Here is a 144179-nt window from a genome sequence, read left to right as displayed (position 1 = left end):
ATGAAATGTTAACAATGTGCAGGAAGAAGACAGAGAACAAGTGGCAAAAAAAGTAGAGTAGCACTAGAAACGAGAAGAGAGTAGCATAACAAGAAGTTATGTGGAAGCAAGTAACATGAGAATGCTAAGAAATATAACAAGAAAGACACTTGATTTTGACTGATACGTGAAGACACGAGAAATTGACTGATAGACATAACAAAATAATCATAAAAATATACAGGGTGTTTTATTAATATTAAAGATCATGGACTATGCTAGACTTGTGTGAACCACCATGTATAATTAAATGTATGTTTAAACAGTGAATATTTGAATTTAAAATTTGACATATCCTAGCGTGTTTTATAATTTTCTAAAAATAGGGACAAGAACAATTTTATTCCAAAACTCAGTGGTTTCCACACACTATAATTTCAATATTTCACCCTGTATTATTTATAATACACAATACATGATAGGATTCGTTGAAATCAGACTGTTAAGCAGCTTTTAAAAATATAAAAATATATAGAATGTTCCAATAAAAATAAAGTTTATGGACTATGTATGGTTTGCGTGAATCACAATGTATATTCAAATTTAGGGTTAAAAAGCGTATATTTATATTTAAAAATAGACGGGTCTTAGCGTTTTTTAAATTTTTTTAAAACAAGGACAGAAATAATTTTATTCCATAAGTGTTTTATTTTTATTCTATCAGTTTTATTCCTCCCACCCTGAATATGTATGAGTGCAACTAATAAGCGTTCTCTCATCGATCATTTGCAATGTAGTGTAGGAAACAGAGGTTGAAACTTGCAAAATGGACACAAGTCCGGTTTTATTTTTTATGGCATATCAAGGGATGCTTATTATGGGACTAAATTTTCTTAAAAATTTGCCCCGGAACCCCCTTTTTCACCCCTTTAAAGGATGTAATTTGTGGTTTTTACGGAACGTAGCCCTTCCTGTACCTTTGCAAAAAATTTATTTTATAGAAATATGAAGAGGACCAAATTTTCTACGATTTATCTCCAACAGCATATGTCTATCACCCACCGTTTAGTGGGGGTAAGGCCCCAAAGTTGACAAGTTTTTAAAAAAGATGTTTTTAAAAAAAACTATTTTTCCCTAACTGTAATGGAAATTAAGAAGAAATCCTGCGGCAATTATTCACAAATAAGTTGCTGATTTTTTGGTATAGGTTTCACTTAAGAGTAATTGCCCTTATTTTAATTACAGGTTGTTACATTTCAAAAAACCCCTTTTTATACCATCTGAACCATTTACGCTAGAGTAAAAAGACTTTCAGCGATTACCCATGTACTGATACTATTTACAAATTTGTATAATGCACCCCCTTTTTTTCCCCGAAACCACCCCAAAAAAAGAAGATTTAATAAAGAAAGTGATTTTCTTGGAATCCTTCACACACAATGGCCTTTATTAATATACTTCATATATATTTTTGTGCGCGTTATTATTACCCATGCATGGACACCAAAAGCGATTTCCTAGTGCAACCCCCGTAGCCAAAAAAAATATGGGGGGTTGAAATTTTTTTTTTGTTTTTTGATCCATATAGACATATGCATCATCAAGAGTGTTTTTCAAAAATACATAAGGTTATTGCAACATCCCTGCAGAAACCACCTATCCTTGAAAATATACTGCAAAAACTACCCCTATCCCTTGGCGAGAATGTTTTTACGATTTTCTCATTACCTATGCATTCTTTTTAAACGAAACTTATACAGGGTTAAAGACCACTATTTATTCTAAAAATTAAGTCCTATTCATTTTTTTCGTATAAGCAACCGTTACGGCACAGTGGCGCCGTAAACTTCAGATATGCTTTGGCGGGCCCAAGCTTTTGTTTTTTTTTCGTCACCTGTTCGTTTTATTAATAAAGTACTTATGCAAAATAAAACAACACAGTGTAACCTACAAATTATTGCTAGTGGGCCACAGTGGTGGCCCAAAATCAATTTTTGCATATTTTCGCCACCTACATGCATTTTATTGCATTAATGCTACCTTAATATCACAATATTCACCCTCAAGTGGTCGATAAGCACTGGCGGATCCAGGAAGGGGTGATGGGGGCGATCACCCCCCATCTCAAACCAAGTGATATTATATTTAAAGATTATAAAAATATTCATTAATTTTTATAGAAATACTTATATTAGATTATTATTTTGATAAGAATGGCGCACTTTTTAGGCTTTGGCGACAGTGGCGGATCCAGCATCGTTAAGAGGGGGGTGCCAGTTGGTTAAATTTCTATAAAAATAAATGAATATTTTTATAATCTTTAAATATAATATCACTTGGTTTGAGGGGAGGGGGCTGATCGCCCCCATCACCCCTCCCTGGATCCGCCACTGCTTAGCGACCACTTAAGGGTGAATATTGTGCTATTAAGGTAGCTTTAAGGCAATAAAATGCGTGTAGGTGGCGAAAATATGCAAAAATTGATTTTGGGCCACCACTGTGGCTTTGGGGCGCAAAGAATGTAAAATGTGCATAGGTTATAATTTGTAGGTTACACTGTGTTGTTTTATTAAATACGTACTTTATCAATAAAACGAACAGGTAACGAAAAAAAAAAACAAAAACTGGAGCCCGCCAAAGCATATCTAAGGTTTACGGCGCCACTGTGCCGTAACGGTTGCTTATACGAAAAAAAAAATGAATAGGACCTAATTTTTAGAGTAAATGGTGGTCTTTAACCTTGTATAAGTTTTGTTTAAAAAGAATGCATAGGTAATGAGAAAATCCTAAAAACATGCGCGCCAAGGGATAGGGGTAGTTTCTGCAGTATATTTTCAAGGATAGGGGTGGTTTCCGCAGGGATGTTGCAATAACCATATATATTTTTGAAAAACACTATTGATGAAGCATATGCCCATATAGATCAAAAAGCAAAATAAATTTTTTTTTCAACCCCCCATTTTATTTATTTTTTTTGGCTATAGGGGTTGCACTAGGAAATGGCTTTTTGTTTCCATGCATGGAAGGATTCTAAGAAAATCACTTTCTTTATTAATTCTCCTTTTTTTTCAGGTGGTTCCGGGGAAAAAATGGGGGTGCATTATACAAATTTGTAAACAGCACCAGTACATGGGTAATCGCTGAAAGTCTTTTTACTCTATCATAAACGGTTCAGATGGTATAAAAAGGGGGTTTTTAAAATGTAACACCCTGTAATTAAAAAAAGGGCAATTACCCTTAAGTGAAACCTATACCAAAAAATCAGTCACTTATTTGTGAATAATTGCCGTAGGATTTCTTCTTAATTTCCATTAGAGTTTGGGAAAAATAATTTTTCTTAAACATATTTTTTAAAAACTTGTCAACTTTGGGGCCCCACCCCCACTAAACGGTGGGTGATAGACATATGCTGTTGGAAATAAATCGTATAAAATATAGTCCTCTTCATATTTCTATTAAAGAATTTTTTTGCAAAAGGTACAGGAAGGGCTACGTTCCGCAAAAACCATAAATTACCCCTTTTAAAGGGGTGAAAAGGGGGGCTCCGGGGTGAAATTTTTCAAGAAAAAGTTAGTCTCATAATAAGCACCCCTTGATATACCCGAAAAAAAATAAAACCAGACTTGTGTCCATTTTGCAAGGTTCAACCGCTGTTTCCTACACTAATGATCGTTATGTATCTTTTACCTCCCTCAAAAATGGAAACTATTTTTCCCTGGATAGTCCTGTCGCCAGGGGGGGTACAACGGCCTCCTTTATTCAGATGGACTTACTAAGTTTTTTTTATGTATTTTGACCCGTAGAACACGAATTTTTTGGGTAACAGTTGATCCGGATGTCGATAAGATTGTTATAAACAAAGAACTTGAGGAATTACCTAACAGCGTTTTCTCGCAAAACAAAACATTTTTTCGTATTTTTTGGGTCATTCTAAGCAAAAAATGTTTCTACAAGTTTTTTCGTAGGATTCATAGTTTTCGAAATAACCGCTGTTAAAATTTCAAAAAATCGAAAAATTGCAATTTTTGAACCCGAATAACTTTTGATTTAAAAATAAAATAGCAATTCTGCTTACCGTATTTGAAAGTTCAAGTTAAATTATATCGGTTTTGATTATTTTCATTGCTAAAAATTTATTTTTTTATTGTCAAACAAAGCTATAAACACATAGTGTTTCCCGTACCTAATACATGCGTTTTAATACATCCTACGTAGATATTGCCTCGCTTGCACTAGTACCTACTCTACCTACTTGTTCGATTTTAAATGAGAAATCATTGAAAACATCACTCACGCACTAGGTGTTTATTACTGTTTATAGCTTTGTTTAAGAATAAAAAAATTAAATTTAGCAATGCAAATAATCAAAACCGATAGAATTTGACTTGAACTTTCAAATGCAGTAAGCAGAATTGCTATTTTATTTTTTAATCAAAAGTTATTCTGGTTCAAAAATTGCAATTTTTCGATTTTTTGGAAGTTCAACCGCACTTATCTCGAAAACTATGAATCCTACGAAAAAACTTGTAGAAACATTTTTTGCTTAGAATGACCCAAAAAATACGAAAAAATGTTTTGTTTTGCGAGAAATCGCTGTTATGTAATTCCTCAAGTTCTTTGTCTATAACAATCTTATCGACATCCGGATCAACTGTTACCCAAAAAATTCGTATTCTACGGGTCAAAATACATGAAAAAAACTTGGGTAAGTCCATCTGAATTAAGGAGGCCGTTGTACCCCCCCTGGCGACAGGACTAGGAAGCCGTCTGTTATAAACCGGTCGTACTACGTCCAACGGTCTTATTGTACTCTTTCCGTTTCTTTATATGTATCTATTCCAGGGTTCTGAAATCCCGTACCAGCTTATACTGGTATAATGGTACCATGTATATTTTTGGAGTCAGTTATTTGTCTTCAACAACTGTTTTTCGCTTGTAATCCAATGCCTCGCAGTCATGACAAATATGGTTAAATTTTTCAGGTTTCCTACTACAGTCGGCAGCTTAAGTTTCCGTGAAACATTCCCTTTGTATGCAGGTGTCTCTTAACTGTCACATATCCAGTAAGGAAGGTCTTAACTTAACTTATTAAATTTCTTAAGGTAGATTATGCAATTTGCAATTTTTTTTTAAATTTTGTTTTTTTTTGTTTCTCTTCATTATTTTTATTTATATAGACGATTTATATCATTTTATTAAATTGTATTTGTTATTTGTTATTGTTCTTATTTATGATTCTTGTAAGCTTTGTCTATAAAATTGTTAAATTTTTCATGACAATAAAACATATTTCTATTCTATTCTATTGAAGCCTGTTATGACTTGAAGAAGATCCCTGCTTGTTTTCCGCAGTAGTTCAGCCCTATTAGTTCATGTTCTTCAGATATATATCATGCCATATGCTTCACAGGATACATTTTTTAGTGTGCGTTGTATTATCTTGTGTATAAAATATTCCTTGTATGATCACCAAACTCAGCCAAGCTAGGAAGACGATCTCAGAAAAGGTTTTTTTTTAACCGGCAACCTTAGCAACACCGAGGCGGTGCCTGATTTACAACTAGTCACAGAATATTAGACTAACGAGCAAATTTTCCTTATTGACAATCTTAAAACTAATGTTTGTTGAGTTCTCCCCAATGGTATTCCTCAATTTTTTTTAGTCAGCTTAAACGTAGCACTTAACAAGTACATGACTCTACACTAACATTTACTATTTACACTAACTCAAAATATTTTACACTAACTCGAAAGGTTTAGTTCTCTTGAGTCTTCTCACTATTCCATGCTAATCCAGGAGTTGAATAGCCTCTACATTTGCATGGGTATGAAGTCTGTTACATGCTTCTTTGCGAATATTTTAATTACATCTGCCACCATTTCCATACCTAGGTCTCTGTGTAGGTCGCTACTTCTTATGTACCAGGGAGCATTTACAATGTCTCTTAGTAGTTTATTCTGAAAACTTTGGATCATTTTGATGTTACTCGCACTGGCACATCCCCAAAGCTATATGCCATATGTCCATACCGGCTTCAGCACTTGTTTGTATGTCATGATCTTATTATGTACTGACAGATATGAATTTCTTCCGAGGAGCCAGCACAATTTTCTATATTTGATGTTCAATTCTATTTTTTTCTTTCTGATGTGTTCTTTTCATCTCAGCCTGACATCTACCCAAATATTTTGCTGTATCGGCATATAATATAGTATAGTAGTACCATTTAGTACTATTTGTGTTTTATGTATTTTTTTATTGGTGAAATCTACATGTACTGATTTAGTCTCACTGAGTTTGATACGCCATTTCTTGGTCCATGCATTAATCTCATTGAGTGTCTCTTGTAATTTTACTTTTGCTTCAACTTCATCGTCATCAACTGCTAATACTCTAAGAGCTGGGAGCGGATTTTGTGCGTGATAAGTAATATGGAAAAACTATACGTGGATATGTTGAATTGGTTGTGTACATAAGGGGTAAAATTCGCGGTTTTTATTATTTTTTTTTGTGGCGCTCATGATGGAGATAGTGCGCCAAAATTTGGGAGTAAGAAGGTCATACCGTAACTAAGTAAAATCTCCAGGGGCGGAACGCTGCTTGGGGTACAAAGGGGTGGTAGGCAGGGGTGAGTATAAAAATATATGGGGCTTTTGTTGCCGTTCGTGATCGAGATAGTGCACCAAAATTTGGGAATAAGTAGATCATGATATTACTAAGTAAAATCTCAAGGGGCGGAACGCTGCGTGGGAGATAAATGTTGTGCCAGGTCACAAAAAAATAATACACACTGCGACTTTGACCCCTTAAAACTAACCTCATCCCCAACTCTGGTTTCCGGCTCTGGGTATTTTACTTAGCTAAGTGATGGTCTACTTATTCCCAAATTTGGGTTCACTATCTCAATCTAGAACGTCGCAAAAAACCGCTTATATTTTTTATATTCACACCTACCCCCACCCATTTATCGGCCACGCAGCGTTCCACCCCTGGAAATTATACTTAGTTACCTCATGACCTACTTATTCCCAAATTTTGGTGCACTATCTCGGTCATGAGCGTCACAAAAAAAAATAATAAAAACGGCGACTTTGACCCCTTATAACTACCGTCGGCCCCCACTTTGGTTTCCAGCCATAGGTGAAAGTCATGTACACAACTAATTCAACATATCCACGTATAGTTTTTCCATATTACTTATCACGCACAAAATCCGCTTCTATCTCTCCGACTATAATATATTTGTGTCATCAGCAAACATAGCAGTTGTGGTTGTATCTAATACTGGTATATCGTAGGTGTACAGCAGATACAGTAATGGAACTAAAACACTACCTTGGGGTACCCCAGCACCAATTGTTCTCAATTCAGAGTAACAGTCTTTATATTTTATTCTAAACAATATTTCACTAATATATGATTTTAGTAATCGACTATGTTCTTTAGGTAAAATTAAATTCAGTTTGTAATCTAGCCCATTATGCCGACTTTATTAAAAGCCTGGACAACATCCAGAAAAACTGCGAAACATATTTTTTCCTCTAGTGCTTTTTCTATTTGATCAGTGATTCTGAGGACCTGGTCTAGTGTTTCCTGATTATTTCTAAACCCCAATTGATGTACAGGGATAATACGTTTGTGTTGTATTATAGGTTTTAGTCTTTTTAATAAGAGTTTTTCAAACAATTTTGAAGCAACGATATTGGCCGATATGATGTTACCTCGTTTGATGGTTTTTCAGGTTTTATTATCATAGTTATTTCTGCTACAGTCCAGCATCTTGTGAAGTATTTAAGTCTAATCGATGCATTGAATGATGCATTTGATAGCTTAACTATTGCTTTTCTGGGCAGCTTTTTCAAGATTTCTCCTGTTATAAGGTCGTACCCCGGTGCAATTTTTGGAATTGATGTTTGTTAGTATTTCAGTTTTAATTTCTTTGGGTGTTACTAACTGTATTTTTTCTCTAATATTTTCACGGAAAAGGTTTATAAAAAACAATAGGTTTACAAAAAATCAACATCAGTCCCGAAGCCCTAAAACGCGCCGAATGAACCTATGGCCGAAACTAATACACATTTTGCTGGCTACTGGACAATAAAATTACCTTACCCAAAATTGAAAGCGCGTTAAACAGATTAAGAATACGCGTTTCACATTATGCTAGTAACCTGAGATGATGGAGATACCAGGAGATCGATACCCACTTACTAACATGCACAAACATGAGGCAGACGAACTTAGATGAAATTTTAGCAAATGATACAGCCATATATACATATATGACTAGTCATTTAAGTTGTTGACTGTTGATATTCCGGACAAGTAAGTAAGTAATTAGATATTTTTCTTCTTTTGGCATCATAACGCTGGATAGGTATTTGTCTGTCTGCCTATGTCCTTCAATTCAGATCACTCTTGTGACATTGTTCTTCATTATCTTACATTCATAGTTATCAGTCGTACTTCACTCCATTAAATCATCTCGTTCCTGGTCTTTATTTTTTTCGTCTTCTTATCGGCTTCCATTGTAATATTTTTTTTATTAATTTTGAATCTTCTTATCTCTGGACCTATCTTGGCCATGACGGTGTCTGAGTTTTAACAAATGTTACAACATCATACCCTTCATTTAATTCACTAACTTTGTCCTTTAGGGCACATGGAGAATCAGGAGAATATCCTTCTGCAGAATATGCCTTCTCTCTCTGACTAAACCAGGATAAAACTCCGATTGCATTCACGGATTGCAACGAACGAAATGACAGGGATGACATCTGCTAGAAAAAGATATCTGCTAGGATTTGGAGCAATCTATTTAGAGTAGCAGATGGGATGTCAATTATAAATTGTAAAATTCGCCCATATTCGTATAGTTTCAGCATCCGTATGGCTTGCATCTTTAGAAGCGTCGGATCATGTAAACAGAGAGGGTTTCCATTGTTTTTAATCTGGTAGGATGTAGAATAATATTTTAAATATTGTTTTATGTGCTATTAGATTGAAATCTTAGTCTTTTTTCTGGCAGAGGTCGCCAGGGCATCCCTGTCATTTTGTTCGTTGCAATCCGTGACTGCACGCCGAGTTTTATCCTGGTTCAGTCAAAGAGAGGAGCATATGTATTTTCTGATGAGGATCTAAAAAGCTCCGAAACCGGTAGAGATACTTGCTGTACTCTCTGATTGAACTAGAATATAATGCGGCTGCAGTTTCGGGTTGCAACGAAATTTGAAAATGTTTAGGTATACATTTTTAGTTTATATATTTTTACTCTATTTGGAGTACGATGGGAACCATTCTCGCTGGAAATTTACCGCGCTGAGCAGATGGGATGTGAATTATAAATTGTAAAATTCCCTCATCTTCCTACAGTCTCAGCATCCGTATGGCTTGCAGTTTTAGAAGCCTCGGGTGGTGTAACCAGAGAAAGATTCCATTGTTTTCAAAGTGGTAGGATGTATACTAATATTTTAAATATCGTTTTAAAAATTTAGGCTATTTAAAAAAAATATTGATATTTGTTCTGCTTTTAATCGAAAAAGGAAAGAGGAAGGTCGAGGTAACTTACAAAAAATCATCTAGTACATTGATTTATTAATAAAATAGACAATTATCTTTAGACGAACACGCAACAAGGTGTGTATATATAATAAATGGCATTACATGTAACATTTTTATTCACACTTAAAACGTTTCTATCCTGACAGCCGAACCCAAAGTTCTCGATTCTCGAAGATAATCTTTCAGCCAACGCCTACTTCGCAATTCACTTTTGCTAGAGTTCAAATACGTATCGCAAAGAAAGTTTCTGTATATACAATTTACGGTAATGAAGCATTTAGTAAAGGTTAAATAATTATGAGATTAATTATATAGAATAATCCAATTCCAATAATTCCAATTTCTTTATTATAAACGTAGAATTTCTTTTATTGAATATAGTTGTTCCATTTTACCTTTGCCCATGCGTCACGATTCATTTTCAAACAAATTAAGTCAAAACATAAAGTGAAACGTACATCGATGTGTATATACTGTTATATTTCTATTTGATATGAAAATTAAATTTTGATAATTATAGACAAAATTCAATTTAATATAAAATATTTTCAATTTTCTCAACCACGGGCATATAAATTTAGAACAACCTGTATACAACAAATTGTTATATTTAATTTTAAGAAGTGATTAAACGAAACTCGGGACAATGCGCTTAAAATAAAACTCAAGTGAAATCAATAATAGGTCATTATCGTTGTTCGCGGAAGGTTCGATCATTAGCCTATGCTAAATAAAACTCAAGTGAAATCGATAATAGGTCATTATCGTTGTTCGCGGAAGGTTCGATCATTAGCCGATGCTAAATAAGATTTAGTGGAAATAGAGAATAGGTCATTAAATTTTGTAAATGGTAGAAAGTAATTTTAGAATGGGAATTAACTATTTTTCTTTTGAAATCCATTAAGCATATTTAGAAAGATTAAAAATTGGTTTTGAGGAAGACAGCGAATGAGAGTTGGTGGTGGGAAGTTGATTTGTGAATCTGGAAGGGATATTTAGAAAGTAGGGGAATGAATGACAAATATAGATCAGAATGTTTTGAGCTGTCGAGGAGTGAAGTCCAGTGGTAGACGGAGAGTGTACGGAGAGTGAGAAAGCCGGTGTAGTTCCGTGAGTGTGGAGTATCTATCGTGGAACGAGAGGTAGGCCAGGTTGAGAGTAAAAGAACCTCCTTGAGCCAAGAGTGTCCCGGTAGCTGATTGCAGTTTCGAAAAAGGTAGAATACAGCATCACGACAGAAGCAGGTACGAGAGCTATACGAGCTAGTTTTCAAAGGAGAACATTACTGAAAACCAGGACGAGGTTTTGATCGCAGCCAAGGATAGCAGGAAACGGGTCTTGTGTGAAGACATTCTCAGTTCACCAGAAAAAGGTCAGTCTCATTTGTTTGGACATGAATGTATGGGTTTTTCGTATTAAATACCACATTATAAATTGAAAAACATAATCAATAATATCAGAAAAGCTTCATCAAACTTAAATAGAATTGTTGCTAATAAATCCTAATAGTTAAATGTTAATAAAAAATTTCAATTGGAAACCAAAAGGAAATAAGATTCCCATTTGTAAATGTCATGTTTAAGAATAATAAGATCTAGCACATATTAAGCAGTGATTGCCATTTAAATAAAATAAACAATATTTTGATTATAATTGTAACCCATATGTGTGTATTATTTTACTCTTTTCTTTCCTATCCCGATTAGGAACCATTGAGAAATACTTAGAAGCCACGAGAGTAAGTAATTAATTTTACAATTCGCCCTGAGATTGAAAACATATTGATATGTGATCTGGTAAATTAATTAGATTATTATTAATACATTGATTAAATTAAATGACATATAAGAATATTATCTCATATCAATAATAAAGATCACATCAACTGTCGTCCAACGTGGAAAGCATTGTAAAGTATTTCTAGTGGCAAATTTGAAGGATAGAAAGAGTAAAGCCGGTATTTGAAAATTTATATGCCTGTGGTAAAAAGTGAGATACTTACATTTGATAACATAAAATTTTAGATCTCTTTAGGTACAAATTTTACATAACTGATTTAATATTTTATTTTTACGATATTTACATTTGATATATTTATTGACAATTTATAATATTTGGGTGAGAAAAAGTCGTCTTGGTAACAAACTAGTAAAATTTCATATTTGGCGGGGACAGTACTTCTTGAAAACAAATGTCTGTGACAAGAAGCCAAAGCAAAGACAACAAAAAACAAAAAGAACATTCAAATCAAGAGAATAATTCAGACCAAGAAGATATTTTAGACACGACAATCATGGCATCAGAACAGCAAGAATTATCAGGAATAGATAAATTATTACAAATGATGCAACTCCAGTCACAAAGAATGGAACAGAAGATGGATGAAACACAACAAAAACTTGATGACAATCAAAGAGAAACAAAACTAACAATGGCTAAAAATCAGGAAGAAACATCAAAGAAAATGGATGAATCACAACAAAAAATGGATCAAAAAATGGAGGAAACACAACGAAAAATGGATGAAACACAACAAAAATTGGATCAAAAAATGGATGAAACACAACAGAAAATGGATGAAACACAACAAAAAATGGATGAAACACAACAAAAATTGGATCAAAAAATGGATGAAACACAACAAAAAATGAAACAAGCAATAGAAGAGAACAACAAGAAAATGGAGGAACGCATAGAAAAGGAAGTAAAAGGATGTTTAACAACAATGAAAAACGAGATGAAAGAACAAGAAATGAAAATTTAAAATAAAATAAAGGAGATAACGAATTGCCAGAAAAAAGAAATGGAAAGTTTGGAAAACAAGTTGCAAAACGCTATTCAAGCAGACATAGAAGAAGTGGAAAGAAAGATTGCGGAAATCAATACGCAACAGAATGTCGGGGAAAGAAGAGAAATGGTTATACATAGCACAGATGACGTGAAGATAAGGTTTGGCGGGGATGTAAGAAGATTACACCCAGTGCCGTTCATAAATAGCCTGAAAAAGAAAATACAGCACATCGGAAATTTCGAAACAGCAAAAGAAACTATCAGAAACCATTTAAAATATGAAGCAAGCCTATGGTTCGATTGCAAAGAAGAAGAATTTGACAGTTGGCAACAATTTGAACAAAAATTTTTGAATTATTTCTGGGGAAAAATCCAACAATTGGAAATTAACAAGGAATTGCAAAATGGGAAATACAATGATAGGATGGGTATATCAGAAAGGACATATGCATTAAAAATTTACTATAACGCAAAACATTTACAATATAATTACTCATCGGAACAATTAGTCGAACTGATTGCAAGACATTTCGAAGAAACACTGGAAGACCATATCACATTGCAAAACTACAAAGACATAGATAGTTTATGCCAATTCCTACAAATAAGAGAATCACGTTTAAGAGAAAGAAAATCAAGAAGGTCGCGAGAAGATTACAGGCCCCGAGAAACACAGGATTACAGAGATAGAAATCAAAATAGCAGGTACTATACAAGACGAGATTTTAATCCCAGAAGGGAAAACGAAAATAGAGACAACGGAAGAGGAAATTATGAACAAAGAAATAGGCAATGGAATGAGGACAGAAATCGAGAATACCAGAGTAGAAACATCACACGCTCAAATCAAGAAAACAGAAATAATGGTAGACAAAATGAACAGGGATATCGAGAAAACCGAAACAGATCCGACAGACCAAGAGAAAATAGAAGAGAAGTAAATAATACCCAGACAGATGAATATGACGGAGAGAGACATTATGACGAAAATATAAACAACGATTAGCAACCGGCGTCTTTTCACGACGGCGCTCACTAAAAACCAAAAATCAAACAGGAATCTTTTGTAACCCCAAGGAGTTTATTAAATTGGCAAGAAACAACGAAAAGAAAAATGGAGTTAATTTAAAATTTGTGGATGGATTTATCAACGAGAAACCAATTAAAATGATGATAGACACTGGATCTGAAATAACATTGGTCAACAGAAAACTAATAGAAGAAGTTAACTTAACAAATTTAATTTACAAAATACCTAGGGTAAATTTAGTGGGCGCAAACAAACGGACATTGGCAACTATAAATGAAGGCATACGAGTAATGGTACGACTGGGTAAGAAGATGTATGCACTACAATGTGTAATAATGCCAAACATGTCACATGACATGATAGTAGGAGTTGACGAATTGGCAGAAAAACATGTAGTGATAGATTTTAAAAATAATACGGTGAATCTAACAGAAGAAAAAGAAGAAGAACAGGACAAGGAACAGGAGAAACAAAATACGGACGAATCAGGTAAAGAACAAACAGTGGAAATGAATTTGGCAACGAAGCAAGGACAAAGAAGAAAAGGGAGAAAAAGTCAGAAAAAGACAAAAGAAAATGAAACCTGTGGCTCCTCAAAAGAAGAGTTGAGCCCAGAAGAAGAAAAATTGAGAGTATCAAAAGCAAAAGAAAACTGGGATTCCTCAAAAGAAGAGATGAGCTCAGGAGAAGAAGAAATAAAGCTAACAAATGAAAGCGAAAAAGATATGATCGAAACAGTGGCATTTGTAGAGGAGGCATATGAAAACGAGGATGCAGAATACACGGTAAAAGTATGTGAAAAATCTGAGGAAAAAGACAGAAGATTGATATGGGAAAAAGGGAAAGACAACATAATAGCCGACACTCTAACACAGGATGAGGACACTGAAAATAAGGAAACAATTACTCTACAGGTGGGACTAATTAGAGTAATACAAGAAGAAGGGGTATAAGACGTAGATTAAAGTAAGGAAATATACAGGGAGTTGGTTTTGCCTCGAGAAAATTTATTTAAAAATGCAGATAAATTTTATCGAATACAAGGCGGGGATTTGTTATATTTCTATTTGATATGAAAATTAAATTTTGATAATTATAGACAAAATTCAATTTAATATAAAATATTTTCAATTTTCTCAACCACGGGCATATAAATTTAGAACAACCTGTATACAACAAATTGTTATATTTAATTTTAAGAAGTGATTAAACGAAACTCGGGACAATGCGCTTAAAATAAAACTCAAGTGAAATCAATAATAGGTCATTATCGTTGTTCGCGGAAGGTTCGATCATTAGCCTATGCTAAATAAAACTCAAGTGAAATCGATAATAGGTCATTATCGTTGTTCGCGGAAGGTTCGATCATTAGCCGATGCTAAATAAGACTTAGTGGAAATAGAGAATAGGTCATTAAATTTTGTAAATGGTAGAAAGTAATTTTAGAATGGGAATTAACTATTTTTCTTTTGAAATCCATTAAGCATATTTAGAAAGATTAAAAATTGGTTTTGAGGAAGACTGCGAATGAGAGTTGGTGGTGGAAAGTTGATTTGTGAATCTGGAAGGGATATTTAGAAAGTAGGGGAATGAATGACAAATATAGATCAGAATGTTTTGAGCTGTCGAGGAGTGAAGTCCAGTGGTAGACGGAGAGTGTACGGAGAGTGAGAAAGCCGGTGTAGTTCCGTGAGTGTGGAGTATCTATCGTGGAACGAGAGGTAGGCCAGGTTGAGAGTAAAAGAACCTCCTTGAGCCAAGAGTGTCCCGGTAGCTGATTGCAGTTTCGAAAAAGGTAGAATACAGCATCACGACAGAAGCAGGTACGAGAGCTATACGAGCTAGTTTTCAAAGGAGAACATTACTGAAAACCAGGACGAGGTTTTGATCGCAGCCAAGGATAGCAGGAAACGGGTCTTGTGTGAAGACATTCTCAGTTCACCAGAAAAAGGTCAGTCTCATTTGTTTGGACATGAATGTATGGGTTTTTCGTATTAAATACCACATTATAAATTGAAGAACATAATCAATAATATCAGAAAAGCTTCATCAAACTTAAATAGAATTGTTGCTAATAAATCCTAATAGTTAAATGTTAATAAAAAATTTCAATTGGAAACCAAAAGGAAATAAGATTCCCATTTGTAAATGTTATGTTTAAGAATAATAAGATCTAGCACATATTAAGCAGTGATTGCCATTTAAATAAAATAAACAATATTTTGATTATAATTGTAACCCATATGTGTGTATTATTTTACTCTTTTCTTTCCTATCCCGATTAGGAACCATTGAGAAATACTTAGAAGCCACGAGAGTAAGTAATTAATTTTATAATTCGCCCTGAGATTGAAAACATATTGATATGTGATCTGGTAAATTAATTAGATTATTATTAATACATTGATTAAATTAAATGACATATAAGAATATTATCTCATATCAATAATCAAGATCACATCAATACATTGTGTATACTATATACTATATATTACACTTGAAGTTTCCGCGGGAGCTATATGTGCTTTCTGTTGTTTCCGGGTTTGCTGCTTGAAGTTTACTTCAAGCAGCAGCGAGAAGCGGAACTACCTGACTTGACAATGGCAAGTGAGATCTTGCCGAAACGTCGTCAAAATAATGGTTTTTATCAAAACCAAAATTATTCAACGCGGAGTCAAACCCGGAAAACAACAGAAAGCATATATACTATATACTATATACATCGGCGTACGTTCCACTTTATGTTTTGAGTTAATTTGTTTGACAATGAATCATGCCGCATGGGTAAAGATAAAATGGAACAACTATATTAAAAATCATTTCACAATGTTTAAATTATAAGTTAATCAACAATATAATCAAAGCCAGTTTTAAAAACAACTGATTCATCTACATTAGAAACAACTTGGACTTTACTTCACAAAGAGGGAACAAAAAATTGTGTTTATTAAATATTTTTAGGAAGCAAAAAATGATATTTTGCTGAAGTGGTGGACCATTAAAAACAGTGTTCTTCTTCATGTGCCTCATCCTTTAAGGACATTGAAGATCATCATGGCCCATTTTAATCTATCTGCGACGGTTCTGAACAGGGTTGGCATAGAATTTCCCCATCTTATAAAACCCAGCGGGTTTTTTCGGGTTTTTTCAATTGATAAAACCCACTATTATTGGGTTTTTTGGGGTTTTTTCAAAAATAGAAAATTTTCAGTTGAACGAACGTCATATTTATTTCTGAATAAAAACAAAAACTAGCATAAATACCATGAAGTAAGTAGTAGGTGAATATAAAACGAGAGAAACTGAAACTAAACTAATGAAACATTTATTTTAAACATGGTATATAGACAAATAAAAAATAAACAAGTTTCTTGTTACACAAAGCATCAGCAAAGCATATTAGTTATCAGGAAAATCAGAATCTGTATTTTTGTCACATTCCCAATTTCCATTCGTTATTCGTTAGACTCGGTCAAGGACGAGGACTCGGTTCTTAAATGATTATATATTTTTACCAAGTTTGCAGCTCTATCGGCACCTAATCTGTTGCGAAGCTTAGTCCATATTAATCCATATGAAGAAAAAATCCGCTCAATAGATGCAGATGAAGCTGGACATGAGAACAAAGATAACATATAAATACAAAATGCATATGGTATTTTATTTGTTTTTTTATTGATATCAGCTTCCATCATTTCTTTGTTGAGAATTTTTTGACAAGTTCTTCTTTGAAAAGTGTTGCGGGGAACATGTCTGTATCCTTAATCTTGAATGATAACATCACTGCCAAAAACTCATCAGAAAGATTCGATGCAACCCATTGTTCGACTGTTTCCTCTTCTTCCCCTGTAAGTCGTCTTCCCATGTATTTGTGATCCATAGTATTTGCAAAAAGGTGAAATGGTTGAATGGCAAAGTCATATCTCTTTTTTATTTCTTGTCTGTATGACTGTAACAAATCATGGTCGAGGGCATCTTTCCATATTTCTACTGCATCAGAAATGTTTACAGAATCACTTTGGAATCTGTCTAGAGCTTTCACAATAACGGCAAGTTGTTTTTGCAAATACAGAGCCTCTCTATATATGGCGACATTATCTAATATTTTGGAGATATTTTTATCAAATTCTTGCTCCTTCTCTGTCCTAATTTCAACATATATGTGATAGTTGCTTATAAATTGCTGACATTTTCAAGTTGCTTTATTTTGTAAGCATATTTTGTTATTTTATTATTTTTGCAATAAAATTCATAATTTTTGTAAAACTTTTGATAGAGCAGAAACTATATATCAAATCTAAATAAAAAACTGAAAATCCCCAAAAAAACCCGAAAAAACCCAAAAAAAAAACCCAAAAAAACCCGTCGGGTTGGGCTTTTAAAAAAAACCCGGGTTTTTTCCAACCCTGGTTCTGAAGAGTTATATTATTGTTTTCCCCTCCAATGCTTTAAATCTTTCAACCAGGACGTGCGTTGTCTCATTCCCATCAACTCAAATTTTTTATTTGTTAGTATGTGACCAAAGTAGCTCATTTTTCTTTCCTTCATAGTTCATAGTTTCATATAATTCATACTATGGAGTCTCTAACGCGAGAATTTTACTGCCACCATTGCATTTGGGTGTCTTTTTAAAGACAGATCACATGCTATGATTTTTGTGGCGGATATTCTTGAGTTGGGTTGATTTCATGTAATCAAATTAACTATCTTTTAGTAAAGTCGTCGCAGGAACGCAACTCATAAGTATTGGCGATATCATTTTAAAGTCTTCTACTTTACAATGTATAATATAAATATGTCTGAATTGCCGATATAAATGGGTCAGATTAAATCAATTATTAGAAGAATTTTTTACTAAGCAACAACATTTTTGTTTAATTTAGTATTATTTTGTATTTTGACAACGACACCCGACTTGGGCGTCGAAACGTTAATAAAATCATTTTTTTGGTAAAATTGTGGCTTATTTTCCATTGAAAATAGTTGATTATAAAAATACCCAAGGAAATAGCTTCAGAACAACATCATAGTTTCTTCATACTTCATAGAGTATTTCTCTTTCTTTTTTCATCTTTCTTAATATTTCCGTGTTTGTTACGTGTTGTGTCCATGATATTTTCCACATTCTTCGATATCACCACATCTCAAGGCTGGCAAGTTTATTTTCAGTTGCATCCCTAATTATCCAGGCTTCGACTTCATTTAAAAGGACAAACAATACGTAGCATCTCAATACTCTAGTTCTAATTTATATTTCCAGTTCTCCATTGCATAATACTCTCATCTTATTGAAAGCGCTTCTGGCTAGCACAATATAGTCTAAGAGCTAGTGAACCCTCCAACTAACGGTCGTCCTGTAAGGCTAGAAATTTGTCTAGTGATAATTCATAGCACACCAAGGCTAAAAACCATGACCTGGCAGGCCTCAGCGGTGCACGTGTATCTACCAGGTGAATCGAAAAGTGCAAATTTAGGGGGTAAAATAAACTTTCTCCTGTAAGGTTTAAATTTAAGTATGTGTTTGAGTAAGTCATTTAGAAGAAATGTGTACAATGACAGGCGATTCTGAAGAGCATAAAACCTTGCCAGGCGAATGGAAAAATCAGGGGTTTTTCCTAAAATTATTCTTTTTGCCTCGAACAAATTTTTTTTAGGTTTTTTGAATCATTCCAAACAGAAAAGGTGTTTAGTGATTTTTCTCTTAAGTTAATAGTTTTTGTTATATAATCGATTGAAAATTTTGAAAATTGCGAAATCGACTATTTTTAACCCTAAATCGGACATTTATCTAAAAATTTCAATGTTGCCAAGGTACGTAGATATTCTTTAAATATTGATTGATAAAATCCCGAAGAGTATTTTGCAATAAAATATCGAAAACCCCTTTGTTTTTTAATTGCTAATCAAGCGGGCGCGGCACTGTAGTATAAGTGAGGACGTTTGAGTTTGCATAAATTCATTAACTCGAGAATGGGTAAATTTCAAGAGAAATCCTCAGACAGGTCGATTTTTATTTTCAAATTAGGACTTTTTGGTGTATATATAATACTAGTGACGTCGTCCATCTGGGCGTAATGACGTAATCGATGATTTTTTAAATAAAAGTAGGGGTTGTGTGATAGCTCATTTGAAATGCTATTTAATTCTATATTCAGTAATATAAACATTAACATAATTATTTATACAGGGTGTACAAAAAAAAATTTTCTTCTATTTGTCAAATTTAATCAAAGTTAATTTAATAAAAAAAATTTTTTGTACACCCTGTATAAATAATTAGGTTAATAAAAAATGAATAACCATTAGGTTAATGTTTAAAATGAATTAGGTTAATGTTTATATTAGTGAATAGAGAAATAAATAACCTTTCGAATGAGCTATCACACAACCCCTATATGATTTAAAAAAATCATCGATTACGTCATCACGCTCAGATGGATGACGTCACTAGTATTACTTATATATATATGCCAAAAAGTCCTAACTTAAAAATAAAAATCGACCTGTCTGAGGATTGCTCTTGAAATTTACCCATTCTCGAGATAATGAATTTATGCCAACTCAAACGTCCTCACTTATACTACAGTGTCGCGCCCGCTTGATTGGCAATTAAAAAACAAAGGGGTTTCCGATATTGTATTACAAAAGCTCTTTGGGATTTCATCAATCAATGTTTAAAGAATATCTACCTACCTTGGCAACTTTGAAATTTTTAGATAAATGTCCGATTTAGGGTTAAAAATGGTCGATTTCGCAATTTTCAAAATTTTCAATCGCTTATATAACAAAAACTATTAACTTAAGAGAAAAATCACTAAAGACATTTTCTGTTTGGAATGATTCAAAAAAATTGTTCGATGCAAAAAAAATAATTTTAGGAAAAACCCCTAATCTTTCCCCTTGCCTGGCAAAGGCTTATGCTCTTCAGAATCGCCTGTTATTGTACACATTTCTTCTAAAGGACTTACTCAAACACATACTTAAATTTAAACCTTACAGGAGAAGGTTTATTTTACCCCCAAAATTTGCACTTTTCGATTTACCTGGTAGACACACGTGCACCGCTGAGGCCTGCCAGGTCATGGTTTTTAGCCTTGGTGTGCTATGAATTATCACTAGAAAAATTTCTAGCCTTACAGGACGACCTATAGTCCGAGGGTTCACTAGCTCTTAGACTAATACGTCGTTTTATTTCGGCTGCGGTCTCATTGTTCATTTAGACAACATCCCAAATAATTGTATCTAGGTACTTTTCCTAAAGCTTTCCCTTTAACCTAGATTGTTTCATCTTCAATCGTGTCCTTACCAGAAACATTTCACCAGAAACTTTATGTTCTAAAGATGTAATCGCACTAGAAACTGTATGGTCTAATTTCGAAATTGACGAAATAACAGCAGCATTCTTGTCCTCAAACTCATTAGTTTTTGGATTATGCCCCTTTGTAAGACAAAATTGTTGAACTAAATCAGACATTTTTCCAGCAGAATCTATTTCCCGATCCTCACATTTGTTTAAATAAAAAGACTTACTTTATATTCCTTATTATACAAACTTATTTAATTTAGGAGAGTAAAAGATGGTTTTGATTGTTTTCCATTCAGAGGGATGCACAATCCCTGGACAGCTATTTCTGCCATTGCAGGCTTCTTCAACAGAACTAGCCCATCTATTTAAGGGAAATTTCAAAGATCAATGAAATCCCCATTGGGACGAAATCTAGGGACACAATCATGATTTTTGTTTTTTTCTTGTTCAGAGCCATATATACCTTTCGCAGTACTGCGTAGTGCGATCAACCAAGAAGTCCGCAAGGAGTATTGTGTCGTCTGCATATCTGAGATTATTCAATAGTGTTCCGTTGATTAATATGTCTCCATTGATGTCTTCTAGCGCCTCTTCTAAACACATATTAAAAAGGGGAGAAGTACACATCCTTGTCGTACTCCTCTTCTTATTTGAATTTCTTTAGATTTTTATTGGTCTACTCGAATTATGGCTTTCTGATATCAGTATAAATTTGTAATTATTCTCACATCCTGATCATCTATTTCTAAGTTCCCTAATAGATGAGGCAACGAAGCATTAAACCTAGGAATTTTGTACAGTAAGATGAATAGTCATGCAACTTTTTGAATTCGATTCGAGAGAGTGTCAGGCAATTTTGTGAACTAAACTGATCTCCGGCAAAAAATTTTATGCATGAGAAAATGCATTTTCAAAGTACATCTCGAAGAGATGGAAAATGAAAAATTTATAACTCAGGAAATACTGACGGTAATGAGTTCAATTTTTATACTTGGGGTTTTTGGAGGTGACTGGACACGAATTTCATGATGACGATGGTCTTCGAGGTACCTGGTACCCAGGGTGGAACTCCTCGACTGGGACGATCGAATAATTCGCGAAATGGAGATTGGATCGAAAAACTGAAAAATAAATGTTCAATATTTTTTAAAGATCTATCGAATGACACTAAACACGACTCCCTCACTCCACCCCTGGAAGTGGGGTAAGGGTAACTTAAAATCTTAAATGAAAACCCCCATTTGTTATTGCAGATTTGGATTTCTTACGTAAAAATAAGCAACTTTTATTCGAGACAGGTTTTCGAATTATTGTAGATAGATAGTCGGAAAAACGATGTATCGTGACACCATAAGCGAATTATAGAAACGGTATAATATCTCAAGAAATACACTTTCAAATAAAAAACCAAAAATATTTGTTTAATATTTTTCAAGAACCTATCGAATAACATCAAACACGACCCTCCACGCCACCCCCTCAAGGTGGAGTGAGGGTTAACTTTAAAATCAAATAGAAATCCCCGTATTTTATTGCAGATTTGGATTCGACATGAAAAAATAACATTTCTTAACATTTATTCGAAGTATTTTTTAGAATGATTGATAGAAGGCGCTAATAAATAGAGTTTTTCTTATTATAGCGCCATCTATCCACAATTCGAAAAAATGTATCCAATAAAAGTTACTTATTTTTAAGTAAGGAATCCAAATCTGCAATAAAAAATGGGGCTACTATTTAGGATTTTAAAGTTACCACCCACCCCACCTCCAGGGCGTGGAGTGCAGAGTCGTGTTTGATGTTATTCGATAGGTTCTTGAAATATATTAAACATGTATTTTTGGTTTTTTATTTGGAAGTGTATTTCTTGAGATATTAGACCGTTTCTCTAATTTACCTATGGTATCACGATAAATCGTTTTTTCCGATTATAGTGGCATCTATCGATCTATCCACAATTCGAAAAAATGTCTCGAATAAAAGTTACTTATTTTTACGTAAGCAATCCAAATCTGCAATAACAAATGGGTGTTTCTATTTAAGGTTTTAAAGTTACCCCACCCCACCTCTAGAGGGTAGGATGGGGAGGTCTTGTTTAGTGTCATTCGATAGATTTTTAACAAATATTAAGTATTTTTGTATTTTTCAGCTTTTCGATCCAATCTTCATTTCGCGAACTATTCGATCGTCCCAGGCGAGGAGTTCCACCCTGGGCATCGTCATCATGAAATTCGTGTTCAGTGCCCTCCAAAAACCCCCAGTATAAAAATTGAACTCATTTCCGTCAATATTTCCTGAGTTCCATATTTTTCATTTTCCATCTCTTCGAGATGCACTTTGAAGATGCATTTTCTTATGCACAAAAATTTTGCCGGACATCAATTTAGTTCACAACATTGTCTGACACTCTTTCGAATCGAATGCAAAAAGTTATATGACGATTCATCTTACTGCACAAAATTCCTAGATTCTGGGATATTAGTGCTTCGTTGCTTCGCCTATAATAATATGTTTGCAAGCCTTCTGTTTTATATCCTTTTGAAGGCTTCCTCAAAGTCAACCAGACATATGAATACGTCACAGTTAATATCTCGACACTATTTTATTAGTGTTTGTATAGTATATAACGTCTCTCTAGTGCCAAAACCTTTTCTACATCCCAGTCGATTTCCTGTTATGCTATCGTTTAGGGTTTTATAGACACGTTCATATTAAAACTTTTAAAACATGGTTCGTTAAACTGATTGTTATATATTCCCAAACCCTAAAAAGTGTATTCGTTAAAATTAGCGATGTTCTGTTTTAGGAGTTCTAACATTTTTAGCTAGAAATCTTTATCTGCTTTGAGTCCAGTTCCAACTGTATTCTGCAAAACATTACAAAATAGTTTAGTGCGCTTCAATTTGACGTTCCATTAAAAAAACAATACTGTATTTTACGAGTACGATCCCTTTATAGCCCAGTCGGGATACCATTTGACCTTGCATTAGGAGCTGCCCCAAATTTTATTTTTCTAATCTTTAGGGGGGGGTCAATAGTAGTAAAAATTTAAAATCTCGACTGAATTTGACCGTTGCGTTAGCCGCCATCTTGATTTTAAACGAGAACCGTTTTTGCTCAATATCTCCGCCATTTTAAACTTTTCGACAAAAAATATTGAAACTGAAATTGTTGAAAATGCGATTTTCTATAATTTCGTTTACTATAATTTTTTTCGTGCGGTCCATATTTTCCGAGTTATTGGAAAAAACAGTGACAGTTAAAGCATAATTATTGATTTATTGAATTATCTCGTTTATTATTACTTTTACAACAAATTTTAACCCATACAAAAATGGAGAGAATTAAATTTTGTACAATTTTGTTTTCTTTCATTTTTTTGATAAACTCAATATTTAAGGTAGTACGTATGCGGTATAAGCGCGAGCGTAATACCCGAGTGATTTTAAAGCAATGGTTTTTGTTCAATATCTTCCCCATTTTCAACTTTTCGACAAAAAGTGTAAGGACTGAAATTGTTGCAATCACGATTTACTACAATTTTTCGAGAGAACCAGTGGCGGGTCTAAGAGGGGGAAATGGGAAAATTCCCCCAACGGGGTCGTTAAAACATGGTTCGTTAAACTGATTGTTATATATTCCCAAACCCTAAAAACAGTATTCGTTAAAATTAGCGATGTTCTGTTTTAGGAGTTTTAACTTTTTTAGCTAGAAATCTTTATCTGCTTTGAGTCCAGTTCCAACTGTATTCCGCAAGATATTACAAAATAGTTTAGTGCGCTTCAATTTGACGTTCCATTAAGAAAACAAAGCTCGGGCAGTTCTCCCCTCCACTTTATCCTGGCGGTATTTTACGAGTACGATCCCTTTATAGCCCAGTCGGGATACCATTTGACCTTGCATTAGGAGCTGCCCCAAATTTTATTTTTCTAATCTTTAGGGGGGTCAATAGTAGTAAAAATTTAAAATCTCGACTGAATTTGACCGTTGCGTTAGCCGCCATCTTGATTTAAAACGAGAACCGTTTTTGCTCAATATCTCCGCCATTTTAAACTTTTCGACAAAAAATAGGGAAACTGAAATTGTTGAAAATTCGATTTTCTATTATTTTTTTCTATAATATAAATCATCGAATATTGGTGATCATTCTGGCTATAATTATTTTATTAACTGATGCTTTAAATAGATTAGTTGTTGTTGTGAAGAACCATTACCTCGGGATTTTTAACCACAATATTGTTCTCCTTCCTTTTCCTCGCTTTCCGAATACTTTGCCTTGAAGGATTATTTTCAGTAATCTGTATTTAGCGCCGGTTCTCATTATGTTTCCGAGATATTCTAACTTACATCACTTCTCTTTCTTTTCGTGTTCTTCGTAGTACAGTCTCGTTGGTTATCTTGTACGTCCATGATATCCTTTAGGATTCGCCTGTATGGTCACATCTCGAAGCCTTCAAGTTTTTTCTCCCTCGCTTCAGTGAATGTCCAGGAATCAACTACTCCGTAAAATAATATTGAGAAGATATAACATCGTTGGAGTCATACTTCTATCTCCAGATTAAAGTTGTGGCTTTTAAAGAGTTTGGTCATGGTCATGTTGTTGAATGCACTCCTAGCCTTCGCTATTTTACATGTTTTAGGCTAAGGAATGCACTTTTAGCCTTCGTTATTTTACATATTCTTCAGTTTAATGTTAATAAACAATGAAAATATTATTTTAAGAAAAAAATGTTATCTTGGTTTCTATTAGCTATAAAAATTTTTTTTTAAAAAACTTTGCTGTTTCTCCAGATTTTCAGTGAGTATAGTAAAGGCGGGTTCTCAATTGTCAGTTTCGCTGACGCAGTCTGGCTGATTTATTAATAATGAAAAATAAAAAATGACCATTGCATTCACACGTTTCATGTTTTGCTCCATTCAGTCCTCAGTTAGTCCAAACATTTTACATCGTGGTAATGAAAATGGTTAAAAAAATTGAAACCAGCTGTTCGGGAAGTATGTTTACAATGATTAGTAAATGAATTACAGAATACTCCAGTGAATCGAAAGAAAAAGAAAACGTCGTAGATGTTGGGGCAGGTCCTGAATATTTCGCAGAAATATATGGAGTGCTAGTGCAACTATGTATATTGAAAGAAATTGCTTCAAAATTGCTCTTAAAACTTGCCACATTGAACAAATCACGAAAATGTATGTTCTCGCGCTTCAGTTTCTATTCATTATGCGACCATGATCAGTCAATAATGATAAAAAGTAGAACTGGCCTTCACTTTAACTGAAAGTATGAATCTACTGATCATTTAAAATGAAAAGGTGTTCTCATGTTCATTATTTGTTCAGGATCACTGAATCAGTTAGACTGCGTCAGCGAAACTGACAAGTGATAACCCGCCTTTACAGAGCGTTACCTAAAAACGTTCAAAGTTATTATAAATGTTTATTAGGTAAAAATTCTCTGCAAAGTATTTTTTTAATAAAAAATGACAATAAAATCTTAAGGTATTTTTAATATATCTTCAAATTAAAGCCATAACAAATATATTGCGACCTGATAAATACATTTTATTAAGTCACTCTTCGGGCAAGTACATACAATTGTTTAAGTAATCGCCATCCAGAATAATTAAACTAAATAACTTATAAATTATTCGGTCACGCTAGCTGAAATCTAGCATACTTCAATAACCCATTAAATGCAGTAGTTTCAAGTAGTTATATTACATGTCATTAGGCAAAAATCAAAGTTATTCACATATAATATATAAATTACTGCAAAAATTAAGGCCGTTTGCAAATTTTTTCGGTCAATTGCCTTATGTTCTTTAATTTTAGAAACTTAGTTACGGTTTAAAGAGTTTTTGAATGTCTACAACTTTTATTTGAACAATTTTTCTGTAAAATGTAACATGAAACGTTTTATAGGCCCAAAATGGTTTTTTCGCCTTTAGGGGAGTGCATATAGATTTTCACTTCGGAAAAATCAAACAAAATAGAACTTTTGGTAATTTCATGAAGAAATGTTTAATAAACAACATATCAAAAAGTTCTACTCGAGAAGTGGGTGCTTCATTTTTTATTAAACAAATGAACTACGAAGTTTGATGTTTTTTTAAATCACTCCGAAAATATAAATTTTAGAACAAAACTGACTTGACCATTGCAAAATTTAGAAAATTTTACAAAAAAAAACTTATATAAAGAATTTTCTAAAATTAAATCTGTACCTTCTATAATTTTTTATTTATAACGCTAAAGTCACCCTTCTCACACACATTGGCGCACTGTAAACTAGTATACGGCGAAGTGCACGGTTGAGTTATTTTAATGGAATTCTTTAAATAATGGATCAAATGAAATTATACAAATTGAACCTAAAAGAAAAATAATTAAGCTATCGTACGGTTATAATAAAAAGAAACAAAATGCATGGGTATAAGTACGGTAGGGGCGGGGAAATTGAGCCTTACATGAATTTTGTTTAAAAATTATTTAAAAATGTGTAACTAATACAATAATTGATCTTATAAAACCCTCAATTTTGCATCTTAAAATCTTAAAAAATGTAATTTTTGAAATCTTCTTAGGACGTAATCTTTAAAATGCACTAAATTATTTTACTTTAGAAATGAAATAAACTATTTCTTTTTGAGAAAATTAAGAAAGATAACAAAAATGTAATACAAAAACCGAAAATTACCAGCTAAAAAAATGTTTATATAAAGTGGTCAAAACTTTTTTCTGTAAAACTTACCTAAAATACTTTTAGTAATAAACTTCAGCAATAATAAATGTTCAGCAAAAATTTTTTTTTAGCTCTTATACAGTATGTCTGCGTAACTTGGGACCTATTGAAAACTCTTTTATTACCAGTTTTACGAAAAAAAGTTATTCTTTATAAAATACTCTGCATCGTATATAATCTAAGATTCAATCATCAAATATCAAATTTAGTGAATTTTATACGAGGTATGTCAAAAAATATGAATTTCGCTCAAGAGTAAAGTATCGTTAAATTTCACAATATCGAAAATTGTTATTAAGAAAAGTAGTTTGGAATTAAAAAAATTGTTTTAGTGTTCAATTACATCCTTCTAATTAACATATTGTGAAAAATAAAGGCACTTAACTCTGAAATCCAATAGAAGATCCAAAGAACCAACAAAATCAATAAACTAACAACTTTATCAGATGAACAACAAGGATTCAGATCCGGAAGATTCTGCGTAGACGCCGTATTTGTACTGAGACAAATCACAGAAAAGGCCATTGAGTACAATAAACCAGCATATCTATGTTTTATAGACCTGACAAAGGCTTTCGATCGCATCCAAGTCGAAGACGTCTTACATTTACTGTATGGAAGAAACATACCAATCAATATTATACAAACCATCGAAAACATCTACTTTCATAATCGAATACAGGCAAAGATAAATGGAAAACTAACGCAGTTTATACCAGTACAAAGTGGAGTCAGACAAGGTGACTCATTAAGCCCACTGCTCTTTAATATAATAATGGACGAAATAATAGAAGCAGTACGTAAAGGTCGTGGTTACAGAATGGGGAATAAAGAAATCAAAGTATTGTGTTATGCAGACGACGCCGCATTAATCGCCGAGACAGAAGACGATCTCCAAAGATTAACACACATCTTTAATACAACAGCCAAGAAATACAATATGATAATATCAGCAGAAAAAACCAAATGTATGACAACATCTAAATACCCACTACGATGTAAAATCGAAATTGATGGGAAAATAATAAAGCAGGAAGCAAGGTTTAGATATCTGGGAATTGATATAACCAGTTACGGAGATGTTGAAGAGGAAGTACGACAACAAAGCTTAAAAGCAAGTAAAGCGGCGGGATCTCTTAATGACACAATCTGGAAGAACAAACACTTAAGACAAGACACAAAAGCAAGAATCTATAAAGCAGCAATTAGACCTATATTAACATACACGGCGGACACAAGGCCTGACACATCTAAAACGAGACGACTACTAGAAACAACAGAGATGAAAATACTCCGACGAATATCAGGGAAAAGTCTGTTGGATAGGGAGAGGAGCGAAAACATAAGAAGATCATGCAATATAGAAGACATAAATGGATGGGTGACAAAACGGAAACAGGAGTGGAACGAACACATTAGTAGAATGGCAGAGGATAGGATAGTACGAATAGCACGAGATAAGTCACCAAATGGACGAAGAAGTATTGGCAGACCAAGAAAAAGGTGGTGCGATAACCTAAACAATTTAGGAGGATAATATTGAAGAAGAAACAGGCTTTAAAGCCTACATACAAGAAGGAAGGAAGAAGAAGAAGAACTCTGAAGAAAAATTCACATTTTTTACATACCTCGTATAAAATTAAAAAAGTTTAATATATGATGGTTGTATCTTAGATTTTAGACAAGGGAGAGCATTTTAGGAAGAATAACTTTTTTTCGTAAAAGTGATAATAAAATAGTTATCATAATTGTAATAAAATGATAATGAGTATCCGAAATTTGAGAAAAAAATGAAAAAAAAATTTTGATTAGAATAATGTAATTGTAGGTATATTTAAACATATTTTTAATTTCAAACAACTTTTCATAATAGGATTTTTTGATATTCTGAAATATAAAGGTACTTTACTCTTTAACGAAATCCATATTTTTGACATAACTCGTAAAAAATTGATAAAATTTGATATCTGATGGTTGAGTTTTAGATTTTTGACTATCCAGAGCATTTTATGAGGAATAAGTTTTTTTCGTAAAACTGATAATAAAAAAGTTTTCCGTGTGGTTCCTAGCTACGCAGGCATACTGTATAAGAGCTTCTGTATAAGAATTTTAAAATTTCAATGCCATATTCGGATTCAGTATAAAATCAAAAACAAAATAGAAACATATTTGATCAAAGTAAAATAATGAATTTAACGATATTTTTAAAATTATTAATACAAAACAATTGTTATTGTTTAAACAATTAATAAACAATTAGCGGCCAAATCCTCGAGTAGAACTTTTTACTTTAACATGTATATAAACTAACAAAAAAGTTTTAGAAAAATATAAGCTTGTTTAAGTTTTTCCGAAACAATGAATATTTTCGTTCTAATTGCACTCCCCTTCTTTTAGAATCGTTCACTCGGTGAACTGTTGCAAAAGCTGTTTTGTCTGAAACAAAATCTACCGTTGCATCAGCTGTCGAGGCATTAAGCTAAATAAAAAAAAAACAATGTAAAATCAGCTGTATGTCTTCACAGATTTGTCATAAACTATCAAGCTTAAACTTTCAAATGGCCGTATAAGGTTTTTACTTGAAATCGATGATTTTTTTTTCACTCACAAATAGACTATCAACAGTAGATACAACAGACTATTCAACATTTTTAATTCCACTCTAAAACGTTTACCAAATTGAAATTTCAATAAAAATTGAAAATTCTTTATATAAAATATTAACAATACAAAAATGTTGCTTTATAGCCAAATTACCAAATATTTTAAATATAAATTGTATAACAAGTAATATTGTATACGAAATTTAAAGTATGTTTTCAACAACCATTGAATTACTCTTTAAAATAGAACAATAGATAATACAATAGATAATAAACAACTTGTTTGATTTGAATTTTTGTACACAGGAGGGCTTCTAATGACGTATACCTGTTTAAATTACAATAGCTGGACACCTATAAAAATAACAAATACACTAACAACTAACTGATTACGTACATACGTATTTTATACGCCAAAAAAATAACATGCGTTAAACATAACACTTCTTTAATAAAAAACCGAAAGTTACTTAAAGTTTGTTAGTTGGTTCTTCGCACATATACTGGGTGAAGCATTACCTAGTATGAGGAAGTCCATTTGCTTATTTGCAGCAAGAGATTCTAAAAAAATTATTAAGGTAAGTGTTGGAGCATATATCATAGATATTTTTTTTTATTGAACACTCTGTATGTTTTTGTAATATAAGATTGTGTAATATTATACGTGGTAGTCTAATATTTATTACGTTTTTTTTATTAATTTCGAAGCAAAACACCCTGTTGACATCAAAAAATCTATTCATATTCAAATGATTTGTAATACAGTCTACTATTGTTAAAAATTATTAACATATCGAAATATTTAATTTTGGTATACGAGGTTGGTCGAAATTTATAATGAGTACCTATTTTTAAATGGAATACCCTGTATTTTAATATTGTAATGAAATACACATTATCAAATTTCTTAAGCCTATACCTAATTTCGTTAATTTTTTGAGTTATTCGTGATTCTTTGAGCCAAACATTAATTGCAACCACAATTAAGTAAAATATGATAGGTTGAACATGAAAATATTAAAAAAAATACAAAATAATTTAACTAATCCTTAATTTGTTATTATTGGATGAGATATTAAAATAACTGGTAGTTAAGATTGTTGGCGTGTAAAATATTAATAAGCACGCACAATATTCTACATAGTTGGCTATGACTTTGACACTAAACTTGCTCCTATTAAGAGGCTACAGAAGCGCGTCATCAAAAACGAAAAACGCGGTCCAAGATTGCGGCTTTAATTTTGAATATTTTGTCGGGATGTTTGGCACACATATTCGTAAATATAGTAAAAAATGGCGGTGCAGGGCCCAATTTGAAAAATATGTTATAATGTGGAAATTACTCTATAATTAAATACAATATTAACCCTCGCAAGGCGGTACGGGGTGCAGCTGCACCCCAGACCCCGTTTTCCTCACCTATCTTTTTTAATAATTTTTTTTTGATTTTTGTTAATTTTTTTATCAGCATTAAATTCAATTCTAAACGCATTCCACCCATTACAGCATTTAAAACTCTTTGCGTTAACATGTTGTTTTTTCGGAAGGTGCAAATGATGAAAATTTCATCCTGAATTAAACGTTTCTGCTGGAACTAACAGAGCTATGGGACAATGTCGGTGTTATTTATGTCAGAGAAAAAAGACCGAAAGACCCAGCATAACTATATTGTGTGTAAAAACCTTGTGTTGCTCACACTGTATAAAATTTCATGTGTTTGTCTTGCAGCGATAATATTGTTTTTAAGAAGAAATGAGTACTTTGTTTGTAAAATTATGTTTCATAATATGAAGAACAAGTCCTAATTATCTTTCGAATCAATTTCTCCAACGTTCACATATAAAGAAATGAATAAACGGATGTGGTGCACATGCACCCCGCACCGTTGTTTACGTAAGAATCTAAGCACCCCCTTACGAGAGTTAAAAACGAGCCTGTACCGCCATTAAGAAGACCAAAAAAGTACAATTTCTTCAAATATACTTTTTCATCGCATTTTTTATCCAATTTATGGATAAGAGGTTGACAGAAAAAACCAAATACTTGTCAATGAATGGTTAGATATTACATTTTTTTTCATTGTATGAATTTAGAAAACTTTGATATAAATATGCCAGTATAGTGTTTTGGCAAAGATGGTCGGTCGTAAGTAGTGGCATAAAAAGTTCATAAAATAAACGTTTTTATATTTTAATTTTTTAATCATGTTTTATTCGCAATAAAGATATACTATATGAACACAACAATATTTATCTACGAGCGTGCAAAAATGTCTACCTTCGCGCAAGGATTTTAGTTTAGAAAGTTTTACCTTTCCGCACGCGTTTTACTTTTCCGCACGCGTGTTAATTTAGATATGTTAATATTGCCTTAAAGTAATTATAATATATGCAATAAATTAATATTTAGATATTATTTACTAATTTATTTCAAATATATCTTATTGTGTTCATATTTTAATGAAATTAACTCGATTATTTCATTCATAGGAGATTCTGACCAATAGAAAGCTACATAAATCTGAATTAAATCGATAATTTTTGATAATCTCCCGTCGTTAAGTATATTACGTCAGATGCCCTCCGTTGCTACGAAAAAACACATTCAGTGACATTAATGACAATTAATGTTTTAAAAATTATAAAAGTGATGACTTTCAATCGTCAAATATTTATAAAAACTGTGTGTTTAATGGTACTTACATAAATAAATTACAATAAAATTTTGGTTTTGAACAGTTTTATTCATGAAATAATCGCAACAAATTGCACTCGACCTCTGAAATTAATATAGAGTTTTTGCTCTCGTGACACTTTGACATAATTTTACTCGCCTTCGGCTCGTGAAATTAAAACTGTCAAAGTGTCACTCGGGAAAAATTCAATAATTTCAGAGCTCTTTTGCAATTACTACTGATTATTTCATTCATAGGAGATTCTGACCAACAGAAAGCTACAGACATGCAAATTAAGGTGATAATTTTTGATAATCTCCCGTCGTTAAGCATATTACGTCAGATGCCCTTCGTTGCTACGAAAAAATACATTCAGTGACATTAATGACAAATGTTTTAAAAATTATAAAAGTTATGACTTTCAACCGTCAAATACATATTTATAACAACTGTGTGTTTAATTTCACTAATTGGTACTTACATATATAAATTACAGTAAAATTTTGGTTTTGAACAGTTTTATTCATGAAATAACCGCAACAAATTGCACTCGAACTCTAAAATTAATGTAGAATTTTTGCCCTCGTGACACTTTGACATAATTTCACTCGCCTTCGGCTCGTGAAATTAAAACTGCCAAAGTGACACTCGGGAAAAATTCAATAATTTTAGAGCTCTTGTGCAATTACTATTGAGAATTCGATAAAATATAATAATTTTGACATAATATTCGAAAGTCCAATCAGTAGACAATAACAGTGGTTTTGAATCGTCGTCATGGAAACCAAGATCGTCGTCATGCTAACCAATTATGCTGAAACATTGGTTTTAACAACCTTGTCAAAGAATTAATTTGTGTATGTATTTTCATATTAATTAAATTAATTGATTAAGATTTGGTCATTTTTAAAGACTCATAGAAAAAATATTGTTCTTAACGCTTGCAGAAAGTCTCTTTTCCGCACTCGCCTGCTTGACGAACTCCCGCTTCGCGTCGTTCGGCAAACTGCAGTCGCGTGCGGAAAAGTATGACTTTCTGCACTTGTTAGGAAAATAACTATTAAAAAAGAATTTTAAGAACTTTAAAATGATCAGTTATAGAAAAACCTTGTTTATAGAAACAAGAATAAAAACGTAGAATGTAAGTTGATGTAAAATTCACTGTGACTTTTTCTGGAAATTGGAATTTTATTTTGATAGACCATATTAATTTTAATGTCTTTAAAGGAGAATATTTTGTTAGGATTTATGTTTCGTATTTCTTTGAATAAGTTGACCATTTTAAAATATTATTCGTTAAAGGAAGTTTTATAAAGGAAAATGCTATGATTATCCTTTTCGACTTCCAGTATTGAAACATCACTTAAAAAAGACTTCTCCCTAAAGAACTAAAGTAATACATAAAGTCGAAATGAAAAAAACTTTGCACACCCTTACTTTTGTACCTTGTTTAACAAAATAAAAAGCATTGTTATTGGTTCTTCCACCACTCTTTGCTACATTAACCTGTTCCATCAATGCAATTATAATGTTTAACTGCTTGGAAATGTCTCCCAAATCCCAGTCTAACTTAAAAACGCTCATCTCTCTTTTTCTGTGCATTTCCGGTAGAGGTTTGCCTGCATTTTGTGATTTCACACGGATCTTAACTGATCTGGCTATCTTCCTGTTGTACATTTGATAAGATTGTCCAGAGTTTCGGAAGCCTTTAATTCTGTTTTGTATACACTCCTTACATTCTTTTTCTTCTTACATTCTAAGTGAAATATAAGAAAAAGTAAGCCTTTAAATCGGCCTATGATAGTGTCCTAAGAAATAAATTGTATGAAGCCATGGATGAATTCCACATCCCTGACAAACTGATAAGATTGGTTAAGGCTACAATGCGTAAAGTCGTTTGCAAAGTCGAAATACAGGGCGAACAATCACAGGCGTTTGAAACGAATATTGGGCTGCGACAGGGAGATGCGCTGGCGTGTCTCCTCTTCAACATAGCTCTGGAAAAGGCGGTTAGAGGTACCCGAATAGACAACAGAGGAAATATTTTTAATAAATCATCCCAAATTTTGGCATATGCCGATGACGTGGACCTAGCCCGCACAACACGCAAACTAGAAGAAATGTATACCACCTTCTCAAATGCCTCAAAAAATATGGGCCTGACAGTAAACGAGGAGAAAACTAAGATGGTGGCATCAACACCCAACAATAGAGCCAGAAACATCGGTCACCAATTCTCTGTTGATAACTCTACCTTTGAAGTGGTGGACAAATTCACATACTTAGGCTCCCTGATCACCAAGGAAAACGTCATGACAGAAGAAATCAAGCGAAGGATAATCCTAGCGAACAAATGCTATTTTGGACTGAGTAGACATATGAGAAGCAGAAACTTAAGCCAAAAAACAAAAATAACCATATACAAAACCCTTATAAAACCAGTGTTGACATATGGATCGGAGACATGGACCATCTCCAAGGCAGATGAAAACCTTCTGCTTATATTTGAACGAAGGATCATGAGAGGCATATTCGGTGGCATCTGTGAAAATGGTATTTGGAGGAGGAGGTACAACTACGAGGTATACCACAGATATAAACATATATTTGGTGGAAAAGACGTAGTATCTCTTATAAGAATAGGACGACTAAGATATGCAGGACATCTAGCAAGATCACAGCATAACAACCCTCCTAGAAGAATCCTTATGTCACAACCTGTGGGAAGTAGAAATAGGGGTAGGCCAAAATTTAGATGGAAAGATGGTGTAGATGAGGATGGGAGAAAAATAGGCGCAGCAAACTGGCAACGGTTGGCAATGGATAGGGCTGACTGGCGTAATAAACTTGGGAAGATCGAGGCTCTTTCATAGGGCTGTAGCACCATTGATGATGATGATTGGTTCTTCCACCACTCTTTGCTACATTAACCTGTTCCATCAATGCAATTATAATGTTTAACTGCTTGGAAATGTCTCCCAAATCCCAGTCTAACTTAAAAACGCTCGTCTCTCTTCTTCTGTGCATTTCCGGTAGATGTTTGCCTGCATTTTATGATGTCACACGGATCTTAACTGATCTGGCTATCTTCCTGTTGTACATTTGATAAGATTGTCCAGAGTTTCGGAAGCCTTTAATTCTGTTTTGTATCCACTTCTTACATTCTTTTTCTTCTTACATTCTAAGTGAAATATAAGAAAAAGTAAACCTATACTGACACAACTTTGTTCTTTTATGGCATAAAGTAAAGTATTTGAATTAAAGTAAATTCTATACCGACACAACCTTATATTTTGGTGACACAAAGAGTATGTTTTTGCCAAAAAATTAATTCCATACTGGCACAACTTTTAATGTGCCGGTATAGACTAAAAAATAAGATATTTTTATTGAAAGTTATAAAAATTAAAAAGTGGCATAACATTAGTTTTATGAAAATGTGCCGGTATTCCACGTAGAAGCAACACAAACACACCTAATGTCAATGGCATATTAAAAATGTGACGGTATAGTGCTGCCGCTCGAGCGAAATGAAGGGAAATATGCACGTGGTACAACTCTATCTATAGGGATTCTATGCAAGCTACCTTTATGTCGGTTTCGTTCAATTATAAAGTGAAATTCAATGACCGATCATTAGAATATCTTGGTTATAGGAATATTTTTGCTTTGCACGAAGGGTGTTCCAATAAGCGCGTTAAGTATCAAGTTGCCTTTGGAAACAAAAGTTTGTTTATTTTGTCTGCTGTTAGTTGAGATTTATTTATTTTGATGTTTTTGCTTTAAGATATCGTATAATATTTGAAATAAGTATCTACAAGTTCGTTGGGCGGGCACCCAAAGCTAAAATCTGTCGAATAGTCCAGCATAAAAACATGTCACATAGATCCAACTATACAGGGTGTTTCATTAATAATTGTCCATATAGTAACTGGAGAAACTTTAGCACAAAATACGAAGATTTAACCTAAAACACTTACATAAAATGTGGTTCCTTACTGAGTTACAGGGTGTTTTATCTAAAAATTTAAACATTATTTTTGCTCAGCATTTTAAAACTATTCGACGTATCCTTTTCATACTTGGCAGAAAGTGCGACTACTAGGCAGCCGAATAAATTATGATAAACAAACGTTTCTAGCTACTACCAGAGGCGTGCGACAGGGGATGGTGAATGGTTGACTCTTCTCAAGTTCTACGCCACTGGAGAAATTACTATTTTAGTGCCATTTTTAGATTCTCCAATACTTTCTACCTAAATATTATGCTCTTCATTGGTAACGATAAAAGCATTAGTTTTCGAGATATTTGAAGTTAAATATGAAACGGCACAGTTATTTTGATTAATTTATGATAATATGATTCATATGATTAAAATTTAAAAATTATTTTTATTCAGTACTTGAAAACTATTTCGCATATCCTTATCATACTTGGCAGAAACTGTAGGTATTGTACACCCTACAAAATTTGAATAAATAAACGTTTCTAGCTACTATCAGAGGCGTACGACAGGGGGTAGTGGCTGGTTGACCCTTCCCAAATTCTACGCCACTGATGAAATTGCTATCTTAGTGTAATTTTTTGATTTTGCAATATTTTTTATGTAAATAATATACTGTTCATTCGTAACGATAAAATTATTAGTTTTCGAGATATTTGAAATTAAAAATGAAGCGACACAATACATTAATCAAAATAACCGTGTCGTTTCATTTTTAACTTTAAAGATCTCGAAAACTAATGACTTTATTGTTACCAATGAAGAGTATATAATTTTCATAGAAAGTATTGGAGAATCCAAAAATTGAACTAAAGTAGCAATTTCACCAGTGGCGTAGAATTTTGAAAGGGTCAACCATTCACTTTCCCCCGTCGTACGCCTCTGGTAATAGCCAGAAACGTTTGTTTAACATAATTTAGTAGTTTGTACAGTACCTATGCTTTCTGCCAAGTATGAAAAGGATACGTCGAACAGTTTTAAAATGCTGAGCAAAAATAGTTTTTAAATCTTTAGATAAAACGCCCTGTAACTCAGTAACAAACCACATTTTATTTAAGTGTTTTAGGTTAAATCTTCGTAGTTTGTGCTAAGGTTTCTTCAGTTACTATATGGACAATTATTAATGAAACACCCTGTATAACAGTAATGGAGTGCGAGCAGAGAATACCTTTTCTAAATCTACAAACAGTGGAAAACTACGTGCATTTACTCCACAGAGGTCAGAAAGATTGGTGAGAAGGCCAAAAAGCAAGTTGGAATGTCAACTATACTCCATTTCAAACATGCGATACAAGGATAGCCCCCAAGGCAAAGACCGTGAAAGGTAGTATTGGTCAGGTACAGAGGATTATCGCTGTTAACGGCTGTGAAATACTAAAGGAGGATTTATTTATGTTAATTCACAGAATGACAAACCCGCTTGCAAGATACAAACATACTGATTCTAATGTTTGAAACTGAGAATAGAGGATTGGCTTGTCAATAGAGATATTCAGCCTTGTGATGAATCATTCACGTTAAATATACGTAAAGTTATCCTGTATGTAGTTAAGTTATAATCATCGAATTGGTGTGATGTATCATATTTAACTTAACTACTTGCGTTATTTCTTGACAGTTCTTGAGCTATCTGATATATCAACTGTCACTGAGATAACTTTGTAGTTACTGTAACTGTGTAGTAACTGTCATATGAGATAACTTTGTAGTTATGTACGGATTTAAGGTTAGGTTTATGTTTTGATTTGTTTTTAGATAGAAACCAAGTGAGTATTTAACGTAGAACGCTGCTTCACGTTGTCCCAGGAGTTTCTTCTTCTTCATCTTTTTGTGTAGGCATGACTCTGTCTGTTTTTTCAATGTGCCTCTAGTAACTTGTCGTTCCATCGTTTTCGTGGTCTTCCCACTGATCGTCTTCCTATTGGGGAACCGTCTCTCGCTGTCCTCACTACCTCATTTGTTGTCATTCGGCTTATGTGGTCAATCCATTATATTCTTCTGTTTCTTACCCAGTTATTAATGTGATCTACCTTGCATATCTGTCGTCTATCTGTACATCTAGCTCTGTCCCATAGATAGAGTCTTACCATCGATTTTTCGAAGGGTTTTCATTTCCGCTGTTTCGAGCCATCTTTTTGTCCTCTCTGTGTCGGGTCGTGTTTCTGCCGCGTATGTCATTATTGGTCTGGTGATTGTTTTGTAAATTCTGCCTTTCATTTCTTTTCCGATATTTTTATTTCTCCATATTGTATCATTCAGGCAACCTGCGGCTCTGTTTGCTCTATTCACTTAATCTTCCACTTCTGTTTGGAGCCTTCCGTAGCTATATAGTGTGATGCCTAGGTATTTAAACTCCATCACTTGTTCTATTATCTGTCCTTCCAGCTCCAATTTACATCTTATTGGATCTGCTGTTATAACCATGCATTGTGTCTTTTTTGAGGAAATTAACATGTTAAATTTTCTGGCGGTTATGTTAAATTGGTGCAGTATACGTTGTAAATCATCTTCACTTTGAGAGATTAGTATTGCATCGTCTGCATAGCAGATTATTTTAAGTTGTTTTTCTCCCATTTGGTATCCTTTTTTAGTTTTTACTATTTTATTATTTCTTCCATGATCAGGTTGAACAATAAAAGACTCAAGGAATCCCCCTGTCTTATCCCATTGTCGGCTTCAACTTGGGCAGTTAGTTCATCTTCCACTTTTAATTTTATTTTGTTGTTCTGGTAGATGTTTTCGATCGTTTTAATTATTCCTAGAGAGACCTCTCTCGAGTATAACAAATGGAAAACCTCCTTTAATGTGACCCTGTTAAATGCTCTCTTAAGGTCCACGAAACATAAATATGCCGGTTTGTTGTATTCCAACAATTTCTCTTGAACTTGCCTCATTAAAAATATAGCGTCAGTGCATGAACTTCCCGACCTAAAACCTTGTTGTTCTTCTGCTCATGGTATAATTTCATCCAATTTGTTTGTTAGCACAGGTTGTTAATTTTAATGTTGTGTTTAATAAGTTAATTTCTCTATAATTCTCCGGGTCCGATTTTTCTCCTTTTGTGAAGAGAGGTATTAGGATGCTTGATCTCCATTCTTGTGGTATTCTGTTTGTTCTATTATTTGTTTAATATGTTTAATATGTTTTAATAGTTGTTTAGTTAGATCTCCGCCTATCCGCTGTTGGGTGAACTGAGTAGCTCAGCAGCGGGTTGCCGGTCACAAGCCCTGATGAAGGAGGAGGGTTCGAGGGTGAGGCTAGCGACCTACCACGGTAAAAACGAAAATGTTCATAGAACCGATCACCAAGCCTCGGAAACCGGACAGAAACATTTTTTCAAGACGACTCTGGCAAAGAATAGGACTACGAAAAAGGATAAAGAATTAAGAATAGCACGCTGAAACATTAAGTCATGGACAAAGAGAGACCAAGAGATACTAATAGAAATGAACACCCACAAAATGCGCGCTCTCCGAAACCAGAAGGAAAGGAAAGGGAAATTCAAAATACCAAGATTTTATACTCATATACAGCGGAAAAGACAAGGGGGACTATGCTAGCTCAGAAGTGGGACTTATAATCCACACGAAATTTGAAAGGAGCATAGATAACATTGAATATATCAACCATAGAATCCTGATGACGACTTTGAATATGGAAAACACTAAACTCCACATCATATCAGTCTACGCACCAGATATAAGTAAACCCGAGGGGGAGAACGAAGACTTCTATAATAAACTACAGGATGTAATCGACAAGATACAGAAGAACGAAAAAATAATTATTCTTGGAGATCTCAATGCAAGAATAGGAAACGACAGCATAGGTAATATCAAACGACGATTTAACGAAGATACATTGAACCGAAATGGAGAATACCTTGTTGAATTCTGTGCCCAAAATTTGTTGAGAATAAACAACACGTTTTTTCCACACAAACCCCAACACAAATACACGTGGCAAAACACGCAAGGCCAACAATCAACAATAGACTATATAATTACAAATAGAGAAATCATACCTAAACAAATACTAGACGTAAGAGCATTAACATCGCCCAATATCGGATCAGACCATAAAATGGTGTTTGGAAAAGTTTTGCTCAAAACACCACAAAACAAGAAAAATCCACCCAAGTACTTCGAAAAACTAAACATTGAGTCTATAGAGAACCAAAACACAAAATGACTGTATAAAAGACGTTTAGAACAAATATTTGACATAAACCTAGTAACAACAGGTGAAGGAGTGAATGAGACATGGGCAAAAATAGAATAGAATATATTACAAGCCGCAAAGGTAAGCATAGGGGTCTGAAAAATTACCCTGAATGCAACAAAAATATCAAAGCCCTGGTTCAATACTGCAATAAGAGATCTAGCGTATGAGAAGAGGAAAGCATACCTACAATACTGCACTAACAAAACACCAAACAATTACCAACAATACAGAGACACAAGAAATTACATCAATTCTAATGTAAGAAATATAAAAAGGGAATATTCGACACGCTTTACCAAAGAAATGGAACACGATTTGTATGGGGCGCAAAGAAAAGTTTGGAAAATACTAAAAAACAGGAAAAAGCCCATTAACGAATATAGAAGTTTAAATAAACTAGAAGCAGAACAATGGACCGCCCATATAGAAGAACTATATAAGGAAGATACTATAGTACCTGAAGAAGAGGAAGAAACAGAAAATGAAGACGAATCCAACATAAACACAGAAATAGAAATCACAAAAGAAGAAATAAGGAATAACATACGTAAATTAAAAAACAGAAAAGCACCAGGACCCGATGGGATACCAAATGAACTCCTGAAATACGGAGGAGAAACCTTAATCAAAAACATAGAGATCCTCTTTCAAGAAATAATATATAGCCAGCGTGTATCAGACCAGTAGATGACGAGTATAACAATACCTATACACAAGAGAGGAAACAGCAAAGACCCTAGCAACTACCGTACCATCACTCTGCTGAGCACAACTCTTAAGCTCTTAACAAAAACACTTGCCAATAAAATAAATGAAAAATACACAATTAGTGAGCAACAACAAGGTTTTCGGAAAAATAGGTCCACAATAGACGCCATATTCATAGCCAGACCAATTGCTGAGAAAGCACTGGAATATAATAAACCTGCATTTATGTGCTTTAGAGATCTGACTAAGGCCTTCGATTGTGTCAGATTGGAAGATGTGCTAAGATTGCTAAAGGAGAAAAATCAGCCCAACAAGATGATAAGGATAATTAAAGACATTAATACGAAGAACAAAACCAGAATAAAAGTCGAGAATGAACTAACATCGGAAGTAGAAATCAACTCGGGAATCAGACAAAGGGGATAACTTGAGCCCATTGATTTTTAATTTAGTCATGGACAAAATAATAGAAAACATTAAAGGTAATAAAATCCTCTGTTATGCTGACGACGCAATCTTAATTTCCGATAACAAGGATAACCTACAGCGAATGGCACAAACTTTCAATACAGTGGCGAAGAACTACAACATGAAAATATCAACAGCCAAGACAAAATCCCTGGTAGTGTCAAGGGAACCTGTAAGATGCAAATTGGTAATTAACAACGAACTAATTAAACAAGTCTCGAGATTCCAATATCTGGGAATCGAAATATGTAGTTATGGAGATGTTAAAGAGAGCGTCCGAAAGCAAGCAAATAAAGCCAATTACGTGTCAGGATGTCTGAGGGATGTCATCTGGAGGAACAAAGATATGAGGCTGGAAGGGAAAGTACGCATATACAAATCATGTGTAAGACCGATCATGACGTACGCGGTAGAAACAAGATGTGACACAGCAGAAACCAAGAGGATACTGAGAACATCAGAAATGAGAATGCTGAGGTCAATAACTGGGAAAACACTGAGAGACAGAATACCGAACGACAGAATAAGAGATCTCTGTAACATACAAGATATAGTACGGTGGAGAAGACAGAGACGACGAGAGTGGAATCAGCATGTGACGAAAATGGACAGCGAGAGAATAGCCCGTATAGCCAGCGAATCGAAGCCAACAGGCGAGATGGCTGGTAGTCAACATCAGAGCTAGGAATACAAGCTCAAAATCGGCAAGGAACAGGCCAAGAGGCCTATTATAAGAAGAAGAAGAAGAAGAAGAAGAAGAAGAAGAAGAAGAAGAAGTTTAGATAGATCTTGTCCTCCGTACTTTAGGAGTTCGTTCGATATTCTGTCCTCTCCTGGAGATTTTCTATTTTTTAATTGTCTTAATGCTTCCATTACCTCTCCGTCCTCAATGTTTATTTCTTCGTTTGTCGTAACTTCAGGTGTTGGTGGTTCATTATCGTAGCCTTTAGCAAATAGATATCGGAAGTAGTTTGCCCATGTTTCCTTCTGAATGTGTTTCAACAGGAGCTTGTGCGGCATTTTATTAATTTAATGAATAAAATTTAATATCAAATATAAAGCAGCACAAAATTAAAAATATCAAAAATATAGACCTAATAGCCGAGCGGCAACAACCCCATAAATTACGTTATACCGACCACGAAAATCAACTTTAAGGTGAATGACCACTTTTGGTGATTTTTTATGTTTTCGAGGTCCTGAATCTGAATATAAAGTTTATTTTTATCTAGGTTTGGTGGAACATGTTCAAAAATCAAATTATATACAAAAATTCGAAAAATCAATTTTGATGATTTTTCAAATTTACCACGCTGTATCTTTGGTAGCTGTAAATATTTCCTTTTAAAAATTCTACTGTGTCATCTTTGAACTATTGAGATAACAACGAGCTTTGTTCAAAATGTTTAGACAAATTATAAGAAGAGTTGCTAATTTATAAACATTTTCTTGCCAGATTTCGTTAGTTTCATGTTTACTTAAAATCGTTGAGTGACAAACTTTTTAGTTTATAATTTTAACCAAGATAGTAATAAAACATGATTCATGAAAAAGTGTCCTGAAAATTTTTAAGTCAAATTATGCAACTGGAAAAAAGTATGTTACTTTATAGACGAGCGGCACACCAGAAAAAATGATTATTTCTGGAGATACTGTGTATTGTGATGACCACGGTGTGGTGAACGGCTAATTTTGGTCATACTGTATCCTTTTTATAGTGCCGAATACAAAAATTTGGTTATTAGATTAAGTATTGAGTTGTAACATATTATAACTAGTTAGTGTTTAAATAAATTTCTTCATTAAAAAAATCCAGTAAATATTTTGTGCCAAGCTTTTTGCGCAAAACTTTTAGAACATCGGTCGTCTGAAATAAAAGTGACATCTCAAAAATGCATAATTCGAGTGATCTTGTTAAATTGACTCCAAAAATTCTATACTTTTTCCAGGAAAATTGTTACATAGATGTGTACTTCGAAAGTTCCCACTGTTCCAACTTCGAAAGTTGGCGGTAGTGCCATTATTCTTTTGGCGGTAAAATGAATATCTTTATTATGGAACAATGACTTTTGGGTTATGCTCTGACATTCGAAGGGAATGTGTCTTTATTTATCACAAATACCGTTGTATTTCGAGAAGTGACCTAGGTATTTTTGTTGAATGTTTAAAAAAGTGACCAATATTTTAAAGCGACATAACTCAAAATGTTGTTCTTTTTCTTTGTTAAATCAAATATCATAGTCTCTTTGGTTTTGATTTTTACACAATTTCCACTTATCTATATTCTTTGATTTTAATTTATAAATTTTAGCAGTTACAGTTTAAAACTTACAGTTAAATATTAAGATCTAAAAAATCCATTTTTGTCTCTCCCGAAAAATGTTGTTTTTTGAATTTTGTCACTTTTCTTCCGGACGAGCGATGCATTATATTAAATTCAGATTCAATGTTTTCTTTTAGTTAAATTAAAAATTATAATTAAAAGTATGATCGATATAAAGTTATGAATGATGATGATCATTACCTTTGTAAATCAACATTTCGCCAACCTTTAATTAATCCAAAGTAATTATTCCGAACCTACATATATCCGTATCTACCAAAGTACGTATATTCGTATAAATTGCAGCGTTCTAAATGTGCTGCTATAAATTACTAGAACTTTCTCATTAGTTCGATCAACAAAAACGAAATTTAATGACTAAGGAAAGATAGAATTTCCATTTTATAAAACATCACTGATAGAGTATACGGAAAACATACGATTCTAATAACAATTTTTTGGTGGAAATAGATATATTATGTATATGTAGTATCTTCTTCTTCTTCTTCTTATGGTGCTTATCCATTTCGGAAGTTGGCGATCAGCATGGCTATCCTAACGTTGATTGCTGCTATTCTGAATAGTGCGGTTGTCGATGTATTGAACCGCTTTCCAAGGTTTTGAAGCCAATATATTCTTCTTCTCCCTGGTCCTCCCTTTCCAAATACCTTTCCCTGAAGAATGAGTTGCAACAAGCCATATCTTTGTTCATTTCTCATAACATTTCCCAGATATTCTAGTTTGCGCTCTTTGATGGTGTTAATTATCTCGCATTTCTTGTCCATTTTACGTAGGACCTCAACATTAGTCACACGATTCACCCATGAAATTCTTAAAATGCGTCTGTAACACCACATCTCGAATGCCTCGAGTTTTCTTAAAGGAGCTTCGGAAAGTGTCCAGGCCTCAACTTCGTATAATAACGTAGAAAATACGGTTCCATGACATTTCGTAACGCGACAGTTCGTAACCGGACAATTGGTAACGGACAATTCGTAACAGCGAAGGTAACGAATCAGTATCAGGTTAAACATTTTAAGGCATTTCATATTTTGTGTTTCAGAATATAATAAAAGTACTTAAACACGCAAATAAAAATTATTTAAATACAATACTTTACTGAGGAAAATGTTTACTTATAAAGTTAGAAATGTCTAAAAACGGTTGTCGGCTTAAATATTTCACGAATTACTTTATTATTCCTTTGTCTAAGTAGGTATATGCAAATTTAAGGAACAATAAGAGGGATAAACTTTTAAAAATATTTTTAAAAGTTTGTATTTATTTAAATATTTAAAGTTTGTGTATGTGTTTAAAGACTTTTAATATATTCTGAAACACGAAATATAAAATGTGTTAAACATGTTTATCCAGGTACCTACTATTTCGTTAAATTGATGAACATAATTTCAAATGTAACTGTGTTAACAATTAGTTTCGACGTTAACAAAAATAAAAAGAATAATTCAATTTGGACGTTACGAATTGTCCGTTACGAATTTGTATAGTCACGAACTGTAGCCGTTACGAAGTGTCGCCGTTACGAACTGTCACTGTTACGAGTTGTCCGTTACCAATTTTCCGGTTACGAACTGTCGCATTACGAGATGTCTGGTCACGAGAAAATACATAGCATCTGATGATAGAGATGTTGGTACCAAGTGGTAAATCGTGACTTCTGAAAATATACTTCATCATTATTATAATACCTGTAATATAAAAAATATACGTAGTCCTTATCACTAACTGCATGAGTCATGGGCTTTTAAAATGAAATGAAATTTTATATGGTTTAGTGCAGCTTTTTTAGGCTGCACTCAAATAGCTACACTCCATAGAGATAGTGGGAATAGGGCGCCTCTCGCTCATTGATCGGGGTAGGATTTCGTGTGGGTGTCCTTGTACACAGGGCTCCCACATGACAAGAACTTTGCTAATAGAGAGCCCCTATAGCGCATCAGAGTGTTATCGGGGTGGAAGTAGATAGTCTGGAGCACTGGGACGGGTGCAGCGATTCCTGCTTACATGAGTTAATCCTCTTCGCCCCAATGAATTGTATCATCCTAATGTCATTCTCAAGGGGTGAGCAAGTCTTTCAGGCTGGACTAAGCACTACTGCTTGCTTGCTACTAATTGTACGTAAAATAAGTTAGGATGTACTAGTGATTGACGCTATATCGACCAGCGATTCAACGTAGAACAAAATATTAGCTAAAGCTATTAGCTTTATGAAATGACATAAATATCTACCAAATCGACAAGCCTGTGACATAAAATAAACTTAATATACTTAATAAAAGTAGAATTATGCAAGATATAAGTAGAATTATGCAAGTATAGTAGAATTATGCAAGAATTTGTACACGAAAATCGATATTTTTTTGTGATAACTATGGTAATCCATTTTACCATAAATGATGACCGATTTTCGTTCCATGAGTACTAACACGCCTAAGTTAATTCCATTATGATGATCTCGAATTCTACGTAATTCTGCATTAAGACCACCATATAAAAAATACTATCACTAGCTATGCATATTTATATTATGTGTAATTATTGATCTACGGGCTTCGTCGGAATTTGTTTTTAAGCTAGGCATCAAACTTTTCAAAGACAATTGCAACAAAAAACTAAATAATAGGGCTTTTCATCGATTGTCATTTGTTTCGAGCTTCTGTCATGTGTCACATAATATTAATATATCTACGCCATACGTCTTTGATTTGTATCATTGTTATATACAAATAACGTATGACGTAGATATATTAATATTATGTGACACATGAGAGAAGCTCGAAACAAATGACTGTGAATGAAAGCCCTATAGAGAGATAGTATGAAGCTGATAATTATTATCGATACCTTTATTACCAAAATGGAGAAGGATCGAATTAAATATATTGTAAGGCTGTGTTTATGTCTTTTATATAGTTTGAGTTTTTTATGTCTTTTGGTTGGTGTTCTTTGGAAACCTCCCCATACCACTTAGTTTCCTCCCTGCAAATGTTTGATTCGCTACTGCTAATAAAACAAATATAACAAACGATATATGCCTTCGAGATATGTGATTTTTCTGAATAAAGCTTAGAATATCGTATGTTGACATATTTAGCAACGAAGAAGTCATGCGAAGAGTCTCAAAAGATCTAGAGCTATCACAAGAAGTTAAAATTATAAAACTCCACTATCTAAACCATGACGATCTAAAGAAATCGGCGCCTACAGAATTACAATAGAAAAAAAAACAGAACGTATGGTAAAAAAATTAAAACGAGGGGTAAGTTTTCTATGAATACACTAACAAACACACTGATGAACATACTAACGAATGAAAATGTGAGGTCACAAAATGTCACAAAATGAAAGGCCGCACGAAGCTGATTTTGTTGAATATAGCATAATACCACGACGACAACGCTTTAGTGATAACCAGGCATAAAATTTCAATAGTATATAACGCGCTATGAGAAGTAGTCACTTCTGTCGCAAGTGCCACGTGCCGTTATTTATTGTCTTTCGTTTTTTAAATCTATATCTATATTATGTATAATAAAAATAAATCAGGGGGAGTCACTAACAATTAGAGGTATCAGAAGAAAATAGAAGGTGCCAGAAAAATAGGAAGGAGTCACAAAAAAATAAAAGGGTCAGAAAAAAAGAAGCCTGAAAAAATTGGAGGGAGATATGATAAAATAGGAGGAAGTAAAAAAAGTTGAGTGCAGTGACTGTAAGTAGGGGGAAATGATTGTAACCCCGTCGCATGGCGACGAGTAAAATCAATAGCTGTAAATAAAAAGGTACAATAGAAATAATAGGTTTGTTCTAGCATCAGTTTCAAACGGTTTGAAACCATCAGCGAATAGTGGACCAGCGCGAGTAGAGGGGCGCGAGCACTGGTGACTGTATTATGTTCTCTCACTGACCAACTGTTTGCTGACGGTTTCTGACTAATTTGACTGTTTGCTAGAACAAACCTATTACTTTATGAAAATGTCAAAGTGTGCAGGGATTTTAAACAACTAATTATTTTGTGTGTCATTAGATAAATACAAAAACAAATTTACATTGTAATTTGCATTTTTTTAATACCACATAAAGTATAAAAATAGTTTCACTACCAAGTTCCATCTTGGTATATACAGGGTGAGGCAGATAAAGGGCCCATTAGAAATATCTCGAGAACTAAAGGTAAGAGAATCATGAAAATTAGAATACAGGGGTTTTGAGTTATGAGCTATTTAATGAAAATATTTTGGTCTCTTTGCTACTTCCAGTTATACCGGAAGTTGATTGTAACTTCGTTTTTTTAAATGGGACACCCTATATATTTTTACATTTTTGGATTCTGCTCGATGTCTTCTTTCTTAAAATATAAGGTTTTGTACCATTATACAGGGTAGTTTAAAAGATAATTATATACAGACCGGTCACTCTAGTAGAGTGTAGGTCGCTCAGGTTGATGAGCTCTTTTAATCCATTTCATGCGGTGGATTGGTCCGCATAAGTCCTCTTCATTATCCGTTATAGATTTTCGTGTTTTTTTGCTTTCTCTGTGATCTGTTTCCATTCTTTCCTATTCTGTGTTTTCTTTCTCCAGCCTGTAATTTCCATATTGGATATATCCTCTCGCAGTTGACCTTCCTATCTTATTTTCGGTCTTCCTCTGGGTCTGTTTATTACTGGCGTCCAATTTGTTATCTGCCCAATTAGTTCATCCGGTCCTCTTCTTTGGATATGGCCAAACCATTTTAGTCTTTGTGCTTTAATGAATCTTACTATGTCTTCTCCTTCCATTAGATTTCTAATTTCGTGATTTATCAGAATTCGTATTTCTCCTTGATCTGTTTTGATTGGACCATGTATTCTTCTCATAATTTTTCTTTCTATTATTCTCAGTTTTTCTTCATCTTTTTTTGTAAGGCACATTACTTCTGCTCCATAGGTGATGACTGGTCTAATTGCCGCTCTATATATCTTTGTCTTTGTTTTCTTGCTCAGGGTTTCATCTTTAAGTAGCTTGTGGTATTTCCAGAATGCCCTATTCCCTGCCTTAGCTTTTTCATTGATCTCTATGCTTCTTCTGTTTTGACCATCTACTGTCACTCCTAAATATTTAAAGCAGTCAACCCTTTGGAATACATTATCGCTTATTCTTATTTCTTTTATTCTATTTATTTGGTCTTGATTTCTCGTACTTATTAAGTATTTTGTTTTTTTCTGATTAATTATTAACCCCCTGATTTAATGATAATTACGGTTTTTTATAAATTTTGTAGCAAACTTCACACACTGTAGAATTGTACTGATTTGATATCAAGAACTCCATTTATGTTCATTTGATTTTTAATATAGTCAATTATTATTAAAAATTATTAATATAGCGAAATGTTTAATTTTAGTGTACAGGGTTGGTTGATGCTCGGAATGAGTATTTTCTGAATTTTCTTAAATGGAACACCCTGTATTTTAGTATTGTAATGAAATAATATTTTATAGTACTTTTTTATTTCCTAAGCATTCTCTATACCTAACTGCTTTAATTTGTAAGTTATTCGTAGTTCTTTAAGCCAAACATTAATTGCAACAAAAATTAGGTGAAATTTTATTAGGTTTGCCGTGAAAATATTCAATTATACATAATTTTTCGAAAATAAACACATATTAATTTTGATTGACCCTTAATTTATTAATACTGGTTGATATATGAAAATACCTACGTAGTGAAGATTGTTGGTGTGTTTAATATTAATAAAAACATACAATATTCTATACAGTAATGACTTTGACTCGAAGTGAAAGAAGGAGTACGACAAGGGGATCCCTTGTCATCACTGCTATTTAATGTAGTATTGGAAATGGTAATAAAAGAGCTAATATTAACAGATCAGGACATATATATCATAAAAAACATCAATGTTTGGCATTCGCGGATGATATAGTAATTCTATCTAGAAGCAAGGAACAATTAAAAGAGGTAGTAGAACGATTAGAAAAGGCAGCTCGAGAAAAAGGACTTTATATAAATGAAACAAAACTAAGTACATGGAATGGACCGACAAAAAATTCGAACAAGGGCAATATTTAATGATAACAACGAATGAAGGAACAATGTATAAATTTGAAAAGGTAGAGAGATTTGAATATTTAGGGACCTTATTTTCTAGTAAACCAAATATCCGGGATGAAATACACAAAAGACTAATGTCAGGGAATCGTTGCATGTATGCACTCAATAGAATACTAAGAAGCAAAAATATATCCAAATCAGCTAAATTAAGAACGTATAAAACTGTGATACGACCAATAGTTACGTATGCCTCAGAAACCTGGACTATGGCAAAAACCGAGCAATCAATGTTACAAGTATGGGAAAGAAAAATATTTAGAAGGATATTTGGGGGAAAAATAATCAACAATCAGTGGACACGAAGAACAAACAAGGAGTTAGAATAATGGTCTAGGTTATAATAATATTCACGAATTTACTGCTTTACCATTTTGTCAGTAATTCACAAACAAAATTTCATTTTCATCATAAGAAACTGATGCTAACACCCTCGTAACCGATTTCTGAACACGAACTCGTTTCGGAGCCTCAGAGCCAGGTTCACGCTACTTTAGAGCCTCTTGTTTTGATTTAGAACAATGGTGATATACCAAAGTCTCCTCTGTGGTGATGAATAAGTGCCCAAAACCCACCTTATCCTTTCGAAAGCCCTCTTAATATTGTTGAGAAAGTTCCATGAGAAAGCTGAACACAGCTTTTTGAAACGCTCAAAATATTACTTACTATTAGTCCTGTCGCCAGGGGGGGTACAACGGCCTCCTTAATTCAGATGGACTTACCCAAGTTTTTTTTATATATTTTGACCCGCAGAATACGAATTTTTTGGGTAACAGTTGATCCGGATGTCGATAAGATTGTTATAGACAAAGAACTTGAGGAATTACATAACAGCGATTTCTCGCAAAACAAAACATCTTTTTGTATTTTTTGGGTCATTTTAAGCAAAAAATATTCCTACAAGTTTTTTCGTAGAATGCATAGTTTTCGAGATAACCGCGGTTAAACTTTCAAAAAATCGAAAAATTGTAAATTTTAAACCCGAATAACTTTTGATTAAAAAATAAAGTAGCAATTCTGCTTACCGCATTTGAAAGTTTAAGTCAAATTATATCGGTTTTGATTATTTGCATTGCTAAAAATTTATTATTTTATTGTTAAACAAAGCTGTAAACTGTAGTAAACACCTAGTATGTGAGTGATGTTTTCTATGATTTCTCATTTAAAATCGAACGAGTAGGTAGAGTAGCTACAAGTGCAAGCGAGGCAATTTCTACGTAGCATGCGGTAAAACGCATGTATTAGGCACGGGAAACCTATGTGTTTATAGATTAGTTTAACAATAAAAAAATTAATTTTTAGCAATGCAAATAATCAAAACCGATATAATTTGACTTAAACTTTCAAATGCGGTAAGCAGAATTGCTACTTTATTTTTTAATCAAAAGTTATTCGGGTTCAAAAATTGCAATTTTTCGATTTTTTGAAAGTTCAACCGCGATTATCTCGAAAACTATGCATTCTACGAAAAAACTTGTAGGAATATTTTTTGCTTAAAATGACCCAAAAAATACAAAAATATGTTTTGTTTTGCGAGAAATCACTGTTATGTAATTCCTCAAGTTCTTTGTCTATAACAATCTTATCGACATCCGGATCAACTGTTACCCAAAAAATTCGTATTCTACGGGTCAAAATATATAAAAAAAACTTGGGTAAGTCCATCTGAATTAAGGAGGCCGTTGTACCCCCCCTGGCGACAGGACTATATCTTTTTTCGACGATTTCTGGTGTTGTGGCTGTTTTTTGATGTCCTTCACGTGGATCGTCTTCAAGAATTATACGATCTCGTTTAAATTCAGCAACCTATTTTTTTATGTACTAATTGCAGGAGAAAAGTCCTTATACACTTTCAACATTCGTTCGAAAATATCCTTTAAACAAATAATAAATTAACTATTTAGATGGGAAATAAGCCACAATTAAATTGAAAAAAACAATTTTATCAACGACACCCACATTGGGTGTCGTTGTCAAAATACTTTTCAAAGACAGATCACATACTATGATTTTTTTGTGGCGGATATTCTTGAGTTGGGGTTGATTTCATGTAATTGAATGAACTATCTTTCAGTAAAGTCGCCCCAGGAACGCAACTCATAAATATTGGCAATATCATTTTAAAGTCTTCTACTTTAAAATGTATAATATAGGTCTAAATTGCCGATATAAATGAGTCAGTGAGTCACATTAAATACAATATTAGAAGAATTTTTTACTAGGCAACAACATTTTTGTTTAATTTAGTAGTATTTTGTATTTTGACAACGGCGCCCGATTCGGGCGTCGAAACGTTAATAAAATATTTTTTTCCTTTTATTAATTGTGGCTTATTTCCTATCTAAACAGTTAATTATAAAAATGCCACAAGGAAATATAGTGGAGTCAATGAAGGTTTTCACCTCCGATTTCGTTGAACCTCCATCGATTTTCATGAAAATTGGTACGTATGTAGAGGATACCTCAAGAAACAAAGGTGACATGGTGCCAACTTGCGCTTTTAGCCTGGGGGTGGATGCCACCCCTTCTCGGGGGTGGAAATTATTTTATTAAAAATAATACCACTAATCGATAGAGGGATAAATTATAAGTAAAATTTGTTATATAAAGTTATTTCAATAAATCAATAGTTTTTGAGTTATTAAAGATCAAAAGTTTTGATTTTTCCTGAAAAAAATCCATGTTTTAAAGCAGTTTTTCATAAATAACTCAAAAACCATAAGTTTCTTCAAAAAAGTTGTTGTTACCAAAATCGAAGATAATATAAAAATAAATAAGCTCCTTATTCGAAAAATCCTTTATTATTACATATACAAAGTGAGTTATATGCAATTGAATGTAGATTTTTTTTCCGCGAGTACTCAAATCTTAGTATTGAAGCTTAAATAACAGGAAAACGATGCACTTTGTTAAATAGAGATACTAAACATTTTAATAAAGTACTTAAAGGTAACTATCAAAAAGCTATATAAGAAGTCGATAGCATCAAAATTAAGCAAGTTATGATGGAAATAAGAGGACCCTTTTAAATTTTATAGGGGAGAATGGAAAATGAAACCTACGTCATTTCCACAAAAATTAAAATTTATAGTAACCCATTTAAAATTTTATTTATTTTAACATGAGTAATAACTTCAACAATTTTGACCGGTTTAGAATGCATATTTTTGAAAAAAAATACGATTAAAAAAATTAGAATTGTTCAAATTTTCGTGCAGTTCATTTTCTTTTGATAATAACTCCAAAAATACTCGATATACTTAAAAAATGGTAGAGAATAAAATTTTAGTTTTAACTTTATTTAACCTTTCTCTTTTTTTAATATTTTTTTACGACAAAAAATAACCGAGATAGAAACATTTAAAACGGAAATTTTACTGCGAGAACCATGTAACCGGGGCCCTTTCACCTTGTATTAAAAAAAAATAAAGGATTTACAAAGTTATGTTTAATACAGTGTTACAGATCTTTTACTTAGCTTTGTAGTGGTTTTTGGATAATTCTCATATTTCAAAAATTAACGGAGTTATTTAAAAAAAACCAATAACATTTTCTTTTAAAAAATTTTATAGCGGAGATTTTGTATGTATACAGGTTGTGGGAAGTCCAATTAGTCGTTTGTTGTAGGAGATATGAAAAAAGTTTATTTAGGTGAGATTGGGGCATAGATAATATCAGAATTTAAATACATTTCCAAATATACAGGGCCACCCATATTGACAGGGTCAAACAAAATTATCTTTTGTTTAATGGAGCAGCCTGTATATCTTTACATTTTTGGATTCTCCTCTATGTTTTATTTCTTAAAATATCAGGTTTTGTGATGTTATACGAAGTAGTTTAAAAGATAATTACGTTTTTTTTTCAAATTTCATAGCAACATTCACCCCCTGTATAATTGTAGTGATTTGACATCAGAAAATCAATTTATGTTCAAGTGATTTTTAATATAGTCTATTATTGTTAAAAATTATTAATCTAGCAAAACGTTTAATTTTAGGTAATACAGGGTTGGTCGAAACTGAATGAGTGTTTTCTCAAAGTTTGAGAGTATGAGTTTTCTCAAACGGAGCAGCCTGTAATGCCTGTAATGAGCATTGTAATGAAACGGTATTGTATGGTACTTTATTATGTCCCACCCTGCCAGTGAGAACTGAATTTATTTTTGAAATTCCTAACTTTATATCTTTAATTATTTTAAATATTGTAAACGATTAAAAAACAATCAAATTAAATTGAAATGAATAACCAGTGTATATCTTCCACATTTACTTCATATTTAACGTAGCCTGTACCATATCATTGCACAGATTATTATCCCTGTATAGCAGCGATATACCATGAATGTGAATTCATACTTGAGAAATGTCCTATATCCAGTCTCACAAAAAAAGGGATTCCTCAAACATAATATATATGCAGACAAAATCAGCCAAAGTGATCTGCGATATCTAATGAAAGGTATGTTCCGTTTGTTTGTAGAATTATATGTAATTAGATTTGCTGTATAAATAAATTTTCAATTATATTTTATGTATTTGTGGAAAAGGAAACCTAGCATTAGTGGCCACATTTCTATAACGGCCAATTGTTTTTTATTTTTAGTGGCCGTTATTGACAGGTTTTATTGTACCAATAATATTTTATTAAATTATGAAACATTATTTAAATAAAAAATTTATAAACTTGATAAAAGAAAGTTTGCTTAGAATTTACTCCTCTATCTAATTATGGGGTTATTTTTAATAAAATAGTGTTCACCCATGAGAAGGGGTAACATCCACCCCCAGGATAAAAGCGCAAGTTGGTACCACATCACTTTTGTTTCTTGAGGTATGCTATAACTACTTACCCATTTTCATGAAAATTGATGGAGGTTCAACGAAATCAGCGGTGAAAACCTTCAGTGACTGCCTTTTTGGAAATATAAAAGAATAATTTTTTTCGTGATTGTCAATTTGCGAATTTTCTGATTTTTGGTTGCTATAAGGTTTGAAAAATTAATAAAAATTATAAATCATACACATAAATGTTAAAAAATATTTATTTTACTTAATTAAACGAGATTGCTTGAGCCAGAATGCTGAAATCTGCATTTTTATCATTAAAAAAAAAGGTGGATTTCACCTCTAAAATGCAGAAAGCGCAACTTGGTGCCATATCACTTTTGTTTTTTAAGGTGTCCTCTAACTACTCAACAATTTTCATGAAAATCGATGAAGGTTCAAGGAAATCGTGGGTGAAAACATTCAGTGACTACACTTTCAGAAATATAGAAGAATAAGGTTTTCGTGATTTTCGACTTGTTAATTTTCGGATTTTTGGTTGCTATAAGGTTTGAAAAATAAAAAAAAATGTAATTCATGCACATACATATAAAAAAAAATATTTATTTTTCTTAATTAAACGAGATTACTTGCGCCATAATGCGGAAATCTGCATTTTTTACAATTTAAAAAGTAGGGGTGTATTGCACCCCTAAAAGGCAAAAGCGCAAGTTGATGCTATATAACTTTTATTTGTTGAGGTATCCTCTAACTACTTACCGATTTTCATGAAAATCGATGAATGTTCAACGAAATAGGAAGTGAAAACTTACAGTGACTGCACTTTCAGAAATCTAAAAAATAATTTTTAAAAAAGGGGTGTATTTCACCCTTAAAATGCAAAAAGCGCAAGTTGGCACTATGTCACCTTTGTTCCTTGAGGTATCCTTTAACCACTCACCAATTTTTATGAAAATCGATGGAGGTTCAACGAAATCTGAGGTAATAACTCATATCCACCTTCATTGACCCCACTAATAGCTTCAGAACAACATTAAATAATAAATTGACAGTTTCAAATGAAACATCACATTTATTCCATACGAACAGTGTATCAATATAAAAAAAACTTTAAGGCTAGTATTAATATCCTCTCTTACCGATCCACAAAACATATTGGACAGCCTCTATTTCTTCTAGTAACCTTAGGTTGGGTTCATCTTTAAGTGTCATCTCCGCGACGAAGGTTGGCAATCATCATGGCTATTTGGACCTTCGAGGCAGCTGCTCTGAATAGTTGCCTTGAGCTGCAACCAAACCATTCTTTCACGTTTTTCAACCAGGAAACGCGTCTTTTTCCTACTCTTCTCCAACCCTCTATTTTTCCTTGAATTATGAGTTTTGTCAAGGTGTTGTATATTTCGCCTCATTACATTTATTGTGTTTTCGATTTCTCTGTCTCTGACTACTCTTCTTAACACTTCTATATTAGTGAATCTATCTACCCATGAAATCCTTAACATTCTTCGGTTAGGAGCCTCTTATTCCACCTAAGAAGTCCATTGGAGTAATGCCTAGGTTAAAGTTGTCTTTAGGCTCGCGTTTAAACGGGCGTGACTATTATGGGGATCACAAAATATTTCCTCCTTTTGAGGCGTTCATTCACAAACTGCTCGGAATATCCTCAAGTATCGTTGGTTAAGGAACACGTCCAGGGATTTTCCGGGTCGGAAGAGGGGGTGGTTTTAGTTGTTAAGCGGTTGGTTATGGGGAGCACGCGGGACACATAGATCATACTCTGGTGTGTGGGTCCTGGCGTATTCTCCTCTCCTGTCCGTGTCCAACAGTACTATGGACACTTTCCCTAGTCTGCTAAGAGCGTTCCACCTCAATCAAAAATTAAAGTTGTCTGTGACTGTCAGTAATCATCTCGGTTGTCATTTAAACATAGCCGACAGTGTAGCCCCCGAAGGGGGTTTAACCTGTTTTAATTTTAATCTGTTTGTCGTTTGTGCAGTGTGTGTAAGTTTTATTATTTTTTTTGTAAATTTCTACAGTCTACGCCATTCTGGGATGTACTGGTTAGCTTCCTTTTTCTGACGAAAGAAATTTATAACGTTCTTATCATTTTTTTATTATACACCAGCTTCTAGCCCTTGTCGAAGTTTTCCATTTTTGTTCTATCTCTGTAATAGCATTTTTTGGCTAGTTTCAGATGCCCCTGATAATGCTCTGAGATCAAGAGTACTTGGACAAGATTTAAAAAATAACTGTACTCGATGTCTACCTTTTATTTTTAAAATTGAAAAATATATATATATATATACACAGTCAACTCCCGTTTATTCGCGAGCGGATTATCCGTGGAGCGGTCTCTGTAGAAGCTTTTTTTAATATTAATGAAAACCGTCCAAGAGTGGTTAGAGTTTAGGTCAAAAAACATTAAAAAAACAAATTGCCACAAAAAGCTATACAGGGTGATTGATTAGTAGGGTAAAGCTCAATAGCTCCGCTATAGTAATAGATAGCAATAAAAGTTAATAACAAAAATTTTAGCCACCTTTGAGCTTCGCATTACAAAATTAGTTAGAATGTTACAGGTTGTTCGATAACACATTGGCAGACCTAACTAATGTTTTTTTTTTTTAAATGGAACACCCTATATTTTATTTTATATTCGAAATCCTGTTAACTTCTCCATCACAAAAATATAAAGGTTTATTATGTTATACAGGGTATTTACAAAGTTATAACCAATTTTATATGAAAATCGTAACAAGTTCAACTCCCTGTATAAATAAAAATAAGCAAAACAACAATGGTTTATTAATGCCATATTTTTTAACGTATTGTCAAAATTTTCAAGAATGGTCGATATTGCTAATTTTCTTTATATCAAATACAGGGTGAGTCAAAACGCAAGTACATTATTTTCTCAGTAATTTTAAATGGAACATCCTGTATTTTATATCACTATTGAAAAGTACCATTACCGAACTTTAATTTTTAGATAATATTCCCTATATCTAAATTTATTAGTTTTCGAGATATTTTTATTTTTCAATGGACCAGTAGCGTGGCCACCCAAATCACCAGAATTTAATAAACTGGACTGATTTTTTTGGGGTTACGTTAATAATGAAGTTTATAAAATACCTCCAACAACAAGGCATGAGATGAAAAATAGAATGCAAAGTGTATTTCGATGTGTTAACTTAGAAATGCTCCGTAGAGTAAGTAGCTCATTCAATGATCGTTTTTAGGCGTACATAAATGTGTTAGGAGATAATTTTGAACACCTTAAGTAATTAAATATTAAAAATATTTTATTAAAAGTAGCTTCTAATTTTTTCAAACATGTTTTTTTGCAAAATGTATTACTGATAAATTATGTTTCGTTCTTTATTTGTTACATTGTTACATTTACATAAAAAAGTACTGTTTAATTGTCTTCACAAAATATTGTGTTTTGTGTTTGTGTGTTTTTTTGTAAAATTTATTACTAATTTTCTTTGTTTATTTGTTGCATTTACATAAAAAGATAGTTTTTAATTGTTTCAAAAATGTTGCATGTAGTGGTTGTGTTTTTGTTTGTAAAATGTATTACTAATAAATTATTTTTATTTCTTTATTTGCTACAGTGTTACATTTATTACCGGATTGATAATCGGTTATCTTCAATTGTCAAATCAGGCATGGCTTACTTAAAATTTAGACAAATTTAAACACCTAAAATAATTTGCTCTGAAAAATGAAAATATCTCAAAAACTAATAAATTTGGGCATAGGGAATGTTATATAAAAATTAAAGTACGTTAATGTTTCTTTTCAGTATTGATATAAAATATAGGGTGTTCCATTTAACATTACTGAAAAAATAATGTACTTGCGTTTTGACTCACCCTATATTTGATATAAAGAAAATTAGCAATATCACTAATTCTTAAAAATTTTGACAATAAATAAAAAATATGGCATTAATAAACCATTTCTGTTGTGCTTATTTTTATTTATACAGGGAGTTGAACTTGTTACGATTTTCATATAAAATTGGTTATAACTTTGTGAATACCCTGTATAACATAACAAAACTTTATATTTTTGTGATGGAGAAGTTAACAGGATTTCGAATATAAAATAAAATATAGGGTGTTCCATTTAAAAAAAAAAAACATAAGTTAGGTCTGCCACTGTGTTATCGAACGTTCGTAACATTCTAACTAATTTTGTAATGTGAAGCTCAAAGGTGGCTAAAATTTTTGTTATTAACTTTTATTGCTATCTATTACTATAGCGGAGCTATTGAGCTTTTACCCTACTAATCAATCACCCTGTATTGTTGATTGACAATGTCCCCTCACATTCTGAAACGCATGTTTAAGTCTGCTGACGAGAAAATATTTGCAAAATTTTTGCCCCCAAACACAACTGTGTCAGTTGAGCCTATGGACTAATACGTCATTGCGCCTATGAAGAGAAACTACAGAACAAAGTTACTTCGCTCTAAAATTGAAGAAGTTTATGACGAGTTTTGGAAGTCATCACTCCATTTACGAAATTACATCTGCGTGGGAGTCTGCATCTGCAAAGTCATTAACAATAGTGAAGTCATGGAGAAAACTGTGACCAAACATCGAAAGTTGTGTCAAACTAGCAGTTGGAGATGATGAAAGTGAATTGCCTGTCCTTACAACTTTAATGAACTCAGTTTCTGGGGAAGAGTATGTGACGCTAGAATAAACCTGCAAAAGTGGTTAGACTGTGACGCTACCGGCCCGGGACTTGATCATCTAACGGATGAAGACATCCTAAGAAATTTCCGAGGAAAAAACGAGGAAAAAACTAGGGGCCGGCGTAGCGCAGGCGGTAGTATGCTTGCCTTGCATGCTGGTAGGCCGGGGTTCAAATCCCACCGCCGGCAAGAAAAACTAGACATTTTTAAAATATCTATAGGCCCCAGGTCGACTCAGCCTGAATAAAATGAGTATCTTTGGTAAAACCAGGGGTAATAATAGGCGGCTGAAGCGTAGCACTGGCCCTGTTATCTTCCTTGTATACCGTAGGCCCTAGATATAGCAGACTACCCTGCTATAATCCCAAAGCCGCGTCAGCGATATAAAAACGGGAGACTATTATTATTTAAAAACGAGGAAAGTAATGAAGAAGAGGAGCGTATACGCTATACTCGCTGATAAACGGATGCTGCGTAAGGTGCAATGTGGAATAAAGAAAGAAACACGTTTTCCACTCAAAGAAGCAGAAATAGGTAACATACTACTTTCAAAAAGTGTAAGAATGTAAGTATATATTGAAAACTGTAAATTAAAGCTTTAGGTGAAAGTACATTTTTATTTTGTGCATTTATGTATTTGACTTCACCTTACACCTTATCTGCGATTTTCGTTATCCACGACAATCCGCTCAACTTCACGGAAAAACGGGAATGTGACTGTATTTTTTTCTATTTCAGGGGATAAGCCCAAATATTGGTCCAGTGCTATTTAAATGTATTGCTTTTTTTTTGGATACTGAGAAAACTAATTAAGTTTTTTTAAAATTTAAATGCAGAATGAAAGGTTACATTATTACCGAGGGCCGAAAGTCCCTGAAAACTTCTATGATGTTTATTTGAATAAGTTACAGAGGTGAAAAAAAAGGAGAAAATTTAGTGTGATTTTTAATTTCAAATACTACATTCAAAAGAAACTTCTTGTTTATTCTAAGGGACTTTCGGCCATCGATAATAGTGTAATATTTCATTCTACCTTTAAATTTTTCAAAAATATTTATTAATTTTCTCATAGTCCATGTGGTGAAACCGCTCCCGTCTGAAAAACATTTCTAATTCGGTTTCTCTGCGGATTCATATTCAAAAATGTCCCCTTTAAACAAATCTGAAGGGTGCCGGACGGAATTTTTGGGCAGAAATTGTTATCAACAATTTTTTTAAACAAATACATAAGATCATCTTTTATTGCTCAAAATAATATATTTTTAGGTTTTTTGGGTCATTCTAAACAAGGAATGTATCTTGTGATTTTTCTCAAAAATTGACAGTTTTGGAGTTATAGGCGATTTAAAATCTAAAAAATGCGAAAATACGCATATTCGAGGCTTAAAAACTCATATTTAAATTAGTATTTTTAAGGGTGCCAATAACCTGTATTAAAGCTTAAACATTTCTTTTCAAGATTACGAAGAGTGATCGGGTCTAACTTCAATTTAGACTGTAGTTTTTTAATTGTTAATTATGCATGTCCATCCGATTTTTTGGCCGGTGCGGCGTGCTGTATTTCAAAAATCTCCTATTTTCCTGCGAAACATATTTTTTCTAGATTCTTTGGGACATTCTAAATAAAATAAGTTTCTTGACATTTTTCTCAAAAGTTACTAGTTTTAAAGTTATAAGCGATTTTAAATGCGAAAATGTTTTTTTTGTCATTTTTCGGATTTTAAATCGCTTATAACTTTAATATATTAACTTTTGAGAAAAATATCAAGAAACTTATTTTATTTATAATGTTCCAAAGAAGCTAGAAAAAATATTTTTCGGGGGAAAATAGGAGATCTTTGAAAATAGTGCGCGGCGCACCGGCAAAAAAACCGAATGGACACGCATAATTAACAATTAAAAAACTTCGGTCTAAATTGAAGTTAGACCCGATCACTCTTTGGAATCTTGAAAAAGAATGTTTAAGCTTTAATCCATGTTATTGGCACCCTTAAAAATACTAATTTAAATATGAGTTTTTAAGCCTCGAAAATGCGTATTTTCGCATTTTTTAGATGTTAAATCGCCTATAACTCGAAGACTGTCAATTTATGAGAAAAATCACAAGATACCTTTCTTGTTTAGAATGAACAAAAAACCTAAAAATATATTTTTTGGAGCAATAAAAGCTGATCTTATGTATTTGTTTAAAAAAATTTTTAAACAATTTCTGCCCAAGAATTCCGTCCGGCACCTTTCAGATTTGTTTAAAGGGGACATTTTTCAATACGAATCCGCAAAAAAACCGAATTAGAAATGTTTTTCAGACGGGAGCGGTCTCACCACATGGACTATCAGGATTCGAAAAAATAAATATACCTAAAGAGCATTGGACCAAGATTTTGCGCCTATTCCCTTAATGTAAACAATTAAAATCAATTAATTATGTTTATTACTTACTTGATACTGTTAACTATATACATAGTAGTTAACTGTAGTAAAAACATTTTTAAGCTAGTTTCCTTTTACTATAATTAGCCTTGTTAAAGTTGAATATGTATATATCAATCCAAAAACTGTAAGTCATACCAGCAACGTTTTTGGTATTTATATCCTTACATAATATTCAAAATTCATCCATAGTATTCAAAAATTTGGAAATCTTTTTTAAATGTTAAATATTTATAAATCGCTATAAATATGTAAGAGAGTTTGAACTAGTGTTTTTTTCTGATTAATCATTCATAGAATTAGAAGCGTTTAAGCATTAGTGCTACTCAAAGTATAAATTGATAGCTCATATATGAATTTATCAATTTTAGACAAGCTGTGTGGCTTATAATACCAGTGGAGATATCAGCCATGGCGTTGGTGTTAAGGAAACTGAAAGATGTTTATCTATATAGTGAAGAAAGATCGGGTGAGTAAATATATGTATTTTTTATTTATGTTTGCGTATAATTTGTTTCCATAAATAATAATGATATGAGACATAGTGGAGTCACTGAAGATGGATATGAGCTATTACCTCCGATTTCGTTGAACCTCCATCGATTTGGATGAAAATTGGGGAGTGGTTAGAGGATATCTCAAGGAACAAAGGTGACATGGTGCCAACTTGCGCTTTTACCATGGGGGTGGATGCCACCCCTTCTCGGGGGTGAAAATTATTTTATTAAAAATAACCCCATAATTCGGTAGAGGGACTAACTCTAAGCAAAATTTGTTATATACAGTTATTGAAATTAATTATAATTTTTGAGTTATTAAAGATTAGAGATTTTAATTTTTTCTGAGAAAAATGCACGTTTTTAACCGATTTTTTATAAATAATTCAAAACTATAAGTTTTTACAAAAAAGTTATTATTACCAAAATTAAAGATAATAAAAAATTAAATAAATTCCTTACTTGAAAAAGCTTTTAGTGTTAACTAAAAGTGATTTATAGGTAATTGAATGTATATTTCTCTCGGCGACTACCCATATCTAAGTATTAAAGCTTAAATAACAGGAAAATTATGCATTTTATAACACAAACTTATTAAACATTTGTCAAAGTATTTAAAAATATCTATCAGATGAGCCCACGAACAAGTTGACAGCATTAAAATTTATGCTACAGAAATTTTTCAAAATTTATCTTTTAAAAATTTTTCCAAAAAATGTTATTGTTATTTTTTAATAACTCCGTTAATTTTGAGACATGAGATTCGCCTAAAAACAATTTGAAAGCTGAAACTAAAGGCCTTTAAATCACGTTAAATTTAATTTTCTAAATCGCTAACTTTTTTAAAAATAAAAGGTTAAATTGCCCGCTTACATGGTTCTCGCAGGCAAAATTTAAGCTTAAAACGTTTCCATCTCGGTTATTTTGTACCCTACAGAAATAGTAAGACAAATAAAATATTTGATACGGAAACAACTAAAATTTTGTTATATATAATTTTTTTCGTATATTGAGTATTTTTGGAGTTATTATTAAAAGAAAATGAAAATTACGATAATCTGAAAAATTCTGATTTTTTTAAATTACATCTTTTTTTCAAAAATATGCATTCTAAACCGGTTAAAATTGTTGAAATCATTACTTATGCTATTATAAAGAAACTGTTTTAAGAATTTCTATAAATTTTAATTTATGTGGAAATGACGATGTTTTATTTTTAACTTTTTCCAAAAAAATCCAAAGGGTTCTCTTATTTTCATCATAACTTGCTTAATTTTGATGCTATTAACGTCTTATGGAGCTCATTTGATAGGTATTCCAAAGTACTTTGACAAGTGTTTAGTAGGTATATTTTATAAAATGCATCGTTTTCCCGTTATTTAAGTTTAAATACTTAGATTTACGTACTCGTCGAAAAAAATATACCTTCAATTACCCATAACTTACTTTGAATTAACATTAGTGTAGTTCTTTAAATCAGAAGTGTATTCAAATTTTTATTATATTTAATTTTGGTAATAATAACTTTTTTGTAAAAGCTTATAGTTTTTAAGTTACACGTGAAAAACATCTTTAAAACATGCATTTTTTTACGAAAAAATAAAATCTTTGATCTTTAATAACTCAAAAAGTATTGATTTATATTAATAACTTTATATAACAAATTTTGTTAAGAATTTGCCCCTTTATCGATTTATGGTATTATTTTTAATGAAATAATTTTCACCCCCGAGAAGGGGTGGCATCCATCCCCAGGGTAAAAGCGCAAGTTGGCATCATGTTACCTTTGTTCCTTCAGGTATCCTCTAACTACTCACCAATTTTCATAAAAATCGATGAAGGTTCAACGATATCGGAGGTGAAAACCTTCATTGACTCCACTAACATACAGGGTGAGTTTTTAGTGCGAGATCGGTCGATAATTCCATTATGGTACAGAATATCAAAAAAAGTTATTCAGAAAAAATGTAGGCAATGATATTCTCCAGGATTGGAAAATATGACAAATTCTACAGGGTGATCAATAACTGCGTGGTATAGCAAACATATAGTTTTTAAATGGGACACCCTATATATTTTTTCATATTTATGTTCCTCTCATAATTCTTGATCATATAATACAGGGTTCCCTCATTTTTTGATTGTCTCCTATCTCCATTACTTTGGTTTTCTCTTTATTCAAAATCATTCCATATCTTTTTAGTGTTTCATTCCAGAGTTCCATATTAATTTGGAGGTCTTGTTCACTTTCTGCAACTACCATCATATCGTCCGCGAATGCTTTTTCCGAAATCCTCACCATTTGTAAATTTTTGTACCCTACTTTTAATTTCTTCGCTTTATTTGAACAGGCTCTGATGATATCGTCCATAAATATATTGAATAAGGGGGCTCAGCCCTCCTCCTTGCTTCAGTTCTTCACTGGTTACAAAGATATCCGAGATGTTGTTTCTCCAAATGACACTATTCTTGTTGTTCTTATATAAGCTCTTAATCACATTTAATGTTTTGTCCTCTACACCTTTTTTCTTCAGTATTTCCCACAATTTATCCCTCTTCACCTTATCAAAAGCCTTCTTCAAATCTATAAATGCCAGTGACGCTATCTGGTTTTGTTGGTTAACTTTTTCTATTATATGCTTTAGTGTGAATACGCGGGCCTGGGTGCTTCTTCCTTTACGAAATCACCTTTGCGCGTCGTGCAGTGAAATTTCAATTTTCTTATACAGTCGCCTCTCAATTATTTTTTCGAAGGCTTTCATAGACGTGCATAGTAAAGAAATTCCTCTATAATTACTGCAACATTTCTTGTCTCCTTTCTTGTAAATGGGCAAAATCAGCGCCATTTCCCAATCTTTTGGAATTATCTCTGTCTTCCATATTTCATTAAAAATCTCCAAGAGTACTTCATTAACTTAATCACCCACGTGCTTCAGCATTTCGTTCGTTATTCTATCAAACCCAAGCGCTTTTCCTTTTTTTAGCCATTTAATAGCATCCTCTAACTCTTCTAATTTTATACCATCTGTTTCTCCCTGTTGCAGTATGTTTCCTACTTCCGCCTCCACTGTATCTGAATGCGTTCCTTCCAGAAGTTCTTGAAAATACTCTTTCCATCTGCTCATTATTTCTTTGTTTTCGGTTAACACTTTTTCTTATGAATCTCTAATTTATGTATTTGTTTCTTTTGTGTCCTTATTGAACGATTTAAGGATTTTATAAAACAGGTTTTGATTTTCTTTGCTATTTTGTTCCATTTTCTCTCCAAATTCTATTCAATTTACTTTTTTTTTGTCTCTGCAACTAGTTTCTTTGCTTTTTTAATTTGTTTCTTGTACTCTTCGTAACTAGTTTCGTTCCTATTTCACATTCTCTGTCCACCAAGATGTTTGTTTCTTGTTTTTGACAGTTCTACATGTTCCACAAGCTTCCTTTACCGCTTCTAAAGGCGCATTTAAATCAAAGCGAACACGAACGAACGAACGAAGGAACGAATTCGTAGGTGTTCACTTGGTCAATCGTTCGCTACAAAGTAAGGCCATTTACATTGAAGCGAACGTTCGCATTCGTTGATGATCCGGAGTGCATATTGCCCGCAGATGTTTTTAAGATGGGCTGATGGGCCAGTGCCAGTCACACATTGTGAGAGAGACATACTTTATTGATACAATATACCAAAAGGCCATCGACCGAAGTCTTTCAGCCAAGTGTGTTTAAGTTTATTTTCGTGTTTCTTACTGGGTAAATTTTAATACAATAATAGCTTACAAAAATAACAGGTAGCAGGTATTATACGCTGTTTGAGGGAGCTTAGAAAATAACATATGTAATAAAGAACCAGCTTTCTTAAAATTCTTCCTCGAAAAAGTTACTTGCTCGTGATATTATGACTATATTATGTTCAAATAATAAATTGTAAAATTGGTGTATCAAAATAAATTTGCTTTAAATTAATTTTAGCCATTAATTTGATTTGGTTACCTCATTAGTGTTTCTGGGTTGAAATTTATCCAATAAAAACATTAGGCTTTTAAAAGCAAATCACTTCGAACCCTCTTTTTGTCTTTCTCGTCTAAATGATGCCAGAAGCTAATTCATTTTTTTAGTTCAGAGACATCACAACCCATTCCTATAGAAATGTTAAAACAAGCATCAGTTTTTCTGTTTATTATTTTATATAGCTTCGATTTTGGGTTTCATAGGCATATTCCATATTGCAAAATTATGTTTTCACAACTACACAATAAACAACCCTCTCAAACTAATATTTGTAAATAAATTAAATCAGTACTTCTAAACGAATTCGTTCGCTACCGTCTATCCACTGTCCACATTGAACAACGATTTCCTTTGATGATTCGCTCACTTACCGACATCGGTTGGAACATGTGCGAATGCGAACGAATTCGTTCGGTCGTGCTCGATTCGCTGTACAAATACAATAAAGTTAACGAACGAATTCGTTCGTTCGTTCGTGTTCGCTTTGATTTAAATGCGCCTTAAGATTACTTCCTTGTATATAACCCAGGAAAGCTCTACGTTTTTATCTATTGAAGTAGTAGTAGACAACTAGCTAACTCTAGTTATCTAGTTGTAGCACGTGGTGTCCTAAAACCATTGAGCCACGAAACTGCTATCTGTTGATTCGGTTCATGTTAATGCAAAAATTCGAGAATTGTTAGCAGATCTGGCAACCTCCATGGCGGAGGGATACTTTTCACCAAAATAATGCTTAAAATATTAGTTTTGTTAAAAAGTTCACTTAGATGCAACTTGGCACGACATGCGACATTACCAAATGTTAACATTATGGTACTGCTAAAAGTTGATAACTTTACTTTTTGAGCCAATAATGGCCCAAAAAATAAAAAAAAATTGTCAGAAGTAAAAAAATATTTTTGTGAATTTGTTTAAAAAAATTGTTTAAACAACTTTTCGACCACCGTATGGCCTTGCACCCTGTGGATTTGGTATAAGAACCTCTTGTTGAGTAAGTTTGTGCAAAAAATCGAATCGGAATAATTTACTTAACGGGGGCGACGATACAGCTCGGACTAACAGACATTATACATTATATAAACTGCTCGTCAAAAGTTAGGGATAGTGAATATTATGGTTATTTTCATAGTTAATTTTTGCGTGAACATATTCACAGATTCCGCTAATTTTTTTTACTATTTTAGATTTTTCTTTAGTATTTACACAGTTGTCCAAAGGTTTACACAAACTTCTTTTTTGTACTTATACCGGGTGGAAGAAAAGAAAGGTTTTTCTTATGTTAAGTTTGTGCCACCCTGTAGGAAGGACGAGGTACAAATGTTAGTATACATCGGAACCGTATTGTAGTCTTATGTTTTGTGAAAATTTCCTTTTTTGAATGTCTTTAATATCTTTAGAAACAAAGAAGATATGTGGTTTTACTCTTTAACAAGTGTTTTAACTGAAACAAAACTAAATTAACAATAAAAAATAACAGTTAACAAAACTCTAAAAACAGAAAGGCACATAAGGTAAACAATTCTTGTCGACACCTATAAGAGTTATTTCTCGACCAGATAAGCTATATGCACAGCGTAATATAAGATAAACGAGATTGTTTAATGGAGGCCGTATGATGTTTTGGGGTGGAATTTCCTTGAGAATAAGTAAGGATTTGGTGTCTACGTGGAGGCTATTTAAATAGCGAGAGGTACATTACATTACACAGATTTGTTTTCTTTAAACACTCTGTTCCTTTTGCACTATATGTAGAAAATAATTTCATCTTAGTGGTATGACAAGACACGGCCTCTTCACGTATCGCATGTCGTCAGTCAAAACACATACTAAAGAATAAAACCGTCTAGTTTCTTTATGGTTAAAGATACCAGAATTAAAAAAAAAACAAAATGTTCACAAAATATGAGACTACACCATAATATCGATGTATACCCACATTTGTGTCTTTTCCTCACTACAAGACGTCTCAAAACCGTCTATTTTCTTTGTTTCTAAAGATATCAGGGACATTCAAAAAACAAAATGTTCACAAAACATAAGGCTATAATAAGAGTGTGATGATTACTCACACATTTGTACCTTGCCCTCCCTACAGGGTGTCTCAAACTGAACATAAGAAAACATTTATTTTCTTTCACCCGGTATAACTACAAAAAAGAAGTTTAAGTAAACCTTTGCACAACCGTGTAAATACTAGAGAAAAATCTAAAATAATAAAAAAATGACACTGGTAATCTGTTCTCAAAAAAATCGGCTATGAAAATTAGCCTAATTTTGCATAAGCCTAACTTTTGACGAGCAGTTTATTTCCTTTCAATACTTTTGGAAAAATCAATCGTAAAGATGTTAAGTATGGGGTTCAGAATTTATACGTCCACCTATGCTTCTTTTTCCTTGAATCTTTCCTGCATAATCAGTTGGAGCATATCTGTCCACGTCTAAATATATGGAGATATTCCAATTTTCTGGTTTTGATTGTATTTAAAACTTCCATTTCTTGATTCATATTTTTCAGTGTATCTTTGTTTGTAACGTGTTCTGTACATGATATTTTCAGAATATTCCTGTACACCCACAACTCGAATGCCACATAAATAAAACATTTTTTGGTTTCGTATAAACTTTTAGCACTTAAATAAGTCTGTATAAATAACTGTGAAATAATAATGAGGTTTGTTTATAGCAATTCTTTTCCAAACAACTTTTAATTTATAAAAACGTCTATTTTAGATCCTAAGAATGTTGGTATCGTCACGAATCCACTATTTATTGTTTCATTCGTCGTTTTATATGTATTGTTGGTGAAAAAAATTGGTCCCAGTTTTATGAAAAATAGGCAGCCGTACAATATTCGAAGTATTCTAATTGTATATAATATATTTCAAATATTAGTGAATGTATACTTATTAGCTAAGGTAAGTCTGTATTTATTATAATAATTTTTATTTTAATTTTAGTTTTTAAATAGTACTAAGTAATAGTAAGTATTGTACTGACTTTTACCCGTCTAGAAAATCTCTTTTGCTATTGATTTTAGTTTATTAGTCTTCTAATCCTTATTTTAATTTATTCACACTAACAATATTTTAATTTATTTACACTTAAACATAATTATTTTATATAGTATATACTTATTATACATTTATATTTCCGAGTTAACAATACCAGTGTAATATTCAGACTAAAGTCTTACAATCAAAATTTTCCTGTATGTCTTTATAGTGAACCAAAATTTTTATCTGGAATTCCCTCGAGTGGACCGTCTACCCATTTAACTGGAAATTTCGAACAGAGTAGAACCCAGGTAGGTTTGGTGCGAAACACCTGCTTTTACTCGTTTGTTTTATCAGACAGATAGCATTACCGTTAGGATATCGGATCAGCAGCGTAACATTGCCCCCTTCTGGAACCTTGTCGTGACTGGAACTGGATGCTCGTATCGGTCTATTTTACAGGTCATTGTTTTACAAAAGTGGAAAGGGGCAGTTTTGGCTCCGCACCAGTAACCATGAGGATTGCAGTAGACTAGTACTTGGACTTCCTAAAGTCACTGTGTTTCCTAAAGACACCGCCCTTTTAAGAATTCCTTCACCATATTTCGGACAACCCTACAATCTATTTGGCGGCATTCTAGCTTTGGCATGGTTAACTTTGCACGGTTGACTGCAGCACGTACTCCCCTTATTGAAGTAATGTTTCCCATATATTATGGTATGTGGGGTTGGTCAGTATCTTTTTTTACCAAATAGAAAAAGTAACATGAAGCATCTTGGAGTTTCCAAGCTTTTCCTAGGATTGGTAGTTACTAGTCGTTTTTAAGATGGATGCCAACCCTTTTCCGTCTTTAATACTGGCCGGAATGGCATGGGCCAGTTATTATTCATCTAGAACTGCGACTAGCTTTTAATTTTTTCAGTGCTAACACCTACACCTTGTCTTGCTTTACCGGTATCTCAAACGTGAGATCATGTACTTCCTGGACTTGGTTTACTTTCACTTCTTCATATTATCTACGTCGTGGTATCCTTAGAATGGCGTCAACTGGTTATGGTGTACTATCAACTGTGTTTCCCTCGAAATCTTGCTTATTCGGTAGATTACCTCGTTAATCTTCTCCCTAGTGAGGTACTGACATTCACAAAACTACTGCAATTTCTAAGCGAACAACCCTCTCGTTGCTTTGGAATATACATAGAGCCAAACTTTGTCATTCTTCTTAAAACATCCCTTTTCGGCTTGGGGATCGTACCGTTTCTTCATTTGGTTGCTAGCTACTTGAAGATATGAACGGACCAACTCGTGTATATCGTCCATTCGTCTTGGTCAAATTCGTCAGGTCAAATTCCGTACTCTACATAACAAGGTAGTCGCATCTCGGGTCCAAATAGGACTTTTGCTGGTATTTGGCCTGTTAATTCACTAAGAGCGGATCTGTAGGTCATTACGAAGAACGGAAGGTACTGGTTCCAATATCACTGGTGATTAGACACCATGTTTGTCAAATACTTGCTAATTGTGTTACTCACTTGCTCTACCATTTGATCTTTATTCGTTCTTGGTTTCTTCATGCCTAGTATATTACAGATTCACTGGCATAGATCGCTCTCGAAGATCCTTCCTTAGTCACTATGTATATCCAAACACACTTCCAATCGGATGATGTACTCTTTGGTCAACATATCTGCAATAGTGGGGGACTTCTGGTCTGGAACTGGGTACATCTCAATGTGAAGTACTTGCATCTATTTTCGCCTTCTGGAAATGGCCCAGCATTGTTCGAAGCTATTCTTTTAAACGAATTTATTTTATCCAATATTTTATTGTCACCTATAAGCCTTTCTTCTATCCTAATTGGAGGAGGAGTATCATCTCTTCAGCCTCTTTGTTAAATCTTTATGTAATTTTGTAGCTTTCTTTTTAATTATTGAGTGGCATTATTTAAATAGGCTTTGTCTTATGCAGCCCTAGTTTGCTGCCTTTAGTTTCTATTTTACTGTTATGAGATCTCTTGAATATCTCTATTTCTTTTGAATCATTATTCCCTTACTCTTGGAGTTAATATAGTAGTATTTTCCTACGCTGCCTATACGTTGTTGGACAAAATACATGTGCCGTTTTCGTGGTCTGACCGTTCCAAATTTTTAACCTGTTCCACAATTAAAACTTCCCCTGTTCCAGTGTTCCCATATATCAAAGTTTGTCCGACTAGACCCGCTTAAGCTATTAACAAATTTTCAGCTTGCTATTAATCAACTTTTTTTTCATACGCGGGATCCAGACCTATAAATGTAACTGTCGAAAATTGGTCGGAGATTCGGAAATAAATCAGTTAGCGATTAAATGACTGGCGATGAATCGGCCGGCGATGAATGGACCGGCGATGAACTGGCGGCAGCGAAAGGGCGTCGATGAACTGGCGGCGATGAAACACCTACACCCGTATTCAGATACGTATGTTAGCTTTTCATCGTGTTGAACATTTCCTTTAGCTTTAGCTGCATTCTTCTTCTTCTTAAGGTGCCTATCCGTTCCGGATGTTGGCGATCAGCATGGCTATCCTAACTTTACTTGCTGCTATTCTGAATAGTCCGGTTGTCGATGTATTGAATCACTTTCTCCGGTTTTGAAGCCAAGATATACTTCTCCCTGGTCCTCTGTTTCCATATACCTTGCCTTGAAGAATAAGTTGCAACAAGCTATATCTCTGTCCATTCCTCATAACATGGCCAAGATATTCTATTTCTCGCTCTTTGATTGTGTTAATAATCTCGCATTCCTTGCCTAGTCTACGTAGAACCTCAACATTAGTCACACGATCAACCCACGAAATTTTCAAAATGCGCCTGTAACACCACATCTCGAATGCCTCGAGTTTTCTCAAAGAAGCCTCGGAAAGTGTCCATGTTTGTTTGGAATAACCCAAAAATCTTTATCCGAAGCGAAAAAACCGGTTTTGGCAATTTGTTTATAAAAAAATATTTAAAATATTTCCCCCACCCCCTCAGTGATAAGAGAGTCACCTTTGGATTAACTGGTCGTGAGTTCGGATCTCATCAGGGGTAGGAAGTTTTTCATTTATTAAAAATTAGTAGGTTAAAATAATTTCTATTCTTGTTGGACCGGTACTCACCGGAGGGACCGCAGACGTTCGGATACAATTAGCGTCCCTTTGGAAAGACAATGAAGTCGCCTTTTCAAAGTAACAAGACATTTACTCAACACATACACACACATTACACACTAGTCCCCCGAGCTAGTTATAAGTATTGATGTGATCTTGATTATTGATATGAGATAATATTCTTATATGTTATTTAATTTAATCAATGCATTAATAATAATCTAATTAATTTACCGGATCACATATCAATATGTTTTCAATCTCAGGGCTTTTTATAAAATTAATTACTTACTTACGTGGCTTCTAAGTATTTCTCAATGGTTCCTAATCGGGATAGGAAAGAAAAAAGTAAAATAATACACACATATGGGTTACAATTATAATCAAAATATTGTTTATTTTATTTAAATGGCAATCACTGCTTAATATTTGCTATATCTTATTATTCTTAAACATAACATTTACACATGGGAATCTTATTTCCTTTTGGTTTCCAATTGAAAGTTTTTATTAACATTTAACTATTATGATTTATTAGCAACAATTCTATTTAAGTTTGATGAAGCTTTTCTGATATTATTGATTATGTTCTTCAATTTTAAATGTGGTATTTAATACGAAAAACCCATACATTCATGTCCAAACAAATGAGACTGACCTTTTTCTGGTGAACTGAGAATGTCTTCACACAAGACCCGTTTCCTGCTATCCTTGGCTGCGATCAACACCTCGTCCTGGCTTCCAGTAATGTTCTCCTTTGAAAACTAGCTCGTATAGTTCCCGTTCCTGCTTCTGTCGTGATGCCGTGTTTCTACCTTTTTCGAAACTTCAATCAGCTACCGGGACACTCTTGGCTCAAGGAGGTTCTTTACTCTCGACCTGGCCTACCTCTCGTTCCACGATAGATACTCCACACTCACGGAACTACACCGGCCTTCTCACTCTCCGTACACTACCGTCTACTACTGGACTTCACTTCTCGACAGCTCAAAAACATTCTGATCTCTCTTTTCAGTAATTCACCTACTTTCTAAATATCCCTTCCAGATTCACAAATCAACCTTCCACCACCAACTCTCATTCGCAGTATTCCTCAAAACCAATTTTTAATCTTTCTAAATATGCTTAATGGATTTCAAAAAAGAAATAGTTAATTCCCATTCTAAAATTACTTTCTACTATTTACAAAATTTAATGACCTATTCTCTATTTCAACTGAGTCTTATTTAGCATCGGCTAATGATCGAACCTTCCGCGAACAACGATAATGGTACGCGCCATTCACTTTGTTTATTCTAAGCGCATTTTCCCGAGTTTCGTTTAATCACTTCTTAAAATTAAATATAACAATTTGTTGTATACAGGTTTTTCTACATTTATATGCCCGTGGTTGAGAAAATTGAAAATATTTTATATTAAATTGAATGCTTTTTATAATTATCAAAATTTAATTTTCATATCAAATAGAAATATAACAAATCCCCGCCTTGTATTCGATAAAATTTATCTGCATTTTTAAATAAATTTTCTCGAGGCAAAACCAACTCCCTGTATATTTCCTTACTTTAATCTACGTCTTATACCACTTCTTCTTGTATTACTCTAATTAGTCCCACCTGTAGAGTAATTGTTTCCTTATTTTCAGTGTCCTCATCCTGTGTTAGAGTGTCGGCTATTATGTTGTCTTTCCCTTTTTCCCATATCAATCTTCTGTCTTTTTCCTCAGATTTTTCACATACTTTTACCGTGCATTCTGCATCCTCGTTTTCATATGCCTCCTCTTCAAATGCCACTGTTTCGATTATATCTTTTTCGCTTTCATTTGTTAGCTTTATTTCTTCTACTCCTGAGCTCATCTCTTCTTTTGAGGAATCCCAGTTTTCTTTTGCTTTTGATACTCTCAATTTTTCTTCTTCTGGGCTCAACTCTTCTTTTGAGGAGCCACAGGTTTCATTTTCTTTTGTCTTTTTCTGACTTTTTCTCCCTTTTCTTCTTTGTCCTTGCTTCGTTGCCAAATTCATCTCCACTGTTTGTTCTTTACCTGATTTGTCCGTATTTTGTTTCTCCTGTTCCTTGTCCTGTTCTTCTTCTTTTTCTTTTGTTAGATTCATCGTATTATTTTTCAAATCTATCACTACATGTTTTTATGCCAATTCGTCAACTCCTACTATCATGTCATGTGACATGTTTGGCATTATTACACATTGTAGTGCATACATCTTCTTACCCAGTCGTACCATTACTCGTATGCCTTCATTTATAGTTGCCAATGTCCGTTTGTTTGCGCCCACTAAATTTACCCTAGGTATTTTGTAAATTAAATTTGTTAAGTTAACTTCTTCTATTAGTTTTCTGTTGACAAATGTTATTTCAGATCCAGTGTCTATCATAATTTTAATTGGTTTCTCTTTGATAAATCCATCCACAAATTTTAAATTAACTCCATTTTTCTTTTCGTTGTTTCTTGCCAATTTAATAAACTCCTTGGGGTTACAAAAGATTCCTGTTTGATTTTTGGTTTTTAGTGAGCGCCGTCGTGAAAAGACGCCGGTTGCTCATCGTTGTTTATATTTTCGTCATAATGTCTCTCTCCGTCATATTCATCTGTCTGGGTATTATTTACTTCTCTTCTATTTTCTCTTGGTCTGTCGGATCTGTTTCGGTTTTCTCGATATCCCTGTTCATTTTGTCTACCATTATTTCTGTTTTCTTGATTTGCGAGTGTGGTGTTTCTATTCTGGTATTCTCGATTTCTGTCCTCATTCCATTGCCTATTTCTTTGTTCATAATTTCCTCTTCCGTTGTCTCTATTTTCGTTTTCCCTTCTGGGATTAAAATCTCGTCTTGTATAGTCCCTCCTATTTTGATTTCTATCTCTGTAATCCTGTGTTTCTCGGGGCCTGTAATCTTCTCGCGACCTTCTTGATTTTCTTTCTCTTAAACGTGATTCTCTTATTTGTAGGAATTCGCATAAACTATCTATGTCTTTGTAGTTTTGCAATGTGATATGGTCTTCCAGCGTTTCTTCGAAATGTCTTGCAATCAGTTCGACTAATTGTTCCGATGAGTAATTATATTGTAAATGTTTTGCGTTATAGTAAATTTGTAATGCATATGTCCTTTCTGATATACCCATCCTATCATTGTATTTCCCATTTTACAATTCCTTGTTAATTTCCAATTGTTGGACTTTTCCCCAGAAATAATTCAAAAATTTTTGTTCAAATTGTTGCCAACTGTCAAATTCTTCTTCTTTGCAATCAAACCATAGGCTTGCTTCATATTTGAGATGGTTTCTGATAGTTTCTTTTGCTGTTTCGAAATTTCCGATGTGCTGTATTTTCTTTTTCAGGCTATTTATGAACGGCACTGGGTGTAATCTTCTTACATCCCCGCCAAACCTTATCTTCACGTCATCTGTGCTATGTATAACCATTTCTCTTCTTTCTCCGACATTCTGTTGCGTCCTGTTTTCGGTGACTTGTTTTTCTATTTCTGTGATTCTTTTTTCCACTTCTTCTCTGTCTACTTGAATAGCATTTTCCAACTTGTTTTCCAAACTTTCCATTTCTTTTTTCTGGCAATTCGTTAACTCCTTCATTTTTATTTCTTGTTCTTGCATGTGATGTTTAATTTTCATTTCATACTTTTCTATGCGTTCCTCCATTTTCTTGTTGTTCTCTTCTATTGCTTGTTTCATTTTTTTTGTGTTTCATCCATTTTTTTGATACAATTTTTGTTGTGTTTCATCCATTTTTTGTTCCACTTTATCCATTTTCTTTGATGTTTCTTCCATGGCTTGTTTCGTTTCACGTTGATTTTCATCCATTTTTTTTTGTGTTTCATCCTGATTTTTATCCATCGTCCTTTTTGCTTCATCCATTGCTTGTTTTGTTTCTCTTTAATTGTCATCCAGTTTTTGTTGTGTTTCATCCATTTTCTGTTCCATTCTTTGTGACTGGAGTTGCATCATTTGTAATAATTTATCTATTCCTGATAATTCTTGCTGTTCTGATGCCATGATTGTCGTGTCTAAAATATCTTCTTGGTCTGAATTATTCTCTTGATTTGAATGTTCTTTTTGTTTTTTGTTGTCTTTGCTTTGGCTTCTTGTCACAGACATTTGTTTTCAAGAAGTACTGTCCCCGCCAAATATGAAATTTTACTAGTATGTTACCAAGACGACTTTTTCTCACCCAAATAATATAATTTGTCAATAAATATATCAAATGTAAATATCGTAAAAATAAAATATTAAATCGGTTATGTAAAATTTGTACCTAAAGAGATCTAAAATTTTATGTTATCAAATGTAAGTATCTCACTTTTTACCACAGGCATATAAATTTTCAAATACCGGCTTTACTCTTTCTATCCTTCAAATTTGCCACTAGAAATACTTTTCAATGCCCTCCACGTTGGACGACAGTTGATGTGATCTTGATTATTGATATGAGATAATATTCTTATGTGTTATTTAATTTAATCAATGCATTAATAATAATCTAATTAATTTACCAGATCACATATCAATATGTTTTCAATCTCAGGGCTTTTTATAAAATTAATTACTTACTTACGTGGCTTCTAAGTATTTCTCAATGGTTCCTAATCGGGATAGGAAAGAAAAAGGTAAAATAATACACACATATGGGTTACAATTATAATCAAAATATTGTTTATTTTATTTAAATGGCAATCACTGCTTAATATTTGCTATATCTTATTATTCTTAAACATAACATTTACACATGGGAATCTTATTTCCTTTTGGTTTCCAATTGAAAGTTTTTATTAACATTTAACTATTATGATTTATTAGCAACAATTCTATTTAAGTTTGATGAAGCTTTTCTGATATTATTGATTAAGTTCTTCAATTTTAAATGTGGTATTTAATACGAAAAACCCATACATTCATGTCCAAACAAATGAGACTGACCTTTTTCTGGTGAACTGAGAATGTCTTCACACAAGACCCGTTTCCTGCTATCCTTGGCTGCGATCAACACCTCGTCCTGGCTTCCAGTAATGTTCTCCTTTGAAAACTAGCTCGTATAGTTCCCGTTCCTGCTTCTGTCGTGATGCCGTGTTTCTACCTTTTTCGAAACTTCAATCAGCTACCGGGACACTCTTGGCTCAAGGAGGTTCTTTACTCTCGACCTGGCCTACCTCTCGTTCCACGATAGATACTCCACACTCACGGAACTACACCGGCCTTCTCACTCTCCGTACACTACCGTCTACTACTGGACTTCACTTCTCGACAGCTCAAAAACATTCTGATCTCTCTTTTCAGTCATTCACCTACTTTCTAAATATCCCTTCCAGATTCACAAATCAACCTTCCACCACCAACTCTCATTCGCAGTATTCCTCAAAACCAATTTTTAATCTTTCTAAATATGCTTAATGGATTTCAAAAAAGAAATAGTTAATTCCCATTCTAAAATTACTTTCTACTATTTACAAAATTTAATGACCTATTCTCTATTTGAACTGAGTCTTATTTAGCATCGGCTAATGATCGAACCTTCCGCGAACAACGATAATGACCTATTATCGATTCCAACTGAGTCTTATTTAGCATAGGCTAATGATCGAACCTTCCGCGAACAACGATAATGACCTATTATCGATTCCAACTGAGTCTTATTTAGCATAGGCTAATGATCGAACCTTCCGCGAACAACGATAATGGTACGCGCCATTCACTTTGTTTATTCTAAGCGCATTTTCCCGAGTTTCGTTTAATCACTTCTTAAAATTAAATATAACAATTTGTTGTATACAGGTTGTTTTACATTTATATGCCCGTGGTTGAGAAAATTGAAAATATTTTATATTAAATTGAATGCTTTTTATAATTATCAAAATTTAATTTTCATATCAAATAGAAATATAACAGTATATATGTAATTACGTGGCTAAAAGTTCAACACCAAGGCCAAAAAACAAACAAAAAAAATCCCTCAAAATTCTGACCAATCCCTTCAGATTTTTGAAAAGACATTTTTAAGCAGCAATTCGCAAAGAAAACCAATTTTCAGAACGGGGGCAGTCTTACAGCGGATAAAGAAATAGTAAAATGCATAATTTACAGTTTTATTTATTTTTGATAAAAATGCCATTTATTAATAAAATTCATTTTTTAGGCTCTATACTTTTATGCACACTCACCATATTACATATGTTTTCAAAGTACAAAGGTGCATATACTTGACTTAGGAAGATGGGAGATATTCCTTCTTAAAGCATTTGACTGCATTGAAACTGTAAGTATTTTTATTATTGTTGTATGGTCGAAGTCAAACAATAAGGCTCGTACGCAATTTTCCCCTTGCCATATTTTAAATTTGAAAAAGTACATAGGGAATAATCAGATTTTCTTGCCATGCCATTCCTATTACACTGAGCATTTTATTGGCTAGAAGTAGTGACGAATATACCACATGTCCAATTATATTTTCCCCCATTTTAACTGCCTATAACTTCTAAACGGCTCAAGATAGAAATATGCGGTTTTCGTTGAAATGTTTTTTTTTTTAGTAAAAGTTTTGTCTGAATGGATTGAATTTTTTATATCACCTTCAAATACGAAAAAAAAAATGGTGGAATTTTGAAAAAAACATTGTTGAATTTTTTTTAATGGAACACCCAGTATATTTTTTTGTAAATTGAGAGAAAGATCAGTCACCTATCCAGCGATATAAAGTTTTTCAAAATCGGTTGTCAAATAACGGAGTAATTAATTTTTAAAATGAGAGGTGCAACGTGGATATCACATACTATATTATACTACCTACTTAACATAACTAAGCAAATTGATATTATGTTATGTGATTTCCACATTGCATCCCTCATTTTAAGAATGAATTGCTCGCTCATTTGACAACCGATTTAAAAAAAATGTATATCGCTGGATAGGTAAATGACCGTTTTTTATACGGCTTTTAAATAAAAAATGGCAGATTTAAAAAAAAAACATTGTTGAATTTTTTTAATAAAACACCCATTATATTTTTTTGTAACTTGAAAAAACGGTCATTTACCTATCCAGCGATATAAAAAAATTTTAAAATCGGTTGTCCAAATAGGACAAAGGGCAAAAGAAAGCGTGGGAATAGTTGTAACGAAAGAAATGAATAGAAGAATAAACAAATTGAAACCAGTATCATCAAGAACCATATACATAAAAATAGAGTTAGAGGAAGAAGAATGTCACATAATACAGGTATATGCACCGGTAAAACGAACAGAGCATGAAAAAACAGAACTATTCTATGATGACATACAGAAACTTATTGATGAGATACAAGAGGAAAGCAAAAACATCATTTTACTAGGAGACTGGAATGCAAGAATGAGAAATGACAAAAATATGGCATTAGGCTGCTTGGAAAGGTATGGAGAAGAGACGATAAATAGGAATGGTAGAAGAATAATAAGTTTCTGCCAAATAAATGACTTGTTAATAGTTAATTCTTTCTGGTATCAACCGAGAAACGAAAAATATACATACGTAGCAGAAGAAAGATATGCGACAGGCATAACTGATTACATAGTATATCCTCGAGACTCGACCTAACGATAGAAAATATAAAAACAGAGAACGAAGCCGAACTCGGTACCCAACACAGACTAGTGACAGCAGGGATAAACATGAAACTAATGGAAAAATAGAGAGTCCTCAATATACAAGAATAGCAATACATAAGATGAAAAATATGGAAGTGAGGAAGTTATACCAAAGAGACAGATAAAATACTGGAACAGCATGAAAACAATGAGTAAATATGGAATATGGAAGAGAGATGGAAAAAATTGAGAGACACATTATGGAACACTGCAAAAAATTATATGGAATAAGAAAGAATGGGAAAAATAATAAAAGAACTGGATGGTGGAATAAGGAAATAAAGCAAGCAATAAAAAAGAAGAAAGAAATGTGGAAGCGATACATAAACACAAATGAAGAGCAAGACAGAGACGAATACAGAAGACAGAGAAATATAGTGACAGAACTAGTAAAAGATGCGAAGAAGAAGAGCTGGAAGGAATTCGGTGAAGAATTGAACGAAGGTTTTGGGAATAACAATAAACAGTTTTGGAATAAAATAAGAAGCATGAAAGGAACAAAAAGGAAACAAATAAGAGAAATTAGAAATGAGCCAAATGAATTGAAAACAAACATACAGGACATACTAACCATATGAAATAAGCACTATAAAGAAAAATTCGAGGCAAGCAACCAACAAAATGAGGACAGAGGACAGCAGGAAAGAGAAGAGGATAGGGACAATCGAGTGGACGAAATTCAAAAGATTTGAAGAAGGATTGGCAAGAATAAAGGTTGGAAAAGCGGGAGGTGCAGATGACATAGATCCGGAGATGATAAAGTACGTGGGAGAACGAGGCAAGTTTTGGCTACTGGAAATAATGAGGGAAGCATGGAGAACAGAAAAGATACCGAAAGACTGGGAAGAAAATTAATTGATACCAATACACAAGAAAGGAGATGAAGCAGAATGTGATAACTATAGGGCTATATGCTTATCATCAGTGGCATATAAAGTCTACACCGGGATAATAGAAAGGAAGCTCAGGAAAGAACTAGAAAGAAAACTAGGAGAACAAGCTGCTTTTAGGAAGGAAAGATGAACAGCAGATAATATATACATACTGAGAAATATAATTATTTCTTATAGAAGAGAAGACATATATTACCTTTATAGATATTAGAGCAGCTTTTGATTCTATAAATAGAGAAGTAATATGGTCAGTAATGGAAGACCTGCAAATTCCGCAAAAGGTAAGAAGCGTGGTAAAAAGTACATATAGAAACGTACTTGATAAAGTACAAATAAACGGAAACAGATCGCCAATAATAAACCTAAGGAGAGGAATAAAACAAGGGGACAGTCTTAGCCCAGTTTTGTTTATATTAGTAATGGATAGAGTAATGAAGAGCACTAAAAAAAGTCAAGGCAATTACAGTCAACAATAAGAATTTAGTACCAGTGAGAATGGAGGGATTACTATATGCAGATGACCTAGTAATAATAGCAGACAATAAAGAGAAAATGCCAAAATTAATCGATATCTGGGTGGAAGAAATAGAAAATTTGAAAATGGAGGTAAATATACGGAAAACGAAGACCATGATAGTAGCCCAAAAAAAAAGGGAAGAAATAAACCAAACGATATTTAGGTGCAATAACGAAATAATAGTAACAGTCTCGACGTTTGAATATCTGGGAGTAATAATATCAGAGGATGGAAAGCTAGATCAAGAAATCTCATATAGGGCGAAAAAATCAAATAAGATCTACTATGAACTAAATAAAGCAATATTTGAAAAGCAAGAAATAGATAAAGAAATAAAACGGAAGGTATACAATGCCATATCTGTACCAACTTTAATATATGCAAGTGAGACATGGGTAAACAATGCAAAAATAGACAGTACAATAACCGCAGCGGAGATGTAGCAGCTGAAAAAATAGCGCAGGAAAAACGAAATTGGACAGAATAAGAAATGAAAATATTAGACAAATACTGAAACAGGAATCGATAATAACCAAGATCCAAAAAAGAAAATTAAAATGTATGGACACACTAACAGAATGGATCAAGGAAGACTACCAAAGCAGGTGATGGAATCAAAAAGATATGGTAAAAGAAGGAAAGGGAGGCCAAGGAAGAGATGGATCGATCAGATTATAGAAATTGGACAGGAAAAAGGAAAAACACTTCAACAAATGAAAGAGTTAGCAAATGACCGCAAGAAATGGAAGATATGGATAGAAGATGAATAAAACCTCCGACGCCCCTGAGGGGCATAAGTAGTTTCGAAAAAGAAGTAGAAAACCGATTGTCAAATAAGTGAACAATTAGTTTTTAAAATGAGAGATGCAATGTGGAAATCACATAGCATATTATCAATTTGCTTATTTGGTATGTGATATCCACGTTGCACCTCATTTTAAAAATTAATTACTCAGTGATTTGACAACCGATTTTAAAAAAATTTATATCGCTGGATAGGTGAATGACTTTTCTTTCAATTTACAAAAAACATACTGGGTGTTCCATTAAAAACAAAACAACAAAATTTCTTTCAAAAATCCGCCATTTTTTTTCGTATTTGAAAACGATATAAAGAATTCAATCCATTCAGATAAAACTTTTAATAAAATAAAACATTTCAGCGAAAACCGCATACATATTTCTATGTTGAGCCGTTTAGAAGTTACATAGAGACAGTTAAATTGGCGGAAAATATAAGTGGACATCCGGTATAATAATATGACGCATTATTATACCGGGTGTCCACTTATATTTTCCCCCATTTTAACTGCCTATAACTTCTAAACGGATCAAGATAGAAATATGCGGTTTTCGTTGAAATGTTTTTTTTTTAGTAAAAGTTTTGTCTGAATGGATTGAATTTTTTATATCGCTTTCAAATACGAAAATAAAAATGGCGGATTTTTGAAAAAAACGTTGTTTACTTTTTTTTTAACGGAACACCCAGTATATTTTCTTTAAATTGAAAGAAAGGTCATTCACCTATCCAGCGATATAAAGTTTTTCAAAATCGGTTGTCAAATCACTGAGTAATTAATTTTTAAAATGAGAGGTGCAACGTGGATATCACATACCTAAATAATATAACTAAGCAAATTGATACTATGTTATGTGATTTCCACATTGCATCTCTCATTTTAAAAATTTTAATTGCTCAGTCATTTGACAACCGATTTTAAAAAAAATTTATATCGTTGGATAGGTAAATGACCGTTTTTTCAAGTTTTTAGGTAAATGACCACTTTTTATATCGCTTTTAAATAAAAAATGGCGGATTTGTGAAAAAAAAACGTTGTTGAATTTTTTTATTGAAACACCCAGTGTATTTTTTGTAGCTTGAAAAAACGGTCATTTACCTATCCAGAGATATAAAAATTTTTAAAATCGGTTGTCAAATGATTGAGCAAATAATTTTTAAAATGAGAGATGCAATTTGGAAATCACGTAACATAATATCATTTTACTTAGTTATGTTATTTAAGTATGTGATATCCACGTTGAACCGCTCATTTTAAAAATTAATTATTCAGTGATTTGACAACCGATTTTGAAAAACTTTATATCGCTGGATAGGTTAATGACCTTTCTTTCAATTTACAAAAAAATATACTGGGTGTTCCATTCCAAAAATTCAACGTTTTTTTCCAAAATCCGCCATTTTTTTCGTTTTTGAAAGTGATATAAAAAATTCAATACATTCAGATAAAACATTTCAGCGAAAACCGCATTTTTCTATCTTAAGCCGTTTAGAAGTTATAGCCAGTTAAAATGGGGGAAAATATAAGTGGACACCCGGTACATGGGGAGATGGAAAATGATATTTGACGTATGTGATAATATTGAAGGTAAAATATATTGTCAAATTATTGTTTTCAAATAGGGCATTCCAACATGCTGTCAAAATTAAATCAATATGCCCGCTGGGAGGGAAAAATAAATGTTATTCTGTTAGTTACTAATGTGTTTTAGAATAATTTAGTTACGTTTCTTTGTAATTTTGTTTTGTACAAGGATTAGTTTAACATTTTTACTGGAATAATTAATTTAAAAAGATAATATGCCTCATTTGTTTTGTGTATTGTAGTGTGAAATGCGAAGTAATCGTGATAAAGTTCAGTTTTATCGGTTACCATCAGTGCTACATCTTGAGCATAAAACTGAACTAAATAAGTTATTATATAAGAGATAAAAACAACGGTTAAATGGTATAAAATGTCCTATAAAAATGATAAATAACTAACTATTTCCATGTTACTTACGCTTGGAAAACTTTCTCCACTGTAGGTTAATTTAGATTTCTTGAGAGAAAATGAATCTAAATTATTTATGCTGCCAATCTTTGTTTGTACTGCACTTGTACCTACTAATACATATATGTATTATTTACCAACAACTTTCCTTTCGAAAATATTCACTCATGTTTATTTACTCACTGCTTAAACCTAAATAAACTTGTTCAAGTACTTCCACAACTAAAAACTACACAAAATAAACAAAAAGATGTTCAGAAAATACCAATAAAAAACTATTATAGGTAAAAAACTTAAGAAACAGAATGTGGTACAAATATGGACAACTATATAATGTAGTTATCCTCCCGGCGTGATAAACGTCAAAGTCTTGGAATGACCCATCGTATTTTATTTATTTAGTTTAAACGTATTTTTTCTACAAACGTGTTAAAAATGCAACTTTTAGCACTCCATAAAAGCGTTAAACATAAACATGTTACTTTAAAGCACTATAGTCGAGAAAATAAAGCTGAAAAAATGGCAAAACCTCGCAATTTTTTCGTCCTGCATCGATTTGTACAAAAATTTGGGATTAGGCCCATTTCACCCTCTAGTTCATTTTCTATATTAAGCCGTTGTACGCTTTTGGTTTTTTAAGGGTGAAAACTACCCCTAATTGTAAAAAATTATAAATAACATTTTAAACTTTAATATTGTCAACATTTGGTTCTTATTAGATACATAACGATTGTTTTATGTTTTAAGATATACTATCATAATATTTCAAGCCTTAAAATCACCCTAGTTGGAGCTACAGTACAACCTGCCATATCCGGACCTGTCATATCCGGACCTCCCCATATCCGGACGGTTCTGCGCCGTCCGTATCTACCGAATTCTACCGAGAAAGGCAGTCCTGCTGTTGGACAACGCACTAAAAGAAGAACTAAACGATGGCGAAATAATGTAATATAGAATCTATAAAACGTGTCTATCGACAGTTATTGACGGCGTTGATTACTGGAATGTATGAAGGAGACAACGTTTCAGAGACTATAAAACAAGTAGTGGTCTTGATATCCGGATTTTTTCATATCCGGATCGGTCTGTCGCGACATTGATCCGGATATGGCAGGTTTGACGGTATATATAAAAAATTTACTTATCCTAAAAGAATAATTTCGGCTTGCATCGATTTACATAAAAATTTGGGATTAGGATCATCTCACCCTGTACTTCATATTCTATATCACGCTTAAGGGCGTTGATTATTTTTGGGGGTGTAAACTACCCCTTATTTTAAAAAATTATATAAAAACATTGTTAACTTTAATATGGGTAAAATTTCAACCCTGAAAACCACCATTAATAACATTACAGTTTTTAGAAATAGATATTTTATTAGATCTATACAGACAAAAAAAGTGGAAATAAATAATTACAAAAACGTTTATTTACACAAAAATACGAATTTACAAATATGTACAAATACAAATACAAATAGTTTTTCAGTCATCTTCCAGTATAAGAACAGTTTCTGTGGTATTATACATACATTGAAAATTATCCATAAGCGGACTATCCGAATTTTTTGAAAAAAAAATCGTTTTATAAACATAGCTCCTTCATTTTTAACGATAAAAAGTTTATTTAAAAATAACTTTGTAGGATTTTTGAAGAGTAATAAGACTGTATAAACTAAATTCCGCAAGATCCCTTAGTTTTTAATTAGGGTGGTATTAAAGGGTTTGAATAAGGGGGTGTTTGCTCGTAAATAGAGGCTTTAAACAGCTATATCTCGCCAACTGTTCACTGTATTAAAAACCTATGCACAAGGGAATAATTTGGTTTGTGATACTAGAAGGTACAATTCTAATATCTACAGTTTTTTTGATTAAATACATATTTTTCGAGGTATCCTCAAAAAACCCTCTAAAAAAGTCGATTCTTTCATCGAAAAACTGTTACTTTCAAACGGGAATAACTCGAAAAATATTAGTTTTACGAAGAAAATGTAAAACACATTTTTTTCTTAGAATTACTTTTTTACATCGATTTACATAGTTAAAACGTAATAAAAGAACAAAAAGAAAACTAAAGTTAACTTGGGTACATGGAATGTAAGAGGCACATACGAAACAGGAAACTCAAAGAATTAATTAGAGAAATTAAAAGATATAATGTAGAAATAATAGCTTTACAAGAGACAAAACAATTGGAGACAGAAATAGTAGAAATAGAAGACGTGGTATTTTTTAAAAGCGGGGGGGAAACCAAGGTTAGGAACAGGTTTTATAATACAGCGAAAATGAAAGGAAAGAGTAATGGCATTCCAACCAATATCAGATAGATTATGCACAATAAGATTAAAAGGGGACAAACGGAACATAAGTATAATAAATGTACACGCACCGATTGAAGATGCCACAGAAGAAGAAAAAGATGAATTCTACGATCAATTGGAAAGGGAATATGATAAATTACCAGGGTTTGACATCAAAATAATAATGGGAGACTGCAACGCCAAAGTCGGAAGAGAGAATATATACGAACGCATAATAGGGAAATATAGTAAGCATGAGGTGTCGAACGATAATGGCAAATGGTGATAAGAAGCACACAATTACGCCGAAAAGATATATATAAAGGAACGTGGATTTCCCCTGATAAAAAGACAGTAAATCAGATGGACCATATTTTAATAGAGAAGAAACATGCAGTCAATGTAATAAATGTAAAGAGCATGATAGGGGCGGACTGTAACTCTGACCACTACTTGGTGAGAGCAGAATACAAAATCGAGCATAACATAAAGAAAAACAATAAAACAAAAGAAAAAATTGGAAAACAATTCAACATAGGACTACTAAAAGATAACAACACACAGAAGAAGTATGAACAGGGAATAACCAACAGACTAATCAGGGAACAAGAAACGTCAAACTCAGACAAGCAATGGGAAAATATCAAGGAAGCAATCTTGAACACAAATAAAACAATCCTAGCGAAAACCAAAAGAAGACACAAAACAAAAATTGGTATGATGAAGAATGTCAAGAAGTAGCAGAAGCAATAAGAAAGGTAAGACTCAAAAATCTCACAAATGACGAAGAAAGCACTAGAGAAGAATACAGAGAATTGAGAAAAATCATGAAAAGAAAATGTAGGAGCAAAAAGAGAAAATACAGCGAGAACAAACTGAAAGAAATAGAAGAAAAATTTAAAAAAAAAGAAATAAGATTCTACCAGGAAGCAAAAAAATGGAAAGAGGATATCAAAAAAACAACCCATATATGAGAGATGATAAAGGGCTGTTGCTAAATGAGCCGGAGAAAATAATGGAAAACTGGCAAAACTATTTCACAGAACTGCTAAATAAGAGCGAAGTACAAAAGGAAACAAACCATGAAATTGAAGATGATCAGATAGCAATAGAAATACCCACAGAACAAGAAATAAAGAACGAAAGAAAGAGCTTGAAAAATAACAAAAGCCCAGGAATAACAGAAATATCGGCCGAAATGATAAAATCAGGAGGGAAAAGATTACAGAGAGAGATATATGACCTGATAAAAAGAATATGGGAAGTAGAAAAAATGCCAGAAGAGTGGACCATAGCAAGGATATGCCCTATATACATAAAAAAGGTGATAGAATGCTCTGCGAAAACTACAGAGGCATCGCACTGTTAGAAATAGTTTACAAAATCTTGGCACAAAGTATAAGAAAAAGGCAAATTCAATATTCGGTAAAAATACTGGGAGAATACCAAGCAGGTTTTCGAAACAACAGATCAACGACTCACCAAATATTTGCCTTAAAAGAAATACAGACTACCTGTTACGAACATAAAACAGTACTATATGCTTTGTTCATAGACTTTAAGCAGGCTTACGACACAGTAAATAAACATAAGATGTACGAACTGACGAAAGAATTGGGGATACCAAGTAAAATTGTCAGGATGATAACGATGACGATGGAAAACACAACAAACGAAATAGCTTGGAAAGGGTATCCATCCAAAAAGTTTGAAACCAAGGAAGGATTACGACAAGGAGACCCACTATCAACAACGGCATTCAATCTAACATTGGAAGGAATAATCAGGAAAAGCAGAATAAACATGGAAGAAACTATATTTAAAAACGGCCACCAATGCATAGCATTTGCAGATGATCTGACGCTATTAGCAACAAGCAATAAAGAACTACAAAAGTTAATGAAAAACATAATAACAGAAGCCAAACAATTCGGACTTAAAATAATATCATAGTACAAATATATGGAGAAAAAACATACTCGTTCAAAAGAGCCAAAGAAATTATTTACCTGGGAGCCAAAATAGATGAAAATGGTCATGAAGAAGGGGAGATAAAGGCAAGAATAGCTAAAGGAAATAAAAAATATGGAGCATTACGCACATTATTGAAATCCAAATACGTATCAAGAAAAACAAAAATAAGCATTTATAAGACTGTTATCAGACCTACAGTAACATACGCATGCGAAACATGCGTGCTCAAAAAGTCATAAACAGACCTTTTAGAAAGATGGGAGAGAAAAATGCAAAGAGCAATATATGGACGTGTGAAAATAGAAGGTCAGTGGAGAAGCAAAACCAATAAAGAAGTGGAAGAACTATATCAAGAGCCAACGATCACGACGACGATCAAAGCACAGAGAATACGATACTTGGGGCACATCGAGAGAATGGGAAGTAAACGAATGCCACAAATGGTACTCTCACGAAGACCAATACAAAAGAGGAGGAATGGCAGGCCAAGGAAAAGATGGAAGGACAGTGTGTATGAAGACTTGAAGAAAAGTAACTTTGAGAGATGGAAAGAACTAGCATTGGACAGGAGGAGATGGAGAGAGGTGGTGAAGGAGTGTATAAAAAGACTGAAGTGTAATTAAATAAAATGTATAAGTTTTATAAGTTATGTAAGTTATATTAAGTTATTTATTATATTATTTATGTAATCAGAAATGTAAACATTTTAGCCCTAGGCCTACAAGGCCTGTTGCGCTTAATAAATAAATAAAATGTAATAAAAAATTCCCGCCCCCGAGATGGGGTGGCAACCACCCCCAAGGTTTTAGCGTACAGCAGCATGATATAGATAATGATCCTTGGACTATTTCATACCTTCTGTTAAAATTTAAAGTAAATCCATGCTAGACGAAAAAATTGCGAGACAGAGTGCTTCATTTCCTCGACTACTAGTGCTTTAAAAATTTTAAGGCACTGCAGTTAAAATTAAAATATCAAATTTTGAAAACAAACGTCAAAATATTTTTTATATTTCATTTATTAACATTAATGTTAACAGTACAACTTGCACAATTGGAAAAAGGTTTTTCAGAAGGTTTTTTTTTTATTTAATTTAAACTGTATTATTGCATTTTTAACACGTTTGTAGAAAAAAAATTTAAAATTTGTTAGAATATACAACAATAAAAGTAAATGTTATTCTATAGTTGTTATGATTTACGTATTGACACTATAGGCAATTTTGATTAATGTAATGTCAAGAAAAATATAAAAATAGACTGTCGGTCAAGTTCAAGTAAAAGTTTTTGTAGGTATTGTCCTGTAATTGAGAATGAATAAATTATAATTGCTGATATATAAGACGTTTGTAGAAAAAATATTGTATGATATACGTGTAAAAATTACATTTTTAAGGCACTCATGTGAATTGCAGAATTCGCTTCGCTCATTCTGCAAACCTTCAGATGCCTGCCTTAAAATTGTATTTTTAACACTTATACCATAAATAACTATTAATGACAGTTTATTTTTTAACCAACTTCACTTTACCTGCCCTATCCTTGATTGGTCGATTAGGTTCGTAATAGTCTTGTTGTATGGTAGGTTTAGTAAGGCGTTAATTTTACGAAATGTTGCTAGCTAAACGAACGCAGCTCCCAAATAACATAAAAAAGAATAAAAAAATAAACAAACAAAAATCTTAAATAACCTTTTATAAGACAACATGACTTTGACACTTATATTACAGATGGTTATCTTTGTTTCTCACTCTTAAATACAAAGAGAAGCGGTGAAGCTGCTGTGGTAAATACAGATATTATGTTTTTTTAGTTGGCACCAGTGCTTTCTCGCTCAACTTGACAGTAGCGAAAAAACTAAAATATGAGGAAAAATTTGTTGAATTTGTTTGCCGTTAAGTTTGTACAGGTGGGTGATGATGTCACTAAATCTATGACGTGCATGCCTAATTGTTTGACTTTTATTTCATACATACTTCGTATAAGTTAGTTTATTTTAATTTGAATCTAATTCCTCCAAGAACAGACTTAGAACCACTATGTAAATGTAAATATTGCTCTAAAGACTTTGTAGATGTAAAAAGCTGAGATTTAAATATACCTCGATCCACACATATGAAAGAAAAATTTGTAAAGATAGTACTAATAAAAAAGAACAACTTCCTTTTAAGTTATATTTCGTCGGCCTAATGTGAAAACTGCATAAGTCCAAAGTACCTGATTTTACAGGAGAGGCAAAAATCGAATTGTGCGTAGCTCCACTTGTATACAACTAAAAATGATGTGATAAGTGCACAAGTCCCTAAACAATTCAAATTCAAGTTTTTATTAATCAATTTGTTTAATTGTACAACCTGTATCCTGTAAGTACTCACCCGTTTACGATGAAAAGACTTATTATCGTATAAACACCAGAAAAGCACCGATACGTTTGAACGGTTTGGCCACTAACAAGAGCGGACTTGTGGGACTTATGCAGATTTCATATACAGGGTGATCATCTTCTGTGACAAAGTCCAATATATCTGTTATTATACAATATATGAAAAAAAGTTTTTAATAAAAGTTATAGACACCTTTAATGTACACATTTTATAATTAGTGAGAAATATACAGGGTCCCCCATAACACGGTGCCAAACCAAAGTTATGTTTTTTTTTAAAGGAACACCCTGTATTTTATTCAAAATCTGGTTTCTCTACATTTTTCTGATTCTAGAGATATAACACTTGTCTATGGTTATACTGAGTGTTTCAAAGTTACGAGCACTTTCACTAAAAAATCATACTGATTTGATCGCCCTGTATGTTTCTAACGGTGTAATATAAACTTATTTTTTTAATGCTTTTGACTGTCAATATTAAAATAGTTTTGCAACAATGTACAATTTTTTTCTAACTACAGAAATTGTATACAGGGTAAGTCAAAATGTAAATACAAGATTTTCTTCATAATTTTAAATGGAACACCCTGTATTTTATATTATTATCGAAACGTTCTATCACTATACTTACATATCTTTTAAATATTTCCTATACCTAAAGTTATTAGTTTTCAAGATATTTTGGTTTTATTGTTGATAACAACATGTATTACTTAAACAATAAATGCTGTATAAAAGGTATATTTAAAAAAACCCTCAAAAGGGCCACATCAATTCACATAACTGAGTCAACTGAGTTCGGTCCTGGCAGGTATACTAGTTGGTGCGTATTTGTCAGCTCCAAACAAAATAGTTATTTTAGATAGTAGCTAATGAGTAAAAAATTTTTATTTTCGCATATATAAGTGTATTATAGTGCGTTCAATTATTGTACGTAAGTACTCTTTAAAATTATATAAAGCCAAGTTATTTCACTGGAATTTATTATTTATCAGAAGTCGGTTTGATACAAAAAACCCTAAACACGTTTATTCGTTATCTATAACGACATGATAAAATCACCTGTTGTAAGACAGGTCCGTATTTCAGGATTTACTTAGTTTTGAATAATAAATAAAATATGTCAAATCCGACTGCCGGGACTTCTGACTACAGGAGCGCCCAAATGGAAAACACTACTAAAACTTATTCTACTGCTTTGATTGAACAACAATTTCCAACAAAAGAACAAGCCATTGTATTCCCATCCATTGAAAACCTTAAACTTCAAGATTATCTGATTTCACTAGGAAAGTTGATCGAGCCCAAAAATATCCTATTTTCCTCAAGGCTTTCTAACAACAGAGTGTGTATGTACCTTGCAAACAAAAATGTTGTTGAAAATTTCATGAATAATTATGGAGGATCCATAGAAATTAATAACCAAAAAGTCCAAGCACGCAAACTAATCACTCCATCACAAAGGCTAATTCTGTCAAACGCTTGTCCCTCCATACCGCATGCTGTATTAATTCAAGAAATTGAAAAATTGGGCCTTCAACCCATGTCTCCCATGTCATTTCTCAAGATAAGCGCCGGTTTGCCGGAATTCAACCACATTTATAGTTTTAGACGACAAATCTTTATCACACCACCGCTTGCCCCAATACCTGAATCCATATTAATGAATTATGATAACACCAACTATAGAATTTATTTTGCACAAGATTCCTTGATCTGTTTTTCATGTAAAAGGCCAGGCCACACTGCAGCAAATTGCAAAACAATACAAGAATCAGTTTCTGAAAATTATAACCAAAACCCCCACTCCCAATCATCTTCGCAACCCATACCTTCCGAAATACTTTCAACCAACCCCTCAAAAACTCCAACCTCACAACCAATTATCAATATAGATACAACCCAGTCCACACAAAATAGCTCAAAACGCAGTTTGGATGACATTGTTACACCTCCTCTAGCGCAAGATGATAATTCAGAAAACCAAAGTCTTGAACCATTTGTTAAACCTAATGTTGCTCCAGCTAAAAAACCAAAGAAAAGTAAGGGAAAGACTCCAACTCACGTACTCATGGAACCGACCAAGGCATTCATCTCAGAGCAAAACCCTTCATTTGTTCTTGATTTTGATCAAATATCCGATCTATTTGAAAATGTTTATGGTGCACAGGACCCAGTCAGCATCATAAAAAACTACACTAGCGAATTTGAAGCTTTAGTGAAAATGCTAACAGCAATATACCCGTATTTCAAACAAAGATCGATTAAAGCTAGATGTACAAAAATTAGAAAGAAACTATTGAAGCATTTACAGATGGCTTACTCGGATACTGAGGCATCAGAGACTGAAAGTGAGTTTTCTCAAGAATAGAGTCATGAACTTCTGTGAAAATCCCAAATTTCAGTTTTATTTATTATAAATGGGCTTCTCATCAATTTTGCAGTGGAACATTAACGGTTTCTATAATAACCTTCCAATGCTCCAAATAATTCTATCCAGACACAATCCAGATATAATTTGTCTTCAGGAGACTAATTTCAGAAAAGAAAACATACAAGCTTTAAAAAAATTTAAAAATTACTGCAAAAACAGAACTAACCAAGATAAAGCCAGTGGTGGAGTAGCTATCTTTGTAAAAAAGTCAATTGAAACTACAGTAGTTCCTCTCCAAACTAATCTAGAAGCAATTTGCATTAAAGTTAACTCGAGTCCAAATATCTACGTTTGTAACTTATACTTACCTTCATCATCGCAAGTAGACTCAGAAGCATTAACTGAACTCTTACAACAAATTCCCCAACCCAGGCTTATTTTGGGCGATTTTAATACTCACAACTTTTCATGGGGCTCTTCTACTATAAATACCAGAGGAAGATTGCTGGAAGAGATATTTGAACAGTCCAACCTTTCAGTCTTAAACGACGGCAGACCCACTAGATTTAATATACAGAACGGTGAATCTTCATGTATAGACCTTACGATATGCGAACCAGGTCTGACCCCACAGCTCACCTGGGATAGGCTGGATTTCTTGTATAACAGTGATCACTACCCAATTTTTATTCATAACAACAAAAACCAACGTGGACGGACATTTACCCCAAAATGGAATTTAAAAAATCCTAACTGGAATCTTTTTTCAAATTTAGTCGAAAGCAGTATGACCACATTTAAAAGCACCTCAAATATAGACGAGACCCTTAAGAACATTGTTACCATTATCACAGAAGCAGCAGAAAGAGCAATAGGAAAAACTTCATACATAAAACAACGCAACCCCGTCCCATGGTGGAACCATGAATGCAAAACAGCAGTCGAATCTAGCAAAAGAGCTTTTAACAAATACAAGCGCTACAAGACTCTCGAGAATAAAATTGAATATACAAAACAACGTGCAATAGCCAAGAAGACAACTAGAAATGCCAAACGCCAGTCATGGACTCAATATGTATCAACGTTAAATGCAAACACTCCCATGACTGAAGTATGGAACAAAGTCAGAAGAATATCTGGATTAAACAGCAATCAGAATATCAAAAGCCTCGAGAGAAATGGAAAGGCAGTTACTAGTAATACTGAGATTGCTAAAATCCTTGCTAACACATACAAAAACCGATCCAGTAATATTAATTATAAAAAATCTTTCATTAATTACAAACAACATGAAGAAAATAAGAAAATTAGCATTACTCCTAACACAGATGAACCGTTAAATTTACCCATTTCTCAATTAGAGTATACGGAAGCATTATCAAATATTAAAGAAACTAGCGCTGGCCCGGACGATATTCCTAGTATTTTTATTAAACACCTTCCAGCGAGCGCTCACAAACAACTTCTAGATCTGTTTAACATTATTTGGCTTCAACACAAATTTCCTGAAAAATGGCATGAATCCATAGTAATACCTATACAAAAACCTAATAGTATTAAGACAAGTCCCGAGTCATACAGACCGATATCTTTAACATGCGCCATGTGTAAGTTACTAGAAAAGATTATTAACAATAGACTAAGATGGCACTTGGAGAGACAAGATTTGATTATTCCAGAACAAAGTGGTTTTAGAGACCAAAGGTCAACTATAGATAATATCATAGATTTGGAGAGTGACATTTCTGAAGCATTCGCACTAAGGGGTAAATGTCTAGCGGTTTTCTTTGACATATCAAGAGCTTTCGATACAGCCTGGCACGACTATATAATAAAAAAATTACATAGTTGGAACATTCAAGGTCACAGCCTATTCTTTATTAAAAATTTCCTTCAAAATAGAACTTTCAGAGTTAGGACAAATAACATAACATCAGATATAATGTATCCAGAAAATGGTATCCCTCAAGGCTCGGTTATAAGTCCTACTCTCTTCATAGTGGCAATCAATGATATCCTCAAAAACCTAAAATCGCCTGTAAAGGCACGAGTCTACGCAGATGATCTTGTAGTTTTCTGCAAAGGTAAAAATATACAAAATATATTTCGTCATACACAGAACTTTATACAAGACTTAGAAATCTGGTCACAAAAAACAGGTTTCTGTTTTTCCGCTGAAAAAACTCGCTTCATCCTGTTTTCAAAGAGAAACGTCACAAATATCCCCAACCTAAGACTATGTGATGAAAACCTAAAGCGTGCAACGTCAATTAAGTTCTTGGGCATGACATTCGAAGAAACCCTAAGCTGGAAACTTCATATAACAAATCTGATGTTATCTTGTCACAAGCGACTAAATCTTCTAAAAACTCTGGCCAATAAAGAATGGGGTGCGGATCGCCAAACACTTTTAATGTTATACAGAACATTAATCAGATCAAAATTAGATTATGGGTCTACTGTGTATTCTACAGCGGCTAAGACGCTGCTGAAAAAACTTGACAGTCTTCACAATCTCGCTTTACGTATAATATCTGGAGCTTTTCGCACAACACCAATCGAAAGTCTGTATTGTGAAGTTGGAGAACCCTCCTTAGAAGACAGAAGAGTTTATTTAAGTGTAGCATACGCCGCGAAAATCAGGTGTAACTCAAAAAACCCTACTATACAAAATTGTTTTACAGAAAAGTTCCCAAATCTCTTCATAAATAAACCAAGAACGGCCAAACCCTTCTACGCAAGAATTAGAAGCTACTTAAATCAAATAAACTATGCGTTCCCAGAATGCTTTCCTTCCAAACTGTCCTCAATTCCTCCGTGGCAAATAAAGAACCCTCAGTGCCTAACACACCTCATTTCTTTCGATAAACATTCAACAAACCCACAGTTAATCAAATCCGCCTTCAATGATATACTCCGCAATTACAAGGAGTATACACAAGTATACACCGATGCATCTAAATCAAATGAAGGCACTGGTGCTGCAGTCATAACCCCAACATCAACAAATAAATACAAACTCCCTTCAGAGTACTCTATTTACTCTGCTGAATTATACGCTCTATACCAGGCCACCCTTGCTGTCAATGCGTCCAGTAATATCAAATATATCATACTCACAGACTCTCTAAGTTCGGTACAGTCAATCCAATATGTCTACCCATCTAATCCTTTGGTCATCAAAATAAAACAAGAAGTTCATACCGCTCAACTGAATGGAAAAATTATCATATTCCTCTGGATACCATCCCATATTGGAATTCAAGGAAATGAAGAGGCAGACAACGCTGCAAAAGAAGCTGCAACTAGTGATAGTGCGGAGTGTACTGAAACATTTACGAGTGCGGATGTGAAAGCGGCGGTCAAACGTAAAGTGCGGTATATGTGGGAAGAAAAGTGGAAAGTGTCATCGGCCAAGCTACGCGAAATTAAAAAATCGATAAAACCCTGGCCAACATTACCAACAAGTCGGAGAGACCAGGTAATATTAACGCGACTCCGATTGGGTCATACGCGATTAACTAATAGTCATGTGTTTTCCTACAAACAAGAACCAAGATGTGACAACTGTGAAGAAAAGTTAACAATCAAACATTTATTGGAGAATTGCGCAGCATTAACGCCAAAGCGCATATTGTACAATATGCCAAACAAACTGAGTGACATTTTAGGCCTACAGTGCAATATGTCAAATTTAAAGAGGTTCCTAAGTGCAATTAACATTTTATACAATATATAAAAACACAAATGTAATAAAAATTATTGTTCACCACTATTGTTTCGCTAATAGCCAATTTGGCTGATGCGATTTTTGTTAATAAAAAAAAAAAAAAAAAAAAAAAAAAAAAATTCACATAACTAGTTTTCGGAACAAGTCACATCCAAGTTTCAGATGTTACCTAGGGCAAATTAAATTATATTTTAAACATCAAGGCTTAAGGTAGCTTTTTATACTTATGTTTCCTTAACGGACTACTTGAAATGGGCTTTGACCCACATATTTTTGTAAAATAGCATTTTGGTGGCTAACATGTACATTGCACGTAAGCACTGATGATGACTGGTAAACCAGTCGAAAACTAGTTATGTGAATTGATGTGGCCCTTTTGAGGGTTTTTTTAAATATACCTTTTATACAGCATTTATTGTTTTTGTATCACATGGTATACAGCCAACTACAGGAAAACTTTTTTCCTTGTGCATTTTTATGTATTACTTATTTATTAATAACAATACTTTAATTTATTAAAATTTATTAAAAAACTAAATTAAATAAAAAAAATGTTCAACGTACTTCTTATGTTATAAAAGGTGCTCAAAATGACCTCCCATAGCGTCTACACAAGCCTGGAGACGAGTTTCGAAAGACCTACTGATGTTTGTAAGCATTTGTTGTGTGACACTTTGAAAGGCGTTTTGAATCCTTATTTTCATATCGTCAACTATTATTGGAGGTGTCCTATACACTGCGTATTTAATATAACCAAAAAAAGAAGTCAACTTCGTTTAATTCTGGTGATATGGGTGGCGAGTGAACTGGCCCATCTCTCCCTATCCATCCTTCAGGAAATAGTTCATCGAGTTCACCGTTGACAAGTGCGTTGTGGTGAGCAGGGGCTCCGTCGTGAAGGCACCACATATGTTGGCGGATGTTTAATGGTACATTTTCAAGTAGAATAGGTAAATGATTTACTAGAAAATTTAAATAAACCTCACCATTTACTGATTCCTCAAAGAAAAAAGGACCTATAACGCAATTGCCTATGATTCCATCCCAAACATTTAAGGACCATCTCCTTTGACTATGTGTCTGAGCACAGTACGGATTGGTTGTGGAATAATAATGAAAATTGTGTCTGTTTACACTACCATTTTTGTGGAATGTTGCCTCATCTCAAAGAACAAACTCAAAAAAATCTTTCTGTATAACTATTTGTTGTTGTGACCACTGACAAAATTGTACTCTTCGTTCGAAATTATACCCAACAAGTTCCTGATTTAATTGTATAATGATCTGGGTGCATGTTGTTTTTCTTGAGTATGTTTTGGATAGATCCGTAACTTATATCTTGCTCTCTTGTAATATTTTGAATACTTGAATGAGGATTTTCTGTACCGGCAGTAAAATATTTAATTCATTTTCATCCGTAATAATGATTTTTGTTTTTTCCTTTGCTTCATAAACAGAACCAGTACGATTAAATCTGTCTAATAAGTTGTCAAATTATTTGGTTGTTGACGCTATGGACACCGTTCCTTATAAATTCTTGTGACAACTAATGACTTTTTGAAACACTCTCCTAAAATCCATATCATGTCTGTCATTTCTTCACGACTAAAATTCATTGTTATGTAACAATTATAACAACATGACAAACAATTAAAATGAATAACAAAAATAAAAACGTACAGATAATTAAAAGCTTACATCTGACACTTTTTGTGTCAATAATTTCAAAGCCACCTTAAACAAGAACTTGCAGCAATTTATAGTTCCCATTTCTTCGCGGAAAATTAATATCATTTTGTTAATAAATATAAAATTGTCGTTATTGTATAGAATTTACCATAAACTTGGAGAAAAAATGAAATGCAGTCTAATTTTAATAATCATTAATAAACTCATTGGAGGTTTCTAATATTAAGGGTAATTAATTTACTGTAATAAACGTATCTATGAGTTATCAACAATAAAACTAAAATATCTCGAAAACTAATAACCTTAGGTATAGGGAATATTTAAAAGATATGCAAGTATAATGAAAGAACTTTTCGATGGTAATATAAAATACAGGGTGTTCCATTTAAAAATATGAAGAAAATCTTTTACTTGCATTTTGACTTACCCTGTGTACAATTTGTGTAGTAATAAAAAAATTGTACGTTGTTGCAAAACTACTTTAATATTGACAGTCAACAGCAGTAAAAAAATAAGTTTATATTATACTGTTAGAATCATACAGGGCGATCAATTCAGTATGACTTTTTGATAAAAGTGCTCATAACTTTGAAACGCTCAGTATAACCCTAGAAAAGTGTTATATCTTTTAATCAGAAAAATGTAGAGAAACCAGATTTTGAATAAAATACAGGGTGTTCCATTTAAAAAAACATAACTTTGGTTTGGCACCGTGTTATGGAGGACCCTGTATATTTCTCACCAATTTTAAAATGTGTACATTAAAGGTGTCTAGAACTTTTATCTACAACTTTTTTTCATATATTTTATAATAACAGATATATTGGACTTTGTCACAGAAGTTGATCACCCTGTATAGTTGTCAACATTAATGGACTTAATCAGATATTATTTTCAAAATTTTAGCAAAATCTAGTAAACTACACTGCGGTGCAAAAAAATCGATCCACTAAAAATTTGGTCATCTTTGATGTTGTGAATTTTCTAAACCTGTTGTCCGATTTAAGTGATATTTTAACCACGTTATAGCCTTATTCATTGACAATATCGCTGTTATAATATTTTTGCTAGACAGTTAAATTGTCACTGTATACCGGGTGTATGAATCAAGCTGTGTTTTTTTCCCAAAGTTCGCATCACCCGGTGGACTATTCTAGCATTTATAAAATACTGAAATTAAAACCCAACTATAGCCTCAGCTTTTCTTAAATTTAGTCTTTCGATTTATTCGCTTATGTTGGATAATAAAAAAGTTAGGTACTTTAACAACTGGCCATGTTCGTCATCAGTACAGGGTGTTTCTAAATAAATGCGACAAACTTTAAGGGGTAATTTTACATGATAAAATAATGAGAATTTGCTTTATAGTCATATGTCCGCAAACTCTTCGTTTCCGAGATACGGGATGTTCAATTTTTTTTACAAACTGACGATTTATTTATTGCTTTAAAACCAGTTGAGATATGCAAATCAAATTTCGTTGGTTTTAAGACGTAGTTATTGCACATTTTTGACATATAATTAAGAATTTTTGTATTCACCATTGGCGTTCATACTGGTAATATTATCGGTCATAATACCCGTTTGCGCGCCAATGGTGAATATTAAATTCTTAATTGTTTGTCAAAAAATGTGCACATATTACGTCTTAAATTCCACCAAATTTGATTTGCATATCTCAACTGGTTTTAAAGCAATAAATAAATCGTCAATTTGTAAAAAGGAATTGAACATCCCATATCTCGGAAACGAAGCGTTTGCGGACATATGTTTATAAAGCAAATTGTCATTATTTTCTCATGTAAAATTACCCCCTAAAGTTTGTCGCACTTATTTAGAAATACCCTGTACTGATGACGAACATGGCCAGTTGTTAAAATACCTAACTTTTTTATTATCCAACATAAGCGAATAAATCGAAATCCAAAATAATAAGAAAGCCTGAGGCTATAGTTTGGTTTTAATTTTGGTATTTTATAAATGCTAGACTAGTCCAGAGAGTGATGCGAACTTTGAAAAAAGAATGTGTGTGTACTTTGTACGCACGTAAGAAGTTATACTTCTATTATATGATTTAAACGAAATTAATATACTTTTTATTTATATTATGTTTAAATATTAAACTAATTTATACTTACTACTTCTCAAACATTTTTATTAGAACAGTGCCAAAAATTAAAATAATAAAAGAATAAAACACACACAAACACATTAAACAAGCCACAAATGATGTCTGAACATTAATTGTCAAAATTTTTTTAACTAAATACGTATTTTCTGAAAATACAATTATATAATAAATATACTTACAATTATAAAATGTATTAAAAAAAAACAAAAAAGAAAGTTTCTATTGGGACTCGAACCAGCGCTGATAAGAGCGGTTGGTATTGGAATTCATTCGCCTTCTCCGCTTAGCCATGGACACTATGTATCATTATTTACGAAGATCGACTAACTAAACGGATTAAACTTGTGATATTTTGATATTTTGAAAATTGATCAAATTATTTTAATTTTGAATTGAAATGATTTAGAATTGAAAAAATACAACAAAACATAGAGTAAAAAAACAATATATTAGGTGAATATTGATAGAAATTTTGATGGTAATCAAATTATATAAATAAAAGTATTACATACCATGTATTTTGGCAGATCAAATAGGTAGGTTTATACCCATGATACATTAACAATTATTACGTACCTGTTGCTTTTAAAAACTATTTAAAAGTCACTACAATATTATAAACTTTTTTGTTTCTGTCCTCACAACAATAAAACTAATATATTATACATTTGTTTACCTTTACCTTTACCTCCAAACCACAGCTGCCATATCGGATAATTTTTGACATGTCATTTGAACATCCAATCAGAACAAAGTCATAATGCGCATGCGCCGGGCTGATAGGTTTTAACATATAAAAAAATCACCCTCTATCGCCGGTAAAGAAGTATAACTTCAAAAAAAAACAGACTTTGATTCGTGCACTCGGTATATAATGACAGGTTGACTGTCTAGGAACAATATTATTACAGCGATATTGTCAATAGGTGAGTGCATATAGATTTTTTATTTATAGAACTTTTTGTAATTTCATTAAGAAATGTTTAATAAACAACCTATCAAAAAGTTCTATTCGAGAAGTGGGTGCTTCATTTTTTATTAAACAAATGAACTACGAAATTAGATGTTTTTTTAAATAACTCCCAAAATATAAATTTTAGAAAAAAACTGACTTGACCATTGAAAACTTCAGAAAATTTTACAAAAAAAAACTTATACAAATAATTTTCAAAAATTAAATCTGTATCTTCTATAATTTTTTATTTATAACGCTAAAGTCACCCTTCTCACAAACATTGGCGCACTGTAAACTAACGTACGGCGAAGTGCACTGTTGAGTTATTTTAATGTAATTCTTTAACTAATGGATCAAATGAAATTTTATAAATTGAACATGAAAGAAGAATAATTAAGCTATCTTATGGTTATAATAGAAAAAAATAAAATGTATGGGTATAAGTACGGTGTGGGCAGAAAATTAGCCTTACATGAATTTTGTTTAAAAATGGTTTAAAAATGTGTAACTAATACAATTTTTTATATAAAACTCTCAATTTTGCACAACTTACCTTTCAAGCATCTTACCAAATGATGTTTCATTCAAAAAAAATCTCAAACATTTAATTCAAATGATATGACGTCTCAACATATGTAATTTTTGAAATCTTCGTAGTTTTATAGAATTACCACCAATTTCAGACGGTATTACTCAAGTTTGAACAGATCTATTACAGTTTTATAAGTGCTTTTTTAAAGCTTAGGATGTAACCTTTAAGATGCACTGAATTATTTTACTATAGAAAAGAAATAAACTACTTCTTTTTAAGAAAATTAAGAAAGATAACAAAAATGTAATACAAAAACCGAAAATTACCAGCAAAAAAAATGTTTATACAAAGTGATCAAAACTTTTTTCTGTAAAACTTACCTAAAATACATTTAATAATAAGCTTCAACAATAATAAATGTTAAGCAAAAAAATCTTTTTTAACTCTTACACAGTATGTCTGCGTAACTTGGAACCTATTGATAACTTTTTTATTATCAGTTTTACAAAAAAAAAAGTTATTCTTTATAAAATACTCTGCATCGTATATGATCTAAGATCCAATTATCAAATATCAAATTTAATCAATGTTATACGAGGTATGTTAAAAAATATGAATTTTACTCAAGAGTTTAGACTAGGGAGAGCATTTTATGAAGAATAACTTTGTTTCGGAAAAGTTATAATAAAATAGTTATCATAAATGTAATAAAATAATGATGAGTATCCGTAATTTGAGAAAAAATTGAAATTTTTTTTCGATTAGAATGATGTAATTGTATATTTAGATATAGTTTCTAATTTCAAACAACTTTCGATAATGGCATTTTTTGATATTCTGGAATATAAAGATACTTTACTCTTATTGTTGACATAACTCGTATCAAATTGATAAAATTTGATATCTGATGGTTGCGTTTTAGATTTTTGATTATCCAGAGCATTTTATTAGGAATAACTTTTTTCCGTAAAATTGATAATAAAAAAGTTTTCCATGTGGTTCCTAGCTACGCAGACACACTGTATAAGAGCTTCTGTATAAGAATTTTCAAATTGCAATGCCATATTCGGATTCAGCATAATCAAAAACAAAATAGAAACATATTTGATCAAAGTAAAATGATGAATTTACGATATTTTTAAAATAATTTATACAAAACAAATGTTATTGTTTAAACAATTAATAAACAATTAGCAGCCAAATGTGCTAGTAGAACTTTTTTACTTTAACATGTATATAAACTAACAAAAAAAGTTTTAGAAAATTATAAGCTTGTTTGAATTTTTCCGAAACAATCCATGTTTTCGTTCTAATTGCACTCCCCTACAATGAATAAGGCTATAACGTGGTAAAAAAATCGCTTAAATCGGACAACAGGTTTAGGAAATTCGAAACATCAAAAATGACCAAATTTTTAGTGAATAGATTTTCTTGCACCACAGTGGAAAACAGACTATTTTCCTTTTGAGTTCTTCTGTCATTACTGTTTATTAAAGTTTAAATGTTTATTGCTCAAATTTGCTTAAAACCCTTATAGACAAATTATTGTCCAAATTGTTTTAAGAAAATTATAACTTCCAGCGGGTATACCTTTAACATAAATAAAGATAAAGTAATTTAACAAACTTTGTTTGAAATTCTATGAATTAAGCTGTAAAAGTTTACTTTGTAAAGCTCATTTGCATGCGTAGAAGCCGAGTTACGATCGGAAACTCTTCGAAAAATGCTTATTTTGCAATTTGAAATTTTCATTATGTACTAATTGAACAATATCTTGAGTTATAATAAATGGATTTAAGTTTAATAAGCGCCATTTTCTTTGTTTCTGATTAAGGAACAAATTTTATTTGAAAAAATGTTTTTGTCTCGTTTAGATTACGAGCTAGATTCTTATAAATAATGCATAAACTATTAAATTGTTTATAAAAATTTGTTGCCCACTCGGATTGGCATCCACCCTCGAAATTCGTAATCAGCAGCAAAAAATAACAAGAGATTCTTGGGTTTGCCCATCAGAATTGAAAAGGCCAAGGTGAGCTCTATTTGGCGCCTATACAATTCCGTCTTAGTATTGTTGATATGAAGCCATTTTTTGTCTAATATGTACAAGAAAACTCAAAAAATTGTAGGCATTGAGCGAAAACCGTTTAAAATCATTCAAAGATATTTATAGGCTTTTTTGAATTTGCACGTTCAATTATAGATGCAGTTGAACAACAATGGACGAACAACTCTTGTTAACAAAACACATAATTTTTAAATCACAATACATATTACTAAACATAGTTTAAAAAGTTATGCATTACCTAAAATTAATTTCCGCTTTTTTTTATTATTTTAGATTGTTCTTTGGTATTTACACACTTTGGCAAATGTTTATTCAAACTTCTTTTTTGTACTTATGCCAGGTGGAAGAAAAGAAATGTTTTTCTTATATTAAGTTTTAAACACCATGTAGGGAGGACAAGGCACATGTGTGAGTATACATCGAAATCGTATTTACCATGGGCTAATTAGCAAAATTCATATAGTCCAGAAATCCACTGCGCATCCGCTAGGAAAAATATTCTAATTCGGATATTTTGCACAATCTTACTCAAAAAGGACTCCTTTTAACAAATTTTCATGTTGCCAGGACCAACAGGTGGTCAAAAATTTTTTAAACGTTTTTTTTTGTTTTTATCCTAAAATTATTTTTTTTAGGTTTTTTGGATCATTCCAAACACAAAAGGTCTTTAGTGACTTTTCTCTAAAAATTATAGTTTTTGACATATAAGCGATTAAAAATTGAAAAATTGCGAAATCGGCCATTTTTAACCCTCAAAAACTATGTGAAAAACTGAAAATTTGAATGTTGCCAAGGTAGGTAGATATTCTTTAAACATCGATTGATGAAATCCCGAAGAGTTTTTTGCAATACAATATTCAAAACTCCTTTGTTTTTTAATTGCTAATCAAGTGTGCGCGACACAATTTTCCACCAGTAATGGTGCAAATGAAAGGAATAAATTCGTTATTTCGTAAACCGGTGACTTTAAGAAAAAATCCCGAAACGCTCGATTTTTATTTTTAAGTTATGATATTGTGGCATATATGATATACTAGTGACGTCATCCATCTGGACGTGATGACGTAATCGATGATTTTTTTAAATGAGAATAGGGGCCATGTGCCAGTTCATTTGAAAGGTTCTTCAATTCTCTATTCAGTAATATAAACATTTACATAATTATTTATACAGGGTGTCCAAACAATTTTTATTAAATTAAATTATTTGACAAAAAAAGAAGTAGAAGTTTATTTGTTTATTTGTGAAATTAACTTTTTCTGATTTTTTAAAGCAGTAAAATGTATTTTGAATTAAATAAATTACATACATTCTTCTTTTTTTGTCAAATAATTTAATTTAATAAAATTTTTTTGGACACCCTGTATAAATAATTATGTAAATGTTTACATTACTGAATAGAGAATTGAAGAACCTTTCAAATGAGCTACCACACGACCTCTATTCTCATTTAAAAAAAAAATCATCGATTACGTCATCACGCCCAGACCGATGACGTCACTAGTATACCATATATGCCGCAATATTATAACTTAAAAATAAAAATCGACCTGTTTCGGGATTTTTCCTTAAAGTCGCCAGTTTACGAAATAACGAATTTATTCCTTTCATTTGCACCACACTGTCGGTGGAAAATAGTGTCGCGCACGCTTGATTAGAAATTAAAAAACAAAGGAGTTTTGAATATTGTATTGCAAGAAACTCTTCGGGATTTCATCAATCGATATTTAAAGAATATCTACCTACCTTGGCAACATTCAAATTTTCAGTTTTTCACATAGTTTTTGAGGGATAAAAATGGCCGATTTCGCAATTTTTCAATTTTTAATCGCTTATATATGTCAAAAACTATCATTTTTAGAGAAAAGTTACTAAGACCTTTTCTGTTTGGAATGATCCAAAAAACCTAACAAAACTTTTTTCCATGCAAAAATAATAATTTTAGGAAAAAAACAAAAAAGAGTTTAAAAAATTTTTGACCACCTTTTGGTCCTGGCAACATGCAAATTTGTTAAAAGGAGTCCTTTTTGGGTAAGATTGTGCAAAAAATCCGAATTAGAATATTTTTACTAGCGGATGCGCAGTGGCTTTCTGGGCTAATGTAAAAGTTATTTACCAGTAATTTTATTGCTGGAATCGACTTATAAGAACCTATATATTAATGATATAGGTATGCAAAGTCCGCAGATAGTGTGCTACTTTTTTTATAAACAAAATGGCGCCGACAAATCGCATTTTTTTTTCAATTATTGCTCTATAACTCCGAAGATTTTAACTTTACAACAAAAACACCCAAATAAAAATTCACCGCAATTAAATTCTGCATAGAGATTTGTTTTTCACGATTTGCTCCGACGAAAATTTTCCTGGGAAAATGCGGGTTTTCCTAACAACAACTCTAATTTTCAAATAAAGTTTTAGGTAAGTAATTATTAATCAATAATTAAATAACTTAGTGACATCAAAGCTTTCTTGGTATAGATTGTAATTCCAGAAGCCGGTGAAAATTAAACGAATATTTTAGCAACATTTCAATTGTAAATTAACAATTTATGATCGCAATAATAATCAAAATAATCATGATACATTGATCAAACTTATAAAGATTATAAAGATGAGATGCGTATTTAAGATTTTATCGACAAAATATAAATTTTTCTTTTTTTTGCATAATCTTTAAATTTTGAAAAAAAAATAGTTATATACGCTGGTCTAAATAGTAAAGTACAAAGAAAGGTTATTTACCAGCAATTTTATTGCTGGAATCGAATTATAAGATCCTATATATTATTAATATAGATATGCAAAGTCATCAGATAGTGTGCTACTTTTTTTATAAACAAAATGGCGCCGAAAAATCGTATTTTTTTCAATTATTGCTCTATAACTCCGAAGATTTTAACTTTACACCAAAAACACTCAAATAAAAATTCACCCCAATTTAATTCTACATAGAGGCATGTTTTTCCCGATTTGCTTCGACGAAAATTTTCCTCGGAAAATGTGGGTTTTCCCAACAAAATCTCGAATTTTCAAATAATTTTTTTGAGCCAGTAATGATTTATCAATAATTATATAGCTTGGTGAAATAAAAGCTTTCTTGGTATAGATTATAAGTTTATAAGCCGGTGAAAATGAAACGAATACTGTAGCAACAATTCAATTGTTAATTAACAATTTGCAGTCGCAATAACAACCAAAATAATCATCAGACATTGATCAAACTTAGAAAGATTATAAAGGTGTGATGCCTATTTAATATTTTGTCGACAAAATATAAATTTTTCATTTTTTTTTGCATAACCTTTAAACGTTTAAAAAAAATTGTTATAAACAAATTAACATTTCTCAGGAATTTTTTATTATATTCTAATTTTAAAAATATTTAAAATGCGTATTTCATAGGTCTTGAAAATGAATGCTTTAAAAAAATTTTCCAACGATTTGCAAAAAAGTTATGAAACAGCAAAATAAATATACGAAGATCTCCGTTGTTTATAATTTGTTTTAATTGTTTCAAAGCTTAAAAGTGAGTCTATGGTACAATCTAATTACTCACAGAGAATGTCAAAAATTAGTGCAATGGTTATATTTTAATCAAAGATTAAAAATACTTTTTTTTTGTAATTTTTAGCGCAAAAGTAGGCCTGATACAGAGTCGGAGCTAAAATGTTCACTCGAAGCGACTGACACGCAGCATACATTATTTATTAAAGTGTACGTCGCGCGGCCGCCGGTCGTCGCTCCGAGTGAAAATTTTATCTACAGTACTGTATTATTCTACTTTCGCGCGTGTAAATTACAAAAAAATATATTTATATTCTTTAATTAAAATATAACCATTAAACTTATAATTGATATTTTTTTTGTAAATAATTAGCTTGTACTTTAAACTCACATCTACGCTTTGAAATAATTAAAAAAAATTATAAACACCGTAGTAATCGTATGTTTATTTTGCTGTTTCATAACTTTTTTGCAAATGGTTGCAAAAAATTTTAAAGCATTAATTTTCAAGATATTTGAAATGCGCATTTTAGCTATTTTTTAAAATTATAATATAATAAAAACTTTCTGAGAAACGTTAATTTGTTTATAACTATTTTTTTAAAGCATTTAAAGATTATGCAAAAAAATAAAAAATTTATATTTTGTCGACAAAATGTTAATAGGCATCTCATCTTTATAAGATTTCAAAGTTTAATCAGTGTATCATAATTATTTTGGTTATTATTGCGACTATAAATTGTTAATTAACAATTGAATTGTGGCTAAAATATTCGTTTAATTTTCACCAGCTTCTGGAACTATAATTTAAACCAAGAAGGCTTTTAAGTCACCAAATTATTTAATTATTGGTAGATAATTACTTATCTAAAACTTTATTTGCAAATTAAAGATTTTGTTGGGAAAACCCGCATTTTCCGAAGAAAATTTTTGTCGGAGCAGATCGGCAAGAACAGGTCTCTATGCAGAATTTGATCACGGTGAATTTTTATTTGAGTGTTTTTGTTGTAAAGTTTAAATCTTCGGAGTTATAGAGCAATAATTGAAAAAACACGATTTTCGTGCGCCATTTTGTTTATAAAAAAAGTAGCACACTATCTGAGGACTTTGCATACCTATATTATTAATATATAGGATCTTATAATTCGATTCCAGCAATAAAATTGCTGGTAAATAACTTTTCCCAAAAATGGCCTATTCTCCGATAATCAGCCCAGACTAATTGTAGTCTTGTTTTGTGAACATTTTGGTTTTTGAATGTCTCTTATATCTTTGAAACTTAAAAATCTTATATCTGAAACAAAGAAAATAGAGGGTTTTATTATTTAACATGTGTTTTAACTAAAACCAAATTTTGAGACACCTTGCAGTGAGAAAATTGTACAAAGGTGGGTATACATCGAAATTGTGTTTTAGTTTCGTATTTTGAGAACAATATATTTTTTTAGTTTATCTGATATCTTTTATAACAAAAAACTAGACGGTTTTCCTCTTTAATATGTGTTTTATATGCGATACGTGAGGTGGTCATGTCTATCATACACTAGGATGAAATTAGTGCGTAAGGAACAAAGTGTTCAATAAAATAAAATATGTGCAATGTACCTCTTGCTATTTAAACAGCCTCAACATATTATACACCATATCCGTACTTACTCTCAAGGAAGTTCCACCCCAAAATATCACAGAGCATCCATTAAACAATCTCGTCCCTCCTATGTTGCCTAAAATGTCGACCAGAATTGTTAATGTGCCTTTCTATTTTTAAAGTTTTGTTAACTGTTCTTATTTTATTTTAATTTAGTTTGGTTCAGTTATAACCCGTCATGTTAAAGGATAAAAGTGTCTATTTTCTTTGTTTCGAAAAATTTCAGGGATATTAAAAAAATGTTGAAAAAACAAAAGACTATAACAGGGTTTCGATGTAAACCAATACTTAGACCGTTGACTGATAAATATACTGAAAACTATCCGTATTTATCAATCAAGGCTAATACCTTGTCCTCCCTACAGGTTTTTTTGTTTGTTTTCTAAAAAAAAAACCAAACTTAACATAATAAAAAACATTTCTTTTCTTCCACCTGGTATAAGTTCAAAAAAAAGTTTTAGTAAACCCCACTGTGTAAATACCATAGAAAAATATAAAATAATGAATAACTTTTGCATAACTTTTGACACTATGTTGCGCATTTTGACAATTCGCACTATCGAGATTCACTTTGACACTGACGTTAGTAATTTCTTTTTTGGGAAGTTTAGTTGTCAGAAGTGACTGGAAACTATTACACAACCATATGTATAAACCACCATATGGAAGGTGGAAAAACCATATTATGTATAACATGGGAGTAAAGTGCCTTTTCCTCCCTTGAATGATTACTGCCCTCCGCTACGCGTCGGGCAGTAAACTTCATTATCGGAAGGAAAAGTAGCACTTTCCTCCCTTGTTATACAAATAGCTATTAAACCAGTATAATGTATTGATAACAAATAAGAAAATTGAATTTTGTACAGAAGAAAGAAATCTAGATCATATATTTTTCAGTTGCCCCAGAAATACTATAATTTCATCTAGATTAATAAATAACTTACATAAACACAATGTATTAGCCCCATGGAACCTTCAGTACTTATTATCACTAAACTCGAGAGCAGTGTATGATTCCTTTTTGCACGATTAATCATTTTTGACTGTTTACCGTGACAGATTTTACGTCAGTAGGTGACATTTACTAGCAACTCGACGGTAAGTAATCCAACTCGACGGTAAGTACTCCAACTCGACGGTAAGTAATTCACTTACCGTCGAGTTAAAAAATCTCTTAATTTTAATTTATTTTTTGAAAGAATAAAGAAAACTAACGAATTATTTATTAATATTGAAACTTATGGTACAATTTGTTAACTTTTCTCTTCAAATACGCGATCAAAGTTGAAAACTTGGAAATATCAATGCCATCATAAAGAAAAACGGTGGATTTAATCATTGAATATTCTGCCCAGAGGCTTCCAGGAGCTTCCAACTGCATATGTCTTTGAACGAAATATGCCAATATAGTCTTTTCTTCGATTCTTAAATTCTTGCCTTCGCACCATTTTTTAAAACTTTGGTAGGTATTTTGATAACGGATTTTGGATTTTTCGGGAATAATTGCGGAACACCCTTCTTCCCAAACCAGAACCCTTACCGTTCTCCATACTTAATATACTATAGTTATGTTTTTAAAAGATAGTAAAATAACTAAGTAAATAAGTATGCTTTAGTTAATAACGTAACCTTTGTTTCTAACCCAATTTTTAAATTCCTTTCTTACCGTGGCCTAGTGTTGTATGTCTTAAAAAAAATGCCTTGATGGGCCCCTAGGCGAGAAGAGAGTGACCCTGTTTACCTGTTTATTGTTTTGTATATTTATTTTAATATAAACTTAGACAACATTCATTTTTATCATGTTGAGTCTGGCTGAATGACTAAAAGTCTATGCCAAGAAAGAAAAATAAGAAAATTATTTGTTGTACAAAATAAAAATATTTTGTAGAAATAAAATAAGCCAAAAATTTTATGAGATTAGTAGACACTCCCACTGTTTCTAATAATTCTTCTTCTTTTAGTGAAAGATTAAGTTGATTTTAGCAGTTAATGCTGTGAGGTAGGAATTTTTGTGTTGTATGTTTCCTATTCTGAATGTGTCAAAGTGAATCTCGGGAGAGCGAATTGAGTAAAATATTTATTTTTAGATTTAATTACGAATTGTCAATTTTTTTAGATTTTCTTTGTACTCAAGAAAAATTATCGACAAGTAAGCTTTCTGCATGTATACCATCATGGTGGTATGGCATTACTTACATGGGTTGGACTCAAATATGACTGGGGACAACTAGTTGTTATTCTACCACTATTAAATTGCTTCGTCCATGCTCTAATGTTTACTTATTATTTATTAACCAGCATTGATCCCAAATGGAAGAAGAGAGTAGACATAAAGAAGGCATTAACGCAATTACAACTGGTAAGTAAAATTATTTATCATATATATACGTTGTATTTTTTATATACAGTAAGCACCACGCTAGTAGACACGAGGGTACCTAAAATTTCTAGGCGTGGGCTAATTCGGCCCGTTCTCACCTGTGACTTTTATGTTTGTCATATCGTATGTCTGTCATAAAACTATTCAAAATAATTGTTTTTTCATACAAAAAATATATTAATTAATATTATTGTTACTCTGCTTTCTTCCGTGACTAACATTGGATCTGTGAGACGGACCACTTAGAGTTTTTACGATTATATCCAAATTGTTCGTTATGTATCTTCGATTCCACTCAGTGGCGGCTGGTCAGGGTCGGCAGGGTCGACAGTGCCGACCCACACATTTATAGATGATATAGATTTTTTTTAATATTTAATTTAATCAGTGTTGATGTCATTTGTATCTGTGAAATAAAAAAAATCTGTCAAATAATACAGACTGAATTTTATTCATGGTTTTTAAAAGGATTCGGCCAATACGAGCGTTAAGTGATCCCTGCGCATAAGAGAGTTTTCAAAAAATTAATTATCCGAGCCATTCGTCGGACTGTTTTCGGCAAGCCGACCCCATAGTATAGTTTAAAAGGGATCCTATTGTACTCTCCCGTGGGCACTTTGTTGCTAAAATGTAAAACCCATATTTTTTGGTTTCTAATATATTTGTAATACAAAATCACTTGGTCGTCCAAAAATCGTTGCGGGAGGGGACCGATGGGGAGCCTTACAAAAAAACGCAATTTTTTTTTTCGTCGTTTTTCGGATGTCCAATATCCGAAAATTCATTCCTCAAATTTGCATACCCATCCGGACATTAGAAATATTTGTTTTTAATTTATAAAAATACGTCAAACCATTGTTGTATAGTATATGGAGCGCCTTCCTATAGAATCACTTGTCCTGAAAACCCATATTTTTAAAATCGTTTACATCGCTCTATCTCGAAAAATATTAGGTTTAGCAAAAAATGGCTTTCTATAAACGTTATAGACCAAACATCAGAGAACATGTGAGTGTTTTTAGAATTTTGATTTAATAATTATTTTAAGAAAAAATTAAATAAATCGAACGGCATATCACGACGGACAGTGGTGAACGCAGATATGCGAGGAAGGGCGAGATTCTATACGAGAGTCAATCCCTAATCGACTCTACTGACCGGGATGTTGTTAGGGTCGTTTTTTCATTGTGATGCCGATTTTAGGGATGATGAATACTGCTAGCGTACAAAATAGAGACTGTTTTTGGCTCGTTTTGTTGTCAGATTATTAACACTTTTGGAATATTGTACGTGTTAAGTGATAGTAGTAGTTATATTATCATAATATTAATAATAGGTATTGTTGTATACAGGGTGCTCCAAACCTCTGGTTTTCTTTGATTACGGCTAAACTATGAGACATACAAAAAAATGTTTATAAAAAAACTAATGTGTATTAAGGACGTCTATAATTTAAAATTATTTTAGATTATACAGGGTGAGTCAGAACGACGGTATGAACCAAAGTTTTATTTTTTAAATGGAACACCCTGTATATTAAATCATTTTTGAATATATTATTTAAAAATATGAAAAATTTGTATAATAAGGTCTTATAGGCTTAAAGTTAATAATTTTCGAAATATTTAAATTTTTATTGAGAAAAATGGTAATATTTATAGGGTTGTGGATTATGTTTCCAATGTAATAAAAATTTAAGTGATATGTCAAAGTTTTTATAATATAGTGTTATTTTTAAATAATTTAATATCTTTTACTTTTAGCCATAAAATATACAGTGTGATCACTATTTGCAAATACAAAATTTTCTCATTCTTTTTGAATGGGACACCCTGTATATTAGTTTTGCATTTTGTAGTAAATATTACAACCTTTCTTTTGGTTTAAGGTTGCATATACCTAGCGTGTTTCGTTTTGTAGATATTTTTAAAAAACTATAGATTTTACGTTTTTGCGGATTTTTTATTTAAAAATTTTTTTGCAAAAAAAATAATTATAATCTGGTTTTAGAAACACACACTAAAATATAAAATATAAAAATAAAAACGTAATTAAAGATTAAAATAAATCGTATGCTACTTAGTACAATTCGATTGAATTTAATAACTTAAAATTGTTTTACAAAAAATATTTTACCATACTAATGAATGCATAAATTAGTTACTAACTTAAATAAACAACCAAATTTTAAATCTACCCTAGTAATTTTTCTACCGCAACAACTTTCCTGTACCAAATTAATTGTTAGTTATAATGTATTTACGAGTAAGTTCAGTTAATAACTTTTTAATTTACCTACATCTTGAGAACGTATAAAGTACCTATGCTTTGAAACAAATGAACGTTTATGGAAGTACATATTAAGAAGTAAATAGTATAATATGTACCTAAACGTGTGACAAAAGCTGGTAATAATTTCTAATGGTTTCGCCCAAAACAATTGTTTGGTTAAAAAATTAAAATTTAAAATATAAAAAATTGTTAGAAACTACAAAAGTATTACCAGCTTTTGTGACACCAGTAAATACTATTTATATTAATAAATAATTTGGCTGATACATTTAACATTCATTTGTTTCAAATCATAATTTATAATGTAACAAAATCATTAATGACCGACCCTCGTATAACAGATCCCATCTACACATACACATTCCACGTGGATCTTTCTTGATAAGACGCGATGTAGCGGGACGGAAGACGAGAAATTCTCCGAATGTCTGGGCGATAACTAGAGATGAGCGTCGACGTTCCAGAAATATCGACTAGGTATATAAGGCATAATTTTTGTAAATAGAGTTAGTGTATAATATAAATTCGTCTGTACAGTTATATAAATATAGTCGTATATAAATACGAACCGCTAGTTTTATTGTAATTATAAGTAATTACAGTAGTCACGTTATATTGATATCCGGTGTGGAGTGTAAATAAATTAAATTTTAAAAGACTTTTGGACTTTATTGGTCAGGAAAAATAAAGTGCGTTAGTTGTTCGGTATTCGGAAAGAATTTTAAAAGACCTTGTGATAAGTGCGTGTGTGCCAACCAAAGATGCTGCTACAAGAACTTTCCGTAAAGCAGCTCCGTGAACAGCTAGAGGAACGGGATGAAGACAGCAGTGGAACTAAGAAAGTCCTACAAGCACGACTTGAGGAAGTCCTCACGAAGAACGGTGACGATCCAGAGACGTTCCACTTCCAATCAGCAGAACAAGCAATCTTATCGAAATTTAAAGACGTTTCTCAAAATATCGATGAAACTTCCAGAAAGAACAACGAAAAACTCGAAGAAGTTAGTAGACAGAACAACGAGAAACTCAAAGAAGTTAGTAGACAGAACAACGAGAAACTCGAAGAAGTTAGTAGACAGAACAATGAGAAATTTGAAAGTGTTTCTCAAAAGATCGATGAAACTTCTAGAAAAAGCGACGTGAAATTTGAAAGTGTTTCTCAAGTAATTAAAGACGTTTGTAGACAGAACGACGAGAAATTTGAAGAAGTTTCTAGAACATTCGATAAGATGTAGAAAAGTGTAGAGACCGTAGAAGAAAAGATCAAACAACTAGAGAGCATGATAACTGATACAAAAGTACAACCATCAGTTAATACAGTAGCTTTAGATCTTGCAGTGAAGGATGAAACACCGAGAGACGAAACATCGCATCATATGAGATTTAAATTACCACCATTTGATGGAAAGTCTTCTTGGTCCATATACCTTGGACAATTTGAAGCTATCGCGACCGCCAATCATTGGACCGAACAAGAAAAGGCTGTTTCCTTGACTGCTGCTTTGCGAGGTGATGCTGCAGATATATTAAGATCAATTCCTAATGGTCAAGAAAAATGTTACCAGACCTTGTTCACTCATCTAGAAAAACGTTATGGAGATGCCCATCTACAACAAGTATACAAAGCACAACTGCGAAGTAGAAGTCAACGAGCAAGTGCGAATCTGCAAGAATTTAAAGCAGATGTGGCTCGTGTGGTGCGGTTGGCTTATCCGGAGGTGCCAGACAGCGTTTTAGAAGAAATTTCGGTAGATACCTTTGTCAATGGGCTGAAAGATAGTGAACTACAGAAAGCTTTACGACTGGCGAGACCGAAAGTTTTAGATGAAGCACTTGCTATTGCATTGGAACACGAAACGGCTAGTCAAACTTCACGAAGTCATAGAGTAAGAACCCTTGAAGAAAGTGACAAACACAACGATGAACGTCTGGAGGAAATGATACGGAGAGTATTTCGTAACGAGATGCCAAAGAGACGCGAGCCTAGATGTTGGAATTGCGGCGACGTAGGGCACATTCGTCGTAATTGTAAGAAGATCGTACAGCCGTCGGAAAACTAGAGCCGGTCGACACCAATGGGCAACTGCCGACCTCGAGAACTAGAGCCCCCATAGTAAATGTCAACCTTACTTGTAGATCGTTTTTGGTGGATACAGGTGCAACGAGAACTATCGCACGTCCAGACGTAGTACGAGGCCATCATAAGTTATCACCTGCAAAAGTAAAGCTTAGAACAGCGACTGGTGAGCTAATTAATACATATGGTGAGGCTAATATGTCAATATTCATTGGCCAGACCACAGTTGAACATCAAGTATTAATTGCCGAGATCTCCGACGAGTTCATATTGGGGATAGACGTACTAAGAAAAGTGGGGGCAATAGTGGATGTTCAAAATGGAGTTCTCAGGATCAATGGTGAAGAGTTGCCCTTTCACGACGACAAAGAAGATGTCATCCGCCTACTAACTACATGCGACCTAACCATACCCGGTAATAGTGAGAAAATTCTGTTGACCATGCTTGATGGACACTGCCGAGAGGGAAGTTTAAGGATGGTCGAAGATGTGGACAATGTCAAGTTTCTAACGGCGAAAACTTTGGTAAGAGTTCGAGATGTAGTCCCTGTAAGAGTTATGAATTTAAGGGAAACTGCTATCAAGTTAAGTAGAGGAGCTTTGATCGGACAGTGTGTTCCCGTGGCTTCAATTTGCTTTATGAATACCAATGAGAAATCATCGAAGTTAAAGTATCCAAAAGACCTTGTCGAGATGATCATTGAAAGGTGCCAAGATCTTGATCATGAACGAACGGAAAAAGTGAGGTCTATGCTGATAGAGTATCAAGATGTTTTTGCTATTGATAAGAAGGATAAGGGCAAAACAAGCATGGTAACGCATAAAATAGATACCGGAGACGCTCAGCCAATCAGACAACGGCCTAGACGACTTCCATTTGCGAAAAGAGATGAGGCCGAAGAGATTATCAAGGATATGTACAAACAAGGGGTAATTGAACCATCGAACAGTCCATGGACATCACCAGTAGTTCTGGTAAAGAAGAAAGATGGTTCAACGCGTTTTTGTATCGACTACCGCCAGCTCAATGCGGTAACAAAAAAAAAGTTATCCTTTGCCCAGAATAGACGATACATTGGATACTCTCTCCGGTTCTCGTTGGTTTTCCACACTCGATTTAAATAGTGGATATAGGCAAGTAGACATGGAACCAACCGATCGGTAGAAAACCGCATTTTCGATAGGATCAGGTCTTTGGCAGTTTACGGCTATGCCGTTTGGTTTATGCAATGCCCCTGTCGCATTTGAAAGATTAATGGAGGCAGTTTTAAGAGGTCTAACATGGAAAACATGCCTGGTTTACTTGGATGATGTAATTGTGGTTGGAAGGTCCTTTGATGAACATGCCAAGAATCTAGTAAAAGTCTTTCAACGATTGAGGGCAGCGAACTTGAAGTTAAGTCCGAAGAAATGTCACATGTTTCGACGAGAAGTTAAGTATTTGGAACATATTGTATCGAGTAATGGTGTAACAGCTGATCCTGAAAAGATTGAAGCAGTTAAAGATTGGCCAGTACCAAAAGATAAACATGAAATTAGAAGTTTCCTTGGCCTATGTACATATTACCGATAATTTGTCAAAGGATTTGCCAATATCTCCAAGCCCCTAACAAAGTTGACGGAGGAGGGCAAAGAATATACATGGAGTGAAGAGTGTCAAAAAGCTTTCGAACAACTACAAAGGGCTGTGATCAGTGCACCGATATTAAGCTACCCGGGACAGGCAGGAAAATTTGTTTTGGATACCGACGCTAGCAACAGTGCCATAGGAGCTGTTCGCTCACAAATCCAGGATGGACAGGAAAAAGTCATCCCTTATTTCAGCAAAGTCCTGTCGAAACCAGAAAGAAACTATTGCGTTACGAGAAGAGAACTACTGGGTGTAGTGAAGGCTTGCGAACATTTCCATAAATACTTGTACGGCAGAAAGTTCCTTCTTCGAACAGATCACGCTGCTCTAAAATGGCTCATACAATTCCGTAATCCAGAGGGCCAGATGGCAAAATGGTTAGAACGACTGCAAGAATATGATTGAGATAGAACACAGGGCCGGAAGAGTTCATTCAAATGCTGATGCCCTTTCGAGACGACCATGCAGTGCAAATTCTAATCACTGTGCCAAATTAGAGGAACGATTTTGCCCCGTGAGACGAACCACCGTAGTTAATGAGCAGTGGCAGCCCCAACAGTTACAAAACGCCCAAGAAGATGATCCATGTATAAAAAGAGTATTGGATTGGATGCAGCAAGGTGAGAGACCTAGTTGGCCGAACATTAGTGCATGTAGTTCAGAAGTCAAGGCCTACTGGAGCCAATGGAATTGCCTGGTACTAAAAGATGATCTTCTGTACAGAACCTTTGAGAACGACGATGGTACCGAATCTAAGCTGCAGTTGATTGTACCTAAAAGTAAAGTGTCAGAAGTATTGCGTCAGTTGCATGACGGTACATCAGGTGGACACTTTGGTATTACGAAGACTCTGCAAAAGGTTCGAGAACGGTTTTATTGGGTGAACTGTAAAGAAGATGTAAGAAGATGGTGCCGGAAATGTGAACGGTGTGCATCCGGTAATGGTCCAGTTGGTAAAAAGAGAGCACCTATGAGACAGTACAATGTTGGAAGTCCTATGGAAAGAGTAGCAATCGACATTGCAGGTCCATTTCCAGAAACCGATGCTGGAAATAAATACGTCCTGGTAGCCATGGATTATTTTACAAAATGGACTGAGGCCTATGCATTACCAAATCAAGAAGCTGCTACCGTTGCAGAGGTACTTGTTAAAGAATTCTTCAGCCGATTTGGTGCTCCCTTGGAGATCCACTCCAACTAAGGGCGAAACTTTGAGTCAGTTCTTTTCCAAAACGTTTGTAAATTGATTGGTGCCAATAAGACCAGAACAACACCCCTGCATCCTCAATCAGATGGGATGGTCGAGAGGATGAACCGAACGATGGGTAAACACTTGCCCAAAGTTGTATCTGAACATCAGCGAGATTGGGACCAACACATTCATTTATTCCTGATGGCCTACCGCTCGGCCGTAAATGAAACTACAGGTCAGACACCAACCTGCCTGATGTTGGGTCGTGAAGTTCGTTTGCCCTGCGACCTAGAGTTTGGCTGCAGACCTTCCGAGGAACATGTTGCAGGCGAAGAATACGTCGACCGCCTTAAGTTACGAATGAACAACATTCATGAACTTGTCCCACAACACATCCAGATAGCCAGTGACAGAATGAAAGATCAATATGATTCTCGATGCAAGAATGAAAGCTTCGAAGTAGGTGATCTTGTCTGGCTGTATAATCCACAACGTCGTCGAGGCTTGTGTCCTAAACTGCAAAGATAATGGGAAGGTCCGTATGAAGTTAAGAAGAAAATAAATGACGTAATATACACAATTAAGAAGTTGCCAAACGGTAAACCAAAAGTTATTCACATAAATCGTCTTGCACCATATGCTGGCTCAAATGAAACAGAAGAAGCCCGAGTCCTCCAACAGGAAATGAGAGATGCCGCACAGCCAAATTTTAAGGAATTTATGTCAAATTACGCAGAGAGAAAGAGTGCTAGATTCGGCGTGACCACAGAAGTTCAGCAAGATCTGTTTGGTGTCCCAGAAAACGTCTCTCTAGCCCACTGTGTTGCCCAAGACCTCGAGATAAACTAAAGGAATCTCGTCCGTATTCAATAGAAAGTTCGGCCGCCTGGACGAGTTAAGAAATCAGCAGCCTAAAATTGAAAGAGTATTGCGATTGGAAGATGGTCCTCGATCTTTGCTGTATATGGTGACCAGGAAGTCTTATACGGACACGCCAAGCTACGAGAACATATGGCGTGCTCTGAATAATTTGAAGAAAATCGTGTGTAATTATGACATCAAAGATTTGGCTTTACGAAAAATAGGTCATGCAGTAGAAAATCTGGATTGGAAGATTGTGAGAAGCATGCTTGAAGTGATTTTCAGAGAAACTGGCGTACGAATTACTGTGTGTTGCATGAACCCGAAGATGTCATATCATTCAAAGACAGTAGACTGTTACTTCTTTTCTAGGGGTGTATGCAGAGCTGGAGAATCCTGTAGATTCCGCCATCCTGGGCCATCTAGAATTGCTGATCGGGACGCTCAGATCTGAAGAGGGGAGCAGTGTAACAAAATCATTAATGACCGACCTTCGTATAACAGATCCCATCTCCACATACACATTCCACGTGGATCTTTCTAGATAAGACGCGATGTAGCGGGACGGAAGACGAGAAATTCTCCGAATGTCTGGGCGATAACTAGAGATGAGCGTCGACGTTCCAGAAATATCGACTAGGTATATAAGGCATAATTTTTGTAAATAGAGTTAGTGTATAATATAAATTCGTCTGTACAGTTATATAAATAAAGTCGTATATAAATACGAACCGCTAGTTTTATTGTAATTATAAGTAATTACAGTAGTCACGTTATAATAATTATTATGTCCTCAAGATGTAAGTAAAAAAAGACAAATTAAAAGTTTAACTACTTATCTTACTCGTAAATACAATACTAACAATTAATTTGGTACAGGAAAGTTGCTGTGGTAGAAAAAATACTAAAGTAGATTTAAAATTTGGTTATTTATTTAATTTAGTAACTAATTTGTGCATACATTAGTATGGTAAAATATTTTTTTTGTAAAATAATTTAAAGTTATTAAATTCAATTGAATTGTACAAAAAATACCAGCTTACGATTTATTTTAATCTTTAATTACGTTTTTATTTTCATATTTGATATTTTAGTGTATGTTTCTAAAACACGATGATATTTATTTTTTTTTGCAAACAATTTTTTAATAAACAATCCGCAAAAACGTAAAATCTATAGTTTTTTTAAGATATCTACAGAACGAAATATGCTAGGTACGTACAACGGTATACCAAAAGGAAGGTTGTAATATTTACTACAAAATGCAAAACTAATATAGAGGGTGTCCCATTTAAAAAAAAATGAGAAAATGTTGTATTTGCAAATAGTGATCACACTGTATATTTTATGGCTAAAAGTAAAAGATATTAAATTATTTAAAAATAACACTATACTATAAAAACTTTGACATATCACTTAAATTTTTATTACCTTGGAAACATAATCCACAACCCTATAAATATTACCATTTTTCTCAATAACAATGTAAATATTTCGAAAATTATTAACTATACGCCTATAAGACCTTATACAAATTTTTCATATTTTTAAATAATTTAAATAATATATAGAAAAATAATTTAATATACAGGGTGTTCCTTTTAAAAAATACAAATTTGGTTCATACCGTTGTTAAACACATTAGTTTTGTTAAAAACATTTTTTTGAATATCTCATAGTTCAGCCGTAATCAAAGAAAACCAGAGGTTTGGCGCACCCTGTATATTTAAGGTACTGTTGTATACTTATTATTATGTTTATCCAGATTTAACCATACGGCTCACACTCCCTCAAAGGGGAAAATTCACTTATCCCAGATACTTACGATATCAAAAGGATTGAGCTCTGGTGGGACTCGTTCCGTGTTATCGAGCCCTAGATGACTTAGTACGTCGAGGTATCCCCAAAAATTTTCTTGCAGATTCAATTGTTTTATCATTATAAAGCTTATTAAGGATGTCGTAAAATGGTTAAAGTTCAAAAGCTTGGTATGTACATATATCTAAAATGGCATCGGTTTTCCCTGGAATTAATTTCGGAATCAAGAATAAAGGATAGTAATACAAACAATTACATCTACTAACCTATTTCTTAATTACTAGATATACAGAAGGACTAGCACAGCCTAAAAGCCACTTCTTATACAGAGTTATTAATAATCTTGACACAGCTTCGTATGTCAACTTATGGGCTCGTACTTTATTGTAGTTTTACTGCTCGCTTTATTGTACTTTTTACCAGATAAAATACCATCAATTGTGGACTGAGCATATAGACCACTGTCCAACCATACATCAGCAAGTCCAGAATCTGTCATAAACTGACCAATTATTTTGAGGAATTTCATAGCAATGTAGATGCTATATATGTAGAATATCATAGCAATGTAGAATAACCAAAAGTTATTCACATAAATCGTCTTGCACCATATGCTGGCTCAAATGAAACAGAAGAAGCCCGAGTCCTCCAACAGGAAATGAGAGATGCCGCACAGCCAAATTTTAAGGAATTTATGTCAAATTACGCAGAGAGAAAGAGTGCTAGATTCGGCGTGACCACAGAAGTTCAGCAAGATCTGTTTAGTGTCCCAGAAAACGTCTCTCTAGCCCACTGTGTTGCCCAAGACCTCGAGATGACTAAAGGAATCTCATCCGTATTCAATAGAAAGTTCGGCCGCCTGGACGAGTTAAGAAATCAGCAGCCTAAAATTGAAAGAGTACTGCGATTGGAAGATGGTCCTCGATCTTTGCTGTATATGGTGACCAGGAAGTCTTATACGGACACGCCAAGCTACGAGAACATATGGCGTGCTCTGAATAATTTGAAGAAAATCGTGTGTAATTATGACATCAAAGATTTGGCTTTACGAAAAATAGGTCATGCAGTAGAAAATCTGGATTGGAAGATTGTGAGAAGCATGCTTGAAGTGATTTTCAGAGAAACTGGCGTACGAATTACTGTGTGTCGCATGAACCCGAAGATGTCATATCATTCAAAGACAGTAGACTGTTACTTCTTTTCTAGGGGTGTATGCAGAGCTGGAGAATCCTGTAGATTCCGCCATCCTGGGCCATCTAGAATTGCTGATCGGGACGCTCAGATCTTAAGAGGGGAGCAGTGTAACAAAATCATTAATGACCGACCTTCGTATAACAGATCCCATCTCCACATACACATTCCACGTGGATCTTTCTAGATAAGACGCGATGTAGCGGGACGGAAGACGAGAAATTCTCCGAATGTCTGGGCGATAACTAGAGATGAGCGTCGACGTTCCAGAAATATCGACTGGGTATATAAGGCATAATTTTTGTAAATAGAGTTAGTGTATAATATAAATTCGTCTGTACAGTTATATATATATAAAGTCGTATATAAATACGAACCGCTAGTTCTATTGTAATTATAAGTAATTACAGTAGTCACGTTATAATAATTATTATGTCCTCAAGATGTAAGTAAAAAAAGACAAATTAAAAGTTTAACTACTTATCTTACTCGTAAATACAATACTAACAATTAATTTGGTACAGGAAAGTTGCTGTGGTAGAAAAATTACTAAAGTAGATTTAAAATTTGGTTATTTATTTAATTTAATAACTAATTTGTGCATAGATTAGTATGGTAAAATATTTTTTTTGTAAAATAATTTAAAGTTATTAAATTCAATTGAATTGTATAAAAAATACCAGCTTACGATTTATTTTAATCTTTAATTACTTTTTTATTTTCATATTTGATATTTTAGTGTATGTTTCTAAAACCAGATGATATTTATTTTTTTTTGCAAACAATTTTTTAATAAACAATCCGCAAAAACGTAAAATCTATAGTTTTTTTAAAATATCTACAAAACGAAATATGCTAGGTACGTACAACCGTATACCAAAAGGAAGGTTGTAATATTTACTACAAAATACAAAACTAATATAGAGGGTGTCCCATTTAAAAAAAAATGAGAAAATGTATTTGCAAATAGTGATCACACTGTATATTTTATGGCTAAAAGTAAAAGATATTAAATTATTTAAAAATAACACTATACTATAAAAACTTTGACATATCACTTAAATTTTTATTACCTTGGAAACATAATCCACAACCCAATAAATATTACCATTTTTCTCAATAAAAATGTAAATATTTCGAAAATTATTAACTTTACGCCTATAAGACCTTATACAAATTTTTCATATTTTTAAATAATTTAAATAATATATAGAAAAATAATTTAATATACAGGGTGTTCCTTTTAAAAAAATACAAATTTGGTTCATACCGTTGTTCTGACTCACCCTGTATAATCGAAAATAACTTTAAATTATAGACGTCTTTGATACACATTAGTTTTGTTATAAACATTTTTTTGAATATCTCATAGTTCAGCCGTAATCAAAGAAAACCAGAGGTTTGGCGCACCCTGTATATTTAAGGTACTGTTGAATACTTATTATTATTATGTTTATCCAGATTTAACCATACGGCTCACACTCCCTCAAAGGGGAAAATTCACTTATCCCAGATACTTACGATATCAAAAGGATTGAGCTCTGGTGGGACTCGTTCCGTGTTATCGAGCCCTAGATGACTTAGTACGTCGAGGTATCCCCAAAAATTTTCTTGCAGATTCAATTGTTTTATCATTATAAAGCTTATTAAGGACGTCGTAAAATGGTTAAAGTTCAAAAGCTTGGTATGTACATATTACTAAAATGGCATCGGTTTTCCCTGGAATTAATTTCGGAATCAAGAATAAAGGATAGTAATACAAACAATTACATCTACTTACCTATTTCTTAATTACTAGATATACAGAAGGACTAGCACAGCCTAAAAGCCACTTCTTATACAGAGTTATTAATAATCTTGACACAGCTTCGTATGTCAACTTATGGGCTCGTACTTTGTTGTAGTTTTACTGCTCGCTTTATTGTACTTTTTACCAGATAAAATACCATCAATTGTGGACTGAGCATATAGACCACTGTCCAACCATACATCAGCAAGTCCAGAATCTGTCATAAACTGACCAATTATTTTGAGGAATTTCGTAGCAATGTAGAATCCACCTAGACGAATAACTACATTCCTTGTGTTTTCTGGCTGGGACCATTGGAGCTCTTTAGCTTTATAATAGATCGCTTGGTCAAATGTCAGTACGGTGTATCTGTTATTTAGCTTCTTAACAATTTCACTGCACTTTCTGATAACAGTCCAAACGGTATCATATTCTGACGAGACATGGGGTAGAACAGGTAAGTAGCCATAGGTCGTTACATGTGATTTATCCTCCAAAATCAGTTTATGAAATCCTGACCACTGTGGGATAACGGTTTCATTCCTAACAGAGTCCCTCATTCTGCAAATGCACCATGCCATGTTACGACATCGTATGTTATTATTAAGATTCTGGTTCTTTTCGATGATGCTCAGTTTATTTTCTTCTGATTGTACTTTTCTTTGATTTCTCAAAATAACTTTTATGAAGGGAATGAAAATCATTAGGTATTGTCAGCTTCTAATTATATGGCAAAAATTTAAATTGTCCAGGTATAGCTTCATTCAATGGTCCTCTCTGGAAGGCAGCAATTTGAGTTCCGTGAAAAGTAGGTGATTTGTCCAAGGTATCTTCCAAAATGTCAATGTTGTCAGCGACAAATTGGACTAATCTGTCGGGTACCAATTGTCTCGGTATGGTCACATGATCATTCTCCAAGTAAAGTTGAATTTCTTCTTGGGCGATGCTGTTACGCACTCCAAGAGTATTGATGTATGAAATTGAATGACTGCAGGCGTGCATTGCTTCAATGAGTTTTTTTGATCTTGTTTCGTGATTAACTAAAAGTCCTAGCCTAATATGTTTTGGAGATTTTAATTTTCCCTTTGAGCAGGCAAAATAATGTCTTGGCAAATGCTTAGGGTTTCAGTCTCCTTTTCATTGTCGCTTTCATTTCGGACTATAAGGTTAACAAGAGAATACAAGCTTTTAGGAATAGACTTTTTGTAGTCTCTAACATTCATTTTTTTTAAGTCTGGCTCAGTTGATTTCTTGTTTTTCTCACTTCGGATAGTTTGGCAGATTTTGACTAGAATGTGTTGCTCCGATGCACCTAAACTGAAACTGAGAGTGTCAGATTCGTCGTGGTTGTGCACGGTTGTCTCAATTGCCTGTTCTTTCGAGAACTTTCTTAAAAATATTGCGGGCTCGTTTTGTCTAGGAGACCTTACTGATTCAACAGCATCCCCAAAATGGTTTTTCATTTTTTTTTTAATTATTTGTTTCTCGCTCATGTCGTCAATGCCACTAATTTCACGATACCTTTTGCCAATCGATTTTGTATTGTATCCTTTACCTTTCTCAAAACCCTTTCTCCATTTCCTCCAAAAGTTTCCCAAATGCTTCATTTTCTGTTTTGTTAATATCAGTATTTCCAACAGATTTTTTATTTAGATTGTGTAATTCAGTTGAAACGCAAGCGGCATGATATTTTGTTTCCGAGGCAATTAAGTCGTCTCCAGTTCTCGCAAAGAACACAGGGTTGCTTCGTGATATAGCTCTTATTTTTTCTTGTATATTATTAGTCATAACTTAGCATAGTTTTTGTTTCGGTGAGCGCTTCTGACAAAAGATGCACTTTTGTGAATTAAAAGGTGATCGCAAGGGCCGTTTTTGAAAAATATCTTCTCTACGAAACGTCAGTTTAGTATTTTTTGACTTGTACGAGGCAATGTACTTTGAGCTCGTATAGGATTTGTAACAATTTTTGTGCCATTAAAAAAAATCTTGATTTTGTAGATCATCAAATTTTGAGAATATATGCCGCAAATATTTATCATCAGATTTTCGGAAAGAAACATGCCTTAATCTGATTTTTCACTCAAGTCAGCTGTCAGAGCTGCTGCTGTTTGTTAAATTTATTTCTAGATGGATATAAAAAAATTTTAGCTGTAATACTAATAAGTAGGTACAATATTGTTAACTTACCAATAGGTTTAATTAATCACTTTTAATAATATAATTAACGCAGAAGAACTTTATTATGTCTCACTTAAAATCTCAGTGGATTTCGCGCTAAATTTAAAGCTTATAATAGTAAAGAATTTAAAGAAAGAACAGCATCTCAAGGCAAAAACGACCCTAACAACATCCCGGTCAGTAGAGTCGATTAGGGGTTGACTCCCGCATAGAATCTCGCCCTTCCTCGCATCTCTGCGTTCACCACTGTCCGTCGTGACATGCCGTTCGATTTATTTAATTTTTTCTTAAACTAATTATCCAATCAAAATTCCAAAAACACTCACGTATTCTCTGATATTTGGTCTATAACGTTTATAGAAAGTCATTTTTTGCTAGACCCAATATTTTTCGAGATAGAGCGATGTAAACCATTTTAAAAATATGGGTTGTCAGGGCAAGTGATTTTATATGAAGGCGCTCCGTATACAACAATGGTTTGACGTATGTATTTTTATAAATTAAAAACAAATATTTGATATTCATTGTTGTTCAAAATCAGATAATTGTCATTATTCATTCCAAAAATAAAATAAGAAAGCTGGTGCAAAATCTCAGAGATTTTCGTAATGATAGAAGTTTCCAATATATACGCAGTGACGTTTTTGGATTCGCTTGATATTTTCGAACCACCCCAAAAAAGACAAAGGCATGATAAATATCTCGAAAAACGAGTAAATTTTGAAATTTTGGATACCTGCTATTGTGCAAATAGATACTCGTTTTTTAAAATTTGAAGATTTTCAAATTTTTGACCTATATACCTTCGCCAAAAAATTTCCAATATATTTATTTAAAAGTTACTTAAAAATTATGCTGATCCAAATATTTTCAGAAAGTGGGATAAGTTACAAATATCTATAATTTTATATAGTAAGTACTGCAATTCACTACAACAAACTATTCATAAATTATCTTATTACGCACTAACTTCTGCCTCAAATGAACGGGATTTGTCTCAAAATAATCAAAACGTATTGTTGAAACACTATGAGACAAGAAAGAATGTCAAGTAGGTAAACCAAACAAAAAAAAAAACAAAAAAATCTCCTATGATGATTTAAGCCTTTTAATTAGATGGTATACCTATATGAGGAGAAAAAAAACCTTGCCGACCCTGTCTCTAGGCCACGAGCCGCCACTGCCTCCACTCAGTAGCTGCCTGATTCAGGTGCCTGTTTTTAGTGTTGGAGTTTGAGTCTTTAGTGTCAAGTGATTATGCAACTATCGAAAATTTTATATAAAATTTTTTCTAAGAGACCGGTGTTGGACGTGCCATATTCGATGAAAAAAATATTTATTTTAACGAAATAACATGCGAACAAGTGCTGATAATTTAGTAACCCAATTGCCAGAAATAAAAGGGGAAGCTAGGTACAAAAAAACGGCAGAGAAAAAATTGAGTTTGTTTTTCACAAATGAGATGTTGTATAATTGTCTTTATTTTCTTTGGTATTTTGTTAATGTTTAAGAGGCTTAATAAATTAAAAAAGGTATCAATCCTGCCTAATTTCACTCCTTAAGGAGAAAACACAACCCTACACTTGAAAGTGTGTCAATGGAATATGGAAACATTTTTTTTTGTGTCGGTCTCTAAGACGGATGTTAGCTTTAATTTTCAGAAAACCTATGTTAGTTGCGGAAGGTTAAGAAAAACTTTATTCAAACACCAAAAATATTACACCAATACTTTATAACTTTTGCAATTTTAATATGGATGTTTCAGAAGTCAAACGGTGTAATCAAGAATACGCCAACTACAAAAATAGCTTGTCCTTGTTTGTATTTATGAATATAATACTTATACAGTGTGTCCACGGTTGGGCTACTCAAGATAAAATACTTTTTTTTTCAATTTTAGCTAAAAATATCATTCTTGATAAAAAGTTTTGCTTGTTCTAAATCTTAAACCGCATAAGACGAAATAAAATTCAAGTTTTTCAAATCATGCTTAATTTTGTAGCCTAGTTTTGTGTAAATCCCTATAAATTTTTACACAAAGTTCGAAATTGTAACAATAATAAATTGGGAGAACAACCATTTCGCTTCTTTGGATTATGAAACCAAACTTTGTCGTTCTCTTTGAAACATCCAATTATTTAATAATTAAATAATTATTAATCCAATAATTTTAACAATGATTCACTCCAAAATTGACCACAAGATAATTTTTTTGCAACGCTTAACATTGTCAAAAAAAATGACAATTCGCAAATTATTTATCGGAGTTGACAGTTACTAAGCTACATTGTAGCTTGGCAACACTAGATTATTGTTATGATTTCGAACTTAGTGCAAAAATTTATAGGGATTTACATAAAATTGACGACATAATTAAGCAGGATTTGTAAAACTTGAATTTTATTTCGTTTTATGGGGTTTTAGAACAAGCAGAACTTTTTATCAAGAATGACATTTTTCGCTAAAATTGAAAATAAACAAGAATGTGTGTGTACTTTGTACGCACGTAAGAAGTTATACTTTTACTACATATTATCTAATTTTTAAGATAGTACCAAAAATTTAAAAAAATAAAAGAATAAAACGCACACAAACACATTGAAAAATGCCACAAAGAAAAAATGATTTCTGAACGATAATAATTGTTGTCAAAAATTTTAAATACGCATTTTCTGAAAAAAAAATTTAATAACAAATATACTTACAATCATAACATGCATAAAAAAATAAAACTTGCATCGGGAATTGAACCCGTGAATTTCGTGGCGCTTTGATTCGTAATCGAAGCGTAGACTCACTCATCCAATCACACATTATTTATCATGTGGAAAAATACGGTAACTGAAAGCTTTACTGTTTGACAATTGTTTTGAAAATTAAATTATGTAGTTTAAATTTTGTGTAAGAAAATATAAAAATATAACAAAACAGTAAGAAAACAATATATTAGATGAAGATTGGTAGAACTTTTGTTGGTAATCAAATTAAGTATGTAAATCAAAGCATTACATACCTACTAGATAAATAAATCTACGCCAAAAAATCATAATTTAAAAATAAAAATCGAACCTAATTTGGGATTTCTCTCTAAAATCCGCATTCTTGAGAAAGTAAATGTATGTATTTCAACCTAATCCAAATGTATAATTACAATACATATGATTATAATAAAAACTACTTACCAAAGTAGAATGAGTTTTCCTTGTCCAAAATAGTCCAAAAGTCGAAAAATATAGGTATATGAAAACTATTTAAAAAGGCAGTATAACTATTAACTAACTTTTGTTTGTTGTTTCTTTTCACACAAATTTTAAAACGCAATAACCATAAATAATCTAACTACAGCTGTGCCACAGCCGCCATATTGAATAATTTTTGACATGTCATTTGAACTCCAATCAGAACAAAGTTATAATGCGCATGCGCCCGGTCGCTAGGTTTTACCATATAAAAATTCACCCTCTATCGCCGGTAAAGAAGTATAACTTCAAAAAGTTTTTCCTCTTGGGCACCCCAATCGTGAACACACTTTATTATGATCAATAAAGACGGTTTATTTATTTTTAATAACTCCTCATATTTCCGCAACTATTTTCACAAACATTAACGTCACTAGACATAAAAGTAAACAGTGCAAAAAGTGGATGATCCAGAATTATACAGGGCATCGCATCCGCGATGTAGGTGGCACACGCTCAGTGACCAATGGCGAGTCAAATACATACGCGTTGACAGTTCTCAATATGTAAACAAACTGACAAACTACTTAATTTGTTTGCGTTACAAAATTAATAAATTTGAATATTTTGTTGTTGTGAAGGTTCATACAAAAAATCGTGTATACAACTTGCATTTAATTATCATTATGAAGTTCGTACTCTAGAATTCTAGAACTCGCTGAAGTATACCCCATACTCGCTTCATAATTACCATCATTAAATGCTCGTTGCATAATATATTTTTTAAATGCAACTTTATGTAATGTGAAGTTTGAAAAAATAGAGGATATGTGAAACAATTGTGCATTTACTGATAGAAGTATATAATTTGGACCACATATACTACACATATCGTCGCCTCAAAGCAACAGTAGGATATGTAAAAAAAATTACTTTTGGGATAACCATTTCAAGTCATTGGAAATAAACCCTTCTGTTGAGTGTAGCACTAAGATAATTAAAAAGTGGAATAATTTTTTCACAATATTACATACCTTTGTGTAGCTTAATTCTCTTTAACTCATATGCTATAATGTAACACTAAGACAACATACATATCCTACTGTTGTATTTTGTCGTTTACTAATTTGGGTCACAAAATATTAATGCAACACTAAGTTATCTTACGCACATCCTATTGTTAATGTAGGTATTGCTGAATTGCGAATATTTGTCTTTGTTTAAATTAAACGGCTTGCACCCACAATATTTATTATCTTCAGAAATCTTACCATAGTTCTACTATTACATTCTTATTAAAAGTTGTATTGTGAGAATAAAAATGAATAATTCAGCATCAGCCAATTTGTTACAAAAAATTTAAAATATCTAGTAAAAGTCAATATTTAGTATATTATATTGAAAAGGAAAGAACACGAATACTTAAAAATGGTCCAATTTATGTTCCATCTGAATTGGCCACCATTGCTAAGTCAGCTAAAAAGAAAGGTAAGCCATATGAAGTTACTGAGATGTCAACTGAAGAATTTTTTGATTGGAAAAAAAATAGCCAAAGACATGGGAGCAAACTTTAATGTTAATGAAAAAGACCAAAAAGTTTTAATCAAGGACATCAAATGGATTAAAGTCAAGAAAAGCGAACCTGGAAAAATTTTCTATAAGACTTCATTCAAACAGGAAGAATTTGATGTTATCAATATTACCAAAAAGTTAAGAAGCCAGAGAGAAAAACCAACTTTAATTCTTGCCTATGAGCAAGCACCACCGGTACCGATTAGAAAAAGAATGATTTAATGAGTTTGTGCAACGATAACTTAATACCAAAGAGACACCATAATTTTTTCACACCGTTATCTGCATCCGATGTGACCACAATTAATTCTGATTAATTTTTCATTCTCTTTTGTTTGTCATTTTCGTTGTCAAGTTTTAAAATTTTAGGAAAACATGTATATTGAGATTTTAATTTATCTAATAAAATGTTTGAGCAACAAAATTGTTTTGTTTTTTATAATAAAATGTGCAAAATTTTAAACAAAACTTCAGTACAATATAAGTTTATACAGTGAGGACGTTTGAGTTGGAATAAATTCATTATCTCGAGAAGGGGTGAATTTGGAGAGAAATCCTGAGACAGTTCGATTTTTATTTTTAAATTATGACTTTTTGCCATATACATCATACTGCTGACGTCATCCATCTGGTTGTGATGACTTAATCGATGATTTTTTTTAATGAGAGTAGAGGTTGGGTTATAGCTTATTTGAAAGGTTATTTAATTCTCTATTCAGTAATGTAAATATTAACATAATTATTTATACAGTGTGTTCAAAAAATATTTTTTTTATTAAATTATTTGACACAAAAAGAAGAATGTAAGCAATTTATTTAATTAAAAATACATTTTTCTGCTGTCAGAAAAACAGGTGATAATGTTTATCTCAAAAATAAACATTACTTTCCGCTTAAATTCAGTGCTCAAGCTGCTAAGAGACAGGTTGGTGGCAGATTTAACATTGAATTTAAGCGAAAAACAATGTTTATTTATGAAATAAACATTTCTTTTTATTTTCTGACAGCACTCAAATGTATTTTAAAGTAATGAATTACATACACTCTTCTTTTTGTCTCAATTAATTTAATAAACAAATTTTTTTTGGACACTCTGTATAAATAATTATGTTAACGTTTATATTAATGAATAGAGAATTAAATAACCTTTCAAATAAGCTATCGCACCACCCCTACCCTTATTTAAAAAAATCATCGATTACGTCATCACGACCAGATGGATGACGTCATTAGTATGATATATATGGTAAAAAGTCATAATTTAAAAATAAAAATCGACCTGTCTCAGGATTTCTTTCCAAATGCTCCCATTCTAGAGATAATGAATTTATTCCAACTCAAACGTCCTCACTTTATTACACATATTTACGGATATCGTTAAAAACCAGATTAACTTTTAGAGCAACAGTAGGCAAGTAACTTTTTTTCGTATTATTTTTCACTTTTTTATGAATTAATATAAATATTTATGTACGGCCTCTAAAGTTATATACTCAAACAAAATTCCATGTAAATCCATTCAAATATAAAAAAGTTATTAAGTAATGAAAAATTCGTAAAAATTTCAATTATAATATAATAGCACGATAACTTTTGAACGAGACTTCTGATTTCAACCAAATTTGGTATATGGGTTATTTTTTTTATGTATAAGATCGAGATCTTGAACCGGAAGAATCGGTTTACCAGAAGTTGTGTTTTTCCTGGTTTTTATGTAAAAATATGTTGTTTTTTTTTTCAATTCTTTCACCCGGTATGTAATAATTTTTCAAAAAGTTAATACCGTCAATGAACAGAGCGTAAAAATATTTTTTAGGAAATATTTTGAACTTTTTAGTTATTTTAATTACAATTTAATAAATGCATAACGTATCTTCACATGTACCTATGTGCGGCAGATTCGTGCAAATATTATAAGAATTATTGTGCATTTAATGGTAGAAGCATATAATTCTCAGTTTTTGCTCCTTTTACAAAAATGGCGGTCATTTAAAATCACGACTATACATTTGTGACTAATAGCACACGCACTTCTGTATGAGCTTTCGTAACGTTCGGTTGTGTGACAGTTCAGTGTGGAAGTGATAATTCAAAAAAAACGCAGGCGGCAAAAACAAAATAGGAACTACATAATAGAGGTAACTAACAAATTTCCTATCTGTTGAATTCCTAAATTTCCTGTACTTTCTTTGAATAAAATAAATTATACATTATCTAGTTAGGTAAAAAAGAGACAGCTTTGCATTACACGGTTAATTATGGGGGACTCTACGGGGGGGGCTAACCCCCCCGGTGATGAGGAGATGTTAGATAATATAGAAAACACTGAAAATAATAGTAGTTTAAATAATACACCATTACTTGATAGCAATGCTAATTCAATCACTAATAATAACAATGAAATAAAAAAAGGAAAAAAACATTTCTATTATCAGTACACTGATACCGGTCCCTTTGAGGTATTTATGGAGTCAAAAGGCGATAACGTCGGTAATTATAGTTTTTTGAAATTAGCAAAATACATAAATGACAAAAAAATCGAGAATGTACTTAAACTTAGCAAAAAAGGAAAAAACCGAATTAGCGTTGCTTTCAAGAAATGGGAGGATGCTAATAAATTTGTTTTAAATGACGTGGTCAGAAATTATGGATATGAATTGTTTATTCCGGCAAATAACGTAACATGTAGGGGAGTCGTTAATAATGTAGATACTAGTATATCGGATGCAGATCTAATCAAATTTTCGGGATTGGCTTCGGTCAACATTAAAGTACTAGAAATAAGACGATTTAAACGGAAGTCTAAATATGACACGGAGAAATATATTGATACAGAAACGGTCGCATTTACCTTTTCGGGAAAAGTAATCCCGAAGGAAGTTAATATATATGGGATCCCTTTTAGGGTAAAACCATACACGATACCAGTGGTTCAATGTTATCGGTGTTTTCTTTTTGGACACACAAAAAATCTTTGTAGAGGGGGAGAAAAATGCAAAAACTGCGCGGAAAAAATACATGAAGGGGATTGTTCGATGAAATGTTTACATTGTAATAGCAGCTTTCATATAAGTACCTATGAGGAGTGTCCAGAGTATGTGAGACAGCGGAATATTAAGGCTGTCATGTATCTGGACAATCTTTCATACTACGAGGCATGCGAGAGATTTCCTTATGTTTCTACTAGAAAATCGCAAGAGAATAATATATTCAGAATGAGCCAGGAGGAATTCCCAACATTACATAAAACTCAAACAAATAATTTAGAGACAATTCCCATCAATATGCGATGGATAGAAAATGTAAAGAGTAACCCTGAACACCTGTTTAGTAGAAAAATTGAGAATAACTCAAACAAAAATAAAAGAAAGGCTAATGAAACAAATAAGACATACAATAAAGAAGTACACAATCAATATTTATTATCTCCAAATGGGAGAAGCGAAGAGAGAGCTCGTGCAGTAAACAATGAGACTCCTGGATGTTCCCGTACAGAGCAACTAGAGAGGGACACAGAAAAAACACTGAATGCGATATTAAAAAAACTAGATTGGAAACATAAGGAACATATAATCAATTACTTGAACCAGCTATTTATACATGAAAGCTCATCGAACCAAAAGTTGCTAGATTTAGATGGATATCAAGAATCCACTTATTATCCAATGGAACATAAAAAGTTTAAGCAGTAACTATAACAGTCTGAAATATTTCATAAGCGAACATAGACCCAAATTAATTCTATTAAATGAAACTTGGCTAAAAAATAATCATCACTTCTATCTAAGAGGATATGAAATACATAGGTTGGATCGAGGGGATGGTTATGGTGGCCTAGCTACTGTGGTTCATAATAGTCTGGATCACAAAATAGTATATAGGTATAATAATAATGTTAGTAAAATTCAAATTTTAGCAACAAAAATAATAGATTGGGACATTACAGTTATTAACATTTATATCCATCCTAGGGCAAAAATAAATTTAAATAGTTGGGTTGGACGCATAAATAAAATCAGGGGAAATAAAATTTTAATGGGGGATATGAATGCACATAATGCACTTTGGGGAAGTCAAGTATCTGTTAATGTTAATGGAAGAATAATTGCTGAATCCTTAGAGGATTTGGATCTAGTTTGCTGCAATGATGGGAGACCCACGCGGATTACCCTACCTGGACAGAATGCCTCAGCGGTAGACCTAACACTAATTTCCTCGGAAATTGCAAATATATGCCAATGGGATGTGTTAGAGGATTCTGGAGGCAGTGATCATTTTCCAACTTCTTGCAAAATCGCAATTGTAAATGAAAATATAGTAACACAAAAAAGTCATAAAAGAAATACAAAGAATGTCAATTGGGAGAATTATGCTTCAAAAATAGAAGACTTGATGAAGAATGGGTGTGAAGACTATAATTCATTTACACAAATTAAGGAAATGGTGAGTGACGAGGAAATACCTCTCTTGAAAACAGAAAAATCTATAAGAAAAAAGAAAAGCCCTCCCTGGTGGGATAAGGAATGCTCTAATTTAATAAAAACAAGAAAAGAAAAAATTAAAAAATATAAGGAAGAAGCAAGCAATGAAAATTATATTGAAATCAAAAAAATATTTGCATACAGTAAAAAAATATTTAAAACAAAAAAAAAAGAAATAGCTTCAAAAGCTTTTGCAATGGATTGACAAGGGACACTCCTCTATCTGAAATATGGCGAACAGTTAAGCTATTCTCCACATATCAAAATGCTGTAATCCCTGCTAAACTTCCCAACAAAAACATAGCTCAGAACATATTAAATAATTTGGCAATTGACATAACAGATCCTGAGTTCACGGTTACCCTAACTAACGAGGATGTGGAGGACATTTCAAGGCAAGAAATAATAAGTGTCATAAATAAAAAGGATAAGGCTACTGGCTTAGATCTTGTAACATATAGCATGATAAACAGACTTCCCCTGGTGGCGCTAGATGCATTGTCAAAAATATTTAATCAAATAGTTAAAAGAAACACAGGTTTTCCACAAGAATGGAAAAACACCCTTGTCATTCCCTTTTTAAAACCCAATAGAGACCCTTTATGTGAGGATAATTATAGAAACATAGCTCTAGAGTCATGTGTAGGCAAAATTTTGCAAAATATAATTAAATTAAGAATAGAACAAATAACGGAAAAAAAATCGATACTAAGCCCTAAGCAGTTAGGTTTCAGAAGAAACAAAGGGTGCAACGATAACTTAGCTTTAACAATTAATTATATTAGAACTGGATTTAGTAAAAATTTAAATACAATTGGAATTTTTTTGGATATCAGTAGGGCATATGATACAGTCAATATATATTTGCTATATAAATACTTATTAAAGTATGACATCCCAATAACTTATGCAAACTTGATCTTGCAATTTTTGCTCAACAGAAATATCTACGTTAAAGACAAATCAAATAATATATTAGGCCCAATGCAAGCATCCACTGGATTGCCTCAAGGGTCTCCACTCAGTCCAATATTATTCAATCTCTATACTAGATCCCTACATGATTTAATAAACCATGAGATGGAGTGTTTTCAATATGCAGATGATTTTGTAATTCTGGTGCAAGGATTTGATATATACAAGCTAATTAATTCCTTAAATACCCATATAATAAATTTACAGGAGTGGTTTGAGAAACACAACTTTAAAATTTCAGCACACAAATCAAAAGCAATAATATTTAGAAAAAGAAGTCAGGCTTATAACTTCCCACATTTGATATATCAAAATATGGAAATTCCATGGAAAAATGAAATAAAGTATCTGGGATTTCATTTACAGTGCAATTTGAATATGACAATTCAAATTAACGACATGATAACTAAAGCAAACAAAGGAATAAATGTCATGAGAGCAATTTGTGGTACAAAATGGGGAGCTGACCCGAACATTCTTTTGAGTTTATACAAAGGAATAGTTAGATCTCATTTAGATTACGCAGCCAATCTTTTAAACCCCTGCAGTAAAAGTTTGATGATGAGGTTGGAACAAGTACAGAATGTTGCCTTGAGAATCGTAACGGGTTGTCTACGTTCTACACCCATCTTAATATTGCAAGCAGAATGTTCAGTAACAACGTTACAAGTTAGAAGGGAGATACTAGCACATAAATATATACTCAAACAAATGCCGGAAAAAAACAATATCATAGTAAAGAGTCTAAATAAGCTAAACGAAGCAATAAATGCAAACAATAGATTCTGGAGGAACAAGGTCATACCAGATTACTCACTAGCATATACAAATATACTCAAAAAAACAAAAAACATAATTAGATATAAAATCAATCCTATATATGAGGTAGAAAGAAAAACTCTTCTATACCCCATTACAATTAAAAGTCTAGAATTTGAAAAATATGAAATTGAATCGAACGAAAGGTTCATAGCTAAATATGGTGGAATATATAATAATCATACCCACGTATATACAGATGGATCAATAGACCCACAAACAAATCAATCGGGATTTGGAATTTACATCCCAAGCATCAATTATAAATATTCGTCACGACTCCATAACTACACACAAATCTGCACAACTGAAATAATAGCGGTATACAAAGCCATGTCGGTATGTATTGAAAAGGAAATCATGAAAGCAGTGATCTTTGTAGATTCAAAAAGTGCCTTATCCAAAATATCTAGTCACAAATGGGACCAAATGGATTATGTAACTATAATGACCAAAAAACTACTGGTAGATGCAAATAATATGGGATTTTCAATAGGATTAGAATGGGTACCGGGACATCAGGGGATTAAAGGCAACGAGGTGGCAGATAGCTTGGCCAATATTGGGAGAGAATTAAGAGTACCATATGATGTAAAAAACATCAGCACAGATATCTTTTGTGTTACAAAAAAGAACATCTTGACTCAATTTTACAATAACTGGTATTCCCAAATTAAAGGTAAATATCCGGACTATTATGGACTGCAGGATAGTTTCCCTATAAAACCTTGGTATAACAAATGTGGATATTTGGGTAGGAACAATATTACTAACCTTAATCGTTTACGAAGTGGACATTGCAAAACTCCTTGTTATCTCCACAAAATAGGCAAAACGGAAACACCGATATGCGAATGCGGTACTATGGGAACATTGGTACACATCATCTTTGAGTGCCCCATAAATAAACATAAAGATATGGATTTGTATCTAGAACTAATAAAAGCTGGAATAGACAGTCCAATATCTTTACAGAGCATTTTATATAAACCCTCGAATAAAGTTATTAAGATAATCAATAAATTTATCAAATTTTTTCAAGTAGATCTATAGAATTTTCAAAAAATAATAATAATAACAATAACAATAAATAAATACTTCAGAAAATACAGGGAATCTCCTAAAATGTCAAAAATTATATTTGTATCCTTAAAATCCTTAATCCTAACCGAAGGTAGCCAGCCCTAAACCTATGTGAAAATGTTTGGAAGCTACCCCCAAACGAGAAAAGTCTTAAGTTAACCTTAAATGTTGTAACACTTTTCCCCCTCTATCTACAGAAAAACAAGAAGAAGGACAAGGAACACATAGGACCAAAAAAAAAATAGATCTGAAGTTGACAGGACACCTGGTTGTGCATTGCCTTGAGCAAGACGCGCATAACCAATAACATGTACTGGGTAAATGATTAAAAAAAAATCGAAACCCAAAAAAAAAAGGAAGAAGAAGTCACTAATAGCACGATAACTTTTGAACGAGAAGTCAGATTTCAACCAAATTTGGTACATAGTTTCTTTTTTTGATGAATAAGATCGAGGTCCTGAATCGAAATAATCGGTTTACCAAATATTGTGTTTTGGCTGTTTTTTTATGTTAAAATATGTTGTTCCTTTTTCAATTCCTTCACCCTGTACATGTTACTAGGTCTGGATCCCGCGTATGAAAAAAAAGTTGATTAATAGCAAGCTTAAAATTTGTTAATAGCTTAAGGGTGTCTAGTCGGACAAACTTTGATATATGGGAACACTGGAACAGGGGCAGTTTTAATTGTGGAACAGGTTAAAAATTTGGAACGGTCACACCACGAAAACGGCACATTTATTTTTTCCGACTGAACAGACTTAAACTCTCCGAACAGAGAATAAACTCTCATGCAAAAATCAGATTGCTATTTATCACCTGTCATAATTCCTGTCATTTGAGATATTCTGCATGTTCCACTCATTAAATCGGCCATTTGGTGATAAATAGCAGTCTGATTTTTGCATGAGATTTTAATCTCTGTTCGAAGAGTTTAAGTCTGCTCTGTCGGACAAAATACATGTGCCGTTTTCGTGGTCTGACCGTTCCAAATTTTTAACCTGTTCCACAATTAAAACTTCCCCTGTTCCAATGTTCCCATATATCAAAGTTTGTCCGACTAGACACCCTTAAGCTACTAACAAATTTTCAGCTTGCTATTAATCAACTTTTCTTTCATACGCGGGATCCAGACCTAACCCTACAAACCGAGATACGGCATGTTAAAAGTTAGCTTTTTTCGCCAAATGCATAATTTGAAATATTAAAAGCCAAATAACGGAAAAACTTTGCATTTTTGCATTTTTCGAGGAAAACTTAAATAATATTTTTTGAAGTATGCAGTTAGGCCTTTCAAAAAATAATAATAAAAAGTTTTTAGCATGAAAGTTAAGCGACTTTCTATGAAAAAATCAGTGAAAACAACCTCCTAACTACCCTCGTAACTAAAAATTGGTCTTCACATTTCTGTAATTCCTTTTATATTTGCACTATCAATATACCCAAAAAGTTTAACCCATTTAAAAGGCCTAATTTTAGAAAAATTGGAGTTTAAAGAAAAATTGATTTTTTTCAATTTCCTATTTTTCACCTTTTACTTCAAAATATCTCCGAAAACACTGGAGATATGAAAAAAATGATGGATTACTAAATTGTAGCTATTTTAATAACTAAAATTCACTTGTGCACATATTTTCACTACAGTTAACAGTGATCGAGATATTATAGCTGTTTAAAATCTCTATTTACGAGCAAACACCCACTTATCCCCCTGCGACTCTTGTTAAAAAATATCATCTATAAACAAATCGAAAGGGTGCCGGGGGAAATTTTGTAACAATTTTTTTAACTAATTCAAAACATCACCTATTTTGCCCCCGAAAATATGTTTTTGGCATTTTTGAGTCATCTTAAACAAAAAAGATCTTGTGTTATTTTTCTCAAAAATTGATAGATTTTGAGTTATAGGCGATTTAAAATCTGAAAAATGTGAAAGTAAGTAATTATTATTTTTGAGGTTGTCAAGTGCCTAAATTGAAGTTTAAATATTCAAGTTGTTTTAATTGTGAACTATGCGCGTCCACTCGAGCCTTAAGTTGCAGTGGCGCGTCGCACTATATGGCTCGTATCGCACTATATGCTTGGCGTATTAATTAGCACATTGGCAATAATTAATTTAATAAATAAATAATTTAAAAATAACCATGTTAATAATATATTATTAACTGTTAAAAATGTCAAGTATTTGTTTGGAATTTTTCACATAAGTACGTATAATATGTATACGTGTGACAAAGACGCACCATAAAGTGCGACACGTGACGATTAACAATTAAAAAACAAAGGTCCATATTGAAGTAAGTCCAGATTACTCGTTAGAATCTTAATTGAAATTGAATGTATAAGCTTCAATTTAGGCACTTGTCAACCTGAACAATAATAAATTACACATGAGTTTTCAAGCCTCAAAAATGCGTACCTATGCGTATTTTCGCATTTTTTTAGATTTTAAATTGTTTTTAACTCGAAAACTATCAACTTTTTAGAAAAATGACACAAAACCTTTGTGTTTAAAATTACATTTTTCCAAAAAAAAAAAAAACTAAAATAACCTAAACATTTTTCGGAGCAAAAAGGTTATTTTGAATTTGTTAAATGAAAATTGTTTCCGAAGTAAAAAAAAATGTACAACCTGTCTGAAGTTTGGAATGAGTTTAGTGCAACTGATTCTCATGAGGGAGAGATATTCATCTGTTAGCTGAGATCTGTACCGATTTTTAATAAAGTTCATTCTTGAAACAGCGGCTTTGCACACATAAGTTGAGCCAAACATAAGTACACAATTTCATAGCCAAACATTTTTAAAATTTCAAAACACTATATTCTGAATTTAATTGCGGTCCGCACAAAACTAGCCTACGGTCCGGATGCGGACCGTGGTCCGCCAATTGGTGACCCCTGTCCTAAAGCATAAAACAATCATTATTTAACCAATCAAAACCAAATTTTACCCATATTAAAGTTTACAATGTTTTTATATAATTTTTGACAATAAGGGATAGTTTACACCCCTAAAAATAATCAACCCCCTTAAGCATGATATAGAATATGAAGTACAGGGTGAGCTGATCCTAATCCCAAATTTTTATGTAAATCGATGCAAGCCGAAATTATTCTTTTATGATAAGTAAGTTTTTTATACATAGCTCCAAGAAGTGTAGTTTTAAGGGTTTAAATATTATGATAGTATATCTTAAAGCATAAAACAATCATTATGTAACTAATAAGAACCAAATGTTGACAATATTAAAGTTTAAAATGTTCTTTTATAATTTTTAAAAATAAGGGGTAGTTTTCACCCTTAAAAACCAAAAGCGTACAACGGCTCAATATAGAAAATGAACTAGAGGGTGTAATGAGCCTAATCCCAATTTTTTGTACAAATCGATGCTGGACGAAAAAGTTGCGAGGTTTTGCCATTTTTTCAGTTTCATTTCCTCGACAATACGGGCTATTTTAGAGGTGTTCATTCAGACCCAGCTACTTCAAGTTTTCCGGTAGGGTCTTCGGCATGACTCCAGTGCTAGAGAGTTATACGTTATTGGTATTATTAATGTATATTAATACATATTATTTTTAATTTTAGATTCAATTCGCTATGTTTGTAGTCCAGGCTATAGGAACCATGGTAATACCTGGATGCGACAATCCTTCTTATTTGGGAACCGTAGCATGGATAAGTCAAAATTTATTTATGACTCTCTTATTTGGAGACTTTTATATTAAGACCTATTGGAGAAAAAAGAGCGAATAAAAAAATTTATTAACGAATGAGACATGTTCTAAGAGTCCATTTAAGTTGAATCTCAAGTATTTTTAATTTTGTAAATATATAGCTACACAATTGTATAAAATATTGTCAGTGTAGACAGTGTAACTTTCATATAATATCCGATATATTTATTTCTAAATAAATACATTTAAATATTACTTTTATAATGTGTTTCCTAATTTTTTACGTAAAACCATCTGAATAATAACGGTATCCCACAAGGTTCTACACGAAGCGCAGTACTGTTCCTTATTACGATTAATGATATCTCTACATCCTTTAGTTCGTTAGTAAAAGCACGCTTATATGCTGATGATCTTGTCATATTTTCTAGAGGGAAAAATGTCTTAACACTTACCAGATATATACAAGCCTCTATCAATCAACTAAAAAATTGGTCAGAGAGTTGTGGTCTACAGATTTGTCCAAACAAATTAAAAGCAATTTTCTTTAGCAGGAACTCCAAATACATCATATTACCACCTAATCTCACCTTAAACTCGTTACCTATTGCTTATTTTGAATCACGTACCTTCTTAGGAATGAAACTAGATCATAGGTTAACCTGGAAAGATCATATTTTTCATCTTCGACAAACAACTCAAAATGGCCTAAGTTTATTGAAAAGTATATCTCACAAACAATGGGGAGCTGATATCCAAACACTCATAACT

At 32.8% G+C, this 144179-nt stretch overlaps 1 protein-coding gene and 1 long non-coding RNA gene across 2 annotated transcripts; one reads left to right on the top strand and one right to left on the bottom strand.

Moving 5' to 3' along the window:
* The first annotated feature begins 30571 nt into the window (after positions 1 to 30571).
* On the top strand, positions 30572 to 143663 carry LOC114336231 (elongation of very long chain fatty acids protein AAEL008004-like). The gene is made up of 6 exons (XM_050649858.1): positions 30572 to 30590; positions 62839 to 62936; positions 69694 to 69878; positions 79240 to 79359; positions 112336 to 112578; positions 143320 to 143663. Exons 2-6 carry the CDS (start codon positions 62879 to 62881, stop codon positions 143485 to 143487), a joined length of 774 nt encoding a protein of 257 aa, XP_050505815.1. The 5' UTR covers positions 30572 to 30590; positions 62839 to 62878; the 3' UTR covers positions 143488 to 143663.
* On the bottom strand, positions 56379 to 62579 carry LOC126884078 (uncharacterized). Its single transcript, XR_007697835.1, has 2 exons — positions 62477 to 62579; positions 56379 to 56612 (listed from the first exon to the last, which is right to left on the bottom strand). It is a non-coding gene; the product is annotated as an uncharacterized LOC126884078 (long non-coding RNA).
* Positions 143664 to 144179: the final 516 nt, after the last annotated feature.

The sequence above is a fragment of the Diabrotica virgifera genome, chromosome 4 (assembly GCF_917563875.1).
Source record: "Diabrotica virgifera virgifera chromosome 4, PGI_DIABVI_V3a".
In the NCBI taxonomy this organism is placed as follows: Eukaryota; Metazoa; Arthropoda; class Insecta; order Coleoptera; family Chrysomelidae; genus Diabrotica; species Diabrotica virgifera.
The sequence above is the reverse complement of the archived record's forward strand: the minus strand, read 5'-3'. Positions and strand labels throughout refer to the sequence as shown.

Coding starts and splice junctions, on each gene's coding strand:
- LOC114336231 (XM_050649858.1), top strand. CDS start 62,879: ATGGCGTTGGTGTTAAGGAAACTGAAAGATGTTTATCTATATAGTGAA. Junction 69,879..79,239: donor ATGTATACTTATTAGCTAAG/GTAAGTCTGTAT, acceptor TTCATTTTTTAG/GCTCTATACTTTTATGCACA. Junction 112,579..143,319: donor CATTAACGCAATTACAACTG/GTAAGTAAAATT, acceptor TTTTAATTTTAG/ATTCAATTCGCTATGTTTGT.